This window comes from Crassostrea angulata, chromosome 6 (genome assembly GCF_025612915.1).
Source record: "Crassostrea angulata isolate pt1a10 chromosome 6, ASM2561291v2, whole genome shotgun sequence".
In the NCBI taxonomy this organism is placed as follows: domain Eukaryota; kingdom Metazoa; phylum Mollusca; class Bivalvia; order Ostreida; family Ostreidae; genus Magallana; species Magallana angulata.
In genome coordinates, this window is record NC_069116.1 from 32,728,939 (window position 1) to 32,844,209 (window position 115,271).

General features: G+C 33.5%; 7 protein-coding genes across 11 annotated transcripts; 4 read left to right on the plus strand and 3 right to left on the minus strand.

The window, feature by feature from the left end:
• The first annotated feature begins 6,541 nt into the window (after nt 1–6,541).
• LOC128187461 (uncharacterized) lies at nt 6,542–7,627 on the plus strand. Its single transcript, XM_052857897.1, has one exon. The coding sequence runs from the start codon at nt 6,683–6,685 to the stop codon at nt 7,625–7,627; it is 945 nt and encodes a 314-aa protein (XP_052713857.1). The 5' UTR covers nt 6,542–6,682.
• A 7,863-nt stretch (nt 7,628–15,490) lies between these two features.
• On the plus strand, nt 15,491–32,811 carry LOC128186648 (calsyntenin-1-like). The gene is made up of 17 exons (XM_052856482.1): nt 15,491–15,674; nt 19,029–19,178; nt 20,767–20,959; nt 24,111–24,319; nt 24,786–24,932; nt 25,469–25,660; nt 26,881–27,147; nt 27,381–27,565; nt 27,996–28,125; nt 28,283–28,437; nt 28,631–28,782; nt 28,897–29,198; nt 29,350–29,526; nt 29,647–29,792; nt 29,930–30,053; nt 30,238–30,425; nt 30,744–32,811. Exons 1-17 carry the CDS (start codon nt 15,608–15,610, stop codon nt 30,894–30,896), a joined length of 2,937 nt encoding a protein of 978 aa, XP_052712442.1. The 5' UTR covers nt 15,491–15,607; the 3' UTR covers nt 30,897–32,811.
• Nucleotides 31,754–46,390, minus strand: LOC128186650 (mitofusin-2-like). 2 transcript variants are annotated; one of them, XM_052856484.1, is made up of 18 exons: nt 46,257–46,390; nt 45,420–45,644; nt 43,883–44,000; nt 43,381–43,543; nt 42,716–42,837; nt 42,489–42,597; nt 41,915–42,028; nt 41,403–41,556; nt 41,190–41,257; nt 40,690–40,811; nt 40,084–40,210; nt 39,851–39,955; nt 38,416–38,518; nt 37,203–37,423; nt 36,905–37,021; nt 36,556–36,752; nt 35,992–36,126; nt 31,754–35,826 (listed from the first exon to the last, which is right to left on the minus strand). In XM_052856484.1, exons 2-18 carry the CDS (start codon nt 45,625–45,627, stop codon nt 35,754–35,756), a joined length of 2,256 nt encoding a protein of 751 aa, XP_052712444.1. In that variant the 5' UTR covers nt 45,628–45,644; nt 46,257–46,390; the 3' UTR covers nt 31,754–35,753. The 2 variants fall into 2 exon arrangements, with proteins under 2 accessions (XP_052712444.1, XP_052712445.1); XM_052856485.1 differs by lacking the exon at nt 38,416–38,518 and adding an exon at nt 39,501–39,603.
• Nucleotides 46,391–46,653: 263 nt separating this feature from the next.
• LOC128186649 (tuftelin-interacting protein 11-like) lies at nt 46,654–61,040 on the plus strand. Its single transcript, XM_052856483.1, has 16 exons — nt 46,654–46,794; nt 48,714–48,827; nt 50,062–50,213; nt 50,742–50,860; nt 54,515–54,572; nt 54,793–55,005; nt 55,783–55,927; nt 56,234–56,396; nt 57,109–57,231; nt 57,606–57,753; nt 58,007–58,191; nt 58,420–58,835; nt 59,149–59,355; nt 59,763–59,938; nt 60,552–60,617; nt 60,795–61,040. The coding sequence occupies exons 2-16, from the start codon at nt 48,722–48,724 to the stop codon at nt 60,969–60,971; spliced, it is 2,454 nt and encodes an 817-aa protein (XP_052712443.1). The 5' UTR covers nt 46,654–46,794; nt 48,714–48,721; the 3' UTR covers nt 60,972–61,040.
• Nucleotides 61,041–61,590: 550 nt separating this feature from the next.
• Nucleotides 61,591–66,436, minus strand: LOC128188904 (2-(3-amino-3-carboxypropyl)histidine synthase subunit 1-like). The gene is made up of 12 exons (XM_052860225.1): nt 66,288–66,436; nt 66,053–66,126; nt 65,455–65,524; nt 65,157–65,220; nt 64,878–64,999; nt 63,894–64,048; nt 63,319–63,440; nt 63,035–63,103; nt 62,655–62,811; nt 62,456–62,556; nt 61,987–62,065; nt 61,591–61,842 (listed from the first exon to the last, which is right to left on the minus strand). Exons 1-12 carry the CDS (start codon nt 66,403–66,405, stop codon nt 61,594–61,596), a joined length of 1,380 nt encoding a protein of 459 aa, XP_052716185.1. The 5' UTR covers nt 66,406–66,436; the 3' UTR covers nt 61,591–61,593.
• A 27-nt stretch (nt 66,437–66,463) lies between these two features.
• On the plus strand, nt 66,464–82,577 carry LOC128188807 (eukaryotic translation initiation factor 3 subunit C-like). Of its 3 annotated transcripts, XM_052860082.1 has the most exons (30): nt 66,464–66,551; nt 67,050–67,164; nt 67,280–67,345; nt 67,530–67,606; nt 68,076–68,191; nt 68,426–68,551; nt 68,676–68,709; nt 68,857–68,945; nt 69,100–69,233; nt 69,606–69,726; nt 69,978–70,240; nt 70,450–70,546; nt 70,647–70,759; nt 70,920–71,043; nt 71,230–71,259; nt 71,417–71,617; nt 72,002–72,127; nt 72,336–72,489; nt 72,628–72,821; nt 73,205–73,408; nt 73,681–73,849; nt 75,425–75,510; nt 79,519–79,666; nt 79,920–80,070; nt 80,149–80,414; nt 80,603–80,648; nt 80,789–80,879; nt 81,109–81,237; nt 81,526–81,679; nt 82,154–82,577. In XM_052860082.1, the coding sequence occupies exons 2-30, from the start codon at nt 67,064–67,066 to the stop codon at nt 82,261–82,263; spliced, it is 3,720 nt and encodes a 1,239-aa protein (XP_052716042.1). In that variant the 5' UTR covers nt 66,464–66,551; nt 67,050–67,063; the 3' UTR covers nt 82,264–82,577. The 3 variants fall into 3 exon arrangements, with proteins under 3 accessions (XP_052716042.1, XP_052716041.1, XP_052716040.1); XM_052860081.1 differs by lacking the exons at nt 79,519–79,666; nt 79,920–80,070; nt 80,149–80,414; ... (3 more) ...; nt 81,526–81,679; nt 82,154–82,577 and adding an exon at nt 74,367–74,420 and having other exon boundaries at nt 75,415–75,695; XM_052860080.1 differs by lacking the exons at nt 79,519–79,666; nt 79,920–80,070; nt 80,149–80,414; ... (3 more) ...; nt 81,526–81,679; nt 82,154–82,577 and having other exon boundaries at nt 75,415–75,695.
• Nucleotides 76,559–79,190, minus strand: LOC128188808 (corrinoid adenosyltransferase MMAB-like). 2 transcript variants are annotated; one of them, XM_052860083.1, is made up of 9 exons: nt 79,081–79,190; nt 78,462–78,505; nt 78,094–78,187; nt 77,860–77,911; nt 77,662–77,734; nt 77,424–77,521; nt 77,262–77,326; nt 76,879–76,938; nt 76,559–76,779 (listed from the first exon to the last, which is right to left on the minus strand). In XM_052860083.1, exons 1-9 carry the CDS (start codon nt 79,137–79,139, stop codon nt 76,668–76,670), a joined length of 657 nt encoding a protein of 218 aa, XP_052716043.1. In that variant the 5' UTR covers nt 79,140–79,190; the 3' UTR covers nt 76,559–76,667. The 2 variants fall into 2 exon arrangements, with proteins under 2 accessions (XP_052716043.1, XP_052716044.1); XM_052860084.1 differs by lacking the exon at nt 79,081–79,190 and adding an exon at nt 78,745–79,027.
• Nucleotides 82,578–115,271: the final 32,694 nt, after the last annotated feature.

Genomic DNA, 115,271 nt, shown 5'->3' on the forward strand with positions numbered 1-115,271 from the left:
ATTTACATTATTTAGAATTAATAAAATTAAAATTATCATAATGAAAAAGTTTGCAATTTCTTCACCTTATTGATATTTTGACCTTTTTGCACTGAAAAAATACTATTTTTATTCATAAACGATTCAACATGCAATTAAATAATGAAAAAGTCTCAAACTTTTTCTCAAATTATGACAGATTTGTCAAAAGAAACTTAAATATTCAGAAAATAAAACCAAAAGTATGTGTCTATGATGTAAATTTTGAGATATGGCATGAAATAAGCTAATTTAATGGGGAAATTGGAGTTGATTTTTTCTTTACTTTTATGAAATATCACTTAAACATGCCAATATATGTCGATAGAAATATTGAAATATTGTTGGGATATGTTTTTTTTAAACAACACGAAGATATCCCAATGCAAAAACTATCTGAAAATTTGGTCTGCACGGAAAATAAGAAAGCTAAAATTACGGTACTCTAAAACAACCGAGTTATGAAAACTGTTCATTTTCTTCTTCAAAACCTTCCGCCACAAAATATAGTCCCTTACTACGCTCTCTGAATATGGAATTTTTCCTTCTCTTTTTTATTCAATATAGTTTGTTTGTCATTTTAAAATAGAAATTTACAAGTAGAATTCATATATGACACAGAATTTCAAGACTAGGGGTGACCCAAAATGGCTACCCAAAATCAGAGGATCGAACCTCTTTAAGAAGTCTGAGGTCATTTTTGTATTTTACATGAAATAGTCTTTCAAGATTGTCATCGTCATTATAATTGCTAAGAAGCTGATAGGAATTTTGCAGTAACATACCCGATGCTAAAGTCATTTAACTTGCAGTTTTTATGATATAAAATTTGACAAGTGTTAATTTTAGCGAGAGTAGGAAAAAATATCAAAAAAGTCAAAACTAACACGTCGTCAAAATGAACACTTTTACAGTAACCCAGTATCCTGGTAGCGATATTTTTCAATTGCATCAATCTATAGTATGAAATATATTTAGATATCTATCACCATAACTAAATAAACAGTTCAGGTATTGAGTAAAAAGTAACTGTTACAGTAAGGTCATTTTTGACGCTTTTTTCCTTAAAAAGATATTAATGCCAAATAAATGGAATCACTTTATCGAGATAAGGATACATTATATTCATTCGTTTCAAACAGCAAGAACAAGTAATAATTCATTGGATTGTATAATACAAATCGATACGTAGTGTTATCACAGGCAAAGACACTGACAAACGTAGATATTTACATTATAATCTGTTTGTATCAACTAAGACACAATGGAATGACGCTGTAATTTTCAGCTTTCAATTCGAAACAATGTGTATTACTTTTGTTTCGGTCATTAAAAATACTCCACAACCTTAATAGACAACTATATCTGATGCAGCATATCTAACGTATTTAGATCAATAATACATTATTGTTAATTTACAATAAAAACGCTCTATCAAGTTCATTAAAACCAAATGAATGCATGTGATGTGGAACATCTTATCGATGCAAACAATCACAATTAACTTTGTTTTGGGTGAATTTAATCTTTTTATGTATTGTCTAAGGACAAGCTATGAATTTGAATTTAGTCTAATATTTGAATGAAAGGTGTGAAAGTAATTACCGAGAACATAAAATTCAATTACAAGGTTCATTATGTGATTAATACTTTGTACTTTGCAGAGATATCAAAAAGGCTCACGATAAATATGATTAAACTAAACACGGATAAATAGGCCTACAAATAGTATCTGACAGTCTATTGCTAATTGTTTAAAACTATATCGTAAAGTAAATAAAAATATGGCGTTGCATCGCGTGTTATCGCTATCTTTTATAAATTGGAAATATATCTGTGTATGATGTCAATGTGGGAGGATCTCTATTAGTTAGAATGGAGAACTGTACCAAGGAAAATTTTAATTTCTATATTTTGATTCAAGCACTCAAATATTCTACGTTTGGGTTAAAAGCGTATGTAGACCAGTGTATCGATGACTTATACGACCGCTTGAGAAGAAATGTTTGTTCAAAAGAAGCTTGTACTACATTTTGTAGCAAAAAGTACAATGTTAAGAAATGGTGCGAAACTTGTGTCAAATGGAAACGCGAGACAGAAAAGTATATGCGGTTCAATTCACATAAGAAAAAAATACCATGGCAGGATATCGAACTATGGAAGCTCTCTGGAAAAGATTGTGAGGAAGCTCAAAGTGAGTTGTTTCGAATATTTGTTCGCGATGCGAAGATAGTTTATGATATCCAGACATTGTTGTCTCTCCTGCAGAATTGTCGATATTTTGATATTGGTGATGACAACAAGCGATTACAGGCAGTTCGCAAGGTGCGAAACGTTTTTTTCGCTCATACATGCCGATTCGAAATATCTAGAGAAGAACTTGAAAAAGCAATAAAGACACTTGTCCATTTTTTTCAACATTCCTCATTAAAAGGATTTCGATACACTTTAACAACTGTTATCGATTTAAAAGGATTGCTTAAAAAGAACAAGGAAACAATCTCAGAGATTGAAGTATTTGAAGTATACGAAAATATGAAAATCGTAAAACAATTTAGTATAACCGACATCAATGATCTGTTATCGATCACTGAAGATAAAATTAAAACAGCTGGACATCCAGGAAAAGCGTTTAAGTTATCATTCATAATCAGTGCTGTTATTTTCATTCTAGCGATTATAATAATGATGATTGTAAGCAACAACACAACATACGGTAAGTTAACGTTGTTTCACTGATAAAATTGTTGTCATTCTGTAATATGTAATTGTAGCTTGGTGTATAATACGAATATGTTATATTCCTATCTAACCTTTCATGTTATAGGTACCAGTGTGTTGATATGTAAAAGTGCAACATATGAATATCCTTTCAACATAAAAGTTGACCTGGACTTCTACCGATCCCAACATGACAAATTGGTAGGTCGGGGATGGCTTTTGAACGAGCTGGACGAAAAGATGTTCTTCTCCAAACGTGGTGTGTTGTTTTTAGCAGAAATGGGGTATGGTAAATCAGCCGTTGTAGCACATCTAATATGTCAGAGCGATAAACAGTTACCCGGATATTGGATTTATAAACATATAGCTGTTTATCATATGTGTAATTTTTATTCACTAAAGACTCTCTTCCCTGGTAATTTTGTAAAGAATTTAGCTGGAGGATTTAACTCATATTTTGAAGGTAATGAGTGTTTTGAAGACCCAGAGGGTTGTCTTGACTTTATAGTTCTGAAAGCATTGAATACTTTGCACGATTATAATACAATTTATATCGTGGTAATAGATGCTTTAGATGAATGTATTGAATATGGTAACCGGAATATTTTTAATTTGCTCTGGAAACGTTTGCATGTTTTTCCGAAAAATATAAAATTTTTCATTACGTCAAGAAATACATCTGAAATAAGAATTGCTCGGACCCAACTGAGTGTTATTGAAAAAAGTTCCATAGACCCTTACAACACTAAAGATGCTTACAAGCTTATGAATAACAAGATGAAAACACTGTCTCTTTCTGAACAATATCACATAAAACGGCTGTTTCAAACCAGTAATATAACAACAGCCGTATTAAAAGCTGTAAAATACACAAAAGGGAATATGTTACTTTTAAAGACCGCCTTAACAGGGTGGTTACAACATGATGTTTTCTTACGTGGCAGTTACACAACATTTGAAGAAATATTTGATGACCAGTTAAAAAGAATATTTCAAGACCCTCATATTTTTAAATGTGTTACAAAAATTTTTCAAGTACTTTGTTCTACAATGGAACCATTATTTTTGGAAGAACTTTTTAAGATTGCAGATCTTAAAGATGAAGAAAAAGTTGATTCTTTGACAATTCTAGGCAAAGAGCTTAGTCATTTTATTCGCCAAGCAAATGGCAAAATTTCTATTATACACAAAAGCTTGGCAGCGTATCTGACAAATAAAACCAGAAACACTGAAAGGTTTTACGTTTCGAGGAGAGATGGGTGTTGTTTAATTTCAAAATATTTGCTAAACATTTTACGGCAACAAAGGTCGTTTGCCAACGCCAACATCAGCATTATAGATCTTGCATCCTACATAGCTTGTTCTTCAGACAGAGAATTAAGAAAAAGGTTTTTACAATACAGTAAACATAATATCAACGAATTTTCTGGTAAAAACGTTAACATCCTTCACAAAGTAGCAGCTAAATTGAACTCATATACGGCAATGTCACTCATTTTGGACTTGTTTCCTCCACAAGCAGTAAATAAAACTGACGAAGGAAATATCACAGCATCATATGTCGCTGCTGCTTTTGGAAATCATAGGTCGTTAAAAGCACTACTTGATCGAAATTCAGATGTAAATTTTACTCGGTTAGGTCCAAAATATATAAATGAAACTGTTGATATGTTGCACTTTTGCAAAACCTTTGCTTTTTGGGAGTATAGTCTATTAAACATTGCTGCTCAAAATGGTCACTTTGAAACCGTGATGACTCTTTTACGACACAATATTAATGTATCTCATCGAACAGCATTCGGTTCAAACTCGTTCGTATTAGCAGTTGAAAATGGTTATATACAAATAGTGCGAGAATTTTTACTTAAATTTAAATCCATTTTTCTCTCAAGTTTGAATCAAGCACTTTATCTATCTGCCAAAAATGGATATCTTGACATTGTGGATCTACTTCTATATCACGGCGCGGAAGATCCGTGTCTTTCCTGCAACTCTTCGCAATATTGGACATCTTTTCATCAGACTCGGCTTCAAACTATTAATTCAGGCCAGAATTTAGAGCTGTTTGATTTTGTATTTCTAGACGATCGACGCTTCATAAGATGCGAAACTGCTTTAGAAATCGCAATACAAAATGGCCATACAGAGGTCGTCCAGGTACTGTTAAAGAAGAACAATGATACGTTACGTTGCCGAGAAGCTGGTGGCAGGACACCTGCATTTACAGCGATAAAGTACAAAAGGTCTGAAATTTTCAAAATACTAGTACAAGAAGGCATCGATAAGTTTGATCGATGTTTGTATCAAAAAAACAGAATTAAATTTATTGATTTAAATGAAATGGAAAAAAGGGAATACCTGCAGAACTTGTGTCCTTACAACGTAACGCTATCTCACTTCCTAGCATATTACTGGAAAACGAAAGTGTTTGAACTTGGCCAAAACTTTCATATTTGGAATTGGCTTGCAAGAGATGGTAATGGGGCTACACCCGTTCATTACGCTTGCTGTGCTGGAAACACTGACATGGTATATCTTTTGGATAAAGATGAGTCTTGGTTTGATGTCAGATCCATAAATGGATCTACTCCGAAACATTCAGCAGCTATATGTCGTCAGATTAAACTTTTATCTCATTTGCTCTCCCGATATCCCAAGTCAGTATTTGATAACCATAAAAGGTCAATAAGTCATTATGTTGCTATGAGCGTTCGGTTTCATGATGAAACAACAGATGAAATAATTAACAGCAACGAATACTTAATATCTGATTATCTTGAAAACAAACTATACGAGGAGGTTTTTCTTGAAGACAAGAGCAAGAAATCACCTTTGCATTACACATGCGAAAATGGAAATGTGAATTTGTTTAATTTCTATCATAATTTATCGAGCATTGCAACTAGCTTGAACACAAAAGTAATGGCTCTTTTAGATTCTTCATTTTCAAGTGCACCAATCCTGTATAAAAATGATGTTAAAATTGTTGATTTCTGTAATATGTACCTTTTCACCTCAGATATGAGTTGCGAGACTCAGAGATTAAAGCTATTTTCTCCACATGAATATCTAATTTATGTGATTTTTAAAAGCTTTTATACAAACATGTCTGTAAATACTGTTCTGCGTAATATTGAAAAGTATGTAAATATAAGTCTTCAAAAGAATAGTGCTCACATGTTGGGTATGTTGTATCATAACTTTCCAAATGAATACAATCAGCATATGTATAGACACGGAGTTAATTCTTTGTTTAACTTATATAAACACCCACAAATTAACCAAGAAATACTTCTCTATCTCCCACAAATGAGATATGATTGCTCTAAATTAACAGGTGAAGCAGTGTTGCACGATATCGTTGAAGACAGAAATAGAACTTTTTGGACAAGTGTTTTTGATTTCTCTAAATTCGATGTTTTTCCAAAATCATTAGATTTATGTTTCGATGAAAATGGTTATAATTTTCTCCACAGATCAGTAATTGGCGGCAATGTTCAAGCTTTTATTATTTTACTACGAATGCGTGGAATGTCGCGTTCCATGCTCACTCGTGACGGTAGGAATCTCCTCCAGTTATTAGTTGATAGTGCTCCATGTTTTGAGGAAACGAACACTAAAAAAGAAATTGAAGCGGTAATTTTATCCAAAGAATCAGAAATCCAGAAGTTTAGCATCAAAAATTTTTATTCAAGTCATAGTTACAACATTTTAGCATTGTATTTGTTGAATGAAACTACACTGTTAAATGATATGAAATTGCATGAGATTTGCAATCATGCTTCTGAATCATTAAGTTTTTCTCATAAAGCTGCGTCAAAGGGATTAACTTTTTTATTGATGACAATAGAAAAAAAATTTGGAATTCATGCTTTCAATTGCTTAAACAAAAATAATATCACAACAGCCATTTTACTGCGTTTTTTTTAATCACTTTTATAAAATGCCGTTGTCTTTACGGTCAGAACATGTATTACCAGAACCTGATATGATTGCTTCTTTTTTCTTAAAGATTTTAATGGATTTTAAACCCTTTGTCTTTCCGAAATATTCTGTGGAAAGAAAATGCAATTATAGAATTAGAAATTTCAGAAACATCCGTGACATGGGTATTTGTGGATTAAAACTGGAGAAAGAATTTTTAAGTTTACTGCAACAGTATGTTCGAATATCGGGAGTCAAATCTAAAAATGACGTTGCAAAAAAGTTGAGTAAATCTCACTGGCAATCTAAATGCGATGCTGATACATGTTCAAACGAGTTTGTCAATGTTCTAGCTAGAATAAGAGAGTTGAATAAAAACCCTAAGGATTATTTAGATTTGAGCTGTAATATTTATGATAAGACTTTAAAACTTTTAAAGGCTAATAAATGTTTGAATAAATCTTTATCTCTGAACATATCCAAGGTCACTAGCATTAATTGTTGCAAATTGATATCTTCCATTGCACGTCTGGAAAAAATACTCAAATACTCCTATTCTATCATAAAAAACAAAAAAATGCTTTTACTTTTTTCATTATACCAGAATCAGCTCAACGTACCTTTTGAGCATAGTGTGTTACCGATTAATGACAACTGGGTTAAATATCGAGAGTTTTTTATTGTTTTTGCTCAAAAAATGCTTAATTTAAAACCAGAATTTCATATGCAAAAAAAATATGACTTTTGGAACTGGTTCAAATCTTGCAAAAACTGTAATGCTAAGAAAATGATAAGACAAATAAGTGTTTCTACTGTAAGAGAAATACAGCAGTGGAAAGGCTCTCCTACAAACTTTTTTTCGCCATTTAGCAAAAATCCAGCGTTTACGCTTACATCAGAAGAGACCAAAATGCCTCTGAATCAATACTACTCGCAAAAAGATGAGAAAGACATTTTAGATTAAACAAAATATTATTTTTTTTATATAAATTTTATTTTGTTTGGGTTGTTTTGTTTATGTTTTTTTAATAATAAATTTTTTTTGAAAGTCAAGTCAATGTATGCAGATGAGCTTAGCTTTTAGACACACCCACGATATTATTTCGATAAGTCAGGAAATAAAAGAGGTGTTTCGAATGGATGCTTTTTAACAAGTATAAAATCAACGATTAAAAAGATAAAAAATATTTTCTTTGTTTTAATAGGTGCAGCATTAAGTTTTAAGATATGCAGCACATTTTCTTAAATTATTCGATATTTATAAATACCTCAGGGTTCAAATGATGTTATGAACAAATCACAAGATTTCTCTTTTGAAACGCTCCCTCTAGTTTGTCAGGTTTAAGTACACGGCTAAAAATAAAAAGTCTATTGGGATTTTCCATTGCAATAGACATGAGAGTCCCCAGATGATAACACTGAGTTATTAAGCAAGATATTCCGATTTCCCATTATAAATCTCCGTAAGGAAATAAGGTTTCGTTCCCGTGATGTTTTCCGAGTGAAAAATGATAATCTGTCAATAAAAATATCTTGGATATTTTCCCTTTTATTGATTTCATTGTACGTATTTCATTGGTATGTTTATTTTCAGTAAAATTTTGTCCAAATATGCTGCATATATATGTATGTATATATATATTATATATATATATATATATATATATATATATATATATATATATATATATATATATATATATATATATATATAATAAGTCACGTTCAAGTCATTTGTAATTTTAAGCTTATTCTTTTTGATTCTGTATCCTCACGCAGTAATTATTCTTAACAATCAAATGAAAATAATCTATATTCCCAGTTGACAATAATAACCACATTTATATTTATGCTAGTGCCTTCAAAGTTAATATATATGAAATATTTTCACTGATTCAAATGGTTACAAAGCACAAGGGATATAGCTCAAATTAGCGAAAGAGAAGGGAAGGAGCAACCCAAGATGACCCTTTTTTGGCTGGTTCTCGTGGATTTATGTGTGCCACCACTACCCCCAAAACCCAAATGTATACACAAGTCCCTTCTTCTGCTGATTATATTAAAAGTCGATTCATGCATAGAAGGATCCATTTCGTTTAAACTTTACTAGTAATATATTATATCTGACATCAATAAGATAGTATGTGTTTATTAATGATGTCAAGCAGCTAAATAATGCGTCAAAAGCAAGTACTGTATACAGGGAAATATTCGCCCCGGGGTTTTTTCCGCCCCTTTCGCCCTTGTTGTCAGAGGGCGAATTTAAGACTGGGCGAATTCTATGTTGCAAATAATATCTCTGTTAACGCAACTGCATCTGGGCGAATTCAAGACGGGACGAAACCGTTTGCAAGTGTAATAGGGCGAAAATTACACGGGGCGAAAATAACCCTGTATACAGTATATGACTGATATGCTATTGCCTTTTTTATAACTCCAAGGCAAATAAAACTACGATAAGACGATGCTTTTATATACATTGTATCTTAAATCTTTTCATTAATCACATACATGTAGCTTCTAAAGTTAAAACTTCAGGGTCTCCATGTTTCAGATAGAAGTTTTAATGATAGACGTTTTTATGAACATATAAAAATATAGAAAAAGTTTCTACGTAAAACCATATGGAACGTGTGATATCATTTGTTGTTGCAATAATATTTATGGAACATCCAAGTTTGTTTTTAACTTCACCCATGGAAGATCAAAAATGGATCCACACTCGGGTAGGGGTTAGTTAAATTTTCCTAAAAATATATATTGAAGAACAAAACGCTTTGAAAATCAAAGATTAATAAAGAAATCAGCTATTATGAAAAGTTATGTGATTGTAAGGGTCATCGACGCATATAAGAATTATCAGGCAATCTTTGAACAAAAATGATTTCGTATTCATTCGATAATTGGGTCAAGGTTGGTTAAGATTTTGATAATGTTGCTCAAGTGAGCATGCCTATTGTGTTTCTTTAAAATGTGGTGTTCAGATTGTGTGAACACAGGAATGTAAAATATTTTGAAGGACACTGCATCAAAAGACACTTTAAAAATATCATACAAATTATTTTCAATATGTGGGACAAACATATTTGTGATACATGTATATAAAAAATGATAAATAGTCAGGTTGGTCGTTATAACCCTAATAAATTTTGGTGATTCAGTGTACATACATAGTAAAACCGTTTTATTATACTAGTATTTAAAATCACATTATAAAATGGCTTCAACTGTTTCATCATAGGTATTGGGTTATTTTTTTTTCATCTATATTATAATAACAGTATAGTAATATATGGGTCAGAGTTAATCAGAGTGGGACAACGTTGCTAATTAAGCGGTTTGATAATGTTTTCTGGATATTGCATAAGATTTCAAATCATAATCAATAACAAGCATAGCTAAAACTTGTTCAATTGATTTATAAAGTGGTATACACATTATGTGGATAAAATAAATTTTCTTTCCTTTTCTTACTGTAAAATCAACAAGCATAGACAAGCGGGATTTTTTTTAATTTGTTAAAGAAATGCATGTTCAATAACTGTTATGTCATTTAATGTGTACTATACGCAAGCAGTGTATTTTACGGTTTCATTGTTTGTAAATATTTTTCGACGGTTTAGAATGACAACTATTTCAAGCATTAGATATAGCATTGAAATAATGTTCAACGTATTCTAATATTTTTTTGTAAATATACTATTATCATGTTTTGTTTGATACGTGTATATGCGTGTATAGAAGAATATATCATTTTGGACATACAAAAATTCAATATTTAATATTCGTTAACTTTTGAAAAATCATTGATTACGCGTGCATGTGGTGTAAAATTCATGTTTTAGTTTTTTTTTTTTATTTATGTAAAATCATCAACTTTTTTCATAATTGAGGTACTAGATTTGTTTGTTAATATTAGTATGGTATTTGTATGTACTTTATATTTACTAAAAGCAGACAATGAATTTACAGCTACACTTATATTGTAAGCAAAACTTCGTACTGAAATATTAATGTCACAGATTAATAAATCATTAAAGTATTCTACACAAAATTGTATGTTGCTGTTGTAGTTGTAATTTTGAAGAATATTTTATTTAAAAAAACAAAAACAGAAATAATTTAATGTATACGATTTTAGATCATTGAATCTGTGAGTTTATGTTGTAAAATAGTGATTTAGGTTTATTTATTTTTCTTTTATAAAAATATTTTTTACAGCATTCTTTTCAGTTTTATTTTCAGCCATGTTTAATTAACATGAACCTTCTTGTGTTCTTTTCTTTTTATATAAATGTATGTTTAGTTTTTCTTATAAATAATTTTATTTAAATTAGAAAAGTCTTTGTTGTGGTTTGAATTTACTAACAGCCGCATAAAACATTATCATACATGTATGTAATACAAGATGACCTAAAAAAGATAAAAACTAAAAAAAGAGTTAAAAATAGCACAGGTTAAAATGTTCATTATGAAAGTGTTCTTTGTATTTTGATATTTCTAATTAAGCATGATATTGATGATACATGATTGTATAATTAAAATATTCAGATTGAAAATTTAAATGGAAATTCAAAATTAAGACCGAAAGATTTATAATCGCTTTGCCTTCCCCACCATGATCGGGTCACCTTTAACATGACGATGCTTTTTTATGAATGTATTTCTTTATGTCCGTTTTTGTCATTCGGATTCATTTCGTCTGAATCATCTTGCATCTAAGCAGTGAATGCTTATTTTTGGATGTCGTCGGTCCTATGACACACCAAGGGGGTGCAGACAAATTAAATTCAATATTGTGCATTCGTCTGATATTGAAAAAACTTATCGTAATAACAACAGAATATTAAAGGTGCATTTATATATGTCATTGTAGATATCAATGCAAGTGTCGTTACGTGATCAAATGTATAATATTTTTGGGCGTTATTCAAAATTAGACATGATCACTTGACCCGCCGTATTAAAAATAAATCTTTATTCCATAGATTAAACTATAATAGATTAAAAAATAAAAATTACAATTATAAAGAAGGTAAATAGATATACATGAGTATTTGTTTTTCTAAAAGTCATAGACATTTGGATTCTGTGAGAAAGATTGTTTTTCTATAAAATATTGATCTAAAGATATTTATTGACCAAAAATGTTAAATGAACATCTTTAAAAATAAAAATTCAAGTTTATAAAGGGTTATGCATAAGATATTTTCCTGCTGCTCAATATTTACACACATCTTCTTACAGTCTACTGAATTCTGCGGTGTTCTGACGGGGTTACCTCTCTTTGAATACTATAAGCGCAGTGACGAAAGTATTTCTTTTTTAAGTGTATGATGTATGTTATTAAAAAAAAAACACCCCAGAATATAGGGTGTATGGGCTATCAGTTTTTTCGTAATGAATAATTAGCATGCGACTTTAATAACGATGAACTGGGAGTATGCCCAATACATGTAGCGTTTCCAAATACATTCTTAGTAGCATTTCAAAATAATACCTACAAAATAAATTATGAATTTAATACATATTATTAATATAGTTCATCAAGATATACACAATAAGTCGTGCTCCTCGATGACTTTTCTTTTTATATAATATACCGGTAACTTAATAAATTATTGTATACAACTACGACTACGACTAAGACAAACAATTTTAGGAAAATCTTGTATTGTACAGTGTTTCCGACGCAAGGATTTGGTTTCAACCTAGTGAAACGGTCGCCGGTATCGATGCCGTGAGGGTACAGTACGAATGAAAGGTAATTTAAGCAAAAAGAGCTGTATTTCTAAAATTTTATTTTGCTGTATAAACCTGCCAAAATGAAAATTCTGCAAGTAACTGATCAACTTAAACATTTATGATAAATTTTAAGATAATTATAAGAAATAAACCCCGGCATCAAATTGTATCAGAGGTTAGATTTTGTTATAAAGGAATACATGTACATGTACATGTATATGCTTACATGAATACATGTAGAAAATTTTCACATGAAATTCATTAAGGAAATTTTATGTCTACACTACGGATTAAGCGTATTAGTGGTACGTTGTAATTTCCAACTTTAATCTTTGAATTTATAACTTTAAAGTTAATTTTATAACTTTTAAGTTGGAATTTTCAACTTAAGTTTAATCTTGGAATGCCCAACGTTTTTGTTTGAACTACAATTTCTTGTAACTTTAACAGTATACATTATATCACAAGCAAACTGGGGATAATTTTTTTGTTTTATGAGTCTGAACTTGAAGTTTTCATATAAATGTATAAAATTAAAACGTTTAAATGTATTCATTATTAGATATATTATATCTCGAAATAATTTTGAATCAAATAAATGCTATCTCAGTATGTAAAACAATAAGGTGTCGTTAATTGAATGCAGGATTAGAAAGATGCAGACTAAAAGACAATTACATAAGATCAAAACAAAGCCTTGGAATATGTATATTTTGAGCGTGGCGTTAAAACACATTCGTCTGAAGTTAAAAAAAACCAATAAACTTATCGTATTAACAACAGAAGATAATCGTTAAAAATTTCAAGACTATTTCCAACTTTAAAGTTGGAATTTCCAACTTTAAAGTTAGGAACTTAAAAAAAAAACCCACCGTGGCTCTAATACGCTTCAGTACTACACCGTGAAACCACTATTATATATAATAATGTTCTTTGCAGAACATAACTAGATAGACTACTTTTATGGACAAAAGTACATTTTTCAGGCCGTATATTTCATGCAAAAAGATTTGGAATTATATTACGTCTGAAAATACAAATTGATGTTTAATATCGTCAACATCATTCACACGAATTTATGGACAAGAAGTATGTTAATTAATTTTCAATTATAAACAATTTAGAGTTTCCATTTATTATCGATAAAGGAAGTTCAATATTATCAAGCTGTTTTTGGTAATAGAAAATAGAGAGATCAGTTTTAATAGTTTGATATTAAGTTCACGCAACGTTGCCATTGAAAAGGGTAGCCACTTGTGTATTCCAAGACCGTCTTCATTATTATTGCAACACAATTGAAGATGAATTTCATGTTTTTTTTCGGCTGTACAAAATATAATAATTTTCATTATCAGTTAATAAATGTATTTCAGTAATCATACAGAAACGATGCACTATATACTGACAAACTATTTCTGTATAGGACAAAAAAGGTTATTTTGCTTTAGTTCGAGTCATTAAAAATATTTTTTCAACAAAAATAATGACCTACAGCAAATTACAATTTATAATAAATGCACAGATCTGTCCATACTGTAAGGGTTTGTGGCTCTTTCTTTAGAATATCGTAGTAAACACAGCATGTGTTAATGATGATTGTTTCGATTAATGTATTATTCATTTGTATGTTATTTAACCTCTATTGGTGATCAAATTTCTAAAAAAAAAAATTCTAAGTTTTGGATTTTCCCGGGTGTCTATAATATGTTTTACGATGCGACCGTTGGGGCGAGCGCAGCATGTGATCAAATAATGAATTATGATAAATCAATAAAAATAAAAGTATCAACGTAACGTAAATGAATTTGAATGCAAAATAAAATATAAAATATGCCTATTTTTTCTAGTAAATTTTCATTATTCATAATTTATAAGATTGTTTATTTATTTAAATAGAATTTATCTCAGATACAATGTTGTTGAATAATAAAGATTTTAACATAATGTTTATTGCATTTTTTTTCCTCTTTTTTTGCAGCAGACATTTTTCTTAAACTTACATATAAAAAATTGACTTATCATAGAGTACCCCCCCCCCCCCGTTTAAAAAAAATATAATTTACGTATAAAAAAATTGCTGATCATATAAAAAAAATGGTTTTGGACCCCCCCTCCCCCCCCCCCCCCGGAGGATGTAATAAATGTGAAAATAAAGATACCATTGAGCAGTTAAAGAGCTAAATGCCTACTACGCACTCACCATTAACCGGATTAGAATTTCCCTGATTTTGTGAATTTCTTTTTCATTTTTGCTTGTAAATATTTTTTTAATGATGCTGTTGCGCCCCTTTTAAAAAACGTTCCTGGAAATTACTGTAAATATATAGTGAATAAAATAAATGTGAGCAAGTTACAACTGTTTCCTATTAAAATAAAAAGATGTCCCCATTCGTTAGCTTTGCAAGATTTTGAGAAGATTTTGGTTTTTATATTTCAGCAGATTTACAATAACTACTTAGAGTAATCTCCCCTTATTGTGACGTCAAAGTTCACGTCGGTCAAGTGTCGTCTGTCTCTTTGAAAAAAACCCTGAAAAAAAACTAAGTGAAATATACTGTTTTGTTTACTTAAAAAGCATGATATTCTTAAAATTGCACAATTTATCTGTTTCTCAAAAGTTTTACTTTGATTCTCGCGAGAAGGAATCAAGTCTAGTGAGATCGTCCGACATTGATAAATTGCATTGTGGGTCGAAATTTACTGACTCCGAAAAATTCTGTGGGATCAATGTGCAAGAAATCAATTGTGACGTCACTGTAAGGAACGACAACTCTGTTAGTCTTATGTAATGGAATTATTTTATTTACAATGCATGATGTACATAGTCTTTTATCTTGTTCTCGTGAGAGTGTGAAATGGGAAATCATATTTACAGGGAATTACTGGGACGATTAAAACAAGGCATTACTGGTCCGATTTACTGACGCCAAAAAAATCCGTTGAATGAATGTGCAACTGGTCAGAATTTTCTATTCACACACGCCTTGCCGGTAGAGCTCGCTTCGCGCCGGCGCTGCGCGCCGGCGAGCTACGCTCGCTATTAGTGTTATTTTTAGAATTGAAACCGGAAATACTCTTCATCCTGACGTCACCATTAGCATAATGGAATCAATCGTCAGCCATTTTACTTAGAAAGCCACAACAAAAAGTCTACTGAAGACAACAACAAGAGTGTTTCTCGTTTTTACGAGAATATAAAATGATGAAGACACTATGGGTTATAGGGGCAACCCTTATTCTTATGGATTTTATATCTGGAATGTCAGGTGAGTAAATGTGTGGCCGGAAACACAGGTGCGCTTAATCGAATGCAATGTGTGTTGTCAATTTCAGGGCATGTAATGCACATCATTTTGTGCCTCGTGTGTTGTATATTAGACCTACATCGTACGACTGGGAACGCGTATAAAATAAAATGGTTTATCTACGTATATTTGAATTAAAAACCGATAACCAGCTTAATCCGAGTATTTCAGGAGTACTGTAATTTTAATTATAAGAAATCTTTCATCGTTGTTTGATTTACATTATCTAGTTAAATTAATCGGTCTTTTAACCATGTTTTGAAGATGGTATACAAGGTTTTGTCACAAAGAGTTGTACTTTTTGCAAATTTGGTATTTTATAAACCAATTTATTATTAGGGTAGAAGGAATACTTTACATTCAATAAGTTAAGGGGGCCTAAATTGTTTTCCGAAAATTTCTGTGAATACAATTTTGTTGTGAAAATGTGAACTTGTGCAAAACATTACCAAAAAGAAATATTGACACCTAACATTATATTCTGATTTACTGTGTAATGAATATACAAATTGTAGGTTGTTTTATGAACATCATTAATTGATAGATGACAGTTTGCATTCCAAGAAGCAGAATAAAAAATCAATAACGTTAATCAATAAAATTTGTAGTAAAATATTAAACAATATATCTTACTGCAACAAGTGAAACTATTTTATCCCTGTGAAATGTATTTATAAATCATTTCGAGTTTAAAATAACTAATTTTTACAGTTCACTTTTAGCCAAATATTTACTGAAAATTACCATAGTATAGCTGATTTAAATTATTTCTATAAACAGAAAGTTTAATGTATTGTCCGCTTCATGTATCGATGTAACAAGAAGTATTTTTTTGGTGGTTTTTTTTTTGGGGGGGGGGGGGGGGAAGGGGGTAACCAAAGAAGTCAAAAGTCATAGTATTTGTATGTACTGCTCAATCATGTGTAAATCATTAACCTTTCTGTGTTCTGTAAATCACTGAACAGGGTCTGGTAAGTGTTTAGGGAAATGATAGCTGACAGGAGATAGGAGATATGATACAGACATCCAATTGCATCTATGTCAGACATCAAAAAGAAAGGGGCAACCTTGTTAACATCACCACTAATATCTTTTGGAAATACATGTAGAGGTACAGGTTTTTTTTCTTGTGTGCTGTATACTGATTGGTTCATTAACCAGGGAAATTATTTTGTCAGTGGTCATACATTTGTGATCTTTTTATGTAATTGGTTAGTATTATAATGATTTACTGATGTATCATATGTCTGGAATACATCTTACTGGTAGATCTTCTATTATTCAGAATTCTTCTTGTCCTTTATTTCTTTATGTTTTGAGACAATACAAAACTCATGGCATGCAAGAAGGAAATCAATATTTTCTTGTTAATTATTTTGACTTTGTCTGCTATTAAATAACATGTCCCCATTGATTTAATTGTGTATGTCACAAAAGAATCTAAGACAAGAATATCTCTTGATTTATAGTTCATATGGATGAATTAATGAACCTTAATATATTTTTTTGGGGTCATGAGAGCTGCATAGAATAGAAACCTTACGATATGCTTTGGCATATAACGTTGTATGTTAGTAGCTTGTCATTTTAAAGATTTTTATTATCAGTTACCATCAGAGAGAAGAAAAAAAGCCTACCTGCCTTTGAATATTTAGGATGATTATCAATGATTACACATAAAACTCAAAATTGATTTAAAAGGACATTTTTTGTTCACTAAAGTTGCACCAAGAAATGGCCAAATAGATTTAATAATTCTGAGGTAAAAGAATATTCCTAGTGGTACTTGCTAACCCTTAGTCATACTTATATAGGTGATTCTAGGTAGGTCGCATAATGTATGTAGGTGGATGGTGCTATCTATCAAAGGCCTTTGTGTATCTGACTACAATAGTCCCCCAGGGAAGGGAATACACACAAATTTCATGAATGAAGTCAGCCCATGCAGTCACTCTGTGTCTGACAATGCTTGTCCTGAGGGGGTTGAATGTCCTTGCTAGCTAGCTATTCGTGAAACTTGAGCTTTGATAAATTCATTAGATCAAGAAACATAAATTAGCACCTGCATGTGGCATTTGTTCATTTTCAGGAGTGTCTTAATATGCATGTCTTTGTTTTTTCCATTTGTTGTTAATTGAAGGTTTTATCCCAAAGACAGGTGTTAGATTAAGATAAATAAATTGGAATGAACATCACTGTAAAGTAAAACTAAATGTGTGCTTTATACATGTATGTACAATATAGTTAATATGCCCCTCGACAAATTGAGAAAATAAATGTTGAATAAAAACTGAAATGGTAATTAACAATTATTTAACCAAGATGACGATGACTTGATAGGTATTAAAGATTGATGCTGGCAAATGGTAATACTGTTTTGTTTGAAGGGGTGGAGATATTTGATCAAATCTAATATTTTTTAAAACCTTGCAATTTTGATACTCTCTCGGATTATCATAATCTTTTTTAACGTTTTCAAGAAATCATTGAAATTTTTTAAAGCATTATGTTAACTAAATAAACCTCCCTGTTTTTATAGGGCTACATTTTAAGTCTAGTTTCAAAAACATCTTTTGAATTGCATACTTTTCTCATGCTGCAAATGTAGAATGCCCTAGGTGCACATGCATAACAATTAGCTTTGTGATGAATGTGGTGCAATCCATTCAAAATGCTGTTTTCAAAATTCTTTTGCCCCAGTTTTGCAATTATCCAGGATTTTATTCCTAAAGTTGAGACACATAAATTATATTTCTTTTAAATGATTGCATGAGTCATCTGGGTATTGAAAGGATTAAATTCAGCTGCATATGCTAATGCTTCTGTAAAATCCACCATCATAGAATGTCTTTATCATTATCCAAATATCCAAACCAACAATACCTGTAGAAAAACTTAAGATATCAATATCTCATTCTGGATGGTCTGATATTAATTTTTGATTTTCAACTGAATTTTCATTATTTTGGCATTTATTAAATCAGATTTTTTATCTGGTTATAAGAGAGGGTCATTTTGAATACCCGGTAACACTGTGAGAAGTTTAATGAAGATCTGTTGGATTTTAACAAACTGTAATCATTTCTGGGGCTTTTTTTTTTTAAATTAAGCTCATATTCTGAATCCTTATTTTCTGTGATAGAAGTGACTTAGTGTTTAAGAAAGAGGAAGTAGACTTATATTAAGAAGAATTAATACTATTTTACTAGTATTTTTAAAATCTTTTATGTTGGGTAAAACGTGCATCAATGCAGTATAATAGGTATCTACATTATACAAGTTTTCCAAAATAGCAGTTTTTATTTCCTTCTTCAGAGCCTAATTCACATGATCCAGTGATAAACTCAAAGTTAAAGAATGGCAGGGGACTTCCAGTCTTTCATGGAAACGTCACAGAAGGAAGTCGGGTAGTCCAACTCGACCAGCCACTGAAAGCTACAGACCAGGATGTACAGGGAGGGGCAAGTAAGTGATTGACAGCTCATGTAGAGCCCATGCTATCTACAAATATTTAAAATCTGTTGGAGGTTTTTTTTCCTTCACACTTTAAATTTTTATTGATATCATATCATGTATTACTGTGGTATTGATTTTGTTGCTCAGTGGCATTTCAGTTTTGTAACTTGTTTTTAAAAAAACCCACTATTAAAGCTATATAAAAAAAATTGTTCCCCACACCAGTGTTAGATTTCAGTCAAGACCATAATAATATGTGAACAATGATTTGATTACAAGTTAACACAAAGTTCAGGCCATTTTGCCTGCTTTCAGTAAATGTCATTTAGGCTTTTAAAGTTTTGTGAGCTAATGACCTGTTGAAGCCAAATTTGCTCCGCTCTGTAAATGTCTAGAGAATAGGCAACACTGGGGCTGTATTGATTTTTGATGTTTTTTACATTTTCCCCTTCCCAAACCAAATATGCACTTAGATAATGCAGTAACTTGTTGGTACATTGCAGTTTTTGGAATCTATGGTTAAATGTTTTGCTTTAACCCCTCTAGAATCGTGTTCAGAATTGATTTGATATACGTATTGGTTAAAAAAAATTTGTAAAGCCAGAAGTGAGCTATTGTACCTAATTGACTTCGCAATATTTCACTTAGAGACTTGAATAAAGCTCAAAATTTTTAAAAAGTTTTATTTCTCCTTGTTTAATATCTAGAATGATAAATGTGGTTGTCTTGAATGTTTGACCAAAGTTTAAACATCAGAAGTCAAGTTACAAGCGAGATACAGAGCTTGTTTTTTTTTTTGTTTATATGTAAACATTAAATATACAGAATACTAAAATGAGAGAACTGAATGATATATAAGTAACACCGGTATTCTCCTATTTTTATCACAAAGAATTTTATTTTATTGTTCTCTGAAATTGTATACCATTTGTCATATTAAAAGTCGCCTTTGCCCATTTAAAAGCTTTTTCTGTAAATATAAAGTTTTTATAAAGGTTATATTGTAAAAATCTCAACTTTAATTCGGGCAATTATTCATATTTGCCATCTTAAGGATATATACTAGTAATGCATGGCTTTTTAAATTAAGATCATACCAGAAACAGATATTTAGTCATATTTTGAATAAATGTCTTTGAAGTGGGCCAGAAGTAATTTCATTCATAATGACTTCTGGACAGTTGATGAGGCTTTAATGTTCTTGGCTTCATAATTTGTAAGTTTACAAAGTCACAATGATAACCTAGAGCCATGCATTGCAGACCTAGTTGAACGAATTTTTGAGAAGTTTAATGAGTTTATTGCAATCATAATGTGCATTCCATTAGTTTTGTTCAGGCAGAATTCTTTAAATTTTTCTAATCAGATCTGTGCCAATGTATTTATGTAAATTAGTGCAAGTGATTTATGTTCGCCTGCTGTCATGGCGCCTGTATAGTTTCTTCATAGAAAAAAATAAGAAATTTTTTTAAAAAATCTTAATTTTTATATGCATGCATGAAATGCAAAACACCCAAATGGAATTTCAGTTATTCATGTAATAGAAGATATCATGATTTTATTTGTTTTTGAAAAAAAATAAAATTTTTAATTGTAGGATTTATATGTGGATACAGAGTTATTTCCCCTCGCAAAAACATTCCATTTACGGTGGAACTGCTAGACAGAACCACTGGGGAGGCACAGGTGAAAGTGGCTGAAGGTCGAAAGGTCTCATTCGAAAAGCGGAAACGCTACAAGTTCTCCGTAATTGCATACGATTGTGGACAACCTGCCCGCGAATCAAACAGGTAATTCAAGTTGGTCTTCACAGTCCATTAGCCAGGTGTATGAAGAACAAACAAAAACTTTTTGACAACTGAAAATTTCCATTTTTGGAGAAGATGATACCTCATGGTACATGTACCTTGACTATTTGATAAAAATTTTCACTATAGCCAAGATTTTAAAAGCTAAATAATGAATCATACCCCTGAAAATGCATTAGACTGATAAACCCCGATGGAATTTTATGCAGAAGATATTATGTGAATATTGCAGTTAGAAAAAAAAACCAAATTACAAAACAAATTATATTTGTTAGTGCCCCCATTGGTTGACCTTTAAAATGTTTTTATCATAGACTTGAAAACGATCTGAAATATTTCCTGAGTTGGGGGTATATCAATATTTGAAGAGTGTCAGGTTTTATTTTTCTCCTGTACGCGTGCATGGACACAAGGACTGACCATTGGCTTGGCTGTTGTGTTGTATTGATTCAGCCTTCTGGAGTCATTCTATGTAATCAAATGAACAATTGTCAATTTCCAGGCAATAAAAAGACAGATTTCCCGTCATTGATCAAATTAACGGGGAAACTCAAATCTTTTTTCACTGTTAAATGTTGGAGAGACTGACACAATGGAATGTTTTTACTGTTAAATAGAGTCATCTACCAGTACCGTACATTGACCGATAAAGGTTTAAAGTACGGTAATTATGGCAGTGGAAATTATAGTAATTTATGTAAGTTATTAGAAAAAATTGTTCCAAATGACATTTTGAATGACGAAAATTACAGATATTACACACATGCATTGTAGAATACCTTTTTATTACATTTCTTTAGTAAAAGTTAAATTTAAAGAAAAAAATTAGTTCAAGCTTAAAATGAATTATGCAGGATGTCTGCCATAGATGTGGTAGTTTTGTGCATGCAAATACATATATGTACATTAACCCCCCATGAAAAAATGCCTATTTTTCACTCGTTTGTTTTCCATTGATTTCCAGTAAAATAGTAAGCTAGCAACAGATTGATTTCTCACTGGGGAACTAGCTGCTCTGTTTAATAAGGCCCATTTAATACAAGCTGACTTGGGAAACTACATAAAAACTGAAAAAAGAAAGGCAGGTTTTTTTCACAAGAAATTAGAAGGATGGTCATTTAGAGTGAAAAAGAATTCAGTTCTACAGAAAGCTGCTATTGATTTTTGATGGCAGATAGGAAAGTTGATCAAGTTCGGTGTTCATCAGAGGTTTCCTTTCCCCACTGGTAGAGAATCAATTTGGATGTCAACTTTCATGAAACTTAATGCAGCTCTATAGGTCTTCTAAATCGTGATCATGATGAATATATCATATTTACGCTGTCTATGTCCTTGCATGCTGGTAAAGTTTCTGCAGAAAGAGTTATTAGGAGGGCATATCTATCACTATTTAGGAACACAAGTACATCTACATGTATTGTATGCAGCAAACACATGTATTTTAATGTAGGGCTTTCCCTTCCCTTACTTATAGACTAAGATTATAGCTGTGAATAACTTTTTAGTTAGGAAGCATAAATGAGTTTAATACATTTTTTAAAAAAAATTGAAATCAGTCCCCCATCTGTTAGAACAATCCATTCAATCTCTTTGTTCATTCAAAAGCATCTTTTGATACAGTGCATTTAGTACAGGTACATATACATGTACTGTTATACCATGTTAGAGATATGGTACTTTTATAGTAATTTTTTTTATTGATGAGCTTCACATAAAAATTTTTTGTCTTTTTAAGTGTGCGTTTTGCTTGGGAAAAACTATTACCCGTTATCGCTAAAAAAAAAAATTTCATTAAAACTTGGATACAAGTAAAAGTACCAAGCAGTCAATGTGGTCCTTTGAAATTTAGTTACAAATTTGGTATAACCAATGCATGACATTGATCTTCTAACCTCTATACTGATGCGTAGTAAATTATTGAATTTGAGAGAAGAGGAGAAAAGAATTGTGTTTATACGTAGACAACTGAATTAATCAGACAGAATTGAGACTTATAAGCATGTGGGCTCGTAAACATCTGACAAGAAGGCTGCCTAAGTAGTTCCTAATCGGAAGCAGGGACGGCGTATGGCTGGAATAGCCCAGACACTTTCCTCACCAATTATAATTATTTTTGTGTATTTATGGTGTGAAGTGAATACTTTACTACATTGTATTGGTTTGGTATCGATTCTATGGCCAGAAGATAGAAAGGCAATAAAATTTGTCTGAGCAGAGGATACACAGCTGATAGAGGGGTCAATAACGCAGTCAATAGCGAGAAAATAAAAAACGAGGGTTTTAGGCAGCCAATATCAGAACATGACTCGGGAGATTGGGGGGGGGGGGGGTGGTCAATTTGGTGAAAATGGAGCTACTGCATCATGTTCCTTGTCAGCAGATAGAGTGAATGGAATGGCTGGAATCTTTTTGATGATATTGGGTTAACATTTTTGGAGATGTATATTGAGACAATGATAGGCAAACTGTCCATGTTCTTTATGTGTGAAGATATATATGTTTGGCAATGTTAAAAGGGGGAGGGAAATAATACCAAGGGAAAGATTCTACCCATTAATAAAACATATGGAAATTGATTTGCGATATAGGGACTGATCGGTGATAAGGGTAAAACACAGAATTTCTTGCTCAAATCAGAGTTTTACAGGATATGAACCTTCACAGGACCAAAAAACTGTTGAAAATTCAGGAACAATGCATTTTATGTAATAATATGGATATTTGATACAATAACATTTTAAGTATATTATAAAATAGCTAATGTAACAAATAATATCATTTATCTTATGACATGATGCAAATCTTTTTAATGATATTTTTATGTAAAATATTAATAGCAAAAGTAAGAAAATTATATCACGTAATGATATTATATGACATGATGCAAATCTTTTTGGTGCCAGACTTATTAGAGACAGTATATTTATCACAAAGTATCATGTTCAATAGAATAGTATCCATAGTAACGGATATTGAAATGTGAATTTAAGGTTTAATATCTTATCTATTTTGTAGAAAACATATTTACCTATATTACCTATTTATGTTAAATCTGTGGAGGAAAACCCCCCAACCTTTGGTGTTCATTATTGCTGATCAGATTTTTTAACTTAATTTTTCCATTTTTTTCCAGAGCTATAATTTTCATCCACATTGAAGATGTTGACCGCTTCGCGCCAACTTTCGATAAGCCTGACTATGAGGTGGATATGGAGGAGGATAGATTGTATGACCCCTTGATGACCTTGCACGCCCACGACAAAGACAGGTCAAAGCAGTTCAAGGAAATTTGTGACTACGAAATAAAGAATCCATATGTGCCATTTACCATTGATAAAAATGGTGGGTTTGTTTTGTATAGAATACCATGGTACATGTATATCTGCCATGTCACAACGTTGAATTAGAAATTCAGTCTCCTCAGAATCTTAAAAATTAATGTTACAGTAAAGGCTTGGTTGGCTTAATCATTTGATGGTGAGGCAAAATGAATATTTCTGATGTGTTAATGGGTATGAATTTTAGTAGAATTAAAAACTAAATGTCACCATGTGTGTTCGGAAAGGACATTTTAATTATTACATGTAAAACTGCCATTCAATAATATTTTCAAATGAAAATATATTGACTAAGTGGAGATCCTGAGCTATTTTTTTTTACTGTATATGAAACTTCACATTAACATCAAAAACAGTTTGAAATGCCATGTGGAATGAAAGTTTAAATATTTATGCCAACATCATAGACAGTGTGAAATACAGTATGAAATACCAAATGCAACTTTGAAATTTTTTTTTGTTGATTCTAGGAAACATTCGTAACACACAGAAAGTCTATTACAAGGACAGACACAATTTTATTTTGAAAATCATCGCCCAGGACTGTGGAGGCAAACCATCCAAGGCAGTATTTGTCAACATCTTGGTCAAAGAGAAATGCAGGCCACAGTGGACAAGTAAGGGGAAAAAACCAGACAGATAATACAGCTGTATAGGAAGCAGTTTTTATAGATTGAAAACTTTTACCCTGTTGAGCTTGTACTTAGACCAGATTAGGATTAGGCCCACTGCTGTTTAATATGTAATGATTATACAAGCGAGACTACTGAAGATAAAGTTGATAAGTATGACCTGTGGAGTAACAAAAGAGGATCAAGATTAAATCAAAATCCTAGGGAGAGGATTATTTAGAATCAAAGTAATCTTGTGTTCCAAAAGGAAATGAATGTCATAAATGAAAAAAAAATGAGATAAAAATGAGATTTTTAGCAGTAGAATTTTGTTTAAAACTTTGTTTAAACGGATTATAGGAAAGGGGAAGGGGGGGGGGGGCAGCATTTAGAAAAGAGCTGAAAGTAATGAAAATTTGAAATTAATTAGATGTTAACCTAGGTATTTATCGGTACCTTCTTTTTTTCTCTCTTGATAATTTTACCACAACACTAGTTTTCCCCATTGAATTAAAAGTATCCTCTCTGTTTTGTCTTGCTAGATTTCCCAGAACAAATACAGTATCTGGCCAACAGTGGTAAACAGAAGGTGGCCTCCGGGGCCAGCCTCCAGTGGTGTGACCACACCTGTGTCCCTGACCAGGTGACCCTCCAAATGCAACTGGCCACCAAACACATCGGCAAAGGCTGTGATAGGGATACCTACTCCATTACCTCACAGAGGAAACTGTGTGGTAAGCTTCTTGTATAATATTTAATACAATGTACTTTTTTTTTTTGCAACAACTGACTCTAAATCTTAAATACCTGTATTTAACAAATTTTCTTTAAACATTCTTTTTTTTTTTTTTTTTTAAAGTCATTGAAAAAAAATTTGATAGTTTTATATGTCTATATCACATTCAAAAATTCTTATTTATGAATGCTCTCATTGACTTGTACCAGTATTTTGTCCTTGGCAGATAATGCTGACAAGGTTTTCACCTTTTTACCTTGTTTATACTTTACATTGTTTTCTTCAACTGCATTTTTTCCAAACAACACTAATTAATTTTCAAATCCACAAGATCATAGATGCCCAGTGTAATATGAGATTCTTAATACAATTGTCAACACCATCAAAGCCAAGTCTACAACAAAAGCTGATTTAAACAAGATTATATATTAACAATCCAATCATTATTTTTTTTTTACGTACCATTCCAATGATGATTGATTTTACTATATGTCATATTTACCCAGGGATAACATTTAGTAATATGTGTTTGATGTGGCACCCTCTCAGGTGCAGAATTTTTCTGCTTATTAATAAATAATTTTTGATATCATATATACATGTCAATAAATTGATAGCAGTATGGCAAGTCTATCCCATGGGGGATACTCTTGATAGGTAATGGAAATTTTTACGCAGTAAATATGAATCGGTGTTTATTAAGAATATTTCTGTATCATCAATATTTCAGAGGTATCTCAGAATTTTAATCTTTTTATTATAAAGATTATGTAAACAAGTTTTTGTTTTTTTTGGCGTGTACTGGATTGGGATGGAAATTGGATATCTCAGAATATAGAATTTCATTTTGCATGAAAAAAGATTACCAGTTACTTATTCTGGCATCTGTGAAATTTTGCAATCCTCTAGGTTTTAATGGAATCTTTGTTACATTACAGCACGATTTAACAAAGTGATATTTTTTGAACACCAAAGAACTGGCAATTTTGATTCTTAATAACTATTATTTGTTATATCCGAATAGATTATAAAAGAATTCTAGAATAGAAAAAAATAATAATGAAACTGACTTTGCTGTAAGCACGAATTTATTAACTTGGGTTTGCTATAACAATGTTATTATTCTGTACAATTATTATGTGAGATAGATTTTTTTTTTACAGGTAACCAATTTCGACTGTATTAATAGTGCAGTTTAATTTTGTCTTGTTTTGTCAGGTGCCAATGACCGCAGTGTGGACCTCCTTCCCTCCCCCAGTCTCACCACTTCCTGGACCCAGTACCTGCCTACCGACGATGGCAAGGAGAGCGACCAGGTGTTTTACTTTGACGGCGAGAGCAACGCTGTGGAGGTCCCAGAAAACCGCTTCAACCACACGCTGCGCAAACACTTCACCATCATGACCTGGATGAAGCACGAGCACGCAGAGCTGAAGGACAAGAAGTATCGCAAGGAGCACATCCTGTGCATGTCTGATGGGGAGAGTAAGTATCGACGTAATTCAAGGCTCTTGTCTGGATAATCAGGCTTGAATAAGTGTTATATTTGTTCATGTTTTGTAAAAAGATCTTTTCAGTTCACAAGCTAGGATAAGATTGAAAAGTTTTATTGATAGATATTAATTGTTTTCAAGCTCAGATAGATTTGATTATGAAGAAAAGTTACAGATGTGATTTAAAAAAAAAATTGATTTTTTTTTTCGGTGTGCTTAATACAGATATGAACCGTCATCATTATTCCCTGTTCGTACACGGAGATAAACTGGTTCTCCTGCTGCGTAGGGAGGCAGAGGATGCCTCGGACATGGAGGTCTTCAAGCCGGCGGAATGGAGATGGAAAATCCCGGAAATCAATCAGAGAGATGAGTGGCATCATTATGCCATCAGCATGAATTTCCCACACGTTAGTGTCATTACAGGTCTTACACTTCCTCTACAGACGATAATTGCTCTATCAATTTCTCGTCATATTCTGAAGACTTAAGATAATTCTTGTCATCAATTCATGAAAATTACCATGGCTCTATTTTAATTTTTTTTTTTTGCTGTCCTTGAAAATAATACATTTACATTGAACCAGTTGTAAAATCTTGAAACACTAAAGAGATGAACAAATATGACCAGCATGGGTATAGTCACTTTTAGTGGCTCAGTTTGTTTCTTTGGAATGGTAGCAAACTGTCTGATGAGAACCTGTCAGAGAACAATTCTCCTAATTAGTTTTTAAGTTCATTCTTTAGAATTGGATGCTACAAGAGTACAAGTATTATACAAGATATAGAATATGTATAAACTTGAAGTTTCAGCATTTCATCCTTTTCTGTGTGTTGTAGGTCCAGCTTTACGTGGATGGTAACATGGTTATTCCGGATGATGACAACTCAGAGGTTGTTGATGACTGGCCTCTCCACAAGACCAACAAAGTTCAGGACACCAAACTTATAGTTGGAGCATGCTGGGAAGGTGTGTACTTAACATTACATCGCTCATTATTGAATTAGTACATTTATCCCTTTGATTGGACCTGGACAACTAATTTCATCCAGGATTAAGATATAGAAATAAACACTTCAATTTTATTTTTCATCTGTATTAATAAAAAACATTTTTTTTTAATCAGGTGGTCATCATAAATTCAACCACTATTTCCGTGGTTACCTGGCTGGTCTGTCCGTCTTGAAGGGTAAGACGGAGAGTGAAAGAGTGATCAGGTGTCTGAACAACTGCCAGGAAAACTTGGACTTTAGTGCTCTCAGTGCCATGCACAGTGGAACAGTAAGTTGTTCTCTCTGACTGTCATGTCTTATTTATAACATATTTGCTTCCTAAATCTTTTAATGTGATGCAGAATTTTCTTATCTGCTTTGTTTATATTTGTTAATTGAATATGTTTAATTGAATATTAGACCAAAAATTGTAGGAGTACATTACGTAGTTATGCTAATGTTTGAATTGTTTTTCCTTTCAGACTGTAAGCTTCAATAGAGAAATGACAGACTTCAGAATTCAGAGTAAAAATGCATCTGAAGTACAGGCTTTATTGAGGGAAGTACACTACATCAACAGCAGGAAATTCCCCACCCCTGGCCGAAGAAATCTCACAGTGACAACTGCAATTCAGTAAGTCTATCATATTTTTTTAACATCTTCATGAAATATAATACTGCATAAACTTATTCTCTTGTACTGGTCGTCTAATTGTGTTGAACTTTCATCCGTAATTGTCAATTTCAGTTGTGGATCGACCGAGATATTCCTCCCAGTGGTTCAAAGCTACATCCTGGTCAGGCCAGCAGCTGAGCCCTCCATCACCATCCGGGGTAGATCCACCCTCAGTAGCACCGTTGACAAGCTGAAGGCTGGGGTACCCATTTTTGAGGACATCAATATTTCTGTAGATTTCGCTGTTGAGAACACAGAGGGCAAGGTAAACCACATTCTTGGAAAGGACGAGATTCAAGGAGATGGTGACCGTAACATTGAGCTCGGCAAGGAAGAAAAACTGCAGTTGAAGTTGGAAAAGAAGAAGGCAAAACGTTAGGACTTAAAAAACAATATTTTTTCTTGCAGTTTTCAAACATAAATTCCAGTAAAATTTTTATAATATGGAATGATATGATTTTTCAGTTTTCTCAGTTCTTTTATTTTTGCTCTAATGTTTATTAAAATTTTTTATTCCTGTTGTAGAGGACACTACAAGCAAGGTATCTGATGCCCAGTTTATTCTCCTGGACTCGTGCACAGTGAAAGCAGAGCCTACCTTAGACCTGCTGCACGAGAGGCTGGAACTGCCCACCATGATCATGAACGAGTTCAACATGAAGATCGAGGGCACTCAGACCAGGGAAGGACTGGTGATCTCGAGTGAGTGTAGTTTTCAAGACCGAGTTAAAAAAAAAATTAATTAATTAACAGTAAATCTATGTAGATTTCTTTGTTTTGAATGGATGTAGATTACCTTGTAAACACAATCACACCTTTCAGATGCTGATAACATTGAGAACTACATTTTGGTGCTGAGGGGAATACGCTATGTCCATGAGAAGGATACAGCCTTCAGGGACCGCAGCTTCCATCTGTCTTGCTCTTCGCAAAATGGTCGTTTCAGCAGCAATGTTATGGATGTCAAGGTATGTAAACATACATTTACAACTTCTTTCACTGATGACAAAATCATCTTTTGAGCGAGAGGTAGAAAAATTAATGCAATAATTACCAGTATGTATCTTTTATGATAATTACTATATAAACTTTGATATTGATGCAGATCATGAAGAGCCATGAGGAGAACAATGTGGTGCTTCCCATGAGAGCTCAGCAAGCTGTTCAACACATCCAACTTCCCTCAGTGAGTGGTACCAGCAACATGGCTATTGGATCAGCTTCTCCCAGTAAGTAACACAGTACAGCCAATGTGGGCACTGTCGAGAAGAAACCCTCTTTGGTTTCATAATAACATGTAGAGGCTTTCTCGAATAACCTCCATACAAAGAATGAATCTTTGTCAAGAATTAAAATCTTTGCATATTTAAATATGGCTTAATATTTGACAAATTTTTCCTCTTGTGTATACAGATGTAGGTATGATAGCCATCATTGTTGTGTGTGTTGGTTTCCTTCTGTTCATGATAATCCTGGGGGTGATCAGGATCCGCGCTGCCCACAGACGGACACAGGTGGTGCAGGTGGAGCCAGAGATGGAGTGGGACAACGATATGAACATCACCGTCAATCCCATGGAACAGGAGACCCACCCCCTACATGTGAGTATTATCCATGTCAAATTCTACATCTTATGGATACTTGTATATGTACATTGTATATCCCTGATTTTCATACTTCTAGGTCTGGAATGCATTCTGTAAATTCCTTGACAGTGAATAAAATGTGAAAATAGATGTGTATATACAGTGTAGTTTCTTGGGAATTTTTAAGTCGCGTTGTATTTAATAAATCTCTGATGTTGGCATGGAATATGCCTTTGTATTAATTCACATATTAAAGCTTCAAAAGAAACAAAATTAAGGTACAGTACTGTGTATTATTTTGTTTAAGTTTGTTCATTTTCTTTGTGTTTTCAGGTTTTCGATTATGATGATGGTGTCGGCAAATCCATGCGAGATGACAGTGACTCAGAAGATGACTGTAGCAGCTATCACGATGATGAAGACGATGACTCTTCGGATGAAGAGACGGTGCCCAAAAAAGAATTGGAGTGGGACAATTCAATCTAAGGAGCTACAAAAAAATCAAACATTTTCATTGAACGAACTTGGTATTTTTGGGTTTTTTCTTTTCCTAACTGAACTTAAATGAATCCCACCGAGTTAAAACATTTGTTGCAATGTTTAGAGAGAAGAAAAGAAATGTTTTATTAGTGGCATTTTTCGAATTTTATTTTTTCTTTAATTGTATTTAAATTTGATTATAATCACATCATTCACAGTAGAAATTACCAATAATATGGTAAAAAAAATATTCTCATGGTTTTTCTTTCTAAATTGTTGACTGGAGCTGTTGTTAAGATTTTTGCTGGTACCTAAGAAAAAAAAAATCATATCAATTACATCCCCGTTGGTAGGGTTTAGTTGCTATGGTGAAGTTTTGATGCTTTAATGTCTTTGCTCTCTTTTTGTCATTTTACGTGTTGTGTTTTACTCTGTATGGTGCTGTTATTAAACATAAGGAGTACTTTTTCCCCTCACAGACTTTTTCTTTTACGCAGGTGAAGTATAAAGGAATGCACTGTTTTGGCATACACTTTGTTTTCTTTTCCTTTTTAAGATTTTATCAGTTGTAATCATAGGATCTTTTACTCATTTATTTTTTACTCCTTTTCTCCCCACACTTTTTATCCTTTTTTTTTTTGATTCAAGAGTTGTGAATTTGTGTATATAGAATTTATAATAAAAGTGTATATATATATCATTAAAGAACTGGATGTGAATAATTTTTTGAATCCTTAAAACAAAGAATATATCATATTTTCTTATTTTGAGTTTAACTTTAAAGAATCACTTTTTACAACATTCCATTTTATTTATAGGTCAGTAATTGATAGTTTATACACCTTTCATATTTATTTTAACTTACTTATTAGATACATGTACATTAACTGTAGGAATTTTACACAGCAGGGCTACCCTGTAGGTTATGTAACAATATGTGTTGTGACTAATAATGTTTGTAAACAAAAAAAAATTTTTTTCCATGCATAGCAAAGCAATCTCAACAAAGTATTTTCTATACATTGTATAACATATTTTCCTTGTATCATTAGAAATTGATTCCCTAAAAACAGTTGTTAACAATGAATCTGAGTTTGTTTAGACATGTAGTTTTCAGTCATCATGGCTAAATTTTTGTCAGAGAGAAAAAAATTATTTCTCTTTTTTTAATGCAGAGAATATGCCATGAATTCTTTTTTTTACTACCTGTTGAAAAACATTATTAAATTAAAAGATATGGAAATTATTCTCTTTACCTCACTGGACATGCATGTAAGTAGATGAACTGACAGCAGTTAGAAGATACATAAATATTGGGGGAGTTATTTGGTTGTTGAAGCTGGGTTTCAAGAGGATCTTGTCCATTCCATTAAAGAAAGTTTTGATTGATTTTTTTCCTTTGATCTTCTCATTCCATATTGACATTCATACAATTAGTCTTATGTTAGCAAGATCAATGTATATAAAAAAGCATGACAAAGTTTCTTCATTCCATATAAGCCCCAATGCATGTATAAATATTTTTGATTTCTATGTGTATAGCTTGGTTTAGAGTAAATTGGGGGGAAAAAAATTAATTTCTTTTGCATAATAATTCAAGTTTTGCAATTTTGGATGTACAGATACATCATAAAGTGTAATGGGCATTTTTAGTTTCATATTACCGTAATCCGGCATTATTGTTGCTTATTTTCATATCTTTGTAAATTAGGCTTTTATGTTGCATATTACTTGTAACTTTTTGAAATATTGGGATTTTTTTAAACATCACATTTTGTAATTGGCTGTTTGAACAATTTTGAATCAGAATTGACACAAAGTTAAGTTATGTACACAGTGAAAACATTTGTTACTTTGGCGATATGGTGAAAAAGGCATGTAGTGTGTATCATTTTTATAAATAAAAACAGGCTATCATTTACATGTTTGTCTGATTTATTCATCAACAGATTACATGGCTGACATCTGTAGTCAGTATTAAGGTGGCTCGATCGATCACTACACCTTGAAATAGTGTCTCAAGTCAGCAGAAAATTACTTTATTAGAATAGAAAGCATGATCCTTATGAAGTAATTACAAGTCCAAAAGGGGAAAAATATGCAATGTGCAATGAAAATAATGTGTATGATTTTCAAATATTTAATTCAGAAGATATGAACAAAAGCCTCAGGCAGATTATTAATGGCAGGTGTTTTAAGATACTTGCTTTGTCAACATTGTTATGGCTATTAAGGTAGTGTAAATTAGATTCTGAAATGTTGAACTGGTGAGTCGGACCCTCAATCTTCAATTGTAAATTGATGTTCTCCATTATACCAATGAGTGCAGTTTCTGCGATACATGTATATTTAAATGAATAATTCCTAGATTTTAGAGTTACTGAACTACCGTTAAAAATTCTCTTCAAAGAATATGACAAGAAGACTTTATCCAGGTTGAAGGGTTTGCCTGCATGTCCACTTTTTTTTACAATGTATAAAAGAACAGCTACATAGCAAACACTGAAAAATTTGGAAATATTAGGATAGTACACATGGCAAGGCTTAACTGCCTTTAAAGTCTTAAAATTTTACTATGTTTCAAAAAGCCATACAACTCTATATGCAATAAGGGAAGAATAAAAGATTATAACTTTAATTATCAAAAAATCTAAGAAAGGAAGAATCCAGACTGTTGATAAAAGAAATACTTTTAGAAAGAAGAAAAATTCTCTTAATTTTCATTTATTGGTAATTTATTTTTCTGAAAAATCCAGACGATTAAATTCCAGACTAATGAAATTGAATACAGCTGCATATACATAATGGAAAAATGATCACAAAACATCGGAAAGCACAGTTTTCAAGCATTGCCAGAAAGCACAAACGACCATTATAAAATTATTATTAATGAATGAACTGATTCCAGTGATAAACATTGATTAACAATTTGCACAGTTACATGTTTTACAGCAACTATGAAAAGATCACATGCATATTATGCAACACTACATTACACTGTCACAAAGTTTTATCAGCAAATCTGCATTACATGCATACCATAAATTGAGTACATGCAAGATTTAAGCAACCATGATTGTACATGTATTTACTACATGTATACACAACTGACTGAAGACAGTTCTTTATGTGTGCAAGTTATTCAGTAACTCAATAATTCCAATTTTTTGAAAATTAATAAACAAGTCCATGGGTATTACTAAAGGTTGTTAAATTGTACCAAGTCCTTACATGTCAAGCTTGTACCAGTAGTCTTAATTTATTGATGACTTACATTTAATTAATGCAGATCAATCAATATTTTTCATCATCCTGACAATTTTTTTAAATTTAAAACAGCTCTTAGATTTAAACAGCTACATTGTAAATGTACATACAGATCAATACAATTTGTTATTGCCAATTGAAGACTTTTAAATCAAAGAAGACAACAGAGGTAAAAATAAATTTAAAAAACTGTCATGATTTATAATCAAGTTATAAATACGGTATCAGTATAATTCTTTCAACAGATTTTCATATACATGTATAACACAGCTCACTACATGTATTACAGTTTGTTAAATATAGAATATTAGGATGATATTCATGAAAGGCTCAAATCTAAAAATATAACAGAAATGTTGTTTATAATTATTAAACTAACATTGCAATAACAAAAGTACATCAAAAATGTCATAAAAATAAAATATGAGCACTCAAGCACAAAACAAAATATAATTGATTTTTCATTAAGAGCATTTTCATTGTAACACAGTTTCTAAAATTTAATTCCTAATTTCTCATCAACAAATTCAAATCATAACAAATCAAGTACATGTATATAATGATTGTGTGTCTTCAGCTGGCAAAATTTAGACTAACAGAAACCATTCTGGTGGACTAGACAATAAAATACAAGTACCCCGGTACATTTAATTTCACAATTTATCGAGCAAATCTTATGATGAGAAGATTTTATTCTCTCTTACTCCACGTAGCCAGAGATTTTTTTTCCCGTAATTCATATTCTTGGAAGTTAGATGTACATGTCGTATTTTTATATCAGTACACACAAGCAAAAATTTGTTATCTAATTATAAATTCACCACAATATAACACTGATATTAAGGCCACCTCAAAAAATTGTGTATATTTCTCCATATTCCATGTTTAAACTTTTGAGTAGGAAATTTGGAGGGGAAATTTAAATTATTTAAATTAATATGAAAACTACTTTATTTCTAAAATAAAGGAAGGGGCGTGATAAGCAGAACATCTGGGTCCAATACTTTTTTTGGTCAGGCAATTAAGAGAGGAAAATAAAGCTAAATATTTTTGTTCATGCACTGCCAGTTTAGAACATACATTGATACCAATCTACAAATTTTTCATTATTATCAAGTTCCTAGTTCCACTGTAGTGTGTATGGATGTAGTAAATAAATTTATGTACCGGTACAATACATTGTATATCCTAATGGAAAAAAATTACATGTCATCTAACAACAATGAAATTTCCTTTCTTTTTTAATGATATGATATCATTAATTCTGCAATGTTTGTAATTTTGCCAATCTCTTAAAATATTGACTGACCTCCTTCCCTTTTTGCAGGAAAAGTACATTCCTTTTGAAACCCATGAATTCTAATTCTCGTCTGATTAAATTACTAGTAATATACATTTCTTTTTATCAAAAGAGTAAGCACAGTAAAAAAAAAATTCATCTATAATGGTATTTTCTTGTGGTTTCTTTATAACAAAGTGTACTGTTCAATTTCAATGATTGCATTTCAGCAGATTTGTCCTAAGTACTGGTAATCTCTATTATTATTTTCAAAATTCCATTTCATGCATCTTCATTGCTTTTAGTTCTCTTCCACTCTATGAATCTTTTGGACCCAAAAATTTCTTAATAAAGCCATCCAAGGTTTTGTCCAGGAAATCAGCTTTGTTCCTGTATAATAGAAACATACCTGTTGAATTGAATTTACCGGTAACAGTTTTTTATTGAATGTGATCAACATTTGGAATGGAGAATTGACCGAAAAACTTCATCAATGATTGAGGTCAATCAAAAGTAATGTTAATAGCTCATCAATATTAAATGTTCCTTCCTTACCGTAGTGTCTTTCCTTTGGAGCTGATATCTTGCAGGCGAGAAATTTCATTGTCCAGGCTTCTGATTTCATCCTCTAGTCCCTGTTTGGATATGTCCACTTGGTTACACAGTCGAGCAAATGTGCCGCTCAGTTCCCTGCAACAGATGTGGATTGTTTTTTAGACACAATTGTGAGGAAAGCAGTCTTTCTGGTATATACTGTTCATGTACACATGTCTATAGTACTGTATTTTAATACACTAGTATGTGCAACAGTTTGGAATTTAAATTTTTACCAGTATAGGATAAAAATTTATTTTAGTAATAATTTTATGATGTAACATTGTGTTTACCTACATGTATCTTGCACACAATTTAATTTTAACCCCATCTTATATTTCTTGGTTGACAATGAGAGTAAATGGGTTAAAAAAAAAAAGCAACAAAAACTTCCTTTCATGCAGTATTAAGATGGTTCATTTAAAATGATGAATTTTAACAAAGAAACATAGGAGAATTTTCTTAATGCAAACAGAGCAGAGCAACAAGAGCATTAAACATTGGTCTTTTTTCACAATTTCTTACTGTTGTACTTGGTGGCTACAGTTGGCACTGGTCAGATCCACAATCAGCTTGAGCTTGCTGGCCACGTAGTCCACGTACTGCCTCTTGAACGACCTCTCCTTGGCCTTGTTTGTCCACGTCATTCTCTCGTACAGGTACATGAGTCCGTAGAGGGCTCCCACGACAGCAATGATCCGCCAGCCCGTCACCTTGGCAACCTGTGATAGGAGAGCCATGATGTCATGAATCAGTTAGGAAATTCAATTGCAAATAAAAAAGGTTTTAGCAATTCTGCTATGTGTCTGAACACAAATACTCCTTTAAAGAGCCCACCTAAGAAGAAGAAGTAGAAGAAGAAGAAATTGCTCACCATTCCGCCGATGATAACAGCTCCCATGGTTGTCCTGGAGGACACAGAAGCGAACGTGGTAATCACACCGACCAGGATCTGATTGTCCTGTGACTGGCCGGGTATAGGGCGGGGAATCTGTAAAAAGGATGGCCAAGATTTAGAGTAAAATAAGACAAATTCCCTCATATCAGTTCTATAACTTTCATTGAAATTTTTTTTTTTTGGTTAGACATATCCGATTTAAGGAACTCAATGCTAAAGATTTTTTTTTCAAACTAGAAAATAACATGACAACAAACACTTTACAGAAACTTACTGTATTTCCCTTGCCAGTGAGGACAGTCTTCACTCCTTTTCGACCAAGGAATCTTTCCATCAGGGCGGTTATACCAAACGAAAATCGAAACTGTATATCCTCCTGGAAATCGGCACAGAGGTTTCTACAGTCCAGTCGATACGCAATCTCAAACTGGTTCTTAGGCAAGACGCTGTCCAAGTGTTGTTTTGTCTCATCGGGTAGGAGGGCAGAAAGACGGTCTGATTGAGACACAGAGAAATTATGGTTAAAAAATAAGACATTGCATGTAGCATAATTAAATCCGATACCATGTTCCGTCCAATATTTAAAGAGAAAGTTTTCAATTATTGAAACTTTTGTCTGATATAATTCTTAAAAGCATACAAAAATTGAAATTAAATAGGCACATTAAAAGCATTCAAGCCTAGAAAATCTTTGAAGAACAACAATAAAAGCAACTTGAAATTTAAAAAAACTAATTGTTCAAGCCTATTTTGACCAAGTTTTTACTTTGCCTGACCATGATAATAAAACTACTCATAACTTTATTAGTAGTTATGAAGAGTATGATACACTATAGTTCTAGGTCAGAAATTTGTATAAAGAGTTTAGTACATTTTGTATACACTAATGTATATCACCGGTAATATTCATTATGGATTTTACTTGATTATAAAGTATATCACTACAGTAAAACTCGTTTAGTACGAACACATTTATAGCGAATTCTCAGATATAGCAATGTTTTTCTTAAGTCCCCGGTAAAATTCTTATATATGGTTATAATGAATTCAAATATAACCAAAATCCAGATAAAGCGAACTGATTTTGAGTCTCCTAGAGTTGAATAATAATGAAATTTAACAACTTATTACAAATTTCTTGACAGTTTAAAAAAGTTTGCACTGCCATTTAACAAAATAGTTTGAATGAATATATTTTCATATAATTTTTTCAATTCACAATCTGATTTTTTAAATGTATCGATGTAATGTATTTTTATTTTAAGCCTCAATTAAAATATATAGTCGGGTGAAAGAAAACATGTTTATACTGATATATATGTAAAACTTCTTCCATGAAAATTCTCTGCTATTGTTTCCCATTATTTAATCATCTTTCTATTCTTAAAATGTAAGTGTTTCCTTGAATTCTATCAACTTCTGTAAAAATTTTACATGACATGACTTATTAATTTGACATTACTTGGACGGACAATTAATTGTGTTACCTGCCATCTGCCGTTGTGTTTTCTCTACTGTAGATTGCATCTCATACGAGCATCGACTCTGTAAATTTTTACCTATCGTATCCTCTACAAAGGCATGTAACTCCTACCAAGGGGAGATAATGAACAAAATGAGCAGGAAATCACAAATTCAGAGAGAAAAAAATTAAACTAAACCAAATAACCTAAATCAAAGCTAAAAAAAAAAAAAGATCAAACCTTTTAGAAAATAGCATGAATCCTTCACAATTAAAGATGTTCAATTTCTTATGCATTCAATTAAGAAGCTTTAGTGATTCCATTTCAAAATATCTAAGAGTAAGGCCTATTAAGCACATCAATTTACATTTGTACCATATTTGTTTGTATTATTAATTAAGTTTTACATTATACCATTAAAAGCAAAATGTGAACATTTCCATCTTATTATAATTTACGATTATGTTGTAAATATATAGAGTTCTGGGAAAGATTCATACCATAATATGGGGAAATAAGAAGAGGCAGAGAATAAAAAGAGAATAAATGCACTTTTAAAAGTTTCATTAACAAGTATTTGTTATCACTCCAGAGAAAAGCTGGTTTAATGATTAATTTTAAAAGATGAAAGAACAGAGCAAGATCTGTGAAATTTGCTTCGGAATTATTCTGTGCCCCTGACATTCCAAACTGTGATATAAATCAAGGTTAACATACAGTAACGTTATGCAACCAATGAAGAAACCAAAGGTAGTAATACAGCACATGCTAGCTCCGCAGATTTGGCAAGAATACAGGGATCTGATGATTGTTTGGCAGAGAACATTGCTCCTTTTTGTAAAATTGTATCATTTAATAATAAACGTATATTTGGAACATTTCTTCTAAGTGTTTTGTAAAAATGTTCGAATATCGGTCGTAAATGTTCATAAGGTATCCATTTTGTACCTTTAAACTATAGGTTTTTAAGAAAAATACTCCTGGTATTTGACATTTTAAAAAGTCTACATATAAATACATGTACAATTAAAGTAAAATACACACACATAAAAAAACCTCAGATCCCACCACTCTTGTACAAAACTGCAGTCACCGTTGACAACCCTTACCACGCATGTGCATTTGTACAGTTTGCACCGCCCTGACAAGTTGTGCAGTGCACCTCCCTGTCAGGTTTATCTTCATGCCCTCCTCCACATGGGCATGGAGTTCCTTAGCAACAAGTAAACAATGGAATTCAGATAGCAATCTTGTTTATCCCACATGTATATGGTCTCAAATTGCTACTGTACATTTCAATTGATCAATTTGGGAAAAGTCAAAATGTTACACACATTTATACACATCTTTTCATCACATACCTTATTAAACCTGTCTATTTTTATTCTATTCAATATAACAATCAATTTAAACATTAATATAATGCTAATTTTATGTTCTAGGTAAATTTTTCTCTTACCTTTTTATACACTCTTAACACCATCTCATCAGGGTGAAACGGGCGATCGAAATCTTCTACTAAAACAGCTAGACGATTAATCTCCATATTCATAGCATAAGAAACCTGCAGATTAAATAGAATTTTTTATTACAAGGTACATGAAATCAAACAGAATATCAACAGTTCAAATAAATGCATACCACCTATAGAAGAAACAAAATTAAACGCATATACAATTGTAACTTCCTAACCTTTCTCTCAACCTCTTCCACCATTGCTTTGATTTTGTCCTTCATTTCTGTAGTTAGTACAAGAGTTTGCTTCTCCAGAAAATCCAGTTCACTTTCTTTCTCAGATTTTACTTCTTGTAATTTATCTCTTGATAATGGAAATGGTTGTAACACCGATTAAACACCAGAATTATTATATGCACATGTATAGGTAAACTAAATGTGGATGCATAAGTATTTGCATGAATCACATGATTTTTTAAAAGAACATTTCAAAGAAAATTGCATAAAATTAAAAATCTTTCAGTTGCAGTGGACAAAAGAGTAATTTGATGAAAAGAAACAAAATGGGAAAAAACTCATTATCAATAAAAAACATTTAAACCAAATATTCTAGAATATAGGGTATAAAAGGCACAAGCTAAAACATTTCTTATGGGGATGGCAATACATACATGTATTTGTGTATGATTACTCTTTACAGGAATTTTAATACATGTAATGGAAAATAATGGATTGAACAACTGCAGCTCTTCATAACGTACTGATGAAGATTCTTGAACTCATTTACATATGTAGAATCCGTTAAAATGACAAAAAGCATTGATATAATGGAAAATCTTTTACCCTTGTTGCTGGCTCTTTTTGTGTGTTTCATCCATTACACTTCTCAGACTAGATGTTATATTTCGACCTCTCTGGGAATGCTGCTCAAATTTGGTTCTAACAGCTGATTTAGATATACAGACCTGTTGAAATACACTAGCATGAACAATATGTACCATATAAATCAATTTCTAAACGAGAACAGGTTTTAGCAACATTCATTGTAAGTCAACCGATTCATTAATTCTAAATGAAATAAGGTTGTTACAATGTACACTGTAAGTTGACTCAGGGTTGTCTCTAAGACCCGGGGGGGGGGGGGGGGGGGGGTATTTCTTCGCCTATAATGACGTAATTACCTTGCTATTATTGCTTTTCAAACACAATCTAGCTATAAGCCAGACCCCCAGACCCCCTTCTACTTACTTTTTTCTTCCTTCTACTTCAATTTTTAGAGACAACCCTGAAGTCGATTGATACAAACATGAACAAAAATTGTACAAAGTAAAATTAAATTCTACCTCAAATGCTTGTTCAAAATTTGCAAAAGCAAATGCTCTTTCTTGGTAATTTCTTTGGAGGGATCCATCTGAAAGGTAAACAAATAAACTTAAAGTGAAAACCAACATGTAATTCTCATGCATGTTTGCAAAATAAGAAAAATATCATTGTCTTGAATTTAATACCACTGCTTATTCCAGAATATTTTTAGTTCAGTTGATAGTGAAACTTACGAGGAGTTGGTGTCTTGTTGTCTTCATGCAGGCGTGAAATCAATGTTTCTTTTGCTGAGACAAAAAAGATTCTGTTCTTGGCCTCTTGTCTGTCAACCACTTTCAGCTGATCAGCCAAGAATTCTACATTTCTCTGATAATGTTGTTCTTTGACCTTAAAAATTAAAAGAAAAACAATACATAATGATTTTTCTTCATTTTGAGTTGAACAAAAGTTAATCTTATAAAATCATGTACTACCGGTATTAAATTGACCAGTTAATTCAAAAAATCTTTTATAAAGAAGTTTTAGCAGCCTGTATCAAATAGTGAATGAAAATGAAAGCTATTACATGTATCATCAATAAGACACCCAATTACATGTAGTAGTACATGTAATTATAAAAGTACAAGGAAGAATTTGATTAAGTTGTAACGCATATACATGTACTAATACATGTAAAGTGTATGTGTACATGTATAGTTTGAAATTGATTGTAAGCAAACTTGATACATATTTAGTGAGTTTTTACCTGTTCCACCTCCTCGGGATCATCTTCTCCGACGGAGATGTCCCATCTGTTTTGCAGGATGAAGATGTTGGGTTTGGACAACCGTGAACTCACTTTGTGAAAGAAGTTCTTCTCCTAAATGGGAAAAAGAAAAGTCATGAACAATTCAGTCTGACTAAAGCCAGACTCCACTATTTCAAACTGTAGATACAACTGAACAATGTGAAATGGATGGGGCTGGCTTTAGTCAGATTGTGGACAATTGATATAAAAGTAAAACACATGTACATATATGTCTAAACAATCCAGCATTTGAAAAGAATTTCAATCTTTGTTCTTCAATTCTCAAATCATTTTTATATAAGGTAAAGAAAACAAATTAATGTTTAGTTTTTCATGCACTGCAATGCTGCAGCCAGCACTGAAAAGGGGAATAACTCAATTTGTCATTCTGCTCTGCAAATCTTGCAATAAAAACAAAATACCAGCCTGCCTCTTTATAAATGTATTTTGAATTTTTGGGAATGTAAAGGTAAAAATTAATTAATTTTTTTTGCCTAATCAGTGCTTAGATTGAATACAAAAATCAGCCTACTGTCTGCATAAGGGTGGACTCTGCATTAGCCACCAACACAAACACATCAGCATCCAAGCAATGTTTATCAATCCAGTCGTCTAAATCTGGAGTTACATCAATCCCAGGACTGCCAATAAAAATTCATAATATCATAACTTTTAAATTAAAATTCTTTGGTTTTATTCAATGTTTTTTCCTGGTTGGCATTTCAAATATGTGCATGTATTGATATAAATGCTACTTACCTGTCTAAAAAGACCACATCCTCTCTTAGAAATTTACATTTCTGTTTGGGCCACAATATTCTGATCAGAGAATTCTCCTTTAGTTTTACTTTGCTTAGAGCTGATGCCAACTGCTTGATATCCTGCAATAAACCGAAATAAAAAATTAACATATATTACCAGTTAGAATAAACTTAACGGTATACATTTAAAAAAAATCTCTAGGAGTTGAAAAGTTACTTCATTACCTGACCTTTTATTTTTGCTCTTTAAACAGAAAATCTTTAAAGCATTCATAAACATTTCTGTAATATGCAGTTGAACTTTGTTATTTTGGGCATCAGTATCTGAAATTCTATGCATACACTAAAGTGTGTTTGAATTCCCATTCACTGTTTCCTTTGATGTTTTTACTCTCATTATCTCAAATCCTTGGATCAAAGTATTTGTAAAGAAAATTGAGTTTTTACTGTACTCATGTATTTACATACAGTAAATGCTCTTCTGTTGATCTGAGCTTTAAAATGTTTTTCAAAAAATGGAGTTTGGAATAACAAGGTTTTTGACACTATTTACATGTATGTAATACATAATTACTCTTCAGTTGATCCAGAGTCTTCAAAATGTTTTCACCCCATAGAGTTCAGAATAACAACATTCAATTGAAATTATGTACTAGTATTTACAGAAATGCTCTTCTGTTGATCCGAGTCCTCAGTTAACAGGAATCCCTCTGATGATTCGCAGCCTTCCACCTGGATAAAACAGTGTGTGGTGTGGCCTATCCCACTGGGCATGATCTTATTCCTCAACATAGCATTGATTGTGGTACTCTTTCCATTGGAAGTCCTAGGAATGTACAAGTTTAATTAGCCTTTTTTTCTTCTCTTTTCCTTTTTAACAATACATGTATTTTTTTTTAATTTGGTACACACAGAAAAAATTTTTCTTGATTGCAGTACACTTTTCATTAAAAATTAACAAAATATTAAAAATTATCAAAAGAAACAGTTACCAGTAACTTTTATACATGGTATATACATGTGTATACTATGCAAAATAAAACCTCCTTGTCGTTTTAACATTTCCCTCTAAAGACATGTATACTGTTTAGTTATGGAATTAATTTAACGGAATTATTATGGACATTACTACAACACTTTACAACAGAAATAAAGTTTGACCTACCTCCCAAAAAACACCACTTTCATATGGTCCCTGGTGAGAACTTCAATGATTCCCTGGATCATGTTCCCAAACTCCTCCACTGACTTGGCATTTTCACACTTGCAATTCTCTGGCAAAGCTGAAGAAAACCAACAAAGGTCTTCTTATTAAGGACAACCAAAAATCACTGTATCAATCATCTGGCACCATGTAATTTTAACTCATAAATTTGAACGCAAATTTTGTTCTTATCTGCATTACCCAAGCTTAGAATTTGCTTTAACTATGACAGTTCTTTAAAACCCATGTGAATGAAAACAAATGAAAACAAATGAATCCAGAAAGTTTTTCCTGGTGGGGTCCATGGGACAATTGTGTTTGCTGAGAGGTGAAGGGGGTGGGGGCTGAGGCCCATTTTCATTAAATTTACTATGAGAATTTAAGAAATTTGAATTTTCCGCATTCGATCTGCACATGTAAGTAAACCTGCTTTTAACTTTTACTACAGAGTCATAGGAGAAACAAATACTAGACAATATCACATCATAAGATTATCATAACCGTCTACCCGCAAAAATGTAACAATTTATCAATGTTCATTAACACAGTATATTGTAGTAGCTGATTTTGCCAATTTTACACTGTCTTTGCTGAATGGCATGAAATAAAATAATCAATATTTTGATGTTTATGAATTCTGTGCATAGAATGGAACAGATAGTGTCAATGTTAAGGTTCAGTACTCTAAATATGTTTCATGGAAATGGTGAATAAATTAAAGCTTCATCCGTACTCCATATCATTTGCATTTTAATTTGAGGGAATGTTGACATCATTAAAATTATTGTAATCTTTTTGTTGATTTGTTAACTGTGAGCTAGCTCTCACTGTAAACCCTTTGTAAAGGCATAGTTTATAATTATATACTTTATAAGATTAAAGTCTTGCGTTTCATGACTTTTAGTTTGTATTGCATACTGAAAATGAAAAGGGGGGAAACCCAAGACCAATAATCAATGATTATGAAAATGAAACTTGACAATTGATTGAAACATTCCTTGGTCCAAAATAGTTGGTTGTTTTTTGGATGAAAAAGTTTACAATTAACCTTCGTAGAAATTTTGGGATTTGGAAGAAAACAAAACAGTAAATCTAGAATGTTTATGTTTTACTACTTTCAGTTTACACAAATTAAGTGACTGAAAAAAAACCATTAAACATTATTTATTATCAATCAAAAATGAGCAGAAAAAGCTATTGATGAATAATAAATTTTCATCTCTCATTTCCTCACATTTTTTTTTAACATTATAAAACAGTTTGGTTTTGCTCAATCAGAAAATATTCTTCATATTAACCAATACATTTACTAGTTTCTTTTTGCAAGATTATTTTTATTTACCAAAATGATATTTCAAAACAGCTATAAGTACCCCACTGGGTAGAATCGCAGCATGAGACATTCAATAGAGATTTCCACCTGAATCATGAAAGTGGATTTGAATCCACATTAAATATATTTTGATACCTTAGTTTGCAAAACTAATGATCGACCTACCACTTAGGTAATTCTGTGATTCTGTCACATATTCTGCAATGTCTTTAAACACATCATTTATGCTCTTCTTGGCCTCAGCAAAAAATTTCAGGGGTGACTGAGACCGGGCATGCTTTCCATTTCCCAGACTCCTGTAGTCCTCCCTATCTCCCTGACCCTTCTGAGATACATCCATTGAAAATGATGATTTGTCTAATTTTCCTGACATGGTACATCAATACATTTCTAAGAAAGAAAATGAAATAAAGAATAAAATAAATTTAATTTAGATCATTGTTGTGAAGGTGGTTGACATTATAAAATCTGACATTTAATTATTGAAAAAATTAAAATGAACACTATTTTTTTTTTCCTATCATTTAATTGATCAGAATGATTAAAAAAAAGTAAGAAAGGGTTTTCTTCAAAATTGTCTATTTTTCCTATAGGGAAAAAAACAATAAAAAAAACAATCTAGGGAAATTCAAGATAATGCAAGAAGCCATTAACAAATCGAAGTACACGAAGGTTTCGTATTTTTAAAGAGTGTAATCACTTACATTTAAATACATGTATATGCGCTAATTAAGGTCAAATTTGGAAATTAGAACACAAAACAAAAAAAAAAAATAAAGGAAATTCGAACTGATACAAAAAGATACCATTAACAAATCGAAGTAAAAAATTGCAGCTTTCGTATTTCTAAAAGAGTGTTCAATAACTTACTTTAAAATATTTGCGGTAATTAAGACCAAATTTACTGAATATGCTACAAAACAACAACATCCTTTACATAAGTGTTGAAGGACATGTAACATTAATAAATGATTCTGTCATTATTTTCATAATTTTTCTCACCTGTTTAACAAAAAAACCCCTTTTTTGATTTCTGTCACAATTCAATGAATCTTCACACAATACTATCGCAGAATTATAGGATAATGCAATCACATGCCTTCATATTATTTTTTCATTGCTAAAACGAAAGTACGCTAACGTAATGAAATGCAAATTAAATCGTTCGTAGTTCTTGTTTACCATTATATAAATTTAAAATATATATTTCTTAATTTCAAAACTTGATTATGTTAGAATCAAGTTTAAATATAATGTAATGCGTTTAAAATCCACACAAATAAAATTAGTTTTCAATTAATAATATATACATTAAAAAACAAGATTTTTAAAAACACTGAACATCTTTACCTTCGTCAATTAGTAAGGTCTAGAAATGATTTTAAAGTCTTTGAAACGTTTTAATAAAGTCATATCAGTAGAGAAATCTAAAGAAAGATGTTTACATTGAATAAACATAAAATTCACGTTCTGTATTCTCAAGTATTTCCAGGACCCTAGGACTAGACGACTTTTGTACCTGGGTAGACATCTGTTTCAAGTAATATGACAATGTTTAGGATTCAACAGCTACAGTCAAGAAGATTGTAATGTATTGCGTTTTGGGTGTAACCGATCTCGAGAATAGATTGTGTACTTTGCCTATGATACTGTGATACAGTAGTGAAGATTTCATTTGAAACCTTTTTTCAGATTTAGAGTAAAGACAAATATTCAGAGAGAAAGGGACTTAATTCATCATATATGGTTATTAATTCTAAATCAATCACCATACCTTTTCTTATATTTTGTAATCTTGTGGTAAGAATTATCACGTCAGTACCTGGACATAAGGTAAAAAAACATTTAAACATGTTAACATTACATATTAATCATAATATGTTTTATGGTGCTACCGTTCTGGCGAGCGCAGCAAGAATTACACATACCTTGCATCATTGTCAACTTATAGTTTTATTTAGGTATCAACGAACGTCAAAATTTTTTTGAGAGTATTGCTCTACAATGAGTATGCCAAAGGTACTAATTTCAATGGTCATGATACATACAGCGCAACCCCCTACCCAGAGAGAGAGAGAGAGAGAGAGAGAGAGAGAGCCCGTTACCTGTTTGTAGGTGTGTAATTTCCCACTTTTAAATTTAATGGTCTGACTATATGCAATATCTACATAATTTTTTTTACCTGTTTATTGTTTCATTTTATTCCTTTTTATTTCGTTCAAAATGTCCTATTGTTAATTTCCTCCCTACTCACATACTTATACCTGCCTACTGTACATGCATGCACAATTAGCTTAAAAATGGATCGATATGACAGTAAAGTATGGCTCTTGCTAGTATATATATATAAAATCTCTATATTAAAAAAGATTAAAAACAAATCATATGTCAAGGAGGCAGGTATCACAGACTATACTGAAATAGCCAGTACACTCATTACAGATGTTTGATCCACCTCTAAATTTATCGTGGGAAATATGGCGCGAGTGCACTGTGACGTCATCCATGACTTTGTTCGTCTTTGTTTACGTTTCTCGACTCATTATGAAGGTATGGAACCATGTAACAAATCTTTTGAGTCTCGCCAAAGCATATGCGGTACTCAAAACGTGTCTTCAAACTTTAAGTCACCGTAAATTACGAGTTAAAAGTCGGCCATTTTTGGCATAGCACCACGGGTGAAAACATTAGAGAGCATTATGGGACGTAGACAAAAAAATTTGTTTGATGAACTGTAGGTTTAGCTCGTTCTTTTTCCCGCGCACACTGGTTCTTAGAGCTCGCTTCGCTAGCCGGCGCTGCGCGCCGGCGAGCTGCGCTCGCTATTAATTCCATTGCATAAACAAATTCAAAATCATTTTTGAAAATACAAGTTATGTGCTTTAGTTGTGTGTGAAAGGTCAGCTTGAAATCCAGCATAAGAAGACAATTCTAGGGTATTATGGCACTATAATCTGTCCCAAGATATTAATGCAGCACATTTGGACAATTTTTATTAAAAATACACACCTGTGAAAGAAGTGCAATTGAAATAAATGAAAGGGAAAATATCCAAAATAACTTCATTGACACATTATCATTTTTCACTTGGAAATATTTACAGGAACAAAAACAGATTTATTTCGGAGATTTTTAATGGAAATGTTGACATCTTTTCTCAATTCGAAAGTCACCCACAATACCTCTCACAATTTTTCAACACTATTATCCAGGTTTGTATCTAGAGGGGGCGTTTCAAAGGAGAAATCTTTGAAATTTTTCATACTTTTGCAATGAATATTGTTTAAATCCTGAGGTATTTATAGGTATTGAGTAATTAAGCAAATATGAATCGAGGATATCTTGGGACAGAATATAACTATCGAGTCATAAGAGGTGAAATTCTTACTGTATCTTGGAAGTAGATGACATTTGCTCTCTGCAGGTGCCTGGTTATAACATTATTATTTATTTCTGTAGTAGGCAGAATGTCCTCTCCAGAAGTAGAAAAATTTGAGATAACAGAGGATGACCTTGCTAATGAGTTTTACCCAAGAGGAGGGAGGCGGCAAACAAAAAATCAGGCCATCTATGGTAAGTCTATGTAATTTCTTGATTTGACTGAAAAAAAAAACCCCAATTCATATCATGAATCAACCAGGTATAGGAAAAATACATGTAAAGTTACATATCTAGGATTGTGTGGTTGTATGGTGAAAATCAGAATCATTTAGGTTTGTTTTCCACTTATGTGATATTTCTTTATCATTAATATATGTTTTAACTGATTGTTAACATTACTATAAATTGACATTCTCTTGCAAACTACCGGTATTTGGGTTATTGCTGAAACGAATGTTCGAATATTCACGAATGAATAGTAAATTTCTAATATTCGAATGTATATTTAGCATTCGATCACATGTTAAACACCCATATCAAGCACTGTAAACTATGCAGCATCGTGTTATTTCATTTTACTCGGAACGAAAGTAAATATAAAGCCATCTATGACTACCATGCTTGGTAGAGTCTATTACTTAACCCAGTAATAGACTCTTCCGCCATGCTTGTTTACCTTGAAAGTAAAAGCAGGGTTTACATCGAACGGAGACAAACATTCTGGATTTTTCAATTCATGTCATGTCAGACGCTGAGGAAAAAAATTGCTTAACTGTTTGAACGAGTGTGAGCTACGGAGAGTTAATATCGAAAGGTACATCGAAAGTTTTTTCTAAAGATACCTCGATATAATTTTTTAAATTTTTAATTGTTAAATTTTTTAAATAAACAGAACATTTCCGGAGTTATGAGCGTTATCAGTTTTCTGTTTAATACTATATCAAACATGGCGGAAATATTTGGACTGACTTACGAAGTTGCGTTTCTGTCTCATCCAGGAGTCAGGACTGCAGTATATTATTAAAGAAGTAATAAATCTTTTGATTGTAGTTGATGGAAATTTTTAAAAAATCAGTATATTATTATTTGTTTAAAAATTAAATGCGCACCCAATTCAATGGATACTCATGCATTAAGTGTCGACTTCGAACTGACATGTTTAAGCAGTCTACACATACACCCACTTTGTAATACAAACTATCATATATGCTTAATACATTGTCTATGACGTCTACGAATATTCGAATACGAATCGAATAGTACTCACGAATATTCGAATACTGATTTATGGTATTCGTTTCAGCACTAATTTGGGTAGATGAGTTGGATGCACAGACGTTTGAGTTATAAAAGTATAGTTTTTAGGGTATATAAAACTCATGTAGGCATGGTGTATTATTCTTCAATCATCAATGTAATTCTCAAGGAATGTGGGCAAACAGTGATGATGAAGACACCCCAGGATTTGGAAGGGGTAGAAGAAAGAAAAAGGACTACACTGCACCCATAGGATTTGTCAGTGGAGGAATCAAACAGGGCTCAAAGATCAAGAAAGAAGGGGATGACGATGACTCCTCTGTAAGCATGAATATACTGTTAGGAAATTACATGTGTATTGACATGTACACGTAAGCCTAGAGTTTATAATTGCTTCTCTCCTTCTTGGGGTTGGATTGAAATGGATAAAAGACACTTTCCCTAGAAAAATATAAAGTTAATGTTGTTTTTTTGAGAAATTTTTTGTCATGCACATCTGTGCACCAGTTCAAACATGCTAACCATTTATGAGACATCTCTTTCAAAATGTACTGTATGTTAGAAAATGCACAATTTCTAAAGAGGCAGGCCTACACAAAACTCTCAGCCACTGCTGATATCAATTCCCTTATTGTCATAACTGATTTTCAAAAGAAAGTGGGAGAGCCCGTTTTCATCATACTAATAAGTATATGATACTGAGTTGAGACCACTTCAATATAACTGAACTGTTTACTGCACTGTGTGTACATTATTGAATTCTAAACATGAAGTTATGAGACATTATCCTTGATATTTCTTAAACATCAGTAATCTACTTTGGGATTCATATTTTCATTATCATGGTAGGATTCAGACAAGGATGATATCGTGGTACAGATGCCTAAACCGTCTGCCGCAAAACCACCAACAAGTAGACCACAAGGGAGACAAGGGAAGCAGTTTGCTGGGTTCGGAAAAACTGATGTGTAAGTACATATGTATCAGATTAGTTTCATATCAATCATTCACATTTTCACTTTGTTCAATTTCATTTTTAGCTCACCGAGACGAAGTCGGGGAGCTTATGCTATACCCTCGGCGTCGGCGTCGGCGTCCGGACCTGGTTAAAGTTTTTGTTGCATGTCCTGTATCTAAGCTATTACTTGTCCTATCTTCACCAAACTTGCATGGATGATGCATCTGGACCTACTTATGGACTTGAAAGACTAGGATGCTGAATCTGAGTCCTAAATTTCAGATGCTGGAGGAGGTTAAGGTTGTTGGACCAGGTTAAAGTTTTTGTTGCAGGTGCCCTTTGATAGCAATATCTAAGTTACTGCAGGTCCGTACTTCACCAAACTTGCATGGATGGTGTGTCTTATGATACTGATGCACCAGACAGGCTTGAGTGCTGAATCTGAGCTATAGGTTTCGGATGCTGGAGGAGGTTAAGGTTTTTGGAGCAGGTTAAAGTTTTTGTTGCAGGTACACTTTGATAGCAATATCTAAGTTACTGCTGGTCCGTACTTCACCAAACTTGCATGGATGGTGTGTCTTATGATACTGATGCACCAGGCAGGCTTGGGTGCTGAATCTGAGCTATAGGTTACAGATGCTGAAGGAGGTTAAGGTTTTTAGAGCTGGTTAAAGTTTTTGTTGCAGGTGCCCTCTGATGATGATATCTTAGTTACTACTGGTCCTAACTTCACCAGACTGCTATGGATGGTGCGTCTTATGATACTGATGCACCAGACAGGCTTGAATGCTGAATCTGAGCCATAGGTTTCGGATGCTGGAGGAGGTTAAGGTTTTTAGAGCTGGTTAAAGTTTTTGAAACAGGTGCCCTCTGATGATTATATCTTAGTTATTGCTTGTCCTAACTTCACCAGACTTCAATGGATGGTGCGTCTTATGATACTGATGCACCTGAAAGGCTTGAATGCTGAGTCTGAGCCATAGGTTTCAGATGCTGGATATGGTTAAGTGTTTTGGAACAGGTCACATGTTTAATAGATGATAGTACTATTTCAACTTGCATAGTTGACTAAACTGTAATATGAATGAATCACAGAGGAAGCTTCAGATGCAGAGCTTGATCTCTATTATCAAGGATGCTAAAAAATATATCTTAGTTATTACAGGTCCTAACTTCACCAAACTTGAATGGATGGTGTGTCTTATGATACAGATGCACCTGACAGGCATGGATGTTGAATCTAAGCCGTAGGTTGCGGATGCTGGAGCAGGTTAAGTTTTAATTGCTAGTGCCCTCTGATGATGATATCTTAGTTATTACTGGTCTGAACTTCACCAAACTTGCATGGAGATGCGTCTTTTGTATACTGATGCACCTGACAGGCTTGAATGCTGAATCTGAGTTAAAGGTTTCGGATGCTGGATGAGGTTTAGATTTTTTTGAACAGGTCACATGTTTTATAGATGATAGCTTGCATAGTTGATTTAACTATATTATAAATGAAACGCAGAGGTTGCTTCAGATGCAGAGCCTGATCTCCATTATCAAGGATGCTAAAGAAATCTCCTACCTCACTTAAACCTGCTTGATAGAAAGATGAGGTTGTTGTTAAATGATATAACATGATTCCTATGATAAAGTATTGTATGATATGAAACACTTTTGTTTAATATGATACAATATAATATCATATGTTATATTGTAAAAACTTATATAATGCGATATGATATTGTATCAATTTTTTTGATATTTTATGATATGATATTGTATCATGATACTGTTTTGTATAGTATTGTATATTATGATACAATATTATATTGTATCATACGATATTGTATAATATGATATTGGATTCTGTAATTTACAATTATATCACACGAAACTGTATTATATCATATTGTAATATTATATATTATCGTATCATACGATATTGTATAATATGATATTGGTTTATATGATATATTATTGTATCATATGATACAATATGTATGTATGATATTGTATTATATAATATTGTATTATATAATATTTTACTTTATCACATAATATTGTATCATTTGATATGATACAATGTTATATCATATTATATTGTATCATATAATACAATATCATATTATGTATCAAATATTATACATATTATATAAATATCATACAATACAATATATCATACTATATTATACAATATAATATCATATGTTTCAATGTTATGATGTATTATGTAATATGATATTGTATCATATAATACAATATTGTATTATATATAATAATGTTGTATTATGTGATCAAATACAATAAGGTTTAACACAATACAATGTCATTTCATATTTACAATATCATCTTTGTTTATTGCAGTATTTTATTGTATTATATGATATATATTGTTAGTATGATAGGATGCAATATTTAATTTTATATTATTATATTGATTAATATATGAACATATGATTATCATACAATTTTTTAACAGATGATATATGATTTTGTGTCAAAACAGAATCCATGAATATCCAAGATCATAAAGTATGATTTTCATACAATATGATAAAGGTGGTCTCATAGGGGTGATCCCTCGTCTCGGTGAGCTTTGTAATCTGTGATTACCTATGTTACTTATTGCAATCAGAGTTGGGGTCAATTACTTTGAAAAGTAATTAATTACTTTCAAATACATTGACAATTTTATCAATTACTTGCAATTACAATTACATTGATTTTTTAAAATGTAATTAATTACTCTCAATTACTTTGATAAATGTAATTAATTACATTTCAAATACTTTAGTTTTATTTTTTTAAATCTTGAGAACATATACATATATTAACAGCATTAAGATATACAGAGCTTTATGTACGGTTATGTTTTTAAAGGTTGTATAGTTCAGTTCAGATCAGATTTCTTGAAAATTTCTAGAAAAATTTTCTTTAACCATAAATTCATTAAGTACCATTGAGTTCATTTTTGGTTCTGAATAAAAAATTTTCTCTATAGTGAATTAATTTTTATTCACATATTAAAACTATGTTTATTCAGAAAGTACAACTTACGGCAGTACAGCATATCAGTATATATAAATGATAATTGTTATAATTCACAAGAATGAGATATTTTGACTCATTTAAGTCTAAAATCAATGGGGGGTGTTGGGTGTTAACAGAGTTCACACCTCCACAAAATAAGATCTTTACCTATTGCCCTGGGCAGTGTTGACTGTATAAACATATGAAACATTATGGGACATTAAATTATTGTGTAAACAAAAGTCAATGACAAACATGTAAAAAATCTATTTATCATTATAAGACACCTTTTTTATATTTAAAACTTGGAAAAAAAAGTAATTGAGATGTAATTGAAAAGTAATTGAAAATACACAATATTCTTGGAATGTATTTAAATACATTCAATTACTTGTAATTGAAGACAGACTCAATTACAAATTACTTTCAATTACTTTGAAAAATGTAATTAATTACACTCAATTACAAATACTTTTTTCAATTACCCCATCCCTGATTGCAATCAAAATGTCTTGAACATGAAATTAACTATTACATTTGGTCACCATAGAAACGTCTTTTTGCTCTTGTACTTTTTATCAGTAATGTTGACAAACAAAGTAATTTTTTGACAAATGACTCTTGTTTCGTTTTGTTTTCTTTTCAGTGGATTTGGAGAGTGGGAAAGACACACCAGAGGTGTTGGCAAAAAGTTACTGGAAAAGGTAATACTCTATAGTATTTCAGGTTATTTGTGATATATTGATACTGTGTGCAAAGGAAAACCAAATATGATTGACATGAGAAAAGAATTGTTGTTTTAAATTAAAGTTCAACTTTTTTTCCATACATGTATTTTCATTTGATACATTGTATGGGTAACAAAAATCTTATAGTATCATCTTATGCTTTAATGATTACATTACATGTAAATGCCTTTTTTAGATGGGTTTCAAACCTGGAGAAGGATTGGGAAAACATGGCCAGGGTATAACCACACCTGTGGAGGCAGTCAAGCGGAAGGGTAAAGCAGCTGTAGGGGCTTATGGGACCGAGAGGTCAGAGAGGTCACTGGCTGATTTCCCGGTCCACGATTCGGATGAGGAGGACGACAAGAAGTTCAAGGAGGAGCTCTCTCAGTGGAAAAAGAAACCAGAAGTGAGTATCACCAAGAGTATTGTTTACAGTTAAACAAAGCTACAGCAAACAAGCTTACAACAAAATTTTTGCATACAGCAAACTTATTATCACATGTTATATCGCATTTATTGAATTACGGTTTTAACAAATCAGATTTGCTCATCTCTGGTGCTTTGCTACAACTGTTTTACTGGAAATTTTTAAGAATCATTGTATTAAATGTACCATATTGATCTGTATTTGTTAATAATATACATTGGTACATGCTAAGTGTAAATGGTTTATTCAGGTTTAAGGTTATATTTACACAAACCTGGCATTTTGTCTGTCTAGATATACATGTATTTAAAGCTGAACACCGCTCATAAATAGGCACTGTCTGCCATATTTCTCTTTTATCACCGCTATCCCTACAACCCCTGTATATGCCGCAGACCTCTTAACAGTATAAAGTATTTTGCTGAAGAGGTTTCACCTGTGTGGACGTACATCTTGCCTCGCCGTGTTACACTGTTGCAATGAAATTATTACACTTTTTACTGACTTTTTTCAAGCCAGAAGAATACTAACATCAAATAAACAAGTCAATGCATTATTTACTAACAGAATATGCACATAGAATAAGAAATAAATGCATAAGATCCAAAGACCACGAAAGGAATACTGCACGGCAGCCATGAGTTACAGGTGTGCAATCTGGTGTAATGAAATTGAAGTGGCTTTTTAAGAGTGGTGTTTAATAGCTTTAATGATATTTTGTTGGTGTAAATATGAATTGAAGTAATATTTTTACAGGTAGGCAAGAAGAAGCCAAAATATGTCTATAAAACAGCACAGGAAATTATTGAATCAGGAGTGGGGAAAAAGAAGGCTGCACCCTCCAAAGCTTCAAAAGTCAAGGTCATTGATATGACAGGAAAAGAAAAGAGAGTCTTTTCAGGTACATGATTATTAACCGATGATTTTCAAATCATTTACATTTACACATGTAGTCAGAGTTAATAAAAAATAAACCATACAGACAAACCTAATTTTCTTGAATATGACATGACTTAAAAAAAAATTTTTTTTGAGATATCACAGATAAAATATATACTTGTATGTAAAAAACAATGGTTGGGACCTCAAGCTTACATTGTCATGCCTATGATATTTGAGATATCTAGTTTCAAGATAGCCAAGTTTAATAAAAATTGTTCATTTGGTATATTACACAATTTTGATGGTAAAATTCCTTTCCATGCAGGATACCATGCCATAGCCACAAGACACAACAGACCTGACGAAGAGGAAGACATTATGGAACCTGAGCCGGGTCAGAAGAAAGCTTTTGAGATGCCGGAGTTGATGCACAACCTGAACATTTTGGTGGACATGGCAGAGGAGGATATCATCACCAATGACAGGAAGTAGGTCTTCCTTCAGGTCTTACAAACAATTCAGACCACTAGTTCAGTTTATAGCCAAATAATTTAAGTTTTGTTGTAACGCCTCATTTAATTGGTTATACAAATTCATATATATATCGTATAACATAACTTGTCTAGGTCACAATAAGACACGTGTGTAAAATGTATTAATCCGCTTGAATAATTTAATAAATAATAGGCCTTATTTTCTGATTTTAGTTGGAGAAAATTAAATTATAAGGAATGAATTTAATTTTAAACTATGTTATACGAGTATATTAACATAACTTGGGACAGTTTACGCTTTTTTATAAACCACTTCGTGGTTTATAAAGCATAATAAATGCTACTCAATTCTTAGAGCCAGAGTAAAATTGAATTGCAAGTACTGAATACAGGGTTATTTTCGTCCCATGTTATTTTCAACCATCTGCACCTTCAAACGGTTTCACCCCGTCATGAATTCACCCAAATGAAGTTTTGTTTAAAGAGAAATAATATAAGACAGTGAAATTTTCCCATTCCTAAATTTGCCTACTCACAACGAGAACGAGGACTAAAGGGGCGAAAATAAAACGGGATGAATATTTCCCTGTATACAGATATTCTTGTTGCTCCTTTTTAGCAAGAATCATAATTATGAATCTTTGCATTAAAAGCTATGATGCTGTTTGCTTCCAATGAACTGTGTAATGGTAATATTTTTGTTCAGGTTACGATATGAGAAAGATCACATCATCAACATGAAGCATGAGAAAGAGCGACTGGATACCATATGCGATCAAGAGGAGGCTCAGATACAGAAACTGAAGAAAGTTCTGGACATCGTGAGGATGTAAGTACATGTTAAAGTCATGTTCTGTAAACATTATACCTGTATGAAAGGTATGCACATATACAGTAAATCAGTAAAAGTTTACAATGTAGTTACATATGAATTACTTACAATATAAAAGGCTCTTTTGGTACCTTATGAACTATCTATCTTTACATGTAATGACCAGGGTGTATTAATGATAGAATAACTTATTAAATGCCCTTTTGTATTGCTTAAGAATTACATGTAGTTACTCTTACATGTAATATAGAATTGACCTTAAAAGGCCCTTTGTATTGCGGAGAAACTATCTTTCTTAGTTCTCATCTTGCTTTTTGTGAATAATGATGATGATAGTTGTCTTGTATGTGGTCTGTTTTCTAAATCTGTAGGTGTGAGGAAAGAACACAGCCCGGGTGTGACAATCCCATGGAACTAGACGAGTGTGCAGCTATATTCAGGTCCCTGCAGAATGATTTCTACGAGGAGTATGTCATGTACGACCTCTCCTCTTTAGCCGTTGCATTGGTGTTCCCATTGGTATGTATCTGTACATTAGATCAGTATAAGTTTACAATGTGCATGTACCGGTACCGTTAATCAAATTTAAATTGGCAATATGTAATGCGAATTACCTAATATTTGTTAGTTTGAATAATAATGATATGTTTAAAAACACTCCCTCACAAATCATTGATTTAGTGCATAATGTTTGCTCTCTTTTTTTTTTTAATTCTTAGTGAATCACAAAATCAAAATCATATTAACCAACAAATTTCATCTCTCTTTATAGATGAGAAAGTATTTCTCATCTTGGGACCCTTTGAAGGACCCCATCTATGGACTACACACCATTCAACAGTGGAAGTCCTTACTGGAGGACTATAACAATCAGTTTGCTGGAAACTCCACCGACATGGATGTGTTTCAGAGGCTCCTGTGGGATGTCTGGCTGCCCTACCTCAGGACCACCATTCTGTAATTATTGCTTTAATATATCTTACTTGTACATGTATTTTGTTGTACCAGGTACATGAACTTTACCTTAAATAGTGAAGTTCCTAAGAAACTAACAGCTGATCTTTACTTTACTTGCAAATAATGAAGCTGCAGTGTTTATTTTATAATTTGACTTACTTTTGTATTTGTATATGGGTGTTTTTACTTTATGATATAAACTTAAGTCATTTTGTTATTTTTCTGTAGGAAATGGAATGTGCGGGCTTGTCATCCTCTCATAGAAGTGTTAGAAACATGGCTTCCAGTCCTGCCTTCATGGATCATGGAGAACATCTTGGATCAGCTGGTGTTGCCACGTTTACTACAGGAAGTGGAGAATTGGAATCCACTTACTGACACCATGCCAATCCATTCCTGGCTGCATCCATGGCTGCCTCTGATGAAAGACAAACTGGAGCCTCTTTATGCCCCCATACGTCACAAGATAGCCAATGCTCTCACAAACTGGCATCCCTCTGATGCCTCTGCCAAAGTCATCCTACAGCCGTGGGTGAAGGTGTTCAAACCAGGTCATTTGGAGGCTTTTCTGGTGAAAAACATCCTCCCTAAGCTAGCAATGTGTATGCAGGAGTTTGTCATCAATCCACATCAACAGATATTAGGTACATAACAATCTCTATATATTTAATACAATCATGTACATACTAGTATTATCAACAAAAAATAAGACGACCCATTGTAATCCAATCTACATGTACATATAGATGATGAACATACTATTATTGACTTTACGTTGATAATTCTAATTAAGTAAGTAAACATGAGACATGAATGATTATTGTTTATTAGCTATGTATGTGCTTTAGACTTTTTAGATTATCCAAGCACCTACTTTTTGTGTTTCCAAACAATTTCGAAAGTGTATATATATTAAGTTACCTGTTTTATTCTACAATAGTTATTATATTTTAACAGATCCTTGGCACTGGGTAATGGCGTGGTCAGATATCATTCCCATCAAGTACATGGTGGACATGCTGGAGAAGACATTCTTTCCAAAATGGCGGACTGTGTTGTGTACTTGGCTTAGTAACATGCCTAATTACGACGAGATCACCAAGTGGTACCTAGGGTGGAAGTCAATCTTCTCGGAAGAATATCTTTCCCAGCCATCCATCAGAGGTACGATATTCAACCTGGTTTCTTGTAAAATGATATAGATTGATACGTTTTGTCAGATATTACATGTACCTGTATTTTAAAAATTATGGCATACCTATAATTGATACATGTACAGCTCCCAGATTCACACGAAAATGGCTTTTTGTAATCGAAGTAATATAAGGGACTGGTGTACCGTACATGTATCATCTTTTAATTGTTGTTCAATACGTCCCATAGAAAATTTCGTCTTTTACTCATAAGTAAAAGAGGAAATCAGCTTAGAGTATCTGACTAAGTTAGGAAATGAAGTTAGAATCAAAGGGAGGGATTTTCCTATCTTTTGAGTTGTGCATACACTGTGATTACAAACACAGTTCTGTTTTTACATGTATCAATGGTATCTGATAGCCGCTTTTCTATTGCAGACAATTTCAACAAAGCCCTGGAGATAATGAACCGTGCAGTGTCCAGTCATATACAGCCAGGTGTGAAGGAGAACATGGCGTACTTCTCACAGATGGAGCGGAGACAGATGGTGGACTCATCAGGTCTCCCCTCCACACGATCCCCACCCAGACAGACTACTGGACCAGAGCCAACAGTATGTACCCGATACCCACTTCGTACCACTTTCTTAACCAACAATTGCTATCAAGACTGATTATTCACATACCCAAATAATGTATAATTGAAGAAGATTTCTCCAACTTGTGTCACCATGAAACTGAAGATTTTGGATAGTTCACCAAAAAATCAGGCTTCATTAAAGCAATATGAGCTGTATTTTTTAGAATTTTATTTTGCTGCAAAAACCTGCTAGTATGATAAGTCTGCATGTAACTTAAACTCTTATGATAAATAAAATTTGAAAGAATCACTAATTTCGTCAGAAGGAATACATATAGCGGATCAATTTTTGTACAGGACGACAATAATTAAATTTTGCTTCCATTGAGGCTTCTTTGCGGCTTTTCAAATAAATATATCGCCAACAGAACTTTAAAAACCATGATATTTTTGTCAATTTAGAAGAAAATAACATTTTGGTAAGAAAAAATTTCAGCATGAAAATTGCAGCTCATATTGCTTTAAGATAAAAGATACTACTGCTTGTCTACAGTTTACATATATTTACTGGTACATGTACATGTATATTTGTGCTCTGCCAAATTTCTGCAATGTCCTCTTATTTTGATTTATCTCATTAATTTCAGTACACAAGAAGTGTTACAGCTGGCACCAATTATCAACCAACATTCAAAGATATTATTGAAAAAGCGGTGAGTTGGAGTCGCATGTCTTTAATGTGTACAGATAATCAGCATACATGTACAAAGTACAATGTCTCATTTTATTGTTACTATATATACATGTGTATCAAAGATTTCTTTCAATGTAAAAATTATTTTTGCATCGAGTTGTTGGTTATATTAAGCAGACATTCCTTATTCTTTCAGGCTGAGGAAAATGGTCTCCTATTTATGCCTATTGCTGGGAAAACCCAAGAAGCTAAACAAGTGTATCGCTATGGAAAAGTTCAGATTTATTTGGACAGAAATGTGATTTTTGTGTTTGAGAATCAGATCTGGATTCCAGTTTCATTACAAAATCTCATCATGAAGGCTAAGCCTTAACTCTTTCTTCTTAACACATTAGCCATCTTTCATCAAATCATGTACATAAAATATTAAACATATAATAAATTAGTGTCATTTAAAATTTCAATGTCAGTGTTATGAATTACGGTAATATTCAAACAACCTGATAGAAAATAATTTGATAAGGGATTTGCAAAAGACCACAAAAAACAAGTCTGACTTGTGGAAGTCTGACTGTGAAAAAGATTACACAAAGATTAATTGATTAAAACGGGTTGACTCTCTTGACAAAAAGGAGATATCTTATAGCTTTCACAATTATTGACATGGGAATAAATTTAGTGTACATGTATATTGCCTGTACGACCTATGTTGAGTTTAATGCATGCAAATTCAAACTTTGTTATCTTGAACTAAATGGGACTGTTTAAAAACTTCAATATATCAGAGTATTCGAGATATCGAGTGTCAAATACTTAAAAAAATTAAATGGTTGGGACTTGGAAATCACTTTGACATATCCACTGTATTCAAGATATTGGTGTTCAAAATATCGAAGTTCAACTGTATCATCATTTTATCTAACAGTGTTTGAAAGTATATGCAGATTAAAAAAAAAACCTTATTAAAATTATTTAAAAAAAAACATGAAACAATGTTAAGTAACTTCCTTTAGTTCTATGTTGTTAATGTTAGACTTTTGTGAACATGAACAAGAAGCACATGATTTTGAACAGGAACCACTCTCCTGAGTCTCTGTTTTTATTGGAACAGTCTTTCTAGGTCGATGTTTTTTGGGAGGCTGGTGTTTGACATTATTCACAGTCCATGGACCTAAACTGTCATTGGCGTAAAAGTCCATTGGGTAAACATCTTGCCACTGGGCAATATTCAGTGCAACAGACATCTGTAATGAAAAATTAATTTGAGGAATTTTTCACCTTTATATATTCATCTACAGTATACTATGTACCAGTATGTATGTTTAAACTCTAATTACTCTCTAGATAAAACCACCAAATACCTGGAACAAAATACTGCATTCTCTTACCTCATAGGGAGATAACAATGGCTTTTCAAATGCCATACCCCAGTCAATTGACAATCTTGGACAAGCTATTTGTACCCATCTGCAAGTTTAAAAAATAGACAATGTTAAATATTTACTCTTAGAAAGGCAATTTGACGTAGGCCTGTTTATTTCATTGTAGGCCATCAACCATGGCTCTTTGATATCAACAGGATTTGTCTGGCTTTTGAGTGAAGACTACGCAATCAGTGTATATTTCGCTTGAAACCAGCATCACTTTAACTTGTTTTGACGCAAGAAATAGATTGTTACATCCTACTGAAAATCCAAGGTCTTGTTAAAATGGTTCTAAAATACATGTAACACACAAATAAATTCTCATGCTTTATATCTGATTTATTCAGATAATTAAATGATACCAACAACATGGGTACCTGAAAACAATTTGATGGTTACAAAATGAGTGAAAATGTACATGAATTTTTCTTACGCATCAATATCTGGGTACAGCTTGAGCTTGTCTGGAAAAATTTCTGACAATAAAACCAGGGTACTGCTTTTACCACACTCCTTTATTTTCTCTAACAATTCCTGCAAAAAAATTGATAATAACATACAAATTCATGAGCATAGCAATATTTGCTTTTTTTTTTTAATTAAAAAAAAATTGGTAGCCATTAGATTAGTACCTGCAGAACCTTCGTTGACCCTTGCCTTCCCAGGGTTCCTAGCACCACTCCATATTTTTTGCCTTGGGACGCCTTTTCAATAGCATTTCTTCGTATTGAATGCATCTTTTCAGTGTCATAATACTCTTTGGAAAAGACTTTGCTGTATGGATCATATCTTTGAATACAACAATCCAGTAAAGAATTTCAAACACAAAAAATATATTTAATGGTCAGAAAGATTTCTTTACTACCAATTACTAGGGATTTTCTTAATAATAAAAAATCAGTCTTTGGTTCATTATTTCACAAAATTTGTAAACGTATTTCGTACATGAACATGTATTTACATGTATCAATGTAAGAGTTTTAAGAGATAATTGGATATTGGTCTTAATTACCTATAGGCCTGTACACTAGGATTACTGATCATGATTGACTCGAGGTGAAATCTTCCATCCCCAAGATATCTACATGTAATATAAAAAACAGTGTGATATACACAGTCATACATTATAATTTATATCCAAAGCTAGGAATAATTATTTGCATTAAAAGTTTAAAAGCATTGAACAATTCTAAATTGTTATTTCGTTTTAGTCAAACTACAGGATATTTCCAACAAACTGACATTACATGCAGTGGCAGGCGGTTGATATCAAGCCTAATGTATTACGGGACTTACATGATGGCATCGGTGCCAGGTTTGAGTCTTGGTGAGGTACATCCAAGTATTTCTCCTGGAGACAAAGGTTTGGACTGGGGGATGATCACTTCATACTTGTCTTTCAGTTCTTGACTGGCAGCCTTTGTAAAGTATATACGGTACATGTATAATACATATAAAACATTATAATTATACAAACCATTTATAGATACAAAAGTTATTGAACACATTAAGAAAAATATACATGTATGGACAAATGCATATAGTGGCATTTAAATGAAAACAATCTTACAATAACTATCAACAAGAAATTCATTTAACATTTAAATGATCCATATACATGTAATGTGACATGTGGTAAAGTGGGAGCATTTTTATTTTACAAGTTCATCAATCATGGGACATGTTATATGGTCATGTAAATGTCCTTTTTTATAATCGATTGAAGATTTAAAATCCTGAACAAGACGTACCCTAAAATAGCAGAAAAATTGAATGACCCAAAATTCAACTGATTTCAAAGTACCATGTCCATTAATTATCAAAGTATCATACTTTGAGTATAATCTATTTGGTTATCCTTGGTGACTTACCTGAAGGGCAGCTACGAACTGTATGGTACACACTAATGCCAGGCAAGAACCCTCGGGAAAGTTGTGCCGGATAGTGTCCAGAAAATGCATTGTGTCAATTTTAATGTCCACAAATACATACAACATTTGAATACCTCCTGTCTGGTCAATAGGCACTGTTAAATACCAAAAGATATGATTATACATGTAATAACATTCATTATTAAAATGGTTTTTTGCTAACATGACGTATAAGTGATTTACCAATGATGAAAACAGCAAAACTTTATCATTGCCTAATTTGACTGATGAGAAACCCACTGCAAATACAAGTAAATACTTAATTACAACCTGAAACTCTTTCATTAAAATACATGTATTTTGATCAATGAAAAATTACCGGTAAATGTGATGTTCAATATTCTATTGCTAAGCAAAGTTAAATCCTTCCTCAAGCCATCATGAGGGTTAAGGCCAGTGCTTTTTATCAGCTTCTGAAATTTCTCAGGTTGGAACCCAATTGCAGCTGGGTGGACTGAGACAATGCAGTTAAAGTGCATTGTGAAAGGACACAACATTAAGTGACCACAATGAGCCTTGAATCACCAACCTTACACCTGTGATGGTTAGACAGGCCAGTATGCCTGCGTCATAGAGCTTAGTTGGTAGAGCATCTGACTAGAGATTCAGGGGGCCCAGGTTTGAATCCTGGTCAAGTCTATCATCATCTTTCCCATCCCATTTCATTTGTTACAATGAACAGACAGGTTAACTACTGACAGGGAAACGGACCAAGGGCGAATAAGATTTAAAGCTCAGTTGGTGGTGCCAGATACATGTAGCTCATTTGTGAGAGCACCTAACTAGATACTCATGGAGCCCAGGTTGGGATCTTGGCCTGGTCCATTGACATTTCTCTATTCCTAGTACACACACATGACTACTGAGTCATGTGCTCGATTTCTATGGCTTTAGTATATAGTTGTGATCATTTAAGCTACTTACCTAGACAGCTGTGTCCGTAGTGGACCATCAGGTCTGCCCCCAGAGCTCTGGCTGTAAAGTCGTCCACACAGCAAGCTCCATATGTCACATCCCCCATTATTACTGTGTCTGCTGAGGTAAATCTGTCATTACAATGAACTTAGGTATCATTTCTCAGTTGGATGCAGCAGATATTAACTTTTTATTTCAACAAATATTAATCTAGCTCATATGCATCACTGTATTTCATGTCATGATATTAAGATATGAAGTAAAGTAAAACTGTTGTGTAATACATACTCTTCTATTATGTCTGCTATTGTGCAAGCGAATAATAATAGCCCCTCTGGGAACTGTAGAGCCACTGTAATGTTATTATTAAAAAAACATTTAATTGAAAACAAGCTACCAGGTAATTGAAAAATACCAGCAGTACAGACAGACAAAAAGTATACATAGTGTATGTACAAGTTCATCTTTGCTAGCCTAAGGTTCAGAAACCCTTGGCTAGCAAAGAAGGTACAAGTTCAATGTTTTTAATTAAGATTTGAAAGAATGCATTATAATTATCAACAAATCATAATTTAAAACCAATTACCTCTTTTTGCACCGGTTGACTGAATCTTCCATACTGTTTTATAGATTTCAAAATTATAATTTTCAGGTAGCTTTAAAGAAAAATATCAATATGAAATGATAATTTGAAAAAGTTTGACAATGCAAATGAACACACTTTTGATTTCATATGAATAAATATGGAATTGTTAATCCATACTGTAGATCGAATCATTAGAATTTGTGGTACGTGGCTCAATTTTTTTGGTATTCGTGGGTAGTCCTCCCCTACGAATTTACATCCTCAGTGAAAAAGAAATTTAAAAGAGATAGTTTTCTTACTGAAACTGAAAACCAAAGAGATAGTTTTCTTACTGAAACTGAAAACCAACACGACACATCCACAAAATTACATCCCCACTAATAAGCAAAAAAAAACCCAAATCCATGAAAATTGGCCCCCAAGAATTTTAAATGATTCCACGGTAGTCATATTTTTTTTATTTAAGAAACTATCAAATATTTTAAATCTATATTATTTAAATATGGCTTGGGTAGCTCAGTGGTAGAGCTCCTCAACAGAGTTGCAGGGGTTGCAGGTTCGATTCACAGTCCAGCATTAAATTATAAACTTTAAACACCTGTTTCACTGCATGCTGAAGTTTCGGATCATTGAGAATTTCATCTGGGATCTGGTGTGCTGCTCTTCTTACACCTACAATGAAAATTGTCATCCACTATTTTTTTTCAATTCTTGGATTCAATCCAAGTTAACTGACACTACCATGACCACATCCAGAAAATATGCATCATTACATGCACATTACATCACTGATCAGCCAATTTATGATGTGATTCCGTTCACAGCAGACTAACCTGTAAATACTTTTTTGTTTTTACTTGCTACTACAATTTTTGCATCAACTGTAGTTGTTTTTATCTTTTCTTTCTGATCTTTAACGTCTTTTTGCTCTTCTTGTTTTGGCATTTCCATCTCTCGTGCCTATAACCGTTCGGTACACCTCTAATTTATACACTGCTCGATACACATCGCGAGTTATCGTCTGAAAGTGACGTCACGATTCCCACATTGTCGGCACTTCTTTCCTCATGAATTTAATGAAATAGTGATATTTATAGGTAAGGAAGCTTTGAATCATACTTGTAACTTTATTAGGAACAAAGCATTGAATCTTAGGAATCAAAACAGATCCAATTTATGTTGTCAAATGCAAAAAACTTGAGATTTTATCACACAGTATGGTGCGAGGTAACTCGAATTTCCTATGTCTACGTACACACACAAATAACTGATCCTCAATTATACTCTTTCTTCCGTTTTTTACTTTTAATATTGTTTGAATGTTGCATTTCGTTATATTCTGTGATTTTAAGTTTTAATTTAGCGGTTTATTTTGCCAGACTGTAGTGAAAAATTAAGAACAAAATTTTTTAATGCAACAGCTTTACAAGTCAAATTTTGCAAGTAAATAGCACACATTGTTTCATTTCGATTAGATAACTGAGAATGTTAGCATTAAGTAAAGCAAGTTGTTGTTTTGGATATTATTTATTTGCAAATGATAAACTTAAAATGTAAGTCTGTTCTACAGTGTCTTTTACAAATTGATTTTTCAGTTTACTAAAGAAAAATGTCCAGGTTTTTCAAAGGTTCTGACTCAGAGTCAGACAGTTCATCCTCAGATTCGGAGGTTAATGTTCCTCGCCCAGGGGCTTCAACAGCAAGACCAGTGTAAGTAGTTATAAGTAAAGATAAAATCTAAATTTTACTGTTATTATATAGCCCAATCTGTCATTGCATTGCAATTGAGTACATTTTAGATTTTAATTTTTTCTTTCTCCAACAGAGCATATGCCTTTAGTGATGATGAGGATGAACCTAAACGTATAGTACGAAGTGCAAAAGATAAAAGGTATAATGATTTTTTATACCTTTAAATGATAAAGAAATTAATTTAAAACTTGATCCATCTTAAAGATCAAAAACATAGAAGAGGGTTAGATATTATGTAATCCCTTATAACTACAAGAGCCCTTAAAGATTTTTTTGGTTTATCCATTATAATTAAACAAACCTTGATATAAATTTATTTTTAGGTTTGATGAACTGAGAGAAATCATCAAGAAAATGGGAAACCATAAGAAAATTAAGGATATGGCTAGTGTATTAACAGGTAAGATATGTTGCTTTTGAAATCATGTGCTTGTAAAACAAGCTTTCTGAGAGTATTGCATAAGCAATACATGTCCCGTACTGTGTGGAAATTGTGAAAACAATGCACTGTTATGCAGAATATCGAACCTGAACATTAAAAAATTGGAATATAAAAAATTAATTTTCTCGAAAATATGTCAACCAGACGCTACAAAAGTGTAAACTTGATCTGTAGTTTGACATTTTGAAGTTGTTCAGCAAATTTCATATTATTCCTCAAACGCATAAAGAAAAAAAGTGTGGAAAACTGAAGTGGGACAGACAGACGGACAGACTGACGGACGCAGAGGAAAGCTATAGTCCCCTCCGGTGAAAACCGGTAGGGGACTAATAAAATGCATCAGACATTGAAAAAGAAAAACAAGCTTCTGTCATGTATCTTGAAGATGTTTTCGCAAACAATTACAGTTGCATTCTTTTTAAAACAGATTTTGAGGAGCTGGGAAAAGCCTATGACAAATCAAAGAAAGTCATTGAAAAAGAAAACCAGATTCCACGATTCTTTCTAAGGTGTTTGGTGGAACTTGAAGATTTTGTCAGTGAGGTAGGTTTGCATTTCATATATCAGCATCATTTGTTAGAAATAAGTGTGAATAAAAACACAGTATTAGATCAAACTGAAAGGCAGTGTATAGCATATTGTGTATAGCATTTACTAACTCGGAAATACAATATACATTATTAAAGAAAGGTAGAGACAAATTAAATGATATTGATCATGTTGAATGTGAAAGAATATTCACATTATTTCTCATGAGCTATTTTTGATTGGTGACAGTGTTGGGAGGACAGAGAAGGAAGGAAACAGATGAGCAAGAACAATGCTAAAGGTCTAACTACCCTGAGACAAAAACTAAAGAAATACAACAGAGACTTTGAATCAGATATCGCAACATACAGAGAGGTAACAATCAACCTCTATGCATCAATTTTGACTTTGATATGATAATATTCAATGTATTCTCTCAATGAGAGAGGAAAATGAAATTTTAGATTAAAAGTGATTTCTTAAATATTTTTTTTTATAGAATCCAGATGAGGGTGAAGAAGAAGAAGCAGTGGGTAAGATTTCTTTATGAGATATACCGAATTGTAGCCATTTTTTTTTTGGTTACACTCTATAAAAGGTAATTTGAGAAAGACCCAGTTTTACTCTGTGAAATATTGAATGCTGGTTTGTGTTCAAACTGGAATTATTTAATTTTTAAGATTCCGAAGAAGAGAAATCAGAAGAAGAAGCCCGTGAGGATTTCACCAAAATGAAAGCAGCAAAGGAGGAGAGCAGACCTTCCAAAAAGGTGAGAAAGTCCACATATTATAAAAATTTGTAGAAAATATTCTCGTTTTATATTGATCTATGTACACATTTGTCCACATCGAGTACAACACAGATGTGTTTACAGTATGTAGCTTCATTAGGCTGATGTTTTATTGAGCTGTCTTTTTTTACAGGTGACCTATGATGATGACGATGATGACGACGATGACATTGACTGGGAGATGAGTTCCGACAGCTCCAGCTCAGAGAGTGATGGAGGAGAGGGACCAGGGACCACAGTCTACACAGCCGCCATGTTCTTGAAAAAGTAGGTCCCAACAGTGCACTGCAGTAACAGTTACAGCTTGATATGTGTGTTGATTTAAAAGTAAACTTAGTTAAGATTTACATGTATGTCTATTTGTTATTTAACAGAAAATAGTACTGGTAACCATCATGATATTTTTCTGCATTATGAAAGCTTTTATTTCTGAAATACTTTTTGAAATTATGCTTCTGTGTTCACAAACAAAACAGGAGTAACCATTACGAAAAGCTATAAATTCTTTTTGAAGGTTTTCTATATGCCGGATTCTTCTTGTTTATTGGAATTATTTCTATGTGTGCAAAGAGTTTACGAAGCTATTTTATTACTTTGTGTCAAACATGTTAAAAGCAATTCTGATATTTCTATTCTCAGACAACCAGGAGAGGAGAAGAAAGAAAAGAAGGAAAAGAAAGAGAAACGAGTGAAGAAGAAGAGGGAAGAGGATGAAGGGGGTGAATGGGAGGAGGTCACCAAGGGGGCACCCATGATTAAGGTCAGATTTAGGAACAAAGGTCGATGTTCTCAAATTCTTCAGTTCCTTACTCTTATTGATTTCCCATTTAAAGATTTTCATTTCACAATGAAACAAATGTAACTTATTTTATCTGACTGCGACAAATTAATGTCCATGTACTGTGATTTCATTAATATATGTATTTATGGGCATCATTTTTGAATAGTAAGTAACATTACAATTTTTGGGGTATTTTGTGGACAGCTTTTGATAAAAAATTTTAATTACAGGAAGCACCCAAAATGTTTGCCAAGGACACAGAAGTGAACCACGAAGCAGTCATAAAGAAATTGAACGAAATCATCTCAGCTAGAGGAAAGAAGGGTACAGACAGGAACGAGCAGATTGCACTGCTGAAAGAACTTCAGAGCATTTCAAATGCCAACAATCTCGGACCAGCAATTTCCATGAAGATCATGTTCCACATAATTTCAGCTATCTATGATTACAATCCCAACATTGCCACCTGCATGAGATCTGAAATGTGGGAAAAGTAAGTCTTGACTGAATTAATTTTCCCTGTTTTTAAATGCCCCCGCCTCTATTCGTTTGTTAATATCGTATATCAGTATTAATCCATACTTTGACTCATTTTGTAAAGTTAGATTGATATAAAAGGGAAGTTATTTTGATAAGTAGAAATATATTGTCATGTTAAAAGATTGAGAGTTACTTAATATGACATGTATCTTTTTTCTACAGGTGTCTTGCAGGAGTTAGTGAGTTACTAGATATGGTAGAGGCCAACCCAGACATCAACATTGGAGAGAATATTTTGGAGGAGAGTGAGAATGTTACTGTAAGTTTTTCTCAGTGGTAAATCAACTCATTAAATACTTTTATGTACATGTACCGTACATGTATGTAAGGACAATAAAAAATAATGTGTTGTTTTGTAGACTCCACCCTACAGAGTCAGGGGATGCGTTTTAACCATTGTAGAGAGGATGGACGAAGAATTTACAAAAATGTTACAAGCGTGTGATGCTCATAGTACTGAATATGTAGACAGGTAAAGAGAATTTTGAAATGTGATTTAAATTTAAAAAGATATTTCTTGTTTTACACCACAGAGTATCAATATACATGTACAATGTATATATACAAGTATGCTCATGTGATTTTGTCTTTTCATGAATTGTGTATTGTACAATTTGGAATTTTTTTTACAGATTGAAGGATGAGAAAGAAGTATGTGTAATTTTAGATCGTCTCCAGACTTACCTTGTTCCAAGAGGTACCACAGAGGAAATCTGTCGGGTTTACCTCAGAAGGATAGAACACATGTATTACAAGGTATGTGTAAATTCATAAACATGAAGATCCTTGTTTGAATTACTTAAAAAAAGACATTCAAGTATGTGTAACATTGAATGTGCATGAACTAGGAAATGAAATATATTATAAGATATGATGATAAATTATCTTGTAATGAGAAAGGTGTAACATGTTAGTAAAAACAGACATTTTTTTCTTTAACAGTTTGACCCAGAAGCATATGATAACCCTAAGGTCTGTATCAATGAATCTATGTAAATATTTAGCCATGTACATATTAAACTATGAACCTCTTGTATTCTTGACAAAAGGCTTCAAATAAATTTCGGCCTTTCAGTAAAAATAAGAAATGACATTCCCTTCTAATATATAAATCCTTTGTGATTTGCAGCTGGAGAATAAATCATTCAAAGACATGGAGGAGATGTGTAAATTTATTTATGCCAAGGATCTGACTGACCGTCTGCGGACTCGCTCCATGCTTTGTCAGATATACCACCAGGCTCTCCACGACCGGTGGTACCAGGCCCGCGACCTGATGCTTATGTCTCACCTCCAGGACACCATCCAGCACTCGGATGTTCCTACTCAGGTATGGTGCTAAAAGTTACGCTACTCCCAAAATCAAGATGAGCAATGGGATATTTTTATGTCCACAAGATGAAATATTTTCTGCAATTTGAACAGATGCCAAGTTATTTAAGGAAAAAAGCTTTTGATGTCTCACTTTTTTTTGATTAAGTGTAATTTAAAGTGGAGACTTAAAACAGCAAGGCGTTTTACATGCAGTAACAAGTTTTTGAAAATGTTGGTTGATCCTCTGAAGTATTGGGGATATAGCTCTTGAAATTGTTGCCATGTACATTGTATCAATCATTTGCATGAGAAATAATGCTTTCTGAAGTTTTTTCTTTTCTTTTCTTTTTTCTGTATGTACTGACTACTGACATTTTGCATATACATGTATATTTTACAGATTCTCTACAACAGGACAATGGTGCAATTAGGTTTGTGTGCATTCAGAAAAGGAAATATTAGAGATGCTCACAATGCTTTAGTGGACATTCAGAGTGGTGGAAGAGCCAAGGAACTTTTGGCACAGGTAATCTAATGTTCATTTATTTCAGGTCATTAGAGAAATGAAGCGAAAAATTCATGTTTAATTATTTAAAGATTCTCATCCTAATTTTCATTAAAAGACAGACATATTGAGTGCATAAAGAGTTTTAGATGCAATAGGAAATTGTGATCAATGAAGATAACATTTGCCCTGTTTGGACAAAAACTCTAATAGAATGTTATATTCCTAGGGTTTATTGCTCCAACGTCAGCACGAGAGAACACCAGAACAGGAGAAGATTGAGAAGCGTCGTCTGCTTCCCTATCACATGCACATCAACCTAGAGCTACTGGAATGTGTCTACCTTGTGTCAGCCATGTTGATCGAAGTTCCTTATATGGCAGGTTAGTTTTCCCTTGTTGTGTTCATTTTTTACAGATAATAAAAAAAAATGCAAAGAATGGATAATAAATTGATAAATTTGGGTTATTCTTATCAAAAGTAAGCCCCAATTAGTACTGACAAATTTTGGTACATGATAGCCCATGAGATGGATGCCAGGCGAAGAATGATCAGTAAGAACTTCCACCATGTGATGAGAATGAGCGAGCGCCAGGCTTTGACTGGTCCCCCTGAGAGTATGAGGGAGCACGTGGTGGCCGCCTCCAAGGCCATGAAGACTGGAAACTGGAAAGAGTGCAAGAACTACATCATCAATGAGAAGATGAATGCCAAGGTAAACATTTAGACACATACTGCTTTGTTCAATAGGTGCATGAACATTAAACATCTATAAAGATGACATGCTAATAAGTAATTTCAATGTGTGCATGAATGAAGTAAAGATCTATACATTTAGTATGTACATTAATGATTGCATGAGTTGCTTTGTAAGTGTGTTTTCTTAATTGTTCTGCTAGAATGATGCTGATAAATATTCATTACATGTAAACTCAGTACATGTAAACTTTTACATGAATGTGTTTATGAAGAAAAATACTGTACTTTATTCAACACAATAATTTGTATAAACTTATAATTATGAAAGTTTTGCACAATCTTCCAGACTCTGTATAAAGCTGTACATTGTTACTATGGTGCTGTTTTGTTGATGTATAGGTATGGGAGCTGTTCTACAAGAGTGAGACTGTACAGGAAATGGTGACTAGCAAGATTCAGGAGGAGAGTCTACGGACATACTTGTTCACATACAGCAGCGTGTACGACTCACTGAGTCTCGAGACGCTGGCCGAGATGTTTGAGATCGACCAGGGTGTTGTTCACTCCATCATCAGTAAGATGATCATCAATGAAGAACTCATGGTATGTAGGGCTACCTTGTTCACATTAATAATTTGACTTGCATGTTAATTCTTAACTTCAGTATTGTTCAAAGTGTTTGTAATAAAATCTGTTTTTTTTATCAAAAATATAAAATATATCTTTTCTTCCTCAGATGGTATTTAATGAAATATTCTGTAAATACAACTGGGCATAATGAAAAAATACAAACAATAAAATTTATTTAGTATGCAGTGATAAAAGAATCTAGATTTTACAATGTATGGTCTACTTAAATCTACTTGTCCCCCCAGGCCTCCCTGGATGAGCCCACCCACACTGTGGTGATGCACCGTACCGAGCCCACACGTCTCCAGTCCCTTGCCCTCCAGCTCTCCGAGAAAGTCTCCTCTCTGGTCGACAACAACGAGAGAATCATGGAACTCAAGCAAGGCAACCTGTTCTTTCAGAAGTCAGGGGGCAGTAAGTATTGCAATACAGTTGTTTCTTATGTGGCCCCATGTCACACGGAGTATATGTATTTATGAGCTCAAATACTAACAGGATTTTACTAATACACTTGTATTCAATCTATTGCAAAGCTTATTATTTTCAAATTTTGTGGTTGTTTTAGAGAGAAGAAAAAAATATGAAAATTTGTCAAATATGTGTAATGTCAAATACATGTACAACAATACTTTGCCAAGAACAATTCAAGAAGATGCTCTTTCTCTCTCTCTCAGGCTTTTGTGTATTATATGTACATAATATAAACTGTTGTAAATTATAATGTACATACTGTTGTAAATTATAATGTAAATACACTTAATACGTTAACTGTTACTAACAATAAAACTCTAAGATTTCATGATTAAGCTATTAACTGGTTAATTTGTTTTCGGATTGATACACTTGTATTCTGTACAGTAATTTTTAGAAAGCCTTCTAGAGCTTTGAGGCATGTTGCACAGTAGTTGTTATTAATTTGATGACATTGTAGACTTACTCACTATGTTTTAAGCAGACCTTTTCTAACATCATGGTAAATAGAGGGGTGAGTGCATTGTCATATCAGTAACCTCTGGTGAATGGTGCATGATGGGTATTTGTTGCCCTTCAAAATGCAAATTGGTGGTCAGATATTAATTAGGGTTACTTTAATATATCAATCACTTTCTTTTATAAAATCCTTAGAAATAATAAGACACCACATTAAAATGCTTAGAAATAATCAAACACCACAAGTCACGATAAATTGTATTTGGGTTGAAACGTACATGTTTATCGCCCAATATGCATAGGATTATATCAAATTCATTGACTGAAATTATAGATGTTTGATACACTATTACATCAAAATCTATCTTAACATGAACTATTAGTACCTTATGATCAAACTAAGGCAATAGTTGCAAAGAGATTCTTTTTAATTTCTCGGCAAAATAGGCCGTTCAGATTCTCTTATCATATTAGGTGTACATGTAGATCTGGTACTTTGTTCAAAAATGATAATGAACACATTCAGTGTTTTCCATAAGAACTGGTAACTGGCCAAATTGACTGCCTTTAATCGATAAAAATGCCACTTACAAAAATCAAAAATTAAAAAAAACTTTTTCCGACAGAGTTCTGTTCATCAGCCCTTAGCCCGTGACAACTAATCTTCAATCCTTTACTCTGAAGTAAATGGAAAACACTGCACTTTGTTATTGAGTGTATGGGTTTTATTTAATTTGTTGCAAGATTCTGTTATTCATCTGCCACTTGTTTAAATTTCTTGTACAGAGGATTGAATACCTCATTTAAATACATGTATTTGAGAAACAGTTTAAAAAAAAATCAGATGTATGTGTTTGGATGAGGATGGGGAAATGTAATGTACTTGTGTAATCATGTTTTGTTTGGTGATGGCAAAAACAGAATTGCTTTACAAAATTTAATATATTTTTATGCTTTACTTTTTACTATACAGTACATCATATATTACCGGTATCACTTTTGAATCTAAATTTTGTTTTAGTAATATCATTGCCAAATTTTCTTTTTAGTGCAAGACAGACAAGATCGTTTCCAAGGTAATTACCAGCAAAACAGGAATCAAAATTGGCAAGATAGAAGAAATCAACGTCAAAATTATTCACAGCGTGAGCGTGCTTATTGATAGTGCTAAAACTATAGACTGCATTAAAAAGAATTATGAAAGGAAATGGTGATTAAAGACATTGTTTTCATGTACACTTACATGTAATCATGTATATCATTTGAAATTAATTATTTAATATTCTGATTTGACTACTCTTGGTAAAGAAATAAACTTCATTTAGAACAATTTACCTGTAATGTTTTCTTTTCCAAATGATGGCAGCTTTTTGTAAATCATTTATAAAAATGTAACACTATATGGGAGGAAGACAATGCAACAAATGTAGTATATCATTCAATACTTCTGTCATAAAGGTTGTTCATCACTACTGCACAGTTGTTGCTTACTTGATCAGACACCTTAGATGTTTCTGATTTGTTGCTCTTTCAGTGACTACTTTCTACTAAATTTTGGCGTTAAATTGGACACACCTTAAAATGGTAGATTACATTTTTTTTTTTTTTTTTTTCAAGCACAATCTTTCAGAATAATCAAACATCATCACAAATTTCATTCTATTCCTTTTACAGTAATAATTTTCATGCGATCACTTTATTTGATGAGTCATATTTTGGTATGTCTTGGTCTGGAACATCAAAAATTGGTCAGCATATGAATCTTAAAGGGGGGGATTGTCAAGTGATTGAAGTGAAGGACTTGCTAGGGAAATTTTTGGTTTCTTGTAATTAAATCCTGCCCAAGTTATACTGTGATGCCTAGTTCCATCAAACTTTAAATGCTGATGGATCCTAGAAGCAAGGTGTGCAGAGGTCCGAATGTAGGTCAAGATGACATTCTTTTGAAAATCTCTGACATTCCAAATTGTTTACCGTCCAAAACTTTTATTTAAACTTGCGACTTTCATTATATAAGCATTGATAAGTGTCATGTAACATACAAATACATGTACCGGTATATGTATTTTTGTGGTTCCAGACAAGTGTATTGCTTATCGAAGTGTACACGTCATTTGTGTTCTCTGTCAATAAGCTTATACATTTGCTTAACAATGCAAGTAATGACTTATTTGCAGTAAAAAGCCAAATAAGTAAATGGCAAAAGACTAGCACTCTTTATTCACTAAAGAAATATAAATACATGTATATAATAAGCAATTTGAGCATTTCAGAACTTATGAAATTATGATGTCAAATTCCATCATTTTGATGAGTTGCTGTCATCTGAAGATTTTGGTCGACTGTAAATTTTCTCCTCCTTTCCATCTTTCATTGCTGCATATCTTGCAGCCGTGAACAAAAAATCACTAAGTCTGCAACACAAGTAAGAAGGATACAATATACACTGTACTTTGAATGTGTTATATCAAATTCAAATTGACAACTTGCACAGATTTCATTAAAATACCAACCTGTTTAAGTATTTTAAAGGTTCCTGGGATACTTCATTTGCTTTCACTAGTGGAACAACTCTAAAATAAACATACATGTAAACCATTAAAAATCTGTCAAGAAATTTCATGATTAATACTGTGGAAACATTAAAATTTCTTGGGAGCTTAATTTTTTCTTTTTTTGTAGATTTCTTACAAATTAAATTAACATCCCCAACAAATATGGAACACTTTGTTCATTATCACATAAATAACAAGCAATTCCACAAAATCCTCCAAATGAACATTTGAAAAATTGACAATCTGCAAAATTTTTGCCCCAAGCATTTAGATGATTCCACGGTATACAATGATATTTAAAAAGAGATATTTAAGTTTTAACAACTGGTACAAGCACTTGCCTTCTCTCGGCCCTTCTGCAAATTGATCTAGCAACATGAAGGTGAGATGAACAATGGCCTCCAGACTACAAAAAAATTACAGAATCAGAGAAATGTTTTATAAATGCTTAGTGTTTTATTGTTATTAAAAAGTTGTGTGTATGTACATGGTAGTTAACTTACAGGCAAGATGAAGTTTTTCAAGGGAGGTAACTCTTCAGTGTACTTATCAATCCACTTTTCCAAATCAGTAGTAAATGTGGGTTTAAATTCTGTATTTTCTAGGATAAGATAATTTAAAATTGCTTTATTTTACTGGGTACATAAAAACAAACTATAAAAAAGAAACAAAGAGATGCATGTCGTTTGGTGAAACATAGAAACAAGCATGATGCAAAAGAGTAAAAACAGATTTTTATACTTAAATGGGCTTCTCTTGCCGAAGAATGTGGTGTAGCGACACATGATCCAATGTCTTGTAGAACACACTGAACCTAAACGGTGGTTGAAAGGAGAATTTCTTAACAGGGTATAAACGCTGTACAATTTAGAATTATTTGAACTTTTTAATTCTGAATTCTAATATGAGAACACTAGATGTACCTAACAAAGTCATCACCTGTTCTAGTTGATTGACAAGAACTTGATCCTTACAGAACTCTGCAGCTACTCTTCAAAAAGGAAAAAAAAACAAATAAAGCAATAAATACCGGTAACGTAGATGCAAGATACTTTTTACATTTCTCTAATTTCTTATTTTTGCTACTAGTAATTTTTATGGTATATAAAAAAGAAAGTAATGTCTTACACCATTAATCTTTAATCAAATGAATAACAAATCAAAAGGATTTACCCAATAGCTGAAGTCAGTTCATCTGTTGACCCTAAAGCTTCAAATATGATGTCATCTTTGGATCTCCGCTCACCTGTGTATGTTGAAGAGGTACCTAGCAAAACAAATTGCTCTACAGACTGACAGAAGTCTATAATACATGTATCTGACGTGTTCAATACCCAAATTGCTGATAAAACAGGAAAATCTATGTTATACATAAATATACCGGTAAGTATTTTTCTAATCGTTTCCCCAAAATGGCTGACCCCATAAAATCCTACCATTGAACTGAAAAATCCTTTAATATGTAAACTTTTTATGAAACTTTCTTTATAATGAACATTGCCCGTTTGTGTAAACCCTAAACATGTACATTGAACTTGTACCTTTGTCGCCGGTCTTTGTGTAAATCTTTGGAAAGGACTTTGAGCTGAAAAGCAATAAATAATTGAAATGATGTTTGATGAGCAATAAAGAGTATAGAAAAAACTCATTAACACATATTCAAGAAAAAAATGTTGATTATAAAAGTAAATACACAGTTTTAAATGAAATGTTTCATATTTATTTTAATCAATTTATGTTTTTTTTTCAACCATTAGTAATATCAATATAATTATATATAAACAACAAACTATAAAATTGATGGATCAACAAAATGTTACATGCCTTGCCATGGTCGATTTATGTTACATGTATGTATACAGCCTACATGTAGGTATTTGTTGATAAGCCACCGCATTTACTTGGTATATCAGGTGGTTATTTGCTCCAACAGAACAGGTGATACACAACATGTTGATTAGTATATAAGATCGGATAAGAAGTCCCCGAGGTCTGACAAAGGTCTGAAGTTATCTCTTACTAACGTTTATACAAGTAGCAGGCTTGGCAACGATATACCATACTGGATTTTCTTTGCTTGTTTCTCATTTAAAAATTGCTAGTAATTTTAATATTTATAATAAATAAACCTATAGAAAATAGTCTATCAGTCCACACTACCTTGTACTCCTTACTGAAATATGTCCAGCTACTTTGAATAATTTCGTTGCATGATACATTGCTGAGGTCAGAGAGAAAGTGAAAGTAGGTATAATAGGAACTCTTCTTTGTATGGAGGAGGAAAACTGAAAACGCCCAATCCAGCATGGAGTTTGTTGTTAGCGCGCCTGGAAAGGTTATTTTACATGGCGAACACTCTGTTGTTTACGGAAAGGTAGTTTTCATTTTATCCAAAATATATTCATTTTTAATAAGAAAGTTCCGTGATGTAATTCAATCGTGATTTATCGATTTAGAACATTGCAGTTTTCTCCACATCAATCTATCAGCTGGTTTACAGGTTTATGTATCAAAATGTCACCGGTGCTAGAGAAACGATTTATTTCGTATTTGTCAGTGTGTATTTGTATATCAATGCTGATTGATTTTCATTTTCAGAAAGCCATCGCCAGCAGTTTAAGTCTTCGAACAACTGTCAAAATCAGAGCACTGGAAGAAAACATAATTTCTTTAGATTTTTCTGACCTGAACATCAAAGAGAGTATTGGTTCTACTGATCTAACAATATTAGAAAGCCAAGTATCAGGTTAATATGTATTTTCGTTGTAATTTTATATTTCGAAATAATCAATACGCAAGAAGGAAGGACTCATCAAATTTAGAATTTAAATCAATAAATGTGCCTGAATCTTTGAAAATATTGTAGTGAAGTTTACTCGAGTTTCTTGATTACCGGTAATTGATTTTAATTGTGTAATTTATCAACAAAGTTGCTGCTTGGATTTTTAAAAGATTTTAAGCTGTTTTAAGTGACGGTTTTATGTCTTATTTCTTACTAGGAAGTCTACAGGAGCCATGCTTACCAAATGAGAGTGTTAGGGATTCTCTAAAATGTTTAGAATTACAAAATGCCAATGTGGAGTCTTTGCTGAAACAACAGACAATATTTACTACAGTGTCTTTGTTTTGCTCTTTAAGGAAAATATCAGGGTAAGGATTTATTAACAGGTGTTGTGTAAATTTACTCTGCAGATTAATGATATTATGCTATCAATGATTTTTTTCCAGAGGGAAACAAGGAGTTGAATTAGTAGGAAAGTCAGATCTTCCAATTGGAGCTGGACTGGGATCCTCGGCTAGCTTTTCATCATGTTTGGCTGCAGGATTTTTGACTCTCTTTGATTTCATTCAAACTCCAGAATGTTCAGAAAATGGATCAAACAAAAGGATTTGGTCTAAACAAGATTTAGAACTTATAAATAAGTGGGCCTACTTTGGAGAAAAAATCATTCATGGAAACCCATCAGGTGTAGATAACTCTGTAGCCACATTTGGTAAGTAAAGACCAATTCCAGTTAGGTTAAAATAAAACCTCTTGCTTACTCCGAATTGTGACTGTCATAGTGAGAGATATCCTTTTATTGAGAGATTTGATTTTAATCTGACTTTCACCAATTTCTGTTATATTTGTTAGCAGTTACAAATCATGACACTTAGCCATTTTTATAATGTCTTATTTAAGGTGGGGCCATTCATTTCCAGAGGGGAGAAATAACACCTTTGCAATGGTAAATAAAATATTATATTATTGAATTTAATTTTGAATTTAAAAAAATCCTGTGTATTTGAATGAGTTCTTTATTTGTTTAACTTGATTTAATTTGTATTTAATAACATGAATAATAGAATAAATTTGTTGTTTTAATAGCATTCCTAAGCTCAACATACTTCTTATCAATACAAAAATGCCTAGATCTACAAAGAAGTTGGTTGGATTAGTAAAAGAGAGAAAAGAAAAGGTAATACATAAAAATTTTCATCATCATCATCATCATCATCATCATCATCATCATCATCATCACAGATATTTTTGTCCTTTTATTTTCAATTCAATTACTGTAGCCCAGCAATGATATTGCTAGCTATAAAATTTTTAAAGAACTGCTTTTTCTAATTTAAACATTTTCTTCATTATTATGACCTTGGAAAAAATACATACTGGTACATGTACAAATATAAATTTTTCAGAATCCTGAGATTTATGAACCAATACTTCAATCCATGGATGAAATCACAAATGCAGTGATGAAGGCTTATGACCAAATGTGTGAAAACTGTGATGATGTTACCATGTCAAAGGCCTATTCTGATTTAGAGGTAAGCGCACCTAAAATGTTATCTCAAAATAAGAGAATTACATTTTGCCACTTTTTTTAACATTTAAGTGCTGTCACAATGAATGAAAAAAAAAGTAAGATTTTAAAAATCTACATGCAGAGTGAATTCCAAAACTTGAATGTGATTTTTCCCCCCACTATTGAGCTATTGTCAACACTTCGCATACACATTGTCAATTTACCAAAGAATTTTTCTTTACAAAAGAAATTTCAATTTGCTGCAAAATTAGTAGTATGATATAAGAATCCTTCTGCTGTGCTGTTTTAGAATCTCATAGATGTCAACCAGCACTTACTTCAAGCCCTAGGAGTGAGCCATCCGACGTTAGATGACATTTGTCTTACCTGCTCTAGGGTAGGCTTCCATGCCAAACTGACAGGGGCAGGTGGAGGTGGCTGCGCTTATTGTGTAATTAGGCCAGGTATGATTCCTGTTACAGATGAAATGTTACAGGGAAATGTTCGCCCTCGTTTTATTTTTGCCCTTTTTGCCCTTTTTGTTCGCTGGCAAATTTAACACTGGGCAAATTCCAGTGTCTCAAATTATATTTCTTCAAACACAACTTTGTCTGGGCAAATTCAAGACAGGGCAAAACTGTATGCAAATGAAAAAGGGCGAAAATTACATGGGTTAAATATAACCCTGTATACAGCATCATATGCAAGACAAAATATTTGTTTTTATCATGAAATTGATATACTGGTAATGATACATTGTACTTTATAACTTAAATGGGGTAATTATAATTTATTTATATTTTTTCATTGATTAATAACTTAAACAAAGAGGAGTCGTTTCATCCTCGGAGACTCTTGTAGGAAAATCTTTTTAGATGACAAATCTGAATGACGATGAACAGAGTTATTAAAGTTAGATTTTCTTTCATCACTTGCAGATGTTTCAGAAGAAGCAATTGAATCTTTAAAAAAGGAGATGAGGAATAGAAACTTTGAATGCTGGGAATGCACACTTGGTGGACCAGGCGTAGCGTTGACATCACCATAGTGGGGAAGGGCAGATTTAGGGCAGTGCAATTTACCATCTGGTTCTATAGTAACAGAATTGGGAATTTTTTCACAATAAATGTCACGTTCATGTACATGTTGTGCTCATTGAAGAACTGATGGATTCTGTTTAAGTGTTACTAGACCATACAAGATCGCTTGGATGTTTCCTTGGAACAGTTTACACACAGTCCAGTTACCGGTACTTTGTGTTCACACTTCAAAAGTTTCTGAACAGTTCTCAGAAATCAATAGAATTTTGTCGGGGCTTAGTTTTTATGGAATTTGTGTTTGCATTTTTACCTCCTCAAAAAAGAAAAACAACTAGACACGATCTCCTTGCGAGCAACGAGGAGGTCTTCCGTCCGCTGAAGACGGAAGACCCTAATAATAAAACGCTGTTTTTGTCTAAATCTTAATCAAAGAGTTTTTTTCAACTTGTACTACAGTCCAACACCCTTTTATGTTGAATATTTTTGTTAGAAAATTAGATAAAAAGGAGAGAAAGAAATAGAGAGAAAGAACAAATCTTGGCTCTGGCGAGATTAGAACACACAGCCTTTGCAGGTGTCTCAAAACATGGCTGACGCGAAAAAATTCCCGAATTTGTCTTTGAATTTTGGGAGTTTCCGCCCTGGAGAGGAGCTGAATTTTTGTATGAGATGAAAAACAACGTGTAAGATGTCTGACTATTCAGGTTTGGTAACAGTGCGAGGTCATTTGAAATATTGATGCGTGTTTGTGTCTGGAGGGGGGGGGGGGGGGGTGAAAAGACCCGAGCTTGATTTTCGTCTTAAATAAATCGAAAATAGAATTTTGAGGTGTGGAACTCGGATTCGGTTAACAACAATTAGGGGAAGTCCTAAAACAATGACTGATGCATTTTACCCATGTATTTCAGTGTTGAGAATGTTTTTCGTGTCGTTTACTATTATGTTTGACTGTTTTATTTCAGCAAGATTGATAAAATCTTTATAAATGTAGAAATAACGAAATCAGTAACACGTTAATTTATTCGGTAAAAATTTGATGACAGTAATTTCCACAGTTCTAACATCCATAAGTAGTTCACACGCTATCGTAGATACAGACTAAACGGAAAACAAGAAATATACATGCAACAGAAATATTACGCGGCTGCTTAAATCCCTTGTACTGTGTAAATTTTAAGTCCCTGTACAGGCTATACTCGCCGTTTGATCTCCGGAATTTCTTCTTAATTGTTCAATCCGCTGCATATTTCACAGACAATAAGAATGGGGTCCGAGGTACATTTACACAAAATTTCATTAAGATTGAATAAGGGGCTCGGTAGTTAGAATTTTTTTCTACAGTACATGTCAAGCACGCCTATGCAATCGAAACTCGAATGCCCCAAAATTCATATCTCTCTTGAATAAAAATGAACGAATAGGTCTGGTCATTAGTACAGTAATCTAGACTTGAACTAGGTTGAAAATAAAGGTTCAAGATGACAGATCCAGTAAAATCAGGCCAGAAAAACTAAATGATTTTGTGAATAGGGTTTGGGGGGGGGGGGGGGGTCGGTGCTCGGTGCGTGTACTGTGTAAATTTAATTTCCAGGTATAGGCAGTAAGCGCCGTTTAATTTCAGGAATTTTGTCTTAATTGTTCAATCCGCTGCATATTTCACAGACAATAAGAATGGGGTCCGAGGTTCATTTTCACAAATTTTCATTAGGATTGAGTGAAGGGCTTGGGAGTTAGAATTTTTTTTATAGTACATGTCAAACACAATTGAAACTCAATTGCCAAAAACTTCATAACTCTGTGATTAATGAACGAATTGGTCTGGTAATTAGTACAGTAATGTAGAATGGTAATTAGTTAAAATTAAAGGCCCAGGATCAAAGATCAAGTAAAATCGGGCCAGAAAAACTAAATGATTTTATGAATTGGGAGGGGGGGGGGTCGGTCATTGACTGCTATATTAAACGTGGAATATTAAATTCTAAATATCACATATTACACAATTTCTAAATAAAATACATATGTTAGAACAATATATATGCCTTGTTTGAAAGATGAGAGAGAGAGAGAGAGAGAGAGAGAGAGAGAGAGAGATTGATTACATAGCGTTTTATAATGTTCAGGAAATCAATATATAAGCAACCTTTGTCAATAAACGCATGTATACATGCATGTGTGTATCTATATATGGGATTAAATACTAAGCAGTCCTCCTTTTTAAGCCGAGTAGAATAACGTGGGTGCATTGCTAAATGTTGTGTGCATACAGTCATTGAGATAGCGGCATTTCTTTGATGCCGGCAAAGCGACCCAGCGAACTCTAATGCGATCGAACTGCAGGGGCACTTCGGCGGCATGTCTTTGATGTCGGCGATGCGACGAGCGTCGTAATTTAGAGAGCTGCTGACAGAAAAGAGCTCTATATTTGTACTAAAAGAAGCCGCTATTTTTTACATTTATGACAAAAATAAAACGGAAAACATTCAAATCCATCATTTTAAAGATAAAATCATTAATCAAAACACAAATGAGAGAGAAAAAACATTCGGCACTCAGAGACCGAACCCGGGTCGCCTGGGCACAAGTCCACCACTCTAACGACTGAGCTACGCGGACCCTCGCTTCAGAACTTTGGGGTCCAAAATCTTAAGAATGCGTGGATTGATTTTAACACGAATTTCATATTCTGAAGTTTTGAGAGCGTCTCTATCGAATGAAAAAAAAAAAAAATTCAAATCCAAAAAATAAAAAAATTAAGGTTTTTCATTTCCTTCCGGTGACGACCGGAAATGACGGCAGACGTTTGGATATGCGAAGGGCACTGCGGCCGTTCACTCTCTACCTTCTCTGAAAATTTGAAAGTCCTATCTTGAATACTTTTTGAGAAAAATTGTGAACAAGCAAAAACATAAAATCTTTAATATCTCGGTACCGGAAGTGACGACCAAAAAAATCTCGTCTAATTTTCTTACAAATTTTGTCACGAATAAGATCTGAAAGTTTCACGAAAATCGGCTAAAGCGTTTTGAGAAAACGTGACAGAAAAAAAAATAATAATAATAACTAGACACGATCTCGTTGCGAGCAACGAGGAGGTCTTCCGTCCGATTTTTAGAACAGGAAATGACCTTGCCTTTTATCTTCATCAACGAAACATATCAGGAAATGCAGATGTGATCTAAAAGAGCGATGGATGAAGGATTATACACCTGTAGGATCCTTAATTTTAAGGACCAGTCCCATTTTATTTCATATTAAATAAGAGGTCTTTTGACCTAATAACACGTCTAATAACCTGTAATAAAAACAAACCGAAGAAAAAAAAGAGGGTCACCCTTTGTAAACGGAAGACCCTATTAACAATAAGAATAGAAGGGTCTTCCGCTTAAGACGGAAGACCCTAATTATAAAAGACTGTTTTTGTCTAAATCTTAATTGAAGAGTATTTTTCAACTTGAATTTTAGTCCAACAACCCTTTTATGTTGAATATTTTAGTTAGAAAATAAAAAAAAAAGGAGAGAAAGAAATAGAGAGAAAGAAGAAATCTTGGCTCCGGCGAGATTGGAACACACAGCCTTTGTAGATGTCTCAAAACATGGCTGATGCAAAATAATTCCCGAATTTGTCTTTGAATTTGGGGCGTTTCCGCCCGGGAGAAGAGCCGAGTTTTTGTATGAGATGAAAAACAACGTGTGAGATGTCTGACTATTCAGGTTTGGTAACAGTGCGAGGTCATTTGAAATATTGATGCGTGTTTGTGTCTGGAGGGGGGTGAAAAGACCTGAGCTTGATTTTCGTCGTAAATAAATCGAAAATAGAATTTTGAGGTGTGGATCTCGGATTCGGTCATTACATGTAGTACAGTAATCTAGAATTGAACTAGGTTGAAAATAAAGGTTCAAGATGAAAGATCCAGTAAAATCAGGCCAGAAAAACTAAATTATTTTGTGAATAGGAGGAGGGGGGGGGGGGGGGTCGGTGCGTGTACTGTGTAATATTAATTTCCCAGTATAGGCAATAAGCGCCGTTTAATCTCAGGAATTTCGTCTTGATTGTTCAATTTGCTGCATATTTGGCAGAAAATGAGAATGGTGTCCGAGGTTAATTTTCACGAATTTTCATTAGGATTGAATGAAGGGCTTGGGAGTTATGATATTTTTGCAGATCATGTCAATCACGACAATTGAAACTCAAATGCCAAAAACTTCATAACTCTGTTATTAATGAACGAATTGGTCTGGTAATTAGTACAGTAATCTAGAATGGTACTTAGTTGAAATTAAAGGCCCAAGATCAAAGATCAAGGAAAATCGGGCCAGAAAAACTTAATGATTTTATGAATGGGGGGGGGGGGTGTCGGTCGGTGACTTCTATATTAAACGTAGAATATTTAATTCTTAGTATCACAAATAACACAATTTTCAAACAAAATACATATGTTAGAACAATGTATAAGCGTTGTATGAAAGATGTAACTATTGATTTTTTAACATCTGTTTATCTTAGGCTCAAACACTCATAAACTGCTGGTCAGTTTTCAAACCTTGTCGCAGTCACCCGTTCGTTTGTATAGTTACGTGTATAAACTTTGGAGGTTTTTCTTAATCCCAGACAGGCAACAGATTTGTATCAGTATATAGACATGCACAAAAAAAGGAAAAAGTCCACCATCTTTAATAAAAATGACTTTTTAGCGTTGACTTCCAATCAGTATGAAGACAATCATTAAACAATGAATTTCATATTATTTGAATCCATAGACATTATCCCGTAACTTGAAATAAATACATGTATAATTTTTGAACTCCAATGTACATTTAGCCTCTATCCAATTTAATGCATGTTACCTGTACTAGTTCTTATTTAAATGCTAAAACATTTGTACTTTGAGAGAGAGAGAGAGAGAGAGAGAGAGAGAGAGAGAGAGAGAGAGAGAGAGAGATTTTTTAGTGTTTAGGGAATCAGTATATTAGTAACGTATGTCAATAAATACATTTATATACATGCATGCGTGTATCTATATATGTGAATAAATACTAATCAGTCCTCCTTTTAAGGTAATGTTGAATACTTATTTAAACGTTGGTGCATTGCTAAATATTGTGTGTGTCATTGAGATGGCGGCATTTCTTTGATGCCGGCAAAGCGACTCAGCGTACCGCAGGGGTACTTTGGCGGCACGTCTTTGATGTCTGCGATGCGACGAGCGTTTGAATTTAGCGAACTGATGACAGAAACAAGCTATCTATTTGTAATTTAAAAAAGCCGCTATTATTTCTATATATAATAAATATAAAACAGAAAACATTAAAATCCATCATTTTAAAGATAAAATCGTTAAACAAAACAAAATTAAGAAAAAACCATCATTCGGCATGTTTTTGATACCGGCAATGCGACGAGCGTCTAAATTTAGAGAGCTGCTGACAGAAAAGAGCTCCATATTTGTACTGAAAAAAGCCGCTATTATTTTTAATTATGACAAAAATTAAACGAAAAACATTCAAATCCATCATTTTAAAGACGAAATCATTAATCAAAACACAAATAAGAGAGAAAAAACATTCGGCACTCAGGGACTGAACCCGGGTCGTCTGGGCACAAGTCCAACACTCTAACGACTGAGCTACGCGGACCTTCGCTTCAGAATTTTGGGGCCCAAAATCTCAAGAATGCGTGGATCGATTTTAAAACAAATTTCATATTTAGAAGTTTTGAGGGCGTCTCTATCGAATGAAATAATAAAAAAAATTCAAATCCAAAAAGTTGAAAAATTAAGGTTTTTCATTTCCTTCCGGTGACGACCGGAAGTGACGGCGGACGTTCGGATATGCGTAGTACACTGCGGCTGGACACTTTCTATCATCCCTGAAAATTTAAAAATTCTATCTTAAATACTTTTGGAGAAAACTCGTGAACAAGCAAAAACATAAAATCTTTAATATCTCGGGACCGGAAGTGACGACCAAAAAAATCCCACGTACTTTTCTTACAAATTTTGTCATAAACAAGATCTGAAAGTTTTATCAAAATCGGCTGAAGCGTTTTTGAGAAAACGTGGGAGAAAAAAAAAATAATAATAATAATAGAGGAAAAGAAACAAAGCAATAACAATAAGGTCTTCCGTTGGAAACGGAAGACCTTAACTAGATACGATATCGTTGCGAGCAACGAGGAGGTCTTCCGTCCGATTTTTAGAAGAGGAAATGACCTTGCCTTTTATCTTCATCAACGAAACATATCAGGAAATGCAGATGTGATCTAAAAGAGCGATGGATGAAGGATTATCCACCCTGTAGGATCCTTAATTTTAAGGACCAGTCCCATTTTATTTCATATTAAATAAGAGGTCTTTTGACTTAATAACAGGTCTAATAACCTGTAATAAAAAGAAACCGAAGAAAAAAAAGAGGGTCTTCCTTTGTAAACGGAAGACACTAATAACATTAAGAATAGAAGGGTCTTCCGCTGAAGACGGAAGACCCCAATAATAAAAGACTGTTTTTGTCTAAATCTTAATTGAAGAGTGTTTTTCAACTTGTACTATAATTAGTATAATTTGTACTATAATTAATTATAATTAGTACAGTAATCTAGAATGGTACTTAGTTGAAATTAAAGGCCCAAGATCAAAGATCAAGTAAAATCGGACCAGAAAAACTAAATGATTTTATGAATGGGGGGGGGGGGGGGTTGGTCGGTGACTTCTATATTAAACGTAGAATATTAAATTCTAAATATCACATATTACACAATTTCTAAACAAAATACATATGTTAGAACAATGTATAAGCGCTGTATAAGCCACTGTACCATTGATTTGAAATTTAAAAATCTCAAAATCTTAATTATGATTTTTTCTTTGATATTTACGTTTATTCTAATATATGTATAGCATTAACATTAGGTACATGGAGCTGAATGCAACAGGTCAAAACGTTTCAAATGGGCGTGAACAAATTGACGCGGACGTCTGATATATGAAGCGTATTTTCAATGCATCTCAGCATTTTTAATTTGCTATATAAGTTAATAGAAAAACATTTTATTTCATCAATAATAGTGATTTTATTTCATCAATAGTAATCGGATCCCCATCCGAGAGAGATTATACGCAGGGCAAAGCATATTGTCCAATGACTCGTCAAAAGTCTGAAACCAAGTGAGGGCGATTTTGAAACGGGGTTTATTCCCAGGGGAGAATAATTAATTCAAATTCCGATTTAATAAATTAATACATATATTATACCCATACAAAAATGTTCGCTAGGCTAATTTATACGGATATGCACATTCATTGTTTATCTAGCTATAATGAGAGAGAGAGAGAGAGAGAGAGAGAGAGAGAGAGAGAGAATTATTGACCACGCTGCTTAATCACTAATCCCGCTTTTGGGCGAACATGTACATGTTTAAAGACTTTTGTAAATAAATCTAAACTTTATAAGACTGATTGTAAATGATAATAATCTCAATCCACCCTGCCGTAATGATTTTTATAAATCAAAAGTGAATAATCAGACTCTTTGTTTCAACAGTGTATATCAACGATCAGTGTTTACATCTGTTAATACATAGGCCCAAACACAGATACAAGGGTGGTCAGTTTTCACACCGTACCGCAGTCACCCGGTTGTCAGGGTGAGAGAGAGAGAGAGAGAGAGAGAGAGAGAGAGAGAGAGAGAGAGAGAGAGATTTCATAGTGTTTTATAGTGTTCAGGAAATCAATATATAAGCAACATATGTCAATAAACGCATGTATACATGCATGCGTGTATCTATATAGTTATGTGAATAAATACTAATCAGTCCTCCTTTTAAAGCCATGTAGAATATCGTTGGTGTATTGCTAAATGTTGTGTGCATACAATCATGGAGATTGCGGCATTTCTTTGATGCCGGCAAATCGACCCAGTGAACTCTAATGCGGTCGTACTGCAGGGGCGCTTCGGCGGCATGTCTTTGATGCCGGCGATGCGACGAGCGTCTGAATTAAGCAAACTGCTGACAGAAACGAGAACTATATTTGAACTAAAAAAGCTGTTATTATTTTTATTTATGATAAAAATAAAATGGAAAACAATAAAAACCACCATTTTAAAGATAAAATCGTTGAAGAAAACAAAATTAGGGAAGAAAAAATAATCGGCACTCGGGGACGGAACCCGGGTCGCCTGGGCACAAGTCCAACACTCTAACGACTGAGCTACGCGGACTCTCGCTTCAGAACTTTTGAGCTCAAAATCTCAGGAATGCTTTGATCGATTTTAAAACAAATTTTATATTCTGAAGTGTTTTAGACGTCTCTATCGAATAAAAGCATAAATAAAATTCAAGTTTACAAAATTGAAAAATTAAGGTTTTTCATTTCCTTCCGGTGACAACCGGAAGTGACGGAGGACGTTCAGATGTGCGAAGGGCACTGCGGCCGTTCACTAACTACCATCTCTGAAAATTTGAAAGTTCTATCTTAAATACTTTTGGAGAAAAGTAGTGAACAAGCAAAAACGTAAAATCTTTAATATCTCGGTACCGAAAGTGACGACCAAAAAAATCTCGTGTAATTTTCTTACAAATTTTGTCATGAATAAGATCTGAAAGTTTCATGAAAATCGGCTTAAGCATTTTTGAGAAAACGTGACAGAAAAAAAAAAGAATAAAAATAATAGTGAAAAAGAAACAAAGCAATAACAAGAAGGTCTTCCGTTGGAAACGGAAGACCTTAACTAGACACGATCTCGTTGCGAGCAACGAGGAGGTCTTCCGTCCGATTTTTAGAAGAGGAAATGACCTTGCCTTTTATTTTCATCAACGAAACATATCAGGAAATGCAGATGTGATCTAAAAGAGCGATGGATGAAGGATTATCCACCCTGTAGGATCCTTAATTTTAAGGACCAGTCCCATTTTATTTCATATTAAATAAGAGGTCTTTAGACTTAATAACAGGTCTAATAACCTGTAATAAAAAGAAACCGAAGAAAAAAAAGAGGGTCTTCCTTTGTCAACGGAAGACCCTAATAACAATAGGAATAGAAGGGTAATCCGCTGAAGACGGAAGACCCTAATAATAAAAGACTGTTTTTGTCTAAATCTTAATTAAAGGGTGTTTTTCAACTTATACTATAATTAGTATAATTTGTACTATAATTAATTATACTTAGTACAGTAATCTAGAATGGTACTTAGTTGAAATTAAAGGCCCAAGATCAAAGATCAAGTAAAATCGGACCAGAAAAACTAAATGATTTTATGAATGAGGGGGGGGGGGGGGTTGGTCGGTGACTTCTATATTAAACGTAGAATATTAAATTCTAAATATCATATATTACACATATTACACAATTTCTAAACAAAATACATATGTTAGAACAATGTATAAGCCACTGTACCATTGATTTGAAATTTAAAAATCTGAAAATCTTAATTATGATTTTTTCTTTGATATTTACTTTTATTCTAATATATGTATAGCATTAACATTAGGTACATGGAGATGAATGCAACAGGTCAAAACGTTTGAAATGGGCGGGAACAAATTGACGCGGACGTCTGATATATGAAGCGTATTTTCAATCCACCTCAGCATTTTTAATTTGCTATATAAGTTAATAGAAAAACATTTTATTTCATCAATAATAGTGATTTTATTTCATCAATAGTAATCGGATCCCCATCCGAGAGAGATTATACGCAGGGCAAAGCATATTGTCCGATGACTCGTCAAAAGTCTGAAACCAAGTGAGGGCGATTTTGAAACGGGGTTTATTCCCAGGGGAGAATAATTAATTCAAATTCTGATTTAATAAATTAATACATATATTATACCCATATAAAAATGTTCGCTAGGCTAAATTATACGGATATGCACATTCATTGTTTATTTAGCTATAATGAGAGAGAGAGAGAGAGAGAGAGAGAGAGAGAGAGAGAGAGAGAATTAATGACCCCGCTGCTTACTCACTAATCCCGCTTTTGGGCGAACATGTACATGTTTAAAGACTTTTGTAAATAAATCTAAACTTTATAAGACTGATTGTAAATGATTATAATCCCAATCCACCCTGCCGTAATGATTTTCATAAATCAAAAGTGAATAATCAGACTCTTTGTTTCAACAGTGTATATCAACGATCAGTGTTTACATCTGTTAATACATAGGCCCAAACACAGATACAAGGGTGGTCAGTTTTCACACCGTATCGCAGTCACCCGGTTGTCAGGGCGAGAGAGAGAGAGAGAGAGAGAGAGAGAGATTTCATAGTGTTTTATAGTGTTCAGGAAATCAATATATAAGCAACATATGTCAATAAACGCATGTATACATGCATGCGTGTATCTATATAGTTATGTGAATAAATACTAATCAGTCCTCCTTTTAAAGCCATGTAGAATATCGTTGGTGTATTGCTAAATGTTGTGTGCTTACAATCATGGAGATTGCGGCATTTCTTTGATGCCGGCAAAGCGACCGAGTGAACTCTAATGCGGTCGTACTGCAGGGGCGCTTCGGCGGCATGTCTTTGATGGCGGCGATGCGAACTGCTGACAAAAACGAGCTCTATATTTGTACTAAAAAAGCTGTTATTATTTTCATTTATGATAAAAATTAAACGGAAAACAATAAAAACCATCATTTTAAAGGTAAAATCGTTAAAGAAAACAAAATTAGGGAAGAAAAAATAATCGGCACTCGGGGATGGAACCCGGGTCGCCTGGGCACAATTCCAACACTCTAACGACTGAGCTACGCGGACTCTCGCTTCAGAACTTTTGAACTCAAAATCTCGGGAATGCCTGGATCGATTTTAACACAAATTTCATATTCTGAAGTGTTTTAAGCGTCTCTATCGAAAAAAAACATAAATAAAATTCAAATCTAAAGATTTGAAAAATAAAGGTTTTTTATTTCCTTCCGGTGACGACCGGAAGTGAAGGCAGACGTTCGGATATGCGAAGGGCACTGCGGCCGTTCACTCTCTACCTTCTCTGAAAATTTGAAGGTTCTATCGTAAACACTTTTTGAGAAAAATCGTGAACAAGCAAAAACGTGAAATCTTTAATATCTCGGTACCGGAAGTAACGACCAAAAAAAGCCCGTGTACTTTTCTTACAAATTTTGTCATGAATAAGATCTGAAAGTTTCATGAAAATTGGCTGAAGCATTTTTGAGAAAACGTGACAGAAAAAAAAAACAACTAGACACGATCTCGTTGCGAGCAACGAGGAGGTCTTCCGTCCGATTTTTAGAAGAGGAAATGACCTTGCCTTTTATTTTCATCAACGAAACATATCAGGAAATGCAGATGTGATCTAAAAGAGCGATGGATGAAGGATTATCCACCCTGTAGGATCCTTAATTTTAAGGACCAGTCCCATTTTATTTCATAATTAATAAGAGGTCTTTTGACTTAATAACAGGTCTAATAACCTGTAATAAAAAGAAACCGAAGAAAAAAAAGAGGGTCTTCCTTTGTAAACGGAAGACCCTAATAATAATAAGAATAGAAGGGGCTTCCGCTGAAGACGGAAGACCCTAATAATAAAAGGCTGTTTTTGTCTAAATCTTACTTGAAGAGTGTTTTTCAACTTGTACTACAGTCCAACAACCCTTTTATGTTGATTATTATAGTTAGAAAAATAAATAAAAAGGAGAGAAAGAAATAGAGAGAAAGAACAAATCTTGGCTCCGGCGAGATTAGAACACACAGCCTGTGCAGGTGTCTCAAAACATGGCTAACGCGAAATAATTCCCGAATTTGTGTTTGAATTGGGGCGTTTCCGCCCGGGAGAAGAGCTGAGTTTTTGTATGACATGAAAAACAAAGTGTAAGATGTCTGACTATTTAGGTTTGGTTACAGTGTGAGGTCATTTGAAATATTGATGTGTGTTTGTGTCTGGAGGGGGGTGAAAAGACCCGAGCTTGATTTTCGTCGTAAATAAATCGAAAATAGATTTTTGAGGTGTGGATCTCGGATTCGGTTAACAACAATTTGGGGAAGTCCTAAAACGATGACTGATGCATTTTACCCATGTATTTCAGTGTTGGTAATTTTTTTTCGTGTCGTTTACGTTTATGTTTGACTGTTTTGATTTAGCAGGATTAATAAAATCTTTATAAATGTAGAAATAACGAAATCAGTAACACGTAAAAATTTGAAGACAGTAATTTCCACAGTTCTAACATTCATAAGTAGTTCACACACTATCGTAGATACAGACTAAACGGAAAACAAGAAATATACATGCAACAGAAATATTACGCGGCTGCTTACATCCCTTGTACTCTGTAAATTTTAAGTTCCCGGACAGGCTATACTCGCCGTTTGATCCCAGGAATTTCTTCTTAATTGTTCAATCCGCTGCATATTTGGCAGACAATAAGAATGGAGTCCCAGGTACATTTACATAAAATTTCATTAGGATTGAATGAGGGGCTCGGGAGTTAGAATTTTGTTCTACAGTACATGTCAAGCACGCCAATCGAAACTCAAATGCCCAAAAATTCATATCTCTCTTTAAAATGAACGAATAGGTCTGGTCATTAGTACAGTAATTCTGAATTGATCTAGGTTGAAAATTAAGGTTAAAGATGAAAGATCAAGTAAAATCAGGCCAGAAAAACTAAATAATTTTGTGAATAGGAAGGGGGGGGGTCGGTGCGTGTACTGTGTAAATTTCATTTCCACGTTTAGGCAATAAGCGCCGTTTAATCTTAGGAATTTCCTCTTAATTGTTCAATCCGCTGCATATTTGGCAGACAATACGAATGGGGTCTGAGGTTCATTTTCACGAATTTTCATTAGGATTGAGTGAAGGGCTTGGGAGTTAGAATTTTTTTCACAGTGCATGTCAAACACGAGAATTGAAACTCAAATGCCAAAAACTTCTTAACTCTGTTAAATAATAATGAACGAATTGGTCTGGTAATTAGTACAGTAATCTAGAATGGTACTTAGTTGAAATTAAAGGCCCAAGATCAAAGATCAAGTAAAATCGGGCCAGAAAAACTAAATGATTTTATGAAAATGGGGGGGGGGGGGTCGTTGACTTCTATATTTAACGTAGAATATTAAATTCTAAATATCACATATTGCAATATGTGGTATTAAATAAAATACATATGTTAAAAACAATGTATAAGCGTTGTTTGAAAGATGTAACTATTGATTTTTTTTTTTTACATCTGTTTATTTTTAGGCTCAAACACTCATAAACGGGTGATCAGTTTTCAAATCTTGTCGCAGTCACCCGTTCGTTTGTATAGTTACGAGTATAAACTTCGGAGGTTTTTCTTAATCCCAGACAGGCAATAGATTTGTATCAGTATATAGACATGCACAAAAAAGGAAAAAGTACACATTCTTTAATAAAAATGACTTTTTTGCGTTGACTTCCAATCAGTAAGAAGACAATCATTAAACAATGAATTTCAAATATCCCGTAACTTGAAATAAATACATGTATAATTTTTGGACGCCAATGTACATTTAGCCTCTATCCAATTTACTGCATGTTACCTGTACTTAGTTCTTATGTACTTTAGAGAGAGAGAGAGAGAGAGAGAGAGAGAGAGAGAGAGAGAGAGAGAGAGAGAGATATATTTTCTAGTTTTTTGTAGTGTTTAGGGAATCAGTATATCAGCAACGTATGTCAATAAACGCATGCATACATGCAAGCGTGTATCTATATATGTGAACAAATACTAATCAGTCCTCCTTTTAAAGCCATGTAGAATAACGTTGGTGCATTGCTAAATGTTGTGTGCATACAGTCATTGAGATGGCGGCATTTCTTTGATGCCGGCAAAGCGACCCAGTGAACTCTAATGCGGTCGTACTGCAGGGGCGCTTCGGCGGCATGTCTTTGATGGCGGCGATGCGAACTACTGACAAAGACGAGCTCTATATTTGTACTAAAAAAGCTGTTATTATTTTTATTTATGATAAAAATAAAACGGAAAACAATAAAAACCATCATTTTAAAGGTAAAATCGTTAAACAAAACAAAATTAGGGAAGAAAAAATAATCGGCACTCGGGGATGGAACCCGGGTCGCCTGGGCACAAGTCCAACACTCTAACGACTGAGTTACGCGGACTCTCGCTTCAGAACTTTTGAACTCAAAATCTCGGAAATGCCTGGATCGATTTTAACACGAATTTCATATTCTGAAGTGTTTTAAGCGTCTCTATCGAATAAAACACAAATAAAATTCAAATCAAAAAATTTGAAAAATTAAGGTTTTTCATTTCCTTCCGGTGACGACCGGAAGTGACGGCGGACGTTCGGATATGCGAAGGGCACTGCGGCCGTTCACTCTCTACCTTCTCTGAAAATTTGAAAGTTCTATCTTAAATACTTTTGGAGAAAACTCGTGAACAAGCAAAAACATAAAATCGTTAATATCTCGGGACCGGAAGTGACGACCGAAAAAATCCCACGTACTTTTCTTACAAATGTTGTCATAAACAAGATCTGAAAGTTTCATCAAAATCGACTGAAGCGTTTTCGAGAAAACGTGGGAGAAAAAAAAAAAGAATAATAACTAGACACGATCTCGTTGCGAGCAACGAGGAGGTCTTCCGTCCGATTTTTAGAAGAGGAAATGACCTTGCCTTTTATCTTCATCAACGAAACATATCAGGAAATGCAGATGTGATCTCTTAAAGAGCGATGGATGAAGAATTATACACCCCGTTGGATCCCTAATTTGAAGGACCAGCCCCATTTTATTTCATATTAAATAAGAGGTCTTTTGACCAAATAACACTTCTAATAAACTGTAATAAATAGAAACCGAAGAAAAAAAAAAGAGGGTCTTCCTTTGTAAACGGAAGACCCTAATAACAATAAGAATAAAAGGGTCTTCCGCTGAAGACGGAAGACCCTAATAATAAAAGACTGTTTTTGTCTAAATCTTAATGGAAGAGTGTTTTTCAACTTGAACTTTAGCCCAACAACCCTTTTATGTTGAATATTTTAGTTAGAAAATTAAATAAAAAGGAGCGAAAGAAATAGAGAGAAAGAACAAATCTTGGCTCCGGCGAGATTAGAACACACGGCCTTTGCAGATGTCTCAAAACATGGCTGACGCGAAATAATTCTCGAATTTGTCTTTGAATTTGGGGCGTTTCCGCCCGAGAGAAGAGCTGAGTTTTTGTATGAGATGAAAAACAACGTGTAAGATATCTGACTATTCAGGTTTGGTAACATTGCGAGGTCATTTGAAATATTGATGCGTGTTTGTGTCTGGAGGGGGGTGAAAAGACCTGAGCTTGATTTTCGTCGTAAATAAATCGAAAATAGAATTTCGAGGTGTGGATCTCGGATTCGGTCATTACATGTACAGTAATCTAGAATTGAACTAGGTTGAAAATAAAGGTTCAAGACGAAAGATCCAGTAAAATCAGGCCAGAAAAACTCAATGATTTTGTAAATAGGAGGGGGGGGGGTCGGTGCGTGTACTGTGTAAATTTAATTTCCCGGTATAGGCAATAAGCGCCGTTTAATCTCAGAAATTTCGTCTTGATTGTTCAATCCGCTGCATATTTGGCAGACAATAAGAATGGTGTCCGACGTTCATTTTCACGAATTTTCATTAGGATTGAGTGAAGGGCTTGGGAGTTATGATTTTTTTACAGTACATGTCAATCACGACAATTGAAACTCAAATGCCAAAAACTTCATAACTCTGTAAATATTATGAACGAATTGGTCTGGTATTTAGTACAGTAATCCAGAATGGTACTTAGTTGAAATTAAAGGCCCAAGATCAAAGATCAAGGAAAATCGGGCCAGAAAAACTAAATGATTTTATGAATTGGGGGGTGGGGGGGGGGTGGTCGGTCGGTGACTTTTATATTAAACGTAGAATATCAAATTCTAAATATCACAAATTACACAATTTCTAAACAAAATACATATGTTAGAACAATGTATAAGCGTTGTTTGAAAGATGTAACTATTAATTTTTTTACATCTGTTTATCTTAGGCTCAAACACTCATAAACGGCTGGTCAGTTTTCAAACCGTGTCGCAGTCACCCGTTCGTTTGTATAGTTACGTGTATAAACTTTGGAGGTTTTTCTTAATCCCAGACAGGCAACATATTTGTATCAGTATATAGACATGCACAAAAAAGGAAAAGTCCACCATCTTTAATAAAAATGACTTTTTAGCGTTGACTTCCAATCAGTATGAAGACAATCATTAAACATTGAACTCAAATTATTTGAATCCAAAGACGTTATCTCGTAACTTGAAATAAATACTTGTATACTTTTTGGACGCCAATGTACATTTAGCCTCTATCCAATTTACTGCATGTTACCTGTACTAGTTCTTATTTAAATGCTTAAACATTTGTACTTTAGAGAGAGAGAGAGAGAGAGAGAGAGAGAGAGAGAGAGAGAGAGAGAGAGATTTTCTAGTTTTTTTTATAGTGTTTAGGGAATCAGTATATTAGCAACGTATGTCAATAAACACATTTATATACAAGCATGCGTGTATCTATATATGTGAATAAATACTAATCAGTCCTCCTTTTAAGGTCATGTTGAATACTTACTTAAACGTGGGTGCATTGCTAAATATTGTGTGTGTCATTGAGATGGCGGCATTTCTTTGATGCCGGCAAAGCGACCCAGCGTACTGCAGGGGTACTTTGGCGGCACGTCTTTGATGCCTGCGATGCGACGAGCGTTTGAATTTAGCGAACTGCTGACAGAAACAAGCTATATATTTGTAATTTTAAAAAGCCGCTATTATTTCTATATATAATAAATATAAAACGGAAAACATTAAAATCCATCATTTTAAAGATAAAATCGTTAAACAAAACAAAATTAAGAAAATGTCTTTGATACCGGCAATGCGACGAGCGTCTAAATTTAGAGAGCTGCTGACAGAAAAGAGCTCCATCTTTGTACTGAAAAAAGCCGCTATTATTTTTAATTATGACAAAAATAAAACGAAAAACATTCAAATCCATCATTTTAAAGACGAAATCATTAATCAAAACACAAATAAGAGAGAAAAAACATTCGGCACTAAAGGACTGAACCCGGGTCGTCTGGGCACAAGTCCAACACTCTAACGACTGAGCTACGCGGACCTTCGCTTCAGGATTTTGGGGTCCAAAATCTCAAGAATGCGTGGATCGATTTTAAAACAAATTTCATATTTGGAAGTTTTGAGGGCGTCTTTATCGAATGAAATAATAAAAAAATTCAAATCCCAAAAATTGAAAAATTAAGGTTTTTCATTTCCCTCCGGTGACGACCGGAAGTGACGTCGGACGTTGGGATATGTGTAGTACACTGCGGCTGGACACTTTCTATCATCCCTGAAAATTTAAAAGTTCTATCTTAAATACTTTTGGAGAAAACTTGTGAACAAGCAAAAACATAAAATATTTAATATCTCGGGACCGGAAGTTACGACCAATAAAATCTCGCGTAATTTTCTTACAAATTTTGTCATAAACAAGATCTGAAAGTTTTATCAAAATCGGCTGAAGCGTTTTTGAGAAAACGTGGGAGAAAAAAAAAATAATAATAACTAGACACGATCTCGTTGCGAACAACGAGGAGGTCTTCCGTCCGATTTTTAGAACAGGAAATGACCTTGCCTTTTATCTTCATCAACGAAACATATCAGGAAATGCAGATGTGATCTAAAAGAGCGATGGATAAAGGATTATACACCTGTAGGATCCTTAATTTTAAGGACCAGTCCCATTTTATTTCATATTAAATAAGAGGTCTATTGACTTAATAACAGGTCTAATAACCTGTAATAAAAAGAAACCGAAGAAAAAAAGAGGGCCTTCCTTTGTAAACGGAAGACCCTAATAACAATAAGAATAGAAGGGTCTTCCGCTGAAGACGGAAGACCCTAATAATAAAAGACTGTATTTGTCTAAATCTTAATTGAAGAGTGTTTTTCAACTTGTACTACAGTCCAACAACCCTTTTATGTTGATTATTTTAGTTAGAAAATTAAATAAAAAGCAGAGAAAGAAATAGAGAGAAAGAACAAATCTTGGCTACGGCGAGATTAGAACACACAGCCTTTGCAGGTGTCTCAAAACATGGCTGACGCGAAATAATTTCCGAATTTGTGTTTGAATTTGGGGCGTTTTCGCCCGGGAGAAGAGCTGAGTTTTTGTATGAGATGAAAATCAAAGTGTAAGATGTCTGACTATTTAGGTTTGGTAACAGTGCGAGGTCATTTGAAATATTGACGCGTGTTTTTGTCTGGAGGCGAGCTTGATTTTCGTCGTAAATAAATCGAAAATAGAATTTTGAGGTGTGGATCTCGGATTCGTGTAACAACTATTAGGGGAAGTCCTAAAACAATGACTGATGCCGTTTACCCATGTATTTCAGTGTTGAGAATTTTTGTTCGTGTCGTTTACTATTATGTTTGACTGTTTTATTTCAGCAGGATTGATAGAATCTTTATAAATGTAGAAATAACGAAATCAGTAACACGTAAATTTATTCGGTAAAAATTTGATGCAGTAATTTCCACAGTTCTAACATTCTTAAGTAGTTCACACGCTATCGTAGATTCAGACTAAACGGAAAAAAAGAAATATACATGCAACAGAAATGTTACGTGGCTGCACAGGGGCCAAGCCCATTTCAACATTAATTTCAATGAAACCATACATAAAAAAAGAGGTCGAACTCTGACCCAGATAGAAAACTACGAGCTCGCTTCAAAATCCTAAAAAATCAATTAATCTTTAAAACACTCGCAACGTGCATGTATTTTTCATAAAAGTAATGTCTGAGATACACTCCTGCCGAATTTTAAGTTGATGGGTCTTACAATAGGGGAGATGTACGCATTATTCTCTCGAAGTCGCCAGTTTATTTTTACTCGGACATTTACCGGTCCAGAGCTCACGATGGGATTTTGCCTATGACAACAGCAGTATTGCAACAAGTCGAGAAACAATTGCAATAATCTTTTAAAATCTTACATCAAACGCAATTTATGGATTTACTTTTTACTTTTAAAGTTTTCAGAAATAAAATATATAAAATGCCATAACATTTACATGCTAAACACTACATATGTATGATGAGAGAGAGAGAGAGAGAGAGAGAGAGAGAGAGAGAGAGAGATTAATCAGAAATCGATTTGATCAGAGACATTAATAACATTTACGTCTCTGATTTGATAAAGAAATTTATAATTGTTTTATCTGCTTTTTCATATGTATTATATTTCTTTTTGTCTCAAGTTTTTCTTTGCCGACAATAACTGCATAATAAAAAATTCTGGTAAGTCAGCAAATAAAATAACCTACATCATTAGAAATATAGTATGATTATTTATTCCCCATTTTTCCGAATCCAAACGATACCCAAGTGTTATGTCAAAATGACCAATGTTAAGCATTCAGTTGATAATAAAAATCGTTTTTTTTTTAATCCCAGACAGTCAATAGATTTGTTATTAAATCATTGAACAGTGAATTTCAAAAAATAACATCCGTAGACAATATCCCGTAACTAGAAAAAAATACGTATTTACTTTTTTTGACGTCAAATGTACATTAGCCTCTAGCCTCATTACTCCATGTTACCTGTAGTAGATCTTTTAGAGAGAGAGAGAGAGAGAGAGAGAGAGAGAGAGAGAGAGAGAGAGAGAGAGAGAGAGAGAGAGAGAGAGAGAGAGAGAGAGAGAGAGATTTTAGTGTTCAGGAATTCTATATAAACGCAACATTTGTCAATAAACGCATGTATACATGCATACATGTACATATCTAAATGTTTGAATAAATACAAAACAACCTTTCTTTTTAAGTCATGTGAAATACTAAAAACGTTGGTGCATTGCTAAATGTTGTGTGTATACAATCATTGAAATGGCGGCATTTCTTTGATGCCGGCAAAGCGATCCAGTGAACTCTAATGCGGTCGAACTGCAGGGATGCTTCGGCGGCATGTCTTTTGTGCCGGCAATGCGACAATCGTCCGAATTTAGCGAGCAGTTGACAGAAAAGAGCTCTATATTTGTACTGAAAAAAAGCCGCTATTATTTTTATTTATGACAAAAAGAAAACGGAAAACATTCAAATCCATCATTATAAAGATAAAATCGTTAAACAAAACACAGTTAAGCAAGAACAAATAATCGGCACTCGGGGACTGAACCCGGGTCGCCTGGACACAAGTCCACCACTCTAACGACTGAGCTACGCGGACTCTCGCTTCAGAACTTTGGAGCCCAAAATCTCGAGAATGCATTGATCGATTTTAAAACAGATTTCATATTCAGAGGTTTTTAGAGTGTCTCTATCGAATAGTAACAAAAAAAAAATTCAAGTTCAAAAAATTGAAAAATTAAGGTTTTTCATTTCCTTCCGCTGACGACCGGTAGTGACGGCAGACGCTCGGATATGCGTAGTACACTGCGGCCGTTCACTCTCTACGATCTCTGAAAATTTGAAAGTTCTATCTTAAATACTTTTGGAGAAAACTCGTGAACAAGCAAAAACATAAAATCTTTCATATCTCGGGACCGGAAGTGACGACCAAAAAAATCCCACGTACTTTTCTTACAAATTTTGTCATAAACAAGATCTGAAAGTTTTATCAAAATCGACTGAAGCGTTTTCGAGAAAACGTGGGAGAAAAAAATAATAATAATAATAATAGAGGAAAAGAAACAAAGCAAAAACAATAAGGTCTTCCGTTTCCAACGGAAGACCTTAATAATAGAGGAAAAGAAACAAAGCAAAAACAATAAGGTCTTCCGTTTCCAACGGAAGACCTTAACTAGACACGATCTCGTTGCGAGCAACGAGGAGGTCTTCCGTCCGATTTTTAGAAGAGGAAATGACCTTGCCTTTTATCTACATCAACGAAACATATCAGGAAATGCAGATGTGATCTAAAAGAGCGATGGATGAAGGATTATACACCCCGTTGGACTCCTAATTTAAAGGACCAGCCCCATTTAATTTCATATTAAATAAGAGGTCTTTTGACCTAATAACAGGTCTAACGACCTGTAATAAAAAAAAAAGAGGGTCTGCCTTTGTAAACGGAAGACCCTAATAACAATAAGAATAGAAAGGTCTTCCGCTGAAGACGGAAGACCCTAATAATAAAAGACTGTTTTTGTCTAAATCTTTATTGAAGAGTGTTTTTCAACTTTTACTACAGTCCAACAACCCTTTTATGTTGAATATTTTAGTTAGAAAATTAAATAAAAAGGAGAGAAAGAACGAATCTTGGCTCCGGCGAGATTAGAACACACAGCCTTTGCAGGTGTCTCAAAACATGGCAGACGCAAATAAATCCCGAATTTATGTTTGAATTTTGGGCGTTTCCGCCCGGGAGAGGAGCTGAGTTTTTGTATGAGATGATAAACAACCTGTAAGATGTCTGACTATTCAGATTTGGTAACAGTGCGAGGTCATTTCAAATATTGATGCGTGTTTGTGTCTGGAGGGGGGTGAAAAGACCCGAGCTTGATTTTCGTCGTAAATAAATCGAAAATAGAATTTTGAGGTGTGGATCTCGGATTCGGTTAACAACAATTAGGGGAAGTCCTAAAACAATGACTGATGCAATTTACCCATGTATTTCAGTGTTGAGAATATTTTTTCGTGTCGTTTACTATTATGTTTGACTGTTTTATTTCAGCAGGATTGATAAAATCTTTATAAATGTAGAAATAACGAAATCTCTAACACGTAAATTTATTCGGTAAAAATTTGATGACAGTAATTTCCACAGTTCTAACATTCATAAGTAGTTCACACGCTATCGTAGATACAGACTAAACGGAAAACAAGAAATATACATGCAACAGAAATATTACGCGGTTGCTTACATCCCTTGTACTGTGTAAATTTTAAGTCCCCGTACAGGCTATACTCGCCGTTTGATCTCGGGAATTTCTTCTTAATTGTTCAATCCGCTGCATATTTGGAAGACAATAAGACTGGGGTCCGAGGTACATTTACACAAAATTTCATTAGGATTGAGTGAGGGGCTCGGGAGTTAAATTTTTTTTCTACAGTACATGTCAAGCACACCAATCGAAACTCGAATGCCCAAAAATTCATATCTCTCTTAAAAATGAACGAATAGGTCTGGTCATTAGTACAGTAATCTAGACTTGAACTAGGTTGAAAATAAAGGTTCAAGATGAAAGATCCAGTAAAATCGGGTCAGAAAAACTAAATGATTTTGTGAATAGGAAGGGGGCGGGGCGGTGGGTGTACTTTGTAAATCTAATTTCCACGTATAGGCAATAAGCGCCGTTTAATCTCAGGAATTTCGTCTTAATTGTTCAATCCGCTGCATATTTCACAGACAATAAGAATGGGGTCCGAGGTTCATTTTCACGAATTTTCATTAGGATTGAGTGAAGGGCTTGGGTGTCAGAATTTTTTTTTTACAGTACATGTCAAACACAACAACTAAAACTCAAATGCCAAAAGCTTCATAACTCTGTTAATAATGAACGAATTGGTCTGGTAATTAGTACAGTAATCTAGAATGGTAATTAGTTGAAATTAAAGGTCGAAGATCAAAGATCAAGTAAAATCGGGCCCTAAAAACTAAATGATTTTATGAATTTGGAGGGGGGAGGGGGGAGGTCGGTGACTTCTATATTAAACGTAGAAAATTAAATTCTAAATATCACAAATTGCAATATGTGGTATTAAATAAAATACATATGTTAAAAACAATGTATAAGCGTTGTTTGAAAGATGTAACTTTTGATTTTTTTTTACATCTGTTTATTTTTAGGCTCAAACACTCATAAACGGGTGGTCAGTTTTCAAATCTTGTCGCAGTCACCCGTTCGTTTGTATAGTTACGAGTATAAACTTCGGAGGTTTTTCTTAATCCCAGACAGGCAACAGATTTGTATCAGTATATAGACATGCACAAAAAAAGGAAAAAGTACACCATCATTAATAAAAATGACTTTTTAGCGTTGATTTCCAATCAGTAGGAAGACAATCATTAAACAATGAATTTCAAATTATTTGAATCCATAGACATTATCCCGTAACTTGAAATAAATACATGTATAATTTTTTGACGCCAATGTACATTTAGCCTCTATCCAATTTACTGCATGTTACCTGTACTTAGTTTTTATGTACTTTAGAGAGAGAGAGAGAGAGAGAGAGAGAGAGAGAGAGAGAGAGAGAGAGAGAGAGAGAGAGATTTTTTCTAGTTTTTTATAGTGTTTAGGGAATCAGTATATCAGCAACGTATGTCAATAAACGCATGCATACATGCAAGCGTGTATCTATATATGTGAACAAATACTAATCAGTCCTCCTTTTTAAGCCATGTAGAATAACGTTGGTGCATTGCTAAATGTTGTGTGCATACAGTCATTGAGATGGCGGCATTTCTTTGATGCCGGCAAAGCGACCGAGTGAACTCTAATGCGGTCGTACTGCAGGGGCGCTTCGGCGGCATGTCTTTGATGGCGGCGATGCGAACTGCTGACAAAAATGAGCTCTATATTTGTACTAAAAAAGCTGTTATTATTTTTATTTATGATAAAAATAAAACGGAAAACAATAAAAACCATCATTTTAAAGGTAAAATCGTTAAACAAAACAAAATTAGGGAAGAACAAATAATCGGCACTCGGGTATGGAACCCGGGTCGCCTGGGCACAAGTCCAACACTCTAACGACTGAGTTACGCGGACTCTCGCTTCAAAACTTTTGAACTCAAAATCTCGGGAATGCCTGGATCGATTTTAACACGAATTTCATATTCTGAAGTGTTTTAAGCGTCTCTATCGAATAAAAACATAAATAAAATTCAAATCCAAAAAATTGAAAAATTAAGGTTTTTCATTTCCTTCCGGTGACGACCGGAAGTGACGGCGGACGTTCGGATATGCGAAGGGCACTGCGGCCGTTCACTCTCTACCTTCTCTGAAAATTTGAAGTTTCTATCGTAAATACTTTTTGAGAAAAATCGTGAACAAGCAAAAACGTAAAATCTTTAATATCTCGGTACCGGAAGTGACGATCAAAAAAAGCCCGTGTACTTTTCTTACAAATTTTGTCATAAATAAGATCTGAAAATTTCATGAAAATTGGCTGAAGCATTTTTGAGAAAACGTGACAGCAAAAAAAAAACAATAAAAATAATACTGAAAAAGAAACAAAGCAATAACAATAAGGTCTTCCGTTGGAAACGGAAGACCTTAATAATAATAGAGGAAAAGAAACAAAGCAAAACAATAAGGTCTTCCGTTTCCAACGGAAGACCTTAATAAAAATAATAGTGAAAAAGAAACAAAGCAATAACAAGAAGGTCTTCCGTTGGAAACGGAAGACCTTAATAAAACTAGACACGATCTCGTTGCAAGCAACGAGGAGGTCTTCCGTCCGATTTTTAGAAGAGGAAATGACCTTGCCTTTTATCTTCATCAACGAAACATATCAGGAAATGCAGATGTGATCTAAAAGAGCGATGGATGAAGGATTATACACCCCGTTGGATCCCTTATTTAAAGGACCAGCCCCATTTTATTTCATATTAAATAAGAGGTCTTTTGATCTAATAACAGGTCTAATGACCTGTAATAAAAAGAAAAAAAAAGAGCGTCTGCCTTTGTAAACGGAAGACCCTAATAACAATAAGAATAGAAGGGTCTTAATTAGTTGAAATTAAAGGCCCAAGATCAAACATCATGTCTCAAAACATGGCTGACGCGAAATAATTCCCGAATTGTCTTTGAATTTGAGGCTTTTCCGCCCGGGAGAGGAGCTGAGTTTTTGTATGAGATGAAAAACAACGTGTAAGATTTCTGACTATTCAGGTTTGGTAACAGTGCGATGTCATTTGAAATATTGATGCGTGTTTGTGTCTGGAGGGGGGGGGGGGTGAAAGACCCGAGCTTGATTTTCGTCTTAAATAAATCGAAAATAGAATTTTGAGGTGTGGATCTCGGATTCGGTTAACAACAATTAGGGGAGCATTTTACCCATGTATTTCAGTATTGATAATTTTTTTTGTGTCGTTTACTATTATGTTTGACTGTTTTTTTTTCAGCAGGATTGATAAAATCTTTATAAAATTAATGTAGAAATAACGAAATCAGTAACACGTAAATTTATTCGGTAAAAATTTGATGACAGTAGTTTCACAGTTTTAATATTCGTAAGTAGTTCACACGCTATCGTAGATACAGACTAAACGGAAAACAAGAAATATACATGCAACAGAAATATTATGCGGCTGCTTACATCCCTTGTACTGTGTAAATTTTAAGTCCCCGTACAGGCTATACTCGCCGTTTGATCTCAGGAATTTCTTCTTAATTGTTCAATCCGCTGCATATTTGGCAGACAACAAGAATGGGGTCCGAGGTACATTTACATAAAATTTCATTAGGATTGAGTGAGGGGCTCGGGAGTTAGAATTTTTTTCTACAGTACATGTCAAGCACGCCAATCGAAACTCAAATGCCCAAAAATTCATAACTCTGTTAATAAGGAACGAATAGGTCTGGTCATTAGTACAGTAATCTAGACTTGAACTAGGTTGAAAATAAAGGTTCAAGATCAAAGATCCAGTAAAATCAGGCCAGAAAAACTAAATAGTTTTGTGAATAGGAAGTTGGGGGAAGGAGGGGGGGGGTCGGTGCGTGTACTGTGTAAATTTCATTTCCACGTTTAGGCAATAAGCGCCGTTTAATCTCAGGAATTTCGACTTAATTGTTCAATCCGCTGAATATTTGACAGACAATAAGAATGGGGTCCGAGATTTATATTCACGAATTTTCATTAGGATTGAGTGAAGGGCTTGGGAGTTAGAATTTTTTTTTTTACAGTACATGTCAAACACAACAACTAAAACTCAAATGCCAAAAGCTTCATAACTCTGTTTATAAGGAACGAATTGGTCTGGTAATTAGTACAGTAATCTAAAATGGTACGTAGTTGAAATTAAAGGCCCAAGATCAAAGATCAAGTAAAATCGGGCCAGAAAAACTAAATGATTTTATGAATTGGGAAGAGGGGGGTTGGTCGGTGACATCTTTATAAAACGTAGAATATTGAATTCTAAATATCACATATTACACAATTTCTAAACAAAATACATATGTTAGAACATTGTATAAGCGCTGTATAAGCCACTGTACCATTGATTTGAAATTTAAAATCTCAAAATCTTAATTATGATTTTTTCTTTGATATTTACTTTTATTCTAATATATGTATAGCGTTAACATTAGGTACATGGAGAAGAATGCAACAGGTCAAAACGTTTGAAATGGGCGGGAACAAATTGACGCGGACGTCTGAGAAAACACTGGATTGAAACTGTTGTTATAAGAAGCGTATTTTCAATCCACCTCAGCAATTTTAATTTGCTATATAAGTTAATAGAAAAACATTTTATTTCATCAATAATAGTGATTTTATTTCATCAATAGTAATCGGATCCCCATCCGAGAGAGATTATACGCAGGGCAAAGCATATTGTCCGATGACTCGTCAAAAGTCTGAAACCAAGTGGGGGCGATTTTGAAACGGGGTTTATTCCCGGGGGAGAATAATTAATTCAAATTCCGATTTAATAAATCAATACATATATTATACCCAGATAAAAAATTTCGCTAGGCAAATTTATACGGATATGCACATTCATTGTTTATCTAGCTCTAATGAGAGAGAGAGAGAGAGAGAGAGAGAGAGAGAGAGAGAGAGAGAGAGAGAGAGAGAGAGATGGAGATAGACAGAGAGATGGAGATGGACAGAGAGAGAGAGAGAAAGAGAGATGAGTTAATCAAAAATCGATTCGGTAAAGAAATTGTTAAATTTTTTTATCTGCTTCTTTAATTTGATACATCGATTTTTTTTTTGTCTCAAGTTTATCTTTGCCGACTAACACTGTGTGATAAAAAAATTCTACAAAGTCGGAAAATAAAATAACATACATCTAACAAATGTAGCATTGTTAATTATCCCCTCTTTTCCCGAATCCACTCGATACCCCAGTGTTATGTCTAAACGATCAGTGTTAAACAATCAGTTAATAACAGGAAATTTATGAATTTTTGACCCCGCTGCTTAATCACTAATCCCGCTTTTGGGCGAACATGTACATGTTTGTAGACTTTTGTAAATAAATATAAACTTTATAAGACTGATTGTAAGTAATTATAATCCCAATCCACCCTGCCGTTATGATTTTTATAAATCAAAATTGAATAATCAGACTCTTTGTTTTAACAGTGTATTTCAACGATCAGTGTTTACATCTGTTAATACATAGGCCCAGACACAGATACAAGGGTGGCCAGTTTTCACACCGTATCGCAGTCAGCCGGTTGTCAGAGAGAGAGAGAGAGAGAGAGAGAGAGAGAGAGAGAGAGAGAGAGAGAGAGAGAGCGAAAGAGAGATTTCATACTGTTTTATAGTGTTCAGGAAATCGATATATAAGCAACATATGTCAATAAACGCATGTATACATGCATGCGTGTATCTTTATATTAATGTGAATAAATACTAATCAGTCCTCCTTTTAAAGCCATTTAGAATATCGTTGGTGCATTGCTAAATGTTGTGTGCATACAATCATGGAGATGGCGGCATTTCTTTGATGCCGGCAAAGCGACCCAGTGAACTCTAATGCGGTCGTACTGCAGGGGCGCTTCGGCGGCATGTCTTTGATGCCGGCGATGCGACGAGCGTCTGAATTAAGCAAACTGCTGACAGAAACGAGCTGTATATTTGTACCAAAAAAGCTGTTATTATTTCTATTTATGATAAAAATAAAACGGAAAACAATAAAAACCACCATTTTAAAGATAAAATCGTTAAAGAAATCAAATTTAGGGAAGAAAAAATAATCGGCACTCGGGGATGGAACCTGGGTCGCCTGGGCACAAGTCCAACACTCTAACGACTGAGCTACGCGGACTCTCGCTTCAAAACTTTTGAGCTCAAAATCTCAGGAATGCTTTGATCGATTTTTAAACGAATTTCGTATTCTGAAGTGTTTTAGGCGTCTCTATCGAATAAAAACATAAATAAAATTCAAATTTAAAAAATTGAAAAATTAAGGTTTTTTATTTCCTTCCGGTGACGACCGGAAGGGACGGCGGACGTTCGGATATGCAAAGGGCACTGCGGCCGTTCACTCTCTACCATCTCTGAAAATTTGAAGGTTATATCTTAAATGCTTTTTGAGAAACATCGAGAACAAGGAAAAACGTAAAATCTTTAATATCTCGGTACCGGAAGTATAGACCAAAAAAAGCTCGTGTAATTTTCTTACAAATTTTGTCATGAATAAGATTTGAAAGTTTCATTAAAATCGGCTGAAGCATTTTTGAGAAAACGTGACAGAAAAAAAAAAAACAATAAAAATGATAGTGAAAAAGAAACAAAGCAATAACAATAAGGTCTTCCGTTGGAAACGGAAGACCTTAAAAATAAAACGGAAAACAATAAAAACCATCATTTTAAAGGTAAAATCGTTAAACAAAACAAAATTAGGGAAGAAAAAATAATCGGCACTCTGGGATGGAACCCGGGTCGCCTGGGCACAAGTCCAACACTCTAACGACTGAGCTACGCAGACTCTCGCTTCAAAACTTTTGAACTCAAAATCTCGGGAATGCCTGGATCGATTTTAACACGAATTTCATATTCTGAAGTGTTTTAAGCGTCTCTATCGAATAAAAACATAAATAAAATTCAAATCCAAAAATTTGAAAAATTAAGGTTATTCATCTCCTTCCAGTGACGACCGGAAGTGATGGCGGACGTTCGGATATGCGAAGGGCACTGCGGCCGTTCACTCTCTACCTTCTCTGAAAATTTGAAGGTTCTATCGTAAATACTTTTTGAGAAAAATCGTGAACAAGCAAAAACGTAAAATCTTTAATATCTCGGTACCGGAAGTGACGACCAAAAAAAGCCCGTGTACTTTTCTTACAAAGTTTGTCATGAATAAGATCTGAAAATTTCATGAAAATCGGCTGAAGCATTTTTGAGAAAACGTGACAGAAAAAAAAAAAACAATAAAAATAATAGTTAACTAGAGCAGAGCTCGTGGCAAAGCCACGAGTAGGTCTTCCGTTGTTGCTGCGAGTTGAAAATGTATGTGATATGGTGTCAATAATTTATAATGACTAAACTTTCAGTTATGCTTTTGTTATAAAAATGTGTTGCGATTGAAAGCCTGTATATAAAACGTGTTTTGAAAAAGAGAGAAAGAAAATGTTTTAGGAAAACTATCTGTCGAACACAGTTTATGTAATCGTTTCAAACATTCTTTAAAAAATGAGATGTTTAATGGCGAGTTAAATTTTCAGAGGGTAGCAAGCATTGTTACATGTACTCATGATTAATGTGAGGAATTGTGTTTTTTGGGAGTTGATTTTAATCAACTCTCCTATGCAGTTACTCTAGCATACCGAAACTGAAACTGTGCTTGCACCTAAGCACAAATCATCGCCGCTGACAAGACTTAGTTCTTGAAAATAATGAAGCATTTTTTTAAAGGAAACTTTTTTATAAATACCTTGGAAATAGTCAGATTTTAAATGGTACGAACAATTTGAAGTTTTTTTAGTCGTGTGTATTCCTACGCCAGAGTTCAATATATAGTCTCGTTCAACCATCGGCTGTCTCCTTACATCTCCGGCAAGTAGAGAGTCAGTCTATATTTAGAGGTCGCATCATCAAGCTATCACGTGATCTGGTATCTCTTACTTGTCGGAGTTTAACGGAGACAGCCAAGCATCTGGTTGAACGAGACTAGAGTTCATTATTGGTTGGATCCATACAATTTTTGAAATATTTGGAATACTAAAACATAGTTTGATGAAATCAATTCTATTTTATAATATTACACAACATGATTCATTAGAGGTTTTCTCGAAATTCTAGTCGGAAAAGTCAGAGAATTCATATTATAAAAATGTGCATAATTCAAATGCAGATTATAAACTACTTGCCAAGCAAACTAGCATATCGTTGATTTTAAAATAAATAATATTCGATAAAATCAACTCTCGTCAGTACATCAGTACTTTGATTTAAAAACCGAACCCGCCTACAAAACACGTAACCTTTTCTCTAAGATAACTTCTTTATTTAAAAATATTCCTAAATTTTTGAAAACTATGTGCAAGTTTAGAATTGTTGCGTGATGACAAAATTTACAGACCCTGCAACGTACTACTACACCAAAAAAACGTGCGACTTACGTGCGAGACACGTTTCGTGTAAACCGTTTAGCGTTTCGTGTGATTGTGAAGTGTTTCGTGTAAACCGTTTAGCGTTTCGTGTAAACCGTTTAGCGTTTCGGGCAAAGCGTTTAAATCGTTTCGGACAAAGTGTGCGAGAACCGCGTGAAACATTCATCAGATTTCATTCGGAACTCACTGACACTTCAATTCACTTTCAATTGATGAAAGGGAATATATCCAAGATATCTTATTGAACAATTTTCACTCATAAAATTTCACAGGAACGAAAACAATTTTCTTACGGAGATTTATAATGGGAAATGTTTACATCTTTTCTCCATTCGGAAGACCTCGGGATACCTCGCGCAATTTTTAAACGTTATCATCCGGGCTGATGCAATGCAAAATCCCCGTAGACTTTCAATATTGGGATGTTTATTGAAACCCGAAGCGGTAGAGGGGGCGTTTCAACACATATAATCTGGACATTTTTCATATAAGTGGATGAACGTAGTTTGAGCACAAAGGTATTAACTATTATTGAAATATCAAGCAAAAAGTGGTGGAAGAAAAAACTCGGGACATGTATATCTTATAAATTTATAAAACTTTGAAGTGTTTTGAAATTCTTTAACCAGGGAACAACGATGTCTATATATAGATCAGTAATAGGATAAGGTAATGTCAAACATCGAAGACTGTACCAATATTTAAGAAACTCTTTTTAGTTATTACAAGTGTTACCGTTAATAATTAAATCGAAGTTTGCCAAATCTTCCTGGAATTAAACATAGGTTGTAAATTTACTTTGTATAAAAACTTTCTTCATGGTTACTCAGTGTGAAACATTCTTTACCTTAGACGTTTTACTTTTCCACTAAGCATCCGCCTTCGTTGCCTTGCCTTTACACTACATCTAAATTCATCATGTTCATAAGTGATTATTCGTTCGCATTTTAAAATATTTAATGTCCGCATTCTCGGACTCCATGCAGGAAATTTAATTGAATATAAACTACGTCATTCTTATCCATGTGCATGTTGTCGACGGCACTCGGCCAAAGAAATTTTCACAATCGTTCTTTAAAAAGCTTTAAAGTTATACAATATAGGATATACATATAATTTTTATATACAGACCTTAATTAATTTGTTTGCAAGTTTATAACTAATGATTATTCCTTTATCGGCACCACTTATAATTTACTCAACTCTCTCTTTTCTTCCTCTCATTCAAGTCACGAGCGGCAATGTCTTAACTCCGCCCAGCTACGATCTGATTGGACAAAGGTCAGTGAAAACATTAGGTAGAAACTTTTCTGGAGTAAACCCCTATTAAACGCTTCAATGTACTTCACTGTAACTTAAACGTTCATGTTTTGATAAGCATATATATTTTTTTATTTATTTACATCGATAACTCTTACTGAGACCATTCGACTTTGTACAAGCAGCACACATAACCTCGGACATCGGGTGTCTCATGCACCTGGCTGAACTTGTCAATCAACCTCTGTGTATTTGTTTTCATTGGATGGTCAAGCGTCTCTTTGTTTGTCAATAGCCAATGGAAAATTAATGACTTCAGGTAATCGGAATCAGTATTTGATGAAGCATACAATTCAAATAACAAAAATTTTATTAATTATCTGAAAATTATTTAAACCACTGTTAATGGAAAACAAAGAGTCTTAGAAGTAAATAACACACAGGGATTTGCCTACAATGTACACAGTCATGCAATTAATAGTAATTATTATGGGAATCTTTAAGCATCGTACTTAATTCGAACAAATTATAATAATCTATACATTGTACGCCGTTACACATGTACGAAGCGCCGGTAATATATACGAATATTGAGTCAAAAATTTAAATCATTAGGGTCTTCCGTTTCCGACGGAAGACCCTCTTGTTATTCTATTGTTTCTTTTCCTTATTATTATTTTATTTTTTATTTTTTTTCTGACTTTTTTCGAACGCTATTTCTCGTGAACTACTCGACTGATTTGCATGAAATTTTCAGGACGTATTGAGCATCAAAAGCACTTGATTTTATAAAATTTTTACCTGATGACGTCACTTCCGGTTCGAGATTTTGAGGATTTAGTGAAATTTTAAGGCCCATTTTGTCCACGTAACTTCTCAAAAACTAATTGAGATAGAAATATGAAACTTTCAGGGATAGTAGATGAATGTCTGTAGATGATCCTATTTATTTGATTTTTTGAAAAATGCGCAAGGCGGCGAAGCTCGCCTGAGCTAAAAAATTGGCACCAATTTTTTTCAAGAAATTTTCGCACATTTTCGGCCCTAGCTTTTAATGTGTAAATATTTTGTTAAGACATGTAATGCAAAAGTTGTTCAGATTAACTAGATCTTTCGTTTGCTTTCAAAAAAAGGGGCCGGCTCCTCAAATTAGGAGCTAAGAGTGCTCTAAAGTGTTTTTGCAATAACTTTTTACTGCAAAATAATTTGTTATCAATCATAGAACCAAAAATGTTCATAGTACATCTGTTTATCTAAACAGTACCATGTCGAAGTCATATGTTACGTAATTAGGGGCTAAAAGGGGCCAAAAGTCCGAAATTTTGATCTTAAATATCACTAAAAGGAGAAATATTTTGATAAGCATTATAGAACAAAAAATGCTTAAAATAATGTTCTTAACAATATGCTCCCTGAAAAATTTTTGTTGGTGGTCCCAGTAAGGATTTTAAGGGTTGGCCCCTAAAACACAATTGTTCAATTATATTTAGAACGGTCAACATTTTCTGAACACTTGTTGAACAAA

Bases quoted from the DNA above. Each gene is read 5' to 3' on its own strand.
- LOC128186650 (XM_052856484.1), bottom strand. From the start codon at position 45,627: ATGTCAGGAAAATTAGACAAATCATCATTTTCAATGGATGTATCTCAG. The intron at 41,258-41,402 runs GTAAGTTTCACT...TTTACCTTTCAG, and splicing joins CAACAAGACACCAACTCCTC to ATGGATCCCTCCAAAGAAAT. The intron at 40,211-40,689 runs GTAAAAGATTTT...TCCATTATCAAG, and splicing joins AAAAAGAGCCAGCAACAAGG to AGATAAATTACAAGAAGTAA.
- LOC128188807 (XM_052860082.1), top strand. From the start codon at position 67,064: ATGTCCAGGTTTTTCAAAGGTTCTGACTCAGAGTCAGACAGTTCATCC. The intron at 68,946-69,099 runs GTGAGAAAGTCC...CTTTTTTTACAG, and splicing joins AGAGCAGACCTTCCAAAAAG to GTGACCTATGATGATGACGA. The intron at 73,409-73,680 runs GTATGTAGGGCT...TTGTCCCCCCAG, and splicing joins TCATCAATGAAGAACTCATG to GCCTCCCTGGATGAGCCCAC.
- LOC128186649 (XM_052856483.1), top strand. From the start codon at position 48,722: ATGTCCTCTCCAGAAGTAGAAAAATTTGAGATAACAGAGGATGACCTT. The intron at 58,192-58,419 runs GTAATTATTGCT...ATTTTTCTGTAG, and splicing joins TACCTCAGGACCACCATTCT to GAAATGGAATGTGCGGGCTT. The intron at 59,356-59,762 runs GTACGATATTCA...TTTCTATTGCAG, and splicing joins TTCCCAGCCATCCATCAGAG to ACAATTTCAACAAAGCCCTG.
- LOC128186648 (XM_052856482.1), top strand. From the start codon at position 15,608: ATGATGAAGACACTATGGGTTATAGGGGCAACCCTTATTCTTATGGAT. The intron at 20,960-24,110 runs GTAATTCAAGTT...ATTTTTTTCCAG, and splicing joins CCTGCCCGCGAATCAAACAG to AGCTATAATTTTCATCCACA. The intron at 29,199-29,349 runs GTTAGGACTTAA...TTCCTGTTGTAG, and splicing joins GGAAAAGAAGAAGGCAAAAC to AGGACACTACAAGCAAGGTA.
- LOC128188904 (XM_052860225.1), bottom strand. From the start codon at position 66,405: ATGGAAATGCCAAAACAAGAAGAGCAAAAAGACGTTAAAGATCAGAAA. The intron at 62,812-63,034 runs GTAATTAAGACC...TTGTATTCAAAG, and splicing joins CCTAGTGTACAGGCCTATAG to ATATGATCCATACAGCAAAG. The intron at 62,066-62,455 runs GTAAGAAAAATT...TTAAACTTGCAG, and splicing joins CTGTACCCAGATATTGATGC to ATGGGTACAAATAGCTTGTC.
- LOC128187461 (XM_052857897.1), top strand. From the start codon at position 6,683: ATGCCGTTGTCTTTACGGTCAGAACATGTATTACCAGAACCTGATATG.
- LOC128188808 (XM_052860083.1), bottom strand. From the start codon at position 79,139: ATGTATCATGCAACGAAATTATTCAAAGTAGCTGGACATATTTCAGTA. The intron at 77,912-78,093 runs GTAAATCCTTTT...TCCTTTTTGAAG, and splicing joins GAACTGACTTCAGCTATTGG to AGTAGCTGCAGAGTTCTGTA. The intron at 77,522-77,661 runs GTATAAAAATCT...ATCTTATCCTAG, and splicing joins GGCAAGAGAAGCCCATTTAA to AAAATACAGAATTTAAACCC.